Source organism: Gymnodraco acuticeps, unplaced genomic scaffold (assembly GCF_902827175.1).
Source record: "Gymnodraco acuticeps unplaced genomic scaffold, fGymAcu1.1, whole genome shotgun sequence".
NCBI classification, from domain to species: Eukaryota; Metazoa; Chordata; class Actinopteri; order Perciformes; family Bathydraconidae; genus Gymnodraco; species Gymnodraco acuticeps.
Window position 1 is genome coordinate 1,542,043 of NW_022990027.1, and position 144,179 is coordinate 1,686,221.

At 40.8% G+C, this 144,179-nt stretch overlaps 6 protein-coding genes and 2 long non-coding RNA genes across 9 annotated transcripts; 5 read left to right on the top strand and 3 right to left on the bottom strand.

Annotated features, from left to right (window-relative positions):
• Nucleotides 1-11,640: 11,640 nt before the first annotated feature.
• On the bottom strand, nt 11,641-27,616 carry lonrf1 (LON peptidase N-terminal domain and ring finger 1). The gene is made up of 12 exons (XM_034214980.1): nt 26,794-27,616; nt 25,311-25,429; nt 23,298-23,420; nt 21,823-22,005; nt 21,102-21,228; nt 20,818-20,893; nt 20,502-20,616; nt 19,025-19,146; nt 18,703-18,861; nt 17,413-17,575; nt 17,162-17,311; nt 11,641-12,701 (listed from the first exon to the last, which is right to left on the bottom strand). The coding sequence occupies exons 1-12, from the start codon at nt 27,089-27,091 to the stop codon at nt 12,552-12,554; spliced, it is 1,785 nt and encodes a 594-aa protein (XP_034070871.1). The 5' UTR covers nt 27,092-27,616; the 3' UTR covers nt 11,641-12,551.
• Nucleotides 27,617-36,603: 8,987 nt separating this feature from the next.
• med7 (mediator complex subunit 7) lies at nt 36,604-38,950 on the bottom strand. The gene is made up of 2 exons (XM_034214909.1): nt 38,796-38,950; nt 36,604-37,865 (listed from the first exon to the last, which is right to left on the bottom strand). Exon 2 carries the CDS (start codon nt 37,854-37,856, stop codon nt 37,092-37,094), a length of 765 nt encoding a protein of 254 aa, XP_034070800.1. The 5' UTR covers nt 37,857-37,865; nt 38,796-38,950; the 3' UTR covers nt 36,604-37,091.
• A 1,196-nt stretch (nt 38,951-40,146) lies between these two features.
• On the top strand, nt 40,147-46,891 carry itk (IL2 inducible T cell kinase). The gene is made up of 17 exons (XM_034214901.1): nt 40,147-40,398; nt 40,541-40,645; nt 40,758-40,839; nt 41,168-41,293; nt 41,450-41,487; nt 41,952-42,106; nt 42,227-42,292; nt 42,406-42,460; nt 42,905-42,984; nt 43,281-43,423; nt 43,578-43,652; nt 44,408-44,576; nt 45,066-45,282; nt 45,371-45,435; nt 45,555-45,673; nt 46,265-46,422; nt 46,530-46,891. The coding sequence occupies exons 1-17, from the start codon at nt 40,261-40,263 to the stop codon at nt 46,584-46,586; spliced, it is 1,848 nt and encodes a 615-aa protein (XP_034070792.1). The 5' UTR covers nt 40,147-40,260; the 3' UTR covers nt 46,587-46,891.
• A 1,118-nt stretch (nt 46,892-48,009) lies between these two features.
• cyfip2 (cytoplasmic FMR1 interacting protein 2) lies at nt 48,010-75,016 on the top strand. Of its 2 annotated transcripts, XM_034214924.1 has the most exons (30): nt 48,010-48,183; nt 54,626-54,778; nt 54,876-54,965; nt 55,807-55,884; nt 56,873-56,974; nt 57,154-57,335; nt 57,426-57,522; nt 58,216-58,344; nt 58,454-58,558; nt 58,651-58,739; nt 59,121-59,358; nt 59,489-59,641; nt 60,748-60,887; nt 60,988-61,135; nt 61,553-61,706; nt 62,279-62,435; nt 62,525-62,621; nt 62,704-62,780; nt 62,855-62,963; nt 63,050-63,169; nt 64,311-64,510; nt 64,585-64,672; nt 64,779-64,922; nt 65,047-65,137; nt 66,503-66,633; nt 71,451-71,523; nt 71,641-71,735; nt 71,848-72,086; nt 72,663-72,810; nt 73,171-75,016. In XM_034214924.1, the coding sequence occupies exons 2-30, from the start codon at nt 54,662-54,664 to the stop codon at nt 73,336-73,338; spliced, it is 3,759 nt and encodes a 1,252-aa protein (XP_034070815.1). In that variant the 5' UTR covers nt 48,010-48,183; nt 54,626-54,661; the 3' UTR covers nt 73,339-75,016. The 2 variants fall into 2 exon arrangements, with proteins under 2 accessions (XP_034070815.1, XP_034070816.1); XM_034214925.1 differs by lacking the exons at nt 71,451-71,523; nt 71,641-71,735; nt 71,848-72,086; nt 72,663-72,810; nt 73,171-75,016 and adding an exon at nt 66,971-68,737.
• Nucleotides 75,017-95,671: 20,655 nt separating this feature from the next.
• Nucleotides 95,672-96,653, top strand: LOC117545196. Its single transcript, XR_004568783.1, has 3 exons — nt 95,672-95,806; nt 95,915-96,027; nt 96,414-96,653. It is a non-coding gene; the product is annotated as an uncharacterized LOC117545196 (long non-coding RNA).
• Nucleotides 96,654-97,404: 751 nt separating this feature from the next.
• On the top strand, nt 97,405-98,718 carry LOC117545197. The gene is made up of 3 exons (XR_004568784.1): nt 97,405-97,640; nt 98,240-98,368; nt 98,578-98,718. It is a non-coding gene; the product is annotated as an uncharacterized LOC117545197 (long non-coding RNA).
• Nucleotides 98,719-109,597: 10,879 nt separating this feature from the next.
• Nucleotides 109,598-132,528, top strand: hmmr (hyaluronan-mediated motility receptor (RHAMM)). The gene is made up of 20 exons (XM_034214983.1): nt 109,598-109,822; nt 110,096-110,194; nt 110,305-110,384; nt 110,509-110,586; nt 110,765-110,953; nt 111,095-111,181; nt 111,296-111,407; nt 111,503-111,568; nt 114,518-114,591; nt 114,677-114,741; nt 114,820-115,187; nt 115,267-115,415; nt 115,497-115,732; nt 129,591-129,707; nt 129,801-129,989; nt 130,072-130,776; nt 130,877-130,949; nt 131,553-131,729; nt 131,828-131,978; nt 132,105-132,528. The coding sequence occupies exons 1-20, from the start codon at nt 109,777-109,779 to the stop codon at nt 132,119-132,121; spliced, it is 3,078 nt and encodes a 1,025-aa protein (XP_034070874.1). The 5' UTR covers nt 109,598-109,776; the 3' UTR covers nt 132,122-132,528.
• A 299-nt stretch (nt 132,529-132,827) lies between these two features.
• On the bottom strand, nt 132,828-134,854 carry LOC117545246 (insulin-like). The gene is made up of 2 exons (XM_034214977.1): nt 134,665-134,854; nt 132,828-132,964 (listed from the first exon to the last, which is right to left on the bottom strand). Exons 1-2 carry the CDS (start codon nt 134,852-134,854, stop codon nt 132,828-132,830), a joined length of 327 nt encoding a protein of 108 aa, XP_034070868.1.
• Nucleotides 134,855-144,179: the final 9,325 nt, after the last annotated feature.

Sequence of the window (144,179 nt, forward strand, 5' to 3'; positions counted from 1 at the left end):
GTCTTTGACTGATACTTACAAACACATGTTTGCAGTATCACAGATTCTAAGAAACTATAAGAAACTCTATAAACAGATCAGATTAAAATATTCTCTTACACAATCCGCCCTTGGGGATGGACGCATTTGCACACGAGCCATGGCCAAGAAAGCTGCTTTACGCCTTTCCACCGCTGCACCTTATCCCCCCCTCCTGGAGAGGGTGAGGCAGGAACATCTGTCAGTCATCCCAGTGGCCCCAAGTCGCCGTTTGGCGCCGTGGTACGCAGAGGTGACACAGATGATGGTGAGCCAGCCCTGGGCGATTCCTCAGGTCTGGGGGGCGCTGTCTCAGGAAGCAGGTGCAATAGGGGCGTTACCCACTGGGCCAACCTCTCCAGGCTTGGCTCCTGAGAGGGACAGGCTGAGACAGGTGGGGCTGTCTGACAACGTTATTCAGACTATCCAAGCAGCAAGAGCAGAATCCACCACAGCCTGTTACAGGCCGAAGTGGGCGGGATTCCAGCGATGGTCTGAAGAAAGGAGTCTAGAGCCTCTATCGTGTACGTTGGGCTCTATTCTTTCCTACTTACAGATACTGGTGGACAGGGGGCTTGCTCATTCCAAAATTAAAGTGTATGCAGCAGCCATTTCGTCCTGCCATGAGGGATTTGGAGGCAAGTCAGCCGCTTATGTTGCGGTTTTTACAGGGGGTCAGGAGGCAGCGCCCAGTAGTGCACGCCTCCTCCCCGCAATGGGATCTGCCATTGGTGCTTGAGGCTCTGGTCACAGAATCATTTTATCCTCTGGAGCTCTCCTCCCTGAAAGCACTGTCATGGAAGACAGCGTTGCTACTTGCCTTGACTTCGGCCAAGAGAGTGTCCGAGCTGACCGCTCTGTCGGTGCACCCAAGTTTTGTTTTGATCCGGGGGGACCGTGGCAGGGCGGCACTCAGACCGAACCCCTCCTTTGCTCCCAAGAGACTAAGGAGTTCGTTCAGGTCAAGGGCTATTCAGTTAGGTGGCTTTAATCTTCCACCCCATATTGGGGCCAGGGAGGCTAAATTGCATGTGAGGGGGGTGTGTGTGTGAGGGTTAGGGCTCTGACGTAGGTGCAGTAGGGTGGGAGGGACATTATGGATAAGGAAGAGAAAAAAAAAGGGGGAGAAGGGAAATAATAAACTAGCAAACCCCATATTAACACCAAAGGGTCAAAGTATTATTTATTACCTACCTATACAACTTCAAAAGACATACTTAAATGTCATATAACCTTATCTTACCACAAAAGAGTCAATAAGTAATATTAACCCACTATTAAAGAACATTACCTTATATAGGGCATTACACCCACAACAGGTGACCGAAACCAGTCATACTATCCTCATTCAATCAATCAATCAATCAATCAATGTTTATTTATATAGCCCAATATCACAAATGTTACATTTGTCTCAGTGGACTTTACAGTTTGTACAAAATATCAGTATGACAATACGACACCCTCTGTCCTTAGACCCTCACATCGTACAAGGAAAAACTTCCGAAGAAAACCCACAGTTTAAAGGGAAAAATGGGAGAAACCTCAGGGAGAGCAACAGAGGAGGGATCCCTCTCCCAGGACGGACAGACGTGCAATAGATGCCGTGTGTAAATTGAAAAGATAATACATTTGCAACATAGGTAGTCCAAATGTTTGGAAATGCATGTGTGTATAATAAGAAGATGAATCCACGAGGACATCCATCCAGGACCTATGATCCAGGACCACAGCCACGACTCAAGATCCAGGACAGAGGAGCGCAGGATCATCCATGACTCCGGATCCCGGCGTATACAGACACCAAAAAGAAAGACATTTGGGGAAGCTGGGTTAATCGGAACATGAGAGTACACAAGTATAGACAGAGAGAAGGAAGAAGTAAGATGTCCCCCGACAAACTAAGCCTATATCAGCAAAACTAGGGGCTGAATCTAATCAGCCCTAACTATAAGCTTTATCAAAAAGGAAGGTCTTAAGCGCACTCTTAAAAACGGATAGGGTGTCTGCCGCCCGAACACAAACTGGAAGCTGATTCCACAAATGTGGAGCTTGATAAGAAAAGGCTCTGGCTCCCATTGTACTTTTAGAGACTCTAGGAACAACCAACAACCCTGCATTCTTGGAACGCAATGCCCTAGTAGGACAGTAGGGTATAATGAGTTCTTTAAGGTAAGATGGCGCCTGCCCATTAAGGGCTTTGTAGGCGAGAAGAAGAATTTTAAATTATATCCTGTGTTCTATAGGGAGCCAGTGTAAGGCAGCCAGAACAGGAGTAATGTGGTCCCTTTTCCTAACTCTGGTTAGTACACGAGCTGCAGCATTTTGAATCAGCTGAAGCGAATTGACTGACTTCTTGGTACACCCTGATAATAAAGAGTTACAATAATCCAGCCTTGAAGTAACAAATGCATGGACTAGTTTCTCTGCATCGTTTTGAGGCAAGATATGCCTGATTTTTGCAATGTTACGTAGATGGAAGTAGGCGGTCCTTGAAATTGATTTTATGTGGGCGTTAAAGGATAAATCCTGATCAAATATAACACCAAGATTCCTTACAGTCTCACTGGAGACCAAATTAATGCCATCCATAGTTAATATATCCTTAGATAATTTGTTTCGTAGATTCTTCGGGCCAAGTACAATAACTTCAGTTTTGGTCGTGTTTAACATCAAAAAGTTTAAGGTCATCCACGTTTTTAAGTCCTTAAGGCAGTCTTGAATTTTATTTAGATGATTAATTTCATCAGGCTTGATTGATAAATATAGTTGAGTATCATCCGCATAACAATGAAAATTTACAGAATGATTCCTTATAATATTGCCTAACGGAAGCATATATAATGTGAACAAAATAGGTCCGAGCACTGAGCCCTGTGGCACTCCATGGCTAACTTTGGTTTGCGTGGAAGATTCATCATTGACACGTACAAACTGAGAGCGTTCAGATAGATAGGACCTAAACCAGTCTAAAGCAGTTCCCTGTATGCCAACTAAGTGCTCTAGTCTTTGCAATAGGATATCATGGTCGATAGTATCAAATGCAGCACTGAGATCGAGCAAAACAAGAATAGAGACACGTCCCTTGTCAGAGGCTATTAGAATGTCATTTGTGACTTTAACCAGAGCTGTCTCTGTGCTATGATGTGTTCTAAAGCCAGACTGAAAATCTTCAAATAAATCATTGTTTTTTAAGTAATCACACAACTGTTTTGCGACCGCTTTCTCAAGAATTTTTGAGAGGAACGGAAGATTGGAAATAGGTCTATAATTGGCTAAAACCTCTGGATCGAGGTTGTGCTTTTTAAGAAGCGGTTTTATCCCTGCTACTTTGAATGATTGTGGAACATAGCCTGATAATAAAGACATATTCATAATATTTAATAAATAAGTGCTAATTAATGGAAAAACTTCCTTCAACAGCTTAGTTGGAATTGGGTCTAACATACACGTTGATGGTTTAGAAGAGAGAATCATTGAATTTAATTGTTCAAGGTTTATGGCTGAAAGGGCATTCTAGTTTACTATCTAGTGTAATATTAGAACTTACGTTTCCGGGAGCTGTTGATAACACTATACTGGTCAAAGGCAAGAGGTCATTAATTTTGTTTCTAAGAGTAACAATTTTATCATTAAAAAAGCACATAAAATCATTACTACTGAGTGCTATGGGAATAGAAGGCTCAATTGAGCTGTGGCTTTCTGTCAGCCTGGCTACAGTGCTGAAAAGAAATCTTGCATTATTCTTATTCTCATCTATTAATGAAGAGTAGTAGGCTGCTCTCGCTTTACGCAGTGCTTTCTTATATTCATTGAGAGTAATATGCCAAATTAAACGAGATTCTTCAAGTTTAGTGGAACGCCATATCCTTTCAAGTTGTCTCGACTTTTGCTTTATTTTGCGGGTTTCGGTATTATGCCATGGAGCTAATCTATGTTGTTTTATTTTCTTCTTTTTCAAAGGAGCAACAGAGTCTAATTTTATTCGCAGCACATCTGTAGCACTATCAACAACATGATCAATTTGGGGTGGTGTACATTTTGTATAAGTTTCCTCCCTTACATGCAGACATGCTATCGAGTTAAGTATTGGTGGAATCTCTTCCTTAAATTTGGCTATAGCACTAACAGATAGGTTTCTGCTGCAGGAGCTTTTGACTAATGCTTTGTAGTCTAGTAACAGTACTTCAAAAGTTACTAAGAAATGGTCGGATAAAGCAGGATTATGCGGTTCGACTAATAGTTGCTCAATTTCAATACCATAAGTCAGAACAAGGTCGAGAGTGTGATTATAGCAGTGGGTTGGTTTATTTACACTCTGACAAAAACCAACAGAATCTAATATAGAGTTAAATGCAACAGTAAGGCTATTTTTATCATCGTCAACATGAATATTAAAGTCACCTACGATAATTACTTTATCTGTTTTAAGTACCAAAGTTGATAAAAACTCAGAGAATTCAGATAAGAATTCTGAATAAGGACCTGGTGCACGGTACACTGTAACAAATAAGATTGGCTGCAAAGTTTTCCAGGTCGGATGCGTAAGACTAAAAACGAGACTTTCAAAGGAGGTATAATTTAATTTTGGTTTAGTATTGATAAGTAAACTTGAGTCAAAGATTGCTGCAACTCCACCTCCTCGGCCGGTGCCTCGGGCAATATGAGTATTGATATGGCTGGGTGGAGTGGCCTCATTTATGCTGACATATTCTTCATGTCTCAACCAAGTTTCAGTGAGACAGCATATATCAATATTATAATCTGATATTAAATCATTTACCAATATTGCTTTAGATGCTAGAGATCTTATGTTTAAGAGACCACATTTAATATTCCTGTTTTGTTGCACTGTAGTAGTTGTTACATTTACTTTTATTAGGTTATTATGTATGACACCTCTATTAGGTTTTACCTTAACTTGTCCTTGGGCAGACACACACACCGCTAATATTGGGTATTGACTATAATAGCTTAGGCCCTACTAGGGGGACACTACAACAGGTGTCATATCAAAGGGGCAATATTCTTATCACCCCCTATTGAGCAACATTCTTATGAGGGGGCTATAAAACAATAACACAGCTAAACAAGTCATACTATCATCATTAACTATCTGGTTTTATCATTGACAATAATGACTTACTAAGACACTATAACAGGTTTCACATCAAAGGGGCAATAAAGTCTTATCAGCCCACTATTCAGTAACATCCTTTATGAGGGGGCAATAAAACAATAAACAAACAAGTCATAAAAGATAAGAGGGTCAAAGGTCAGGGATGTCAGAGTGACAGGTGCCACATCAAAGGGATTTGGAGGCGGGACTAAGGTTTATGAGGGACATAAATCACTTATGAGGGTCATAAATCATTCTCTTATCAGGTACTTAATCTCATTTTAACACATAGTGGGGTCTTATAACTACTACAGTCATATCTGAAGAACGAACCCAAACCTTGTTCTTTTTATTAACTGTATTACCAAATTGGTATCAAATAAATAGTAAGCATTGGTACCAATGCTGATAAAGTAAACTATTTCATTTGAGTATTTGTGTCTGGGAGAAGGTACTGTACCCAGTTCCTATGTTTGGCAGTTATAGACTGGGCTTTCTTGTACAAGAGAATACAAAAATACATCAATATGGACCATCACTGTATAATTATCCTTAAATGATGTTATACAATGCACCTAATAAACAAGTATGGCATTTTGAAACATGATGTGCAACCATTTTTACTGTCATTTGTGTGCATTTTGTTGTTAACTGATGATGTTATGATTCCGTAGACTGAGAGGAAACCGTACAGAGAGTTTGTTGGAGGAACACCTCAAGGTTCTCGAAAAACTTTTTCTTACTACTTGAAAAAGTTATTAACTGGCTTAATTAACACTGCTGTTCAGATGCTGCTACAATAAACTAGTCACTAACGTTTTGTCTCTGCCGTTCGGTGCTGAGCAGGTAGCGTAGACTACAGACTGTTTGACATTACAAAAGGTTGTCAGCTAAATCAGCAAACATGGTTAAGGTTCATTTGGTTAGACTGAACTAAAACAGTAACGTTTGTCAATTGTAAAACTAAAGCACTTAGGGAAAGTTCCTAAATGTGTTAGCTCGCTAGCTAAAGGGCAGGCAGGTCAAGTTGGCTGACAATTCTTTAGCTTCAATGTTATAGAATAATAATCTCATCATCTGACAGTCTCATTACATATATATTCTGTAACATCTTGTTTTAGATATATTTTGCATAATTGTATAGACATTTATGTTCCCAAAAGTCAGCCTGACAGAATATGTGTCACCTATTGAGAAAATGTAAGGTTGAACAATATTTTGCTGGAGAACATTTATTTGCAATGACTCATCCAAAAGTGGGTCAGTGAGGTTTCATTCTTAGGAAACAATGGAAATAGATACATCACAAATCAATAAAACAACAACACAAAGACAAATCAGGTGACATGTTGTTTTTGTGACCACAAATAGCAACCAATTTGTCTTTGTGCACAACAGTGAGTGCAAGCCAAATTGGGTGCTATACAACTTTTGTCTTTGCAAACACATTGAATTTAGCTTTTAACTTTCAAACATATATTGTTTGAACAATACACCATCCCGACGGTGAGTCAAGAATGCAGACAAGCTCACATGACTTGTTTAAAACTGGCTCTCTGAAGGACTGCTGACTATTATATTTATGTCAGTCTTTCTGTGTCCTTGCACACACAAGAAAGTAGCTCACAGCCAGGTGTGTGTCTCAGCAGGCAGTAACTCTATGTATCAGTGAGCAAGTTGTGTGACATCGTATCTCCTGCAGCGTCACCCCACTTCCTGTTTCTCCTGTCCTTCATCTCCCAGCAGGCGATCCCTATCTGCTTCATTTGTTTTGAGTATTTTTTTTTATGGAATCCCCAGAACATAAAATGATTGCCAGGTTTTGTATTCCTCCTCAAACCTCATCTGTGCCAGTGCTGCCTTCTTTGTAGAGTGGCAAAGAGATTTCTCTTCCATTTTTTTTGAGGTAGTAAACTGTCAATCATAAAATGTGGAAGGTCAAATTCTTTCATCCGCCTCACAAATCAAAAGTTTAAGGCTTGAATCAACAAGTTTCATCTTTGTAAGGAAAGACTTCCTGGGTTTTTGTTTATTTGGATGACTGTGTGTTTTATAGCAAAGCATTTATATTTAAGTGTCCCATGATGCTAACAGAAGTAGGTGGCCAATATGTTTACCTTGGCTCTCAGAGGCACTGTCACACAAGAGCGTACTCATGCGTTTATCATCTTGTTGACAGTCAAGGGGGTTATACAAAGACAGAAACATGCAAGGTTTATCAGCCTCATATCCACAGGAGAACACACACACATGAAAAACTGCAATCCTCCAAAGAAGAGGGCATGGAGCACTGCTGAAAACACACACACGAATACACACATACATTTGGCAACCTGAGCTCTTTCCCACTATCTCCCTTTCACTTCAATACTTCCTGCTTTAATTCACCTTTCCTCATATCTGCGGGAATTAGCTCCCCGCATGTTGTCTTACAGGATTTGTAAGGTAAACAAAATGCTTTTCACTTCAAAGACAAAGTTTCTCCATTTCATAATTGATACATCTGCTCTTGACATCAAGCTTTGACATGCTGGGTTTTGTTCCTATGACAACAGAGCTGCATTCATCCTCTGATGTTCTCCATGGCTCTCTCACTGTTATACAAGTCTATTTTAGTGGAGAGACCCCAGTGAGTTCTTCCATTATTATGAGGAATCATTACAAAAGATTCCCATACACTTGTGTGTATTCAGATGCTTTTCAGGACTGAATCCATTGTCTTCTCTTACATGACTCCTTGACCTTTACATAAACATACATTTCAACTTTAGTCCTAAACCTTAATTCGAAACCAGAAAAATATATCCATCCTGCAGAGGATTTTGTAACCATGTGGGGGAATTTGGTCCTCTTAACAGTAGAAGTACAAGTGCACGCACACACAGCCACAGCCGGTTCCCCCTTTGCGATAACTCCTACAAAACGCCTGTCATCCTTACTCAGTCATACACAAGCAGGGAGTCAGCGCAAGCCGATGGATCAATTTAGTACAGAAAAGCTGTGGCATTCTTCAAATGTAATGGGCTTTGATGTAGACGCTGAGCTGCATTACAGAGCCCTGCTGAAGCTACTGAAACCTCTTTTCATCTGCCTGCTTCCTATGCAGAGGACGCTGGCAGGAAACGTGCCTCACTTCTGCTATGCTGTGTTTTATTATTATTATTCTTCTTGTGCTTAGAGCCATGCGGTTCACAGCGTGAACACCTACACTCACACATCCTCATTTTACTTGCATTCATTTATGGTTTTTTTCAGATGCATGTGAAATAACTACTTCCCTCTATCTTGTTTCATACGATTGGTTCTGCCTGCCAGCCAAACGTGTGACCCTATTTGTGACACTCACGTGATCATATTGAGCCTTTATGATAATAAAACAAGGCCTTGCTCTTATGAGATGTCTCCTTGTTTATAAAGTATGATTCCATCTGTGTAGCACTCCTTCCACAGCTTCAGACTGCCCCCTGGTGGAAGCTAACTTTGTAGCATGTGTCTGCATTGTTTTGTATATGCGAGGGAGGTTTTTCAAATGTGTTATTTTGTTGGAGTGAGGATGACTCTCTGAATTGGCTCCCTTTAGAATATATACATTGGTATAAATCTCAACAATTACACATCTAAAAGACTATGTTTGAAATCTGTTGCAAATGAAGGAAAATACAAAACATTATGATCATATCCATAACAAACGTCTCGGTGGCAATACAGTCAACGTTACATTGACTCTTCCAATTGGACAAACGCTAAAAATACTGGGTCTATCTTTTATAGCTTTTAATTTCTGACTGCAAGTGTAAAGCCAAGGCTTCTTTGATCCGGCTGCAGCACTTCACAGTTCTCGGTAATGTTCCGTTTAAATTCAAGTGTCTTTCTATCAGTATGTGAGACACATTTCACTGCCATCACCCCTCCTTTATACCGAATTCTGTCATGCTGGAAATTGCAATATATCTAACCCCTTCCACGTGGCTTGTAATGCCACCTTAATGACCACAGAATTGTCCGCCTAACATTCAAATTACTCTGTCAGGCACATTAAATAAAGATAATGCAGAATTTGCTTTGAAAAGCTTTATTTATAATATCACTTAAAAAGTCATCCAGGGGGCAAGCAAATAAACAATAATACCATTAAGAATATTTACTGCTCTTGACTTGGAGGCAGAGGACTGAATACTGATGAATGAGACATAAATTGCTTTGTACTTATATGATTCTGTTTTCTTCAAGGTTGTGTCTTCCTGGTCGAATGTACTTATTGTAAGTCGCTTTGGATAAAAGCGTCAGCTAAATGCAATGTAATGTAATGTAATGTTTCAGTGGGTCATTTGTCATCGGACTAATGGGGAGGTATTTGAGCACAGAGCGCACATGTATCTCTAATTAATACTGCTCAGTGTCTATTGTGCAGTATTATGGCATATTAAACAATGTTTTTTTTAATATGTTTTCATGGCAAAATATACAATTACATTTTTTTATGTAATTGTATGCCATACTTTACTGTGACTTTGTTAACCTTTTTTTCACTTTGATTTGTTAAATACATCTGTATTATATATTTTTTAAGAAATAACATATTATGACTTGAATGAATGAATGAATTTTTTTTTTAATGCCCTCTTTGAGTGATTTACTATGACGTACTTTAAGAAATTCTATATTATACTATACATTCATTACTATTGACTCTTTCATAAAATGTTGTTTTTGTATTGTATTTCATTTTAGCTATTGACTTTCACAAGTCATTTGATCAATTTTCCACATTTTCTTTATAACTAATTTAGCTCCAAAACTATTTAGGCAGTACAGCCCACAATAAGAACACATCTCTGAAACTTGTCACAGCCTTTCCCAGATACGTTTGAAAGTTTTAATAAAGAAGGAGTCGATGTGGAGAAAGGGTCACTTGTTGTCCTAAGTTTAAAGCATTAGAAGTTATTTATTTTCAAATGTAATTGCCATTTTATCATGAAGTCAAATGCACACAGAGATAAAGTGCTCCTTTAAACAGAGTAAAACAAGACGGATTACTGTGATAACCATTTTATTAATTGAAAGTTGGCATCAAAGTAATAAAAGAGACACGCAAAATATGAACGATTTGAAAAAGAGAGAAAAAGTGACAAACTGCAGCTGAGCACCAGAAAATAAAATACAAACAAAACAATAAATGTTCTGATAAGTGATAGGGCAGAGGAATTCACCTCAATGTCTGTGGGCTTAGTCATGCAGTTACAACAAGGGTTTACAAGGCAATTAATTCAAATATTATATAAGAATCTCAATCCTTTGTTATCTGTGAGAGAACGTTGAATGTTCTGGTAGCAGCAAGAAACTGACCTTTTATGGTAGGCTACATGTATTTTTCAGTGAAATCAACAATTATAGCTTAAAAACGTGTTGTGATATCTGGCACCATAAAATCTTTCACTTCAATGTCATTCTTGGATGGCTTTAAAAACATCAGCTTATTAACAAAGGTCGATTCATCCATCTTCAGAGACAGTGTTCCTTGATCTTAAGTAGTGTAAGTGTCCAGGAGTGCAATAGTCAGTCTGTTTATTGGGTGGGTAATGATGCTCCACTATCCAACAGTCTATCCATTGGCTGGCCCAAGTGGAATATCTTTGAGCATATCTCACGATTACCCATTTTATTCTACCATATATCTTTACCACACTAGCAGGGCTGATTTACCATGTCACACAAACTGTATCTATGAGTGTGTTTTCAAATTCTGACTGTTTAACGTGATATGTTGGCCATGAAGAGCCATGAAGAGTATCCACCACACAGAAGGCATGAGGGTTGATGAAGACTAACCTCAGAGTTCATGGTGAAGAAAACATAAACACTTTTTAGTTAACTACTCCTCTAAAACACATAACATGGATATATCTATGGCACATTTATAAAGGAAAAAGCTCTTAGGCTTCACTCAGTTAAAGGAATACTTCACCCCCAAAATGACCATTTGTATGTCAATTACTTTCTCTGAATTCTTGAAGAAAACTTTGAAAGGAAGAATACAAAAACCGGAAAACATTCTTGATGAATTGTGGGAAAAACCGTCTACTAACATTGCCATTTAGTGGGGGGAAAAGCTCTTATTTGTTTGTAAACTATACGCCACATTGCTGCTTCAACATTCCATGGAATGTATAGCACTATGTTAAATAAGAATCAATCACCAAATAAAACACAAAAGCACTTTCTAAATCATAGAACGTGTAAGACTTGTAGCCTCCTGCTGAGTTAGCCCAGGCTCTCAAAGGCACCATGTCTGGTGGTAGAGCGGCCACACAGATGGGGAGATGCAGCTGGGGCCAGGCACCTGGTCAAACACTCACTACATTATTTTACAGCTATCTCTGCACAAGAGATGGTAAACACTCTGTCCTGGCTTCACGCCAGACCACTGACAGTAGCCATTTTCAATGCTGACACCGCACCATATGACATTTTAAAAAACGGATAATGAAAATCATGAAAATGGCTCCAAAGAAAATTACTTATTTACAGCTGACACACATACATACAGTGCTGCATCATCACACAGGTTTATACTGTAAAACAAAGCTGGTACAGCAAGCCTACCATTCACTGATCTCCTCAATGTCATCATTTCACAGACTTTTCCCAGCACTTGATGACAAATCCTGAAAGTCACCCAGCAGAAGTTCTCATTATTAAAAAAATCCTCCAGTCATTGCCTTTTCATGTGAAATTACAAATTATTATTGCAATGTCTAATACTAAATAGGGATCTCTTAAGGTTATTAAATCGTATAAAATGAGCCATAGTCAATGGCTGCCAAAGCCAATAGATGCAACTAAATTATCAGAATTACAAGCAGTGCCCTATGGCTAATATCTAAATCACTTTGATAATGATGTGCATAGTGCTGAAATATTTGTCTATAAATCTCTACAAAGTGTGTGTGCTATTAATGTTAATTCCCAAATCAGGCTATGTTAATGCAGGAGTCTGATTTGAATAGGCAACACATACTGTAACAGCTTGGCTTGGCTGACGCTGTATGTTCCTCATGTTTACAATTGAGAGAAAAAACAGTGACACCTAGTGCTTAGTCTTTCAAACTGATTTAGTTGATCAAGAAATAATAATTCACCACCTTCGATCAACCTAAGTAAGAAGCATCTTTGGTCAGCCATGTACAACGTGTGTTCAGGAAATACTCTGAACCCATGGAATAAAAGACGGTGTAAGACATATAACACATGTAAACTTCAAAACAGCCAAATGTACAACTGTAATGTGATAAAATCACTTTCTTTCTGCTATTAACCACATTATTTGGTGATGCAGGGCAGACCCAGCTCCAATCTCTGTGTGTATGGATTCATTGGTTTATCATTTTCACAATACCACTGAACTAAGGGGGGTCTAGCTCTGAGAAAAGTACTCCAGGACGAGGCGGAGGTGTCCCAAGCGGTCTTTGAGGGAGGCCAGGGACAGGACGGTGGTTTGATAGGCAGGGTCCAGCTGGAGGACGGATAGCAGCCACCAGCACCAGGCCGGCCCGTTGGAAGAGGCCTGGAGGAGAGTGACACAGGTTTAGCATAGATAAATGCATAAAGTATAATGCAAGCCAAGTCAAAAACTCACAAGAGAAATACCTTTTTGAAAAATACTCAGAATTAAGGTCACACATTTTAAAAATTGGGAAAAATGAACCAATTTTGCTGAGTAAAGCAATGTGGTTCCTTGACAAAAAGCTTGATACAAAAAGAAAGAAATTCACACAGAATTGTGTAGTTTTTTTTTTTTATTCTGAGAGAGCATTCTTTTTTTCTTTCCTTAAATGTGATGTTTTCTTCTCTAAATTGTATGACTAATCCTTGAAATTGTATTTCTAAAAATAATTTTCAATCATGGTTTCACAACTGAGAGGCCTTAAAAGTACTGTACACTTGGTATGCTTTATATGTGGAGCCTCTGAATATCACGGTGAATGGTCTGGACCCAGGGCTACACATTGTTTAGTGTCCTCCCTGGTGGGGGTTTTACACGTGATAATATGTGATGTGCGACATACTGTACTGTCAGAAGCTGAAGGATTGTTTAAAGTAGACCTATCATGCTATATTTTAAACATATATTGTAGGGCCAACCTATATAAAACATGTCTGTGAAGTTCAAAATACCAAACAGATCATGCATTTTAGCCATGCCTCATTTCGCTCTATTTGCTCTGTTTTTGCATGGGCTGATTCTACTTTTGTGGCAGACTACAGCGCCACTTACAGGCCTGGCATATGTACTACAGCGTCTCCAGCGCTATCGAGCGGTCTCTCATTCCCCTGGTAGGTGGAGAGTTGCCCATATAGGCGGAGCACCCCTTTTCTGACGTCAGAACAATTCAAATAATAATCAGCTCCGTTGCAGCCCCGTTTTTAGAGATGTGGGTATGGAGGAAAAGAGAGAGGGTTGTGTTTTCTGACACTTGGTGAGTTCCCTGACACACCGGGGACACATATTCATGTATCAAAGACGTACAAAAGTGCATTTTGCATGATAGGTCCCCTTTAAGTCTGGGTCCAGTTAAACATGCTATGCTAAAGGCTTCTCTGATCAGATGTGTATTGTAATAAACATACTGTATGTTTTCAGTTAAAGATAACTAGAGCTTATCAAGTTATTCTTCTTCCAGATCACAATCTTATCATGCATGCTGTAATGTTTTTTCATTCAACTGGAACTATATCCCTATCCTTATCGTGTCCACAAGGCAGTCAGTTACAGGGCTTGGTTAGATGTGGTTCAGCCACAACTGAACACATTGCTGTCCCTTCTCATTAAACTCTGCCAAGTCCGATGTTGTGCAGGGTTGCTAGCAGGGGGCATATCAGGAGATGTTGCATGGTTTGTGGTTCAATGCCACAGTCACACACAACGTCCCCATCATTTAGGTATCCCCATTTGGCGAGAGTGGCTTTTGCACATCCAACACCAGATCTTATTCTGTTTAGGCATTTCCACACTGCGTAGTTGGTGTCTTCTCCAGGGGGCAGTGCCTCGCTCGCCTTTAGCTCCATTGTTGTTGCTGATGGGAGGTTGTCAAGTCTTTCTTCCCACCGAGTGACTCTTTCACTGCTTATGCTCGGTGTTCCGAGAGGTGGGACGCTCTTCAGGAAACTTTTCCTGGATTTAAGGCGGCTTTTGGCTGGCACATGGCCAAAGAGAGGATGTCTTTGGTCAGTAGACTGTTGTTGGCGCTCTTTCTTGCTTGCTGCATTTCGTCATATCTCTGATGGGGCTATGCCTGCCAGGATGTACAGACGGTCTGTAGGTGTTGGTTTCAGGCAGCTTGTGATAATGCGGCAGCTAGCATTGAGGGCGGGATCCAGCTTCTTGGCATGGGCAGATCGTTCCCATACTGGGCAGGCATACTCGGCAGCTGAGTAGCAGAGGGCTAGTGCGGTTGACTTCAGAGTCTGTGGGTTTGCACCCCAGGTCGTGCCGGTGAGCTTGCGGATGATGTTATTCCTCGCACTCACTTTGCACTTAGTCTTCTCAGTGTGGGTCTTAAAAGAGAGGCATCTGTCCAGGGTTACCCCTAGGTAGACTGGGTGCTCACAATGTTCAAGGGAGGTTCCTGACCAGCTGACCTTCAGTTGGCGCTTGGCTTCACGGTTTCTCAGGTGGGAGGCACACACCTGTGTCTTAGATGGGTTTGCACGTAGGTGGTTCTCTTCATAGTAAGGTGTTAGCTCTGCCAGAGCGTTAGAGAGTCTGTCTTCCACAGTTTTTAAATCAGTGGCTTGTGCACCTATGCCAAGATCGTCTGCATAGATGAAGCAGCGGGTGTCTACACTTTTTGGTTGGTTGTTGGTGTAGATGTTAAAGAGAAGTGGTGCAAGCACACTTCCCTGTGGGAGGCCATTCCTGACGGCCCGTCCACACAGCGGCGTGCGTTGACGCTTGCCGGCGGGCGTGTCTGACACTCGACCAACAACCAATCACATGAATCTCCCGCCCCTGACACACAAGCAGCGGTTTGATTGGCTAGAGCTTGTACTGGCATATGACTCGATTGGCTGACGCTTCTGCCGAGGCGTCAAAAGTTGAACATTGCTCAACTTTTGCAGCGAGCCACACCAGCAACGCTCCGCGTCGCTTCCCACGATGCAGTTCGGCTAAAAGTGACGTCACCCCATTCAAAGTGAATGGGCAGAAGCGTTGGAAGCTTCAACGCACGCCGCTGTGTGGACGGGCCGTGAGTCTTCGCCACCTCCTTTTCTTTCCTCCTAGCTCAACGAAGAAGTGCCTATTTTCAAGCATGCTTTCAATCAGCTCTGTCAGGCGGGTGTCTTTTGTGGTCTCCAGGATCTTACTGAGGAGACGTCTATGGTTGACTGTGTCATAGGCAGCTGAGAGGTCGACAAACACCGCACCAGTTACCATCCCTTCCTCATATCCGTCTTCGATGTACTGTGTGAGGTTGAGTACTTGGCTAGTTGTCGACTTGCCAGGGCGGAAACCTGCTTGTTCAGGGATGAGGTGTTCGTCAACAAAGGCACCAATTCTGTTGAGGATCAGACGTTCAAAGAGTTTGTAGGTGTGGCTCAAAAGTGAGATTGGTCTGAAGTTCTTGGGAGCGGATGGTTCTTTCCCAGGTGTTAGGGAAATTATTGTCCTAGACTCCTAGATATGACGTACATGACCAACCCTGACGTCTGTTATCTCCTTTAAGGAGATAGGCTGCTTCAGCCATAATGTTATTGTTCCCATTCTGTGACCGGGCAACACTAGGTCACAGATGGTCTGTTGTTGTGGGTGCACTGGGACACTTCCTTCTTTGTTGTTTGTGGACTCCAAGGTATGAAATCTTCGAGGCCATAAGTGACGGACGCAAGTGTGCCCAACTGTCTAAGCTATCTTATCAAAATATGTTGATTACTCTCTGTGAAACCAGTTAAATGGGCTAACAAGAGAGAGGCGCTCCAGAATTGACGTGGCAACCCACCCGTGCAGTCTCACCGTGACTGCTGTGACTTGTGATGTGAATCCTCCGGCCGAAACTCCAAATAAACCATCAGTGTTTGACATCAAAGCTCCTGCTCTACCGTGTCTCTTTCCTGAGTCGGTGACTCCCACTGCATTGCTGCTACACAGAAGTTTCCCTTAAACCAGGTTTCAGCAGTGCTATAATGTGGGCTTTCTTCCAGATGTTAGGAAGATTGTGTGTTGTTAAGCACTCATCGTAGAGCTGTAGGAGCCACGTCTTTGCCTTGTGACCGAAGTGCTTGATCTGTTCCGTTGCGATAGTATCCAGTCCAATTGCCTTTCCTGGTTTGAGGATAGAGATTCCCCCTTCCAGCTCTTCCATAGTGAGCTGTCTTGTAAAAGCAGGGTCCTCGATGTATTTCTTGCGGTTCAGCTTGGTCTTTTTCCCTCTCTTTCTACTCTTTCCATTTTCGAGCAATTGGTTGGCAACTTAGTTGGCCGTGACTTTTGGGTGCTGAGGAGCTGCTTTAGGGTCCCTATATCCCTATGAACATAAAGTCTGTTTTATTGCGTTTTGTTACCCCTGTCAGTAAGGGAGCTCTGAATGCATGTACTGTATAAACATAAAACAATAACTAATAGCTTTGAGAATAAAAGCAGTTATTATTTTCCCAGTGATCAATTTACTTATTAGAAGCGTGTTTGAAATATAATTCCATCGCTAATGAATGAATGGACCATGGATAAAACATAATTTAAAAAAAAGGGAAGTAGACATGCTAGATAGCGACTGCATGTGTTTGATGAATTTGGAAAGTGATTTGATGCATTAACCTTAGCTAAGTTAATAATGACTTACAAAGACATAAATAGGTAGAAAAGTCCTCCAACCAAAATATTCTCCACATTGTAATGTTACTCTGGTCTGTAATGAAAGCTAATTCTTGCCGTGGGCAACATGACAAAACATAAGTAAATATTGCTCTGTGGTTCCTGGATGCTGCTAGAAAATAAGATGTTAATCTACAGTAAGAATGTGTGCTAACCTGAATGTTCTCGTCCTTCTCTGGCATGGTGCCGTACTGCCTGCTGATCTGATCGCGGATGCGGACGGCCAGGCGCTGGTACCAGTCCTGAGCCTGCTGGTACACACTGTCATGGAGACCCTCCAGAACCTCCAACTCACTGCCTTCAACCTGCGAGAAGGAGGACACAGACAGGAGGAAAAGTGAGAAGAGGTTCAAGTTGTAATATTTTGTGAATATTTACGTGTTGCTTTAAGTATCATCTCTGGGACCTTCAGGTCCTCCAGGTACTCGATATCAGCAGTGCTGTATCCATCTCGCTGACCTCTCCTCAGCACCTTGAACCTGCTGACTCCCAATGCGTCCACAAAGGAGCGTCCATCAGGCAGCACCTCCAGACTGAGGATCTCCAACATGCAGCCAAAGTCTGAAAACCTGAGGCACAGCAGGAAAAACCATCAAGTCTCAAATCAATTCACTGGTATTTAATAATTATTCCTTAATTTGAAGTATCAAAACAAAAATAGGTCAGTTATAGGTAACACTTTCTTTGAAGACCACGTCTGTAGTTCATTATGAAGACATTTATAGTGAATTATGATGCTGTCAAAATAATGCTTTCTGATTCATCATAAAAATGTCAAGTCAAAGCCATTGTTTACGATTGAAAAATTATTAAAACAATTAAAAGTGTTGTAAGTCCTATAAAAAGCTTTAGTAGTATGGCATTTAAACTGTCAAAGTCATACCCTATTTTATAATTACAGTGTAGTATGTTGAAGGTTAAGAAATGTAACATTAAAATCATAGGCTAGTACGTTGTAAAGAAGTCATTAAAAACTTAGAATCGTAAGCAATAAATTAAGTACTTAAAAAGTCATAGTACAGTATGTCATACAAATGTCATAAAAAATCAAGTATAGTGTGCCATCAGTAAGTGATTGATAATACATAGTATATTATGTCGTACAAATGTTCAGAATTACTGAAGAAGAATTTCTATTTTTTTTTTTTCATTGACGTTTAGATTAAAATCTGAAAAATGTCATAAATGTAACTGCATTTTCTTTTTTAAAGGGGGGTCCACTAAAATGTTATTAATGAGGCATACTTACACACAAAAGTTTAATAAAGTTGCATAATCAATATAATGAGTTAAAGAAGGAGTGTTTACAAACATTATTTTGCCCATTGTTTGCATATTTTAGTATTAGGTGCTGTTGGATATGTATTCATAACAGCTGGGAAAATGTAATGGCATGATCAAATACAGTGACAGAACAAGCAAATATCTGATTGGTGACCATGCTGCTTTTTCCACCCACTCAGGGTCACTTATGACTGATCTAAACTTTGCCCACTGTGCTTCTTGCTCCACCTCGCCTGCTGCGAGTTCCACAGTGAGGTACATTTCAAAAGTAGTCTCCCCATACCCATACTCGAAATGTAAATGCGTTTACCTCACTTGCGTCTAAACTGGCTATATTTCGATGCTGCTTAAGTTAACACACAATTATCTACCCAAGTCAACAAAAAAAAGAATACAAAAAAAACTTGCATACCCCTTGCCATGCTCATAGCTGCACATGCCAAACTTTTTGGTGCCAGTATCCATGCAGCGACGCATCATCAGCCGGTATCGAGGCTCGAAGATGTGCAGGGGGCAGGGCACGCCGGGGTACGCCACCGTGCACACAAATATAGGGATGTCCTTAGTTAGACTACAGAGGAGGAGACAGAAGAGAAAAGAGAAGAGAAGTTGGAGGCAGGGAGAAAAAAATAAAGAAGAATAAGGGAGAGGTTTGTGTGACCAAGGCGAGATGGTTGCTAGCGAGCTGCTAGAATTAATCACGGGTGTAAATTGTGTGTGTGGTGGACGCCTACTTGGACAGTTCAGCCATCTCCGTTTCATGGACCTGTTTCCTCTCAGCCAGCTGCGAAGGGAAAAGACTGGTCATGATGTCCTGAAGCAGAACCGTGGGGTTATACTTCCTGTTTTTGAAGTACTGGGAAGAGAAAAGTGAACATAATCAGCCATAATTGCAATTTAATGACGCTCATAACCAATTATACATAATAGTATAGTAACAAATTGTTATCTTTGTACTGCAACAAAGAACAAACCCAAGCATTTAAATATATAGTTTGGTGCAATGAAGTTGCAGTTTGAAGCAAAAGCCATTTAAAATATGGATATAAGATTTTGTTCACAGCTTTGTATGCAAGTGGATACATGCATGGTGATTAACACAGTGTTATTTATTGTGTCTAAAGATAGATTTATTGAAGGCAACAACACAGATACATGTATCGCAGGGCGTTTTTATGGAGTTTTTTTGTAGTCGGACAAGTACTGATTAATCCAGTTGAGCAGGAAATACAGGCATGCAGGTTCACAGTGTTAATGGACAGCAGAAGAGGCATTGGACAAAGGTTTTTGTTAGCTTGATCAGAATCACAATCTTTACTTAAAGGTGGGGTTGGTAAGTTTGAGAAACCGGCTCGAGATACACTTGTTGTTATATTCCATGGAATGCTCTTAACATCCGATAGCAATGAATATCTGAAGTGCTTTGACAAAAAATCCATAAAAAAATGTCATCTGTGGAAGCCGTAATACTGTAAAAAGCACGACCAATCCGTTTAGCCGGCCCGCCCTGTCTGTCAACCTTCCATCTCGTGCACGCACAAATGTATCTCGTGCCCTCATTGCAGCAGTACTTCAATGACTCGCCAGCAACAGGCGGCCACTTTCACCAGTCTGCTGCCGTCATGTGCGCGTTCATGTGTGTTGGAGGAGGTGCTCTGTAAGGAAGTCTGAAGGAAAGGGCGGATTCTTTTCGGCTGTGTACTTTCAAATTTTAGTGCACTCGAGCCGGTTTCTGAAACTTACCTACCCCACCTTTAAACCGGAGGCAAATTGTTTTTTTTAACAGTTGCTCAACAAAATTCAATTTAGTAAAATAAAATAAAAACAGTATACAAATAAGAAGGTAGATTCAAAATGTGCAGTAAAAGATCAAATAGAATGAAATGAAAATAGTTGCATAAACAATCATTTCTAATGAAGTTGAATTACAAATGTGCACATTTTACAATATACAACAACCATAAATGTTGTTCAAAAAATTAAAATATAAATTGTGGTGTATTAATGAAAGTATTAATGCTGATGTTCATTATTTTTTAGTATATCTATTTGTAGAGATTAGCAGTACTTGTCTCTCAACTACAACTCAATTCCTGTGTTTCAAGTTTCTAATCGGACTTAAAACAATGTGTGGACAAAGGAAGAGGAATTGCAAGGATGATGACCAAGAAGGGTCTGAGATAGTCGTAGTTGAGATTAATTAATAGTCACCTCTTGTAGGGGCTGTTTGCAGAGGGGACAGCGCATGTTGTGGTCCAGACTCCTCTCGATGCAGTTTTTGCAGAAGGTGTGGCCACAGGGAGTGGAGGCCGGCTCATAAAACAACCTTCAGAGGAGAAAAACTGAATTTGAAACAACCAGGATGAGGATGGATGCTTGTGCTGCTGGTAAAGTTTCTAGTGAGTGATTGTGAGCATACTGTATGTGTGATTAACATTAACCAGAGAGAGAGGAGAATAGGATTAACCTGATTCATGACACTAAAACAGCAATGCATTATTGATTAGAGGGAATAGAGAACACCGACCTGATGCAGAGAGGGCACTCAAAGTCTGACACGGTGAGAACACTCAGAGTGACCACCCTGCTGTGACCACTTTCACCTGAAACACAAAGAGAGCTTTATGATGCCCAGCTGAGGAAGAACTAATGGTTATTATGCAATTTCAAAGCATCTGGTGGGTGTTACCGCAAAGCTGCTTGTAGCGACAGTGACAAAGAGGATTCATGATGAGGACAATGATGAAGATGACAGACAATTTATCATAATGGGGTGTCTGTGTGTACACTGCTGTGTGTGTGTGCGCGTACCCCGGCCATGCCCATCTTCCCTCCTCATCATCATCTCCTCGTCCTCTTCAGCAGCAGGGAGGAAGGAGACAGCTTGGCAGAGGCTGAGGCAGCACTCTGTACCCGTATCATACTTCACCTTGGAACCCTAAACACACATAGTTAGTAGTTAAAATATCAGAATCAAAAAGTAAATTCCTCGGTAATTGGGTTTTGTTGCGCTTAAATAAAAGATAAAAAATACAGATGATAATCCTATGATATGGTGAGATATGATCAGAATACCTTTTTATTTTTGAAAGAAATTAGGTTTTATGTGACTAAAATAAAACGTGAAAATAAAAATAAAAAAAAGATATACATAAATATTTAAGTAAATTAATATATATAAAACCGAAGAAGTTCAAGTAAGAATGTGCATAAAAAAAGATAAAATATAATAGAATTAAGACTTTCATATAATCATTAGCAGTTAACGTAATAAAATGTTATCTAAACGTAAGAAGTTAGGTAAAAATGTGCACATCATACTAATATATATTACATGTATATTACAATATATACAGTGGTGTATTAGTATCAGGAAAAAATGAATGCTGAATTGCAGTTTAAAAGGGTTTGCTGATGACAAAGTAAGTCCTTGTGCCAATGTAATGACTCATTTGTACGTATTTGCATTCACACCTTCCATGCTTATAGTTAAAGTGCACATAAGAGCCGTTAATATTCTCTCTTCGCTTACCTCGTGTGCTTCTCTCCTCCCTTTTCCCTCTCCATCGTCCCCACATGCCTGTTTGTCAGGGTGAGTTGGCCCCTGGGAGCCACTGAGGCTGGTAATGGGGCAGGTCCCTTTCAGGTACTCGGACACCACTTGCAAGATGCAGGACCCCTCCTCCGGCACTGTCCGTCCCTCTGCCTCCAGAATCTGCCATATGAAAGATGTCATGATAAAAATGAGTCACATAATAGGTATGAATATAAAAGTGTTATTTGTTTTACCCAGTGTTAAACACCAAATCAAATAAAACAAAAATGTAAAAAAACATATTTGCAAACATTTGATGCACCCTGCATGTAAAATGAATGTCAATTAAATAATATTAAATATATACTGTTTGAATTCAAAAGTTGTGAGTAATGTAACTTCTTACATTACTAACAGGTATTTTTGAACTGGGCTATAAAACTGTTTTTTTAATGTGTTTTATGTCTTGAATTTGCATTGTTGAGGAACCTGTGACCCAAGTTTCTCATTCATTACAGGCTACACCGTAGTTGTGTATACGATATGACAATAAACCTTTGAATTGAAAAAATTGAATTGAATATTATGCTTTATGGGTTTCCCTTTCTTATAGTGTGTTATATAGACGTGTGTGCATGCAAACGGTCTGCAAAGGCTAAATTCCCTAAGCTCCCTCTAGAGGGAGTTTCTCTCCCACACACTCCCCCCCTGCCTGAAAGGCCTCAATTTGACTCCCTTGTTTACTTTCGTAACATAATTACACACTTGCGCTTCAATAGGTTAGCGCTGCAATACATTGTAAGTGATCGGTTAAGGGGCGGGACATCTCTAAGCACTTGACCAGCCGGCCAGCTAACCAATCAGAGCAGACTGGGCTCTGGTTTCAGACAGAGGGTGAAAAGAGGTGCTGCAGCACAGGCAGTATGAGAAAACATTTTGAACAGCAACACCACATGTCACAGTAGAGGCACAAAATACAACTTTGAACCCGAACATTTGCATAATAGGGCCCCTTTAAAACGGTGAATGATATATTTAGGATATACATATGTCTTCATCAGTAAGTGATGAAATGACATGTGTTTCATTTAAAATGTGCCACTAGTTACTCCCAAACACTGATTAATAGTAATGATAATAATAGCAGCATATTGAACCATGATGTGGCCAAATAAAAACATTGAAACACTAATCTCCTTTAGGTTTATCAATTCTTACAAAAACAATTTATGGGAGGTAACTGATCACCTAATAGACATGCATGAGGTGTGCATGTGTCAGTCTGAATCTGGCACTGCTGCTATTCTCACAGAAAGAAAAAATAAAACAACACATGCAACTTTATCACTATATATAGCCTACAAATGTTACCTAAGCTCTTTGGAATATTAGATCCAATATATTCCAATTAAAGTCTTGATGTTACTTTCCATTAAGGACCCTTTGATGAGCGGTTACTAAAATCAACACACCTTCTTGATCTGGCTCTTCGCAGGGGCAAAGTCAGCTTGGAGTTTTAGGCAACGGTGGAACTGGATGAGGGCGTCTGTCTGCTGACCCATTTCCAGCAGAACATTCCCTTTACGAAAAAAGCCCTGCACAAACAGAAAAGGGACATCAGCACCACATCAATAACCCAATGTCATTTATATTTATAATCCCCTATTTTTGCAAGAGATAAATGTTTTGACATTTGAAATGGGATGAGAAACGTGTTGCACACTTCTCAAAAAAACACTATAAATGAATATCCTACAGAGAGCATGTTGCATATGCAGCGAGCCACCCACTGGCTGAATGACTTAATGACATAAGAATCTGTTTGCATAACTTTGTTAATGACATAACATCAATACAAGCAGAGAAAAGCGCTTAGCACGCTTAGATTAGACTCTAAAAATACAAGGGCTATGGGCATAGATATGTCTCATAATTATTTGTGTGAACATAAAAATAATTCGTGTGTAAATATGTGATTTGTAAATGTAAAACAACATCCACAAATGCATTTAAAAGATTTGCAAACTCACAAATACATTTGCAAGTGTAAAACGGATCTGCAAATACGCTAAATATGTTCACAAATTAAAAAAAGATCTGTGAATATCTCTTTAACATTTACACCTTTCGATCAGGCATTTGTGAATCCATTTTGTATTTGTGGACCAAAAATGCGCTTGCGGATCTCAAATCTCTGTTCACGGATCTCAAATCTCTGTTCACGGATCTCAAATCTCTGTTTGCGGATCGTCTTTTTACACACACGGAATTTTGAGACATATTTTCCGCCGGTCTCGGCTAAAATCTACTCGTGTCACTCGGTTATTTTCGGAAACCACGTGATGGCCCGCTGTTGACGACATTTCTGCATGATTTCAAAGTAAGAGCATGATGGTTTGTTTAATGCTCTGTTTTTGTATTATAATGAACAGCGGAACGTTAGATGCATTCTTCATCACCATAACCCTGACCTAAATACGGTGCTTTTCTACAGATTACTTTATTACTGCACTGGTAAGGTAAAATTAGGCCGATTAATAAGATGTGAAGTGCTTTGTAACTTCGACCCGCTTGACTGAATACACAACAAACAATGAAGAAAGAGTTTTATCTGGGCTGTTTCGCTGCCAGCTGCTCCCCCCGGGACCCGAAAGTGGCGTATAGCCTGCACTTCAACATCAACGAAAGTGCTCGATATATGCTATATTGAACCAATAACACAAACTAACTGTATCACTATAACATGATGATGATGATGGTGATGGTGATGAAGAATGCATCTAACGTTCCGCTGTTCATTATAATACAAAAACAGAGCATTAAACAAACCATCATGCTCTTACTTTGAAATCATGCGGAAATGTCGTCATCAGCAGGCCATCACGTGGCTTCCGAAAATAACCGAGTGACACGAGTAGATTTTAGCCGAGACCGGCGGAAAATATGTCTCAAAATTCCGTGTGTGTAAGACGATCCGTGAACAGAGATTTGAGATCCGTGAACAGAGATTTGAGATCCGCAAGCGCATTTTTGGTCCACAAATACAAAATGGATTCACAAATGCCTGATCGAAAGGTGTAAATGTTAAAGAGATATTCACAGATCTTTTTTTATTTGTGAACATATTTAGCGTATTTGCAGATCCGTTTTACACTTGCAAATGTATTTGTGAGTTTGCAAATATTTTAAATGCATTTGTGGATGTTGTTTTACATTTACAAATCACATATTTACACACAAATTATTTTTATGTTCACACAAATAATTATGAGACATATCTATGCCCATAAAGGGCCCACACCTCTTTCTGAGTGTGTTGTTACATGTTACAAAACCAACAGTGCATTTCGGGTGAGAGCATTGAGTTGCACAGGGGGCTGAACTGAAGTAAAGCCCTTGAATTGGTGTTGTTAATGAGTAACTTCAAAAACAGATTATACAAGCGGGACTAGTGTATATGTTGAAACACTGTCAAAGTCACTCACCTCAGTCCAGTTAGGACGAAGGCAGCATAGGTAGTCGAGGTCTGTCAGAGCATCAGAGAAGTGCATCAGGCCCGAGTTAGCTTCAGCTCGGTACACTTTCAAACTCTGATCATGTGGGACTGAGGATGAAAAACAAACAAAAGAGAGAGTAAAATAAAGAGATGTATAGGCTCATTTGAACAGGGTTTTAAGAGCTGTGGCTTAACGACTATATTTACACGCCTTTCTACATTCAAAACATTCAACATTTGTATTCCTTTTACAGATACAGGTTTATTGCCAAGTAGGTTTGCACATATTATTTAGACTTTAAACAAATAAAGAGACACATTTACACAGAATATAAATATACAAGAAATGTAAGCTAAGTACAGTGAAAATATGACAACAAATACAGTACAATATATTTTACAGTGGCACATTTTGAATGCTTAAAAGGAGGAAGTGTTATACTGAAATGTGCAAAATTCAAAAGAATTAAAAGATTTGCTCACATGATTGTAATGCATATGTTTAGGACACTTTCAAATCTCAAATATGTTGTATATGCACGATCACTTTATGGCTATGTTTAATTGTGCTTGTGTCTTAAAGGTGGGGTAGGTCATTGTGGGGAAACCAGCTCGAGTGCGCTAGAATTTGATATGCAGCCGAAACAAATCTGCCTCTTCCTTACAGAGCCCCTCCTCCAACACACACGAACAACATGTCAAATGAGGGCACGATAATAAAAAAAAGAAAAAGAAAAAGATAAGTTTGTGCACAGATGGAAGGCTGCATCCACGTCCTCCTAATCGTTTCCTTATTTTCCAACCATGATATGACCACAGAAATGTGACAGCTGGCACACACAGGCGACAAGTTAGACCAGACTGATGCTGACTAACTTTCTCCAGTGCATCCTTCTTATGCAGCACATTACATTACATGTCATTTGTTAGAGGACTTACAGTACTGTGGGCAATTCCCACAGGAGCAATTTGGGGTGAAGTGTCTTGCCCACGGACACAACGACATGCTGACTGCAGTGGGACTCGAACTTGCTATCCCTTGATTAGAAGTCCATCATACTATCCACTGAGCCACAGCCTCCAGCACATACAATGAGTTTCTCTTCTGGAAAGGGGGTCATTTGGATACTTGTTTACAGTTATATTTGGGTCATCAATCGCTTTATATTGTGAATACAAGGCATCAGGATCTGTGTTTGACCCACCAAGTGTTCTGTTTTCTGTCATAACACCTCCTGTGTCTCACTGCTGTGCAAATTAGGACTGGACAGCATAATGGGATGCACCATCTGTCACCAGCACTGGGCACAAGCCAAACCTGTAAGCAGTGCGTAAAAGTAGAACTCTGAACTGTCTGCCTATACTTAATCCTGGGAAATTGTTAATACAAGCAGTGCCGCAGGCTTAGGTTGACACAAAAAAGCAACAAACGCACTGTATTGTTGCTATGGTGTTGTGCATGTGTCCCTTACCTAAGTCCAACCCCTCGTTGGCGATGCGTAAAGCTTCCGTGAAGTCGTTGGATTTTAGCTTCTCCTGTACTTGGCACTTGGTCTTTGTCTCGTCGGGGCAGCACTTCTCGATAACGCTGATGAGCATGATGTTGTTCTTCATGCTTTTCACGTCTCTTTGTTTTAACCTCTCTTTGCACACCGGGCATTTGGACGGCAGGTATCCCCCCACGCACCTCCGGCAGAACGTGTGGCCGCACGCCATGGTCACCGGCTCGCACATCAGGAAGAGGCAGAGCGGACACTCCAATATATCCATGGTGACTGGGTTATATCACCGAAAAAAAACGTCCCACGGAGAAATAGGTTGCTTTTTTGGCAAAGCGACGAGGGCTGCTAGTCTTGTCTGTGAAATAGTATTGCATGCACCACTTGAATAACAGACTGACAGCTAACGATCCAGTTAATGTGTCCCTTAATTCTCCGATCACATCTGCTCGAACCCGACCCGGTTTCTGTCTAGCTAAGCTTCTGTTAATAAAGAGCTATTATATACTCTTATGCTTACCCTACACATTCCATTTGCAGACAAACATGCATCTATTATATACTCTTATGCTACCCTATCCATTCCCAGCACTAACTTACTCTTTGGTTTGGGACACATTACGTCTTCCCCGTTCAACCAGGTTGAATAAAACAAAACGCTTTCCTCGCCACTCCGAACTCCACAAACGCAACGCGAACCACACCAGAATATTTTCATCTTTTTCGTAGTCCGTGTCAGCGTTCAACCCCTGTAGCGAGGTATCCACGGCCACAACACGGGGTTACTGTGTTACACCATTACTTACATAAATAAAGACCACGTGACGCAGCAGCGCGCCATCCGATTGGATGAAAGGAGGGCTCTCTGCCCTGTTGTGAAACCAAGGATGCCGAGTTTCATAACATAATGCCTGCGACAAAAGTTATTGGGTTTCTTTCGGTAGAATTAACACATCTGGGAGGTATGTTGTAAACTGACAATGTTGTGAATGTAATCACAGTCATTTTTATAATTCAAGTCAAGAGTGCAGTAGGCCTAGGGGAAAATACCCTGTCGCGGTGCAGAGGATAATCGCAGACATAAACACACAGTGGTGTTCACTACTGCTTATATACCCGAAAAATTAGGCCACGAGTAGAATGGCTAGAAAGAGCTGACAGAGCCTAGAGGTGCAAACAATATGCTCTGAGTTACTGTTTCTTGCAGTTTTACTCAGGGGCGGCGCCAGGGGGGAGCTAGGGGGTGCTGAAGCACCCCCCAGGATTGCCAAAGCACCCCCTAAGCACCCCCAATAAATATGTGTTTTGTTTTTTTTCCCGAAAATTATTAATATTATTTTTATTAAATTAAATCAGAAAAATTATTGATTACATCAATGCAAATGTGAAACAAACAAATGTTTGACCAAAAACATAAAGCCATATGATTAGGCCAATGGCCAGCACCCATTAGATTTTTGACCTACCCATAGGCTAAATTACTTTGTGACACTTGAGTGACTTCCTGTTAGCTGGAGCCCCACATTATTTGCTAACAGCAAAGTGACAAATGGATCGTTTTTTAGTCCTTAAACGTCCACATGTGGACACTCAATCAAAACCAACTGAAAGCGAGAGGGATTCTGCACATAATAGGCCTCGTGAGTACAAGTAGCTTACTTCTGGGTCTGTTTCATTCAAGCTCTGCTCTGTGTGTGTGTGTGGCACGAGCCATTTTGTGTGCGTGCGCAAGCGAGCGAGAGCTCGCGCACCGGTGGGTATCTACCGGAGATCGTTGTGGTTAGCATCTGGTGCTCGCTAGCCAAGCTAACGGATATAAGGAGCTTTTTCAACAACAAGGTGGAGGGAGAACTCTCTCCTGTCAGACGGAGAGTCTCAGATAACCTCAGCTCAGGTGAAGTAAAGGACTCTCAGTGTTTAGATAGTTAACTTTAGTCTAGTTATCTCAGTGGGTCTGAAACGGTTTGTTTTAAAAGGGGAGTGATTTATCTATAAAGAAATAGAAAATCTGTTTACAGTTCTGTTTCATATGTATGTTGAGAGATACAGTATATCCATAGATCTCTTCATTTTGTTCTCAAAGTGCACCAGATTGATGCTTTTAACTTCAATATTAAAAAAAAAATCTTCTGTAGCGCTGGTGCATTAATGGGAAACCCTTAATGTTTGAGCACCCTCTATGAAACGTCAAGCTACCCCACAGCACCCCCTAGAGAAAATCTCTGGCGCCGCCACTGGTTTTACTCATCACATAAGTGTTAGATAAACTTCTGCAAATCTGTTACAAGTCATTGCATGTCAGGTGGTGGGACCTGTCTCGTAAAGATTTGGGTCAGAGCAATCAGGCCATAAAGACATACATGTAACACCATGCTTTATGTAGTATGTATAGAGAATAGTGATGTGTCGGTCCGGCTCGCTTTTTTTTTTTGCGGAGGGATCTAGATCGGCATGAAGGCACATTATGCAATGTGCACATTATCCCGCTTATTACATGGCCACATTCTCAACAAATTAACGACATGACTCCCAATATTAATTGAAATGCTTTTATGGATTTAGAAAATGATTTTATTGATTTATTGAGTTGTATGTATTTAAATTGACATGCATCCGCTAAGAAAAATAGCCCGTTGTTACTGTTTGAACTAACGTAGCAACGGCAGGAACTGCTTCGAGAGTGTTTTTGAGGAGCTTTTTGATTACAGATTTGAAAACATCGTTGCTTGCTTTAAAAGTAGCACAATTCATTATGTCACACTTTGGAAAGTATCTAGATATCCCTGCCCTAATGCCAAAGTAACTGGCAACTGAATATGTGTCGCCGTTTGATGTCTATGTCTGGACCGCTGCGTAAAAAGGAGGGTTTCTGCCCCATTACTTCTCTTCTTACTTCAATAAGAATAAAACACAGAGGAGGGAGATCTATTTTTCTCCCCCTCTTCTGACAGCCCAGCAGCTGATCTCAGAGCACGCTGCCCTCTCCTGCAGGGGGGCGTGGTCAGCTGCATCTCACAGAATCATATATATACTTTATATAGATATGGCCCTACAATATATTGTTCAAATAGCATGATAGGTCCACTTTAAAGGGATAGTGGAAATGGAACATCAAATAGTTTCGTTTTAACTTATATACAAGCATAATTACGTAGCAAAACAATCACACCTGATTAAAAATATATAATAATTGCCTTACGCATGTTAGAAGCACTTTATTGCAGCTTCCCCGAAGTTTTTTAGAAACGAAATGTTCGACTCAGCCAAACCGGAAGTGACGAAAACTTAGGAAGACGATACGATAACAAACCATGGCGTCTATGCAGAAGGAACGTGGAAGGGCAAATATACCAGACAAAGAAGAAGGATTGTACGAGGTATCCAGTGATGATAGCGAGTCAGAAACATCCTCTCGGCTTTCCTACGAAAATGTCGTTTTAGGAACTGAATCTGAATCCGGTTCAGTAAGCGACGATGGTGACAATATTGAGCCAGACGATGGACCATTACGTCCTTATTTGTTCGAGCCCGAGCCCGAGGTGATGGTTCACGGCATGGGCAATGGCGAGGATGACCAGGACCAGGCGCCAGATGATGCACCCCTACGCACAAATAATCTTGACTGGTAGGTCCCTAAGCATAGCTCACGCATCTTAAAATCACCTGTAGCCTTTACAAATATTAATCATTGTTAACCAGTTAATCCCGAAGGTCCCCCCTGTGGACCCCTCCCACAGTTTTGTTTCTCTCACATGTCTCAGGGCTTCTTAACATTTATGAAACTATTAATGTTTCATACCCTTTTAAAGGTAAGAAACTCCGCTAACTGACAATAAGAACAATTGTTAGCTAGAAAAAACACAAGAGTAATACCAAGCCTTTGAATTAGCATTGAGCGAAACAATGCTAACTAATGCTAACGCTTTTTTACACACAACACGCGGTAGAAATGCCCTTATTACTATCTTAACTGCACAAACAAGATATACGATTTAAAGCTGAGACTCCACAGATTCCACACATGTAATGTCATCACTGTAAGACCTCGAATTCCTATAGCTATCAGCCAGAAAAGAGAAAGTAAACAACATCCGGTTCCAAAAATATTACAATAATTACGTTTTACCTTTTTTGATTTGTGATCAAAAGTTGTGTTCAACGGAATAAAAACGCATCTCAAGGTTAATCCAATGTCGTTGTGTCACGTAGAATGTTTTACTGATAATCAATCATCATATTTATGGCAATATACTCGGCTATTCACATGCAAATGCAACCTGATCTCACCAGAATGCGTGACTCCACCACGCAACCTTAACACCGCATTGCGTGGTGGAGTCACGCATTCTGCTACATTTACGTGTCGGCACCACGCAAAAAAAAACAATGTAAAGTGAATGAGGCTCTTTTGTCGTGGTGCACACACGCATTTCTACAACGTCCCGCAGTGAGCTTTTATTCTATAAAACGTTTTTTAAATCTACTTTATAGCTTGTAGTAACTCACAGGAGGCTTCTTTTATTTTATTTGTATTCATAATAATTTTTATTTGTCGTCAGAATGTATTATGGTGCATTAGTCACACATTTTTGTTCTCAAAAAACAGTGCATTGTGTGTAATACAACTGTGATTTTTATTAAATTAGTTAGTTTTTAAGGAAGGCCAGAGCTTCAGCTGTGTCAATAGATTGTTCCCTTTAGTTAACGTTATTTAAAAGATAATGATCATGTCCCCTTTATTGTATTACGAGCATCCATTCCCATTGGATAACGGAGAATTTTACACCCGGAAGTAAGTATTCTCCTTACAGTCGATTGATTTTACAGTGATATCTGAACTACTCATCAACTCGAAAACACCAGATTATCCTTGTTAATTACACAACATTGATTGGTTTAAATTGTGTACAATGCTTTTGTATTTTCCCCTTCGATTCGGAGAAACAAATATTTATTCGGAGTTTTTGGATGGCAGAAGACACTACACTACCCAGAATCCTCAGCTATCGTTTGGGACTACAACATGTGCTCTGTTTGACAAACCCCGTGATCAGTCCTCAAGCTCTGTGATTGGTTGACCTCCAACTATATTCCATATAAAAAAAAACGTTTCGTAAAAGATAAAATCATACTTTATTCAGCAGTGCTTGCTTTACTCTTTGAAAGTCATCACATTAATGCATTGTAATAAATGGTTTGGCTGCATTAAATATTACACATCTATCGTAGTTCTTTATTTATCTACAGAGATTGGGCATCAGAATAGACCGGAAACTATTCTTTTACCGTTCTGTTTTAATTTCACAATAAAGTTAGTAGTAATAATCTGTTTTGATATTATTGTTTTTTATTAACTACTAGACCGCTGGGTCATGTTAAGACCATCTTTTCTGTGTTACTGTGGGTTTTTTCCATCGCTTTTGTTACAAATATCAAAACAATAACAACATATATCCGTCGTAAACTAAACCAGAAACAGCAATATATTTTATTTTGTTAACACTTTAAACTTGACAGTTTTTTAACCCGCACCTCCTACTGGTTAAAGCGCGTTATTACACGTTTGGAGTAATTGCAATGCAGGAAGATTATGTTGCTTTTTAATGACTGTTTAAAATGCATTTTTCTTAATGTCTTTCATTTTTGTAAAGCACTTTTGAATGTGTTATATTTGATGAAAACATTTAAATATTAAGAGTACATACAAAATAGTGGGAAAGTAGAAGGTCAATGATATAAATATAGAATAGAAAATATCAAGAAGATACTGTAAATAATATCTACAACAAAACAGTTTAGTGCCTGATAGGAGGATGTGCAAAACAGACAAACTAATAAGGCTTTATTTAAACATTAAAGAATACTTTAGGCTAAGGTCTTCTTTTAAATAAGAAAAAAGCTTTGGGGGTATCTATCTACAGATACATATTAAGCCTGACAAAGTGCTTAACGTCTAATATATTGCATGGTTTGTTTTGGAACTTGACAATCAACTTTCCTGCAATGTTAACTATGTTGAAGCATTTATTTTAACTGATATTATACACATTAATTATACTCTTATGTAGATAGTATAAGAAATGTGCAGAATATGACAGTTTAATGGTGGAGGTACACACATATTGATAGATGTCTTGTAATGCACTGTTGAGGAACCTGCGACCCAAGTTTTTCATTCATTGCATAACTACACCGTAGTTGTGTATATGATATGTCAATAAACCTTTGAAAATCTTGAAATCTTGAAAGGGATGTGCAAAATATCAATTATATGCAGTCTTTAATGAACGATTAGAGAATAACGAGTAATGAATATGCTTTATACGGATCTGCAGATAAATGTTTAGTCTTCTTGAGCACCAACTATCAAATATCTCTCCTGATTGTTGGCACTTGACAATCACCTTCCCTGAATTTTACTCAGGTGTAACTAAAGTCTGATTTAAGGGTTGTTTATATTTCACATCATTAATCCAAATCTGTAAAGTAACTAAAATAAATGTAGTGGAGTAAAAACACCACGTTAACCTTAAAGAAAGCCCTCAGGATTATAAAAGACCCCCATCACCCCAGCCACAAACTGTTCTGTCTGCTGCCGTCTGGCAGGCGGTACCGCAGCATCCGGACTAAAACCACCAGGCTCAGGGACAGCTTCATCCCACAGGCCATAAGACTATGAAACACCTGAACTTAGAAACAACATCCATAACATTCATCTGGCTGCTACTTAGAAATTATTTATCTAATATATCATATTCACAATGTAGTGACTGCTTTTTTGTCTTTTGTTTTCTTAGTTATGTTCTCTTTTATATGTGTGTGTTATGTGTTATGTGTAACGTTGCTAACTTCTTGGCCAGGTCAGCATTGAAAATGAGATTGTATCTCAATGCTTTTATCTGGTTAAATAAAGGTTAAATAAAAATTTAAAAAGATTCCAATCAATCTTGTTTATAGACTCTTATTGCACTATTTCACTATTTTTTCTGTGTATCTGTTGTATTGTGTTGCACTGTTGGAGGAGCCTGCAACCTAAGGGGGGGTGGGGGGATAGGACACGTTCGATTCCTGTTTTGAATAGTGTGCTGTCGATGGGTTTCATTCCATTTCAAGGTGCTTTTTGACGCTCCGTGTAAACTTCGCGCACTGCCACTCCAACATCCAATCACAGAGCTTGGGACTGATCACGGGGTTTGTCAAGCTAAGCACATGGTGTAGTCCCAAACGATAGCTGAGGATTCTGGGTAGTGTAGTGTCTTCTGCCATCCAAAAACTCCGAACAAATATTCGTTTCTCCGAATCGAAGTGGAAAAATACAAAAGCATTGTACACAATTTAAACCAATCAATGTTGTGTAATTAACAAGGATAATCTGGTGTTTTTGAGTTGATGAGTAGTGCAGATATCACTGTAAAATCAATCGACAGTAAAGAGAATACTCACTTCCGGGTGTAAAATTCTCCGTTATCCAATGGGAATGGACGCTCGTAATACAATAAAGGGGACATGATCATTATCTTTTAAATAACGTTAACTAAAGGGAACAATCTATTGACACAGCTGAAGCTCTGGCCTTCCTTAAAAACTAACTAATTTAATCAAAATCACAGTTGTATTACACACAATGCACTGTTTTTTGAGAACAAAAATTCGTAACTAATGCACCATAATACATTCTGACGACAAATACAAATTATTATGAATACAAATAAAATAAAAGAAGCCTCCCGTGAGTTACTACAAGCTATAAAGTAGATTTTAAAAACGTTTTATAGAATAAAAGCTCACTGCAGGACGTTGTAGAAATGCGTGTGTGCACCACGACAAAAGAGCCTCATTCACTTTACATTGGGTTTTTTTGCGTGGTGCCAACACGCAAATGTAGCAGAATGCGTGACTCCACCACGCAATGTGGTGTTAAGGTTGCGTGGTGGAGTCACGCATTCTGATGAGATCAGGTTGTGCAAATGCTATTGAATGTCCGCCATTGTTTGTGCCCGTCTTCCTCTGCTCTCGTCATCACCCGAAGATTCCCGACGATTCCCGAAGTATTTCGTTTCATTGAGAGGGCGCAGTAAAATTGAAAATAAAATTAAACTAGGCGCATGAAATTAAAAAAAAATGTTTATTATGCTTATTTTTTAATAAAAATACATAAGTTAAACCCAAAATTCGCGGATTTCCACTATCCCTTTAAGTAATACAAGACAGAATGATGATGATGATCTCCGCGCTACAGCTGCTCCGTGCATGCATGCAGGTGACATGTAATATCCAAGGATTAGAGACGGTTGGATGCTGCTGTTTTGAGCATTGCAAGATATTTATTTTCACTATGTTATTTATTTATGATTATCCTTAGGCTCAGCAAAGATTTAATGTCAGCTGTTGCTGTCTTTTTTTCTATAGCTAATAGTTACTGAAATAGAGCCCTGCTGTTTTGTCAGGGCCTTTTCTTTAAATATAATTTTAAAATGTTGATACAGTAGCCCCTTTTTTAAAATAGTTTTTATAGGTGTTGCTATCTGTTTTGTGTAGCGTGGTTCGACAAGCAAGTCAGTGCATTCATTGGGTGGTATCAGAGAGTTACACGGGTCTGTAAATGCAATGAAAACATTTGGCCACAGCGAATCATTTATATTAAACATGTCATTTTTACTTTTGAATACTTCAGTACAAAGGATGTATTGAATAATTTAAGTGATATATGTGTGTACACATATAAATCATTAGTCAGGGCTACATTTGATTTAATTAAAAGGTATAATATGTGGTAAACTGAAGAGCCGTTTGGGAGCCGAAAGAGCCGGCTCTTCTTGGTGAGCCGAGCCAAATGATCCGTCTCACCAAGAAGAGCCGGAATTCCCATCACTAATAGAGAAACACATAACATTTACCTTATGTAGCCGACCATAGGGGTAAACCACTTTTCGACCACCGTAGTATTGGGCTACAAAGGTACCGCCCACTTCTGCATTCCATACACTTGGTAAACAATATTTAAACAGCTGATACCGGTGTAGATGAATTCATAATAAATTGTTGTTTTTACTGGTTAAAGTAGGCTATTGTTTGTAAATGTGTCTGACATTGATAAATAAATATCATACTCTTGAGAGAAAATCCTTGTCTTGAACCTTTTTGTTGACTGCCAACTGCATCGTGTTTCTTTAAATTGAATCTGTGGAGTTTTTGCTGTTTGATCAATTTGAGTTAAAGAGCAAATTTGATCAGTAGAACAGCTACACTTTAGGCCGTGTGCACGGCCGCGGAACACACATTTGGAGCATATCTACCAAGTCAATGAATCATTTCTGCATGTAAAAGGATATATTTTCTTTTTTTTTTTAAATCAGTTACTTGTCTTTGAAGTAGTAAAGGTCATGTGTTATTTACCTGTAAATAATGAAGCATCCATATCCCTCGGGTCATCTCAAAGGTCTAATGAATGTTTCCAGGATCAAAACCAAGTGAGGTGAAGCAACTTTAATCTTCCATGCTCCCCACCTGTGGAAAAAGCATACTGAATACCATAGGTCTTGTCATATAATTCAGGGTTTAAACACTTATTACAGCGACTTACTAATAAATGATTTACTTAACTTTTGTTTAAATGTGTTACTATTATTGCTTTTGCATTTAAAAAATTGTTTCTCCAACTACATATTTGCTTGCTCTTTTTATCATTCTTTATTAAATATTTCACTTCGCCACTTTAAGTTTGAATTAGCTTTAGTGTGCAAGCTTTTCTTCCCCATAAATCATTTTTTACAGGAGTCAAAGAAGGAGGTATTTTTGAATATTTTAATGTACCCGGGAAGGATTTGGCTTTGTGTTGAAATGAAAACAGTTCCATGAAGAAAGCAACATAACACTGTTCACATTATAAAAGTGCTTTAACAAAATGCAAAAAGGCGAGCCGCTTTAGGAGGACTGACTATATAACCATGTTCTCTTAAAACATTGAGTTTAAATGAAAACAGCATGTCACTCCCACTGCAATTGTCTTTATTGATTTTATTACAAAAACTGAAAGTTCTCACCCAAGTTGGTCTGCTTTATATTTACAATGCTCAATATCCACACACAAACGGTTAATAATATCTACATAATGGCTTTTAAATAAAACACCATTGACTTCCAGTTAGGATTGCAGTCCAAGTGAAAACACACCAAACGTTTTCATATACTTGCTCAAAGTACAGCATACAAAAAAAACAACAAACACAGTTTTGGTGTCGAAAAAAAAGCACGACTACTCGACGGAACACTTAAGCGATTTCATCAATAATACTGCACATGGCAGCATCCTTGTCCCACATTTTGTCCCTCTTTGCAGCAGGGACGTTCTTGTCCTGGTGACTTGCTGCCATACAGCTAGCCCCTGCTTCCTCTACATCCATCGGTTCCGTTTTCTGCCTGGGGGCCTGTCCAGAGGAACAAACCACACTAGGGGCTGCAGACACACTCCTTGTCCCATCACTCGCACCATCCAGGCCCTCTATCTGTGGTAAGTCGTCGGGTAGAGAGGCGAGGCACCCCTGGATCATCTCCACCACCCTCTCCAGATGTTTCTGGAACCTCTCAGCCGTCTCCAGTCTCTGTCTCTTCTGCACCTCCATCATCACCCTCAGCGTCTCCCTGGCTTGATGTGGCCTGTACTCATTTATCAGGTGGTGCATATGAACAAACAGAAGCTTCAAGTCCTCCAGCTTCTCCTCACGCTTTATACTGCCAGGGCTTTTAATGAGGATGTCCAGCAGGTCCAGAAAGTTCACAAGAATAGACATGTTGAGCTTTTTAAGCTCCCGTTTGTGGTCAAACTGCATAGGATGGAGCCTTTCAATTCCTTGGCTTTCAAGTGGCCGGATGATGAGGTCGTCACACTGGAACTGGTTGCCAAACATCATGTAGTTGTCTCTGATGGGTGGAGGTGGCTTAGGAGCCAGACCATTGCGAATGTTTTCATCCGTGTACTCTTTGATGTACTGCATAGGTGGAGGAGGCAGGGCACTAACCTGCTGTGGTTCACCCATTATGCTGGCCTGAAACGTCAACGAAAAGAATGTCAAAAAAGCTGTTTTCCAAGTTAAATGCAAATACATGTTCATAAGTGCATATATCCTGTGCAACAGTCAAGTGCTTATTGTCAACTCTACTACACCATTATGTGAGTACCAAGAACACAACATAATTACAGACAATTGCGATATTCAATTCTCAGAGTATTGATATCAGTATTTTATTTAAGTTATTGCTGTGGCCAGTCCAGTGGTGGTTTATACAACGTTCATTTTGGGTCTTTTAATGAACAGTGATGTGATGCGTTTCATGGGCTTCTCCTGTTTTGTATGTGAAATATAATAATTTCTAAATGAACCGGTAATTGCAGCTGTAAACAAACAAAGAATAACCTTAACTACCCTACATGGTGTGGAGTAAAATAATGATATTGATGAATTGTAACGTTAGCAGTAAACGCATCTTAACAATATAGCCTTTTCATAATTATGTTCAACCACTAGTTTCCAACCCTCGATAAAGCTTCTCTGTACACGTTTTTGTTATCAATCAGTGCAACATATGGCTTCTTCCACTCGCAGCAGCGTCGAGATCTTCTTTCCATATAATGTAATGTGATAATGCAAAAAGCAAGTTGTCAATGGTTGGTAACGTGTAACAAGCGAGCAGCGCAAGTAACGTTCGTAACTGTCTCATCAATTGGTGAGCATATATTATCATTCACTAGCTAAACATGTGTTAACATTGTAAGTGTGTTGCTCATCAGTTAGCAACCAGACGTAATCGTTAGCTGAACCATTTCTATTTAGAGAAAAAATAACGTACCTAGCTAACTAGCTATGCAGGCTAGCAGTGGACAGTACTTGTGCTAACCTCTGCTCACTAGCTTAATGACTGCGGTATCACACTCTAAAAATGAAGGAAATGAAAACATCGATAACACTTGTACTAACCCTTTAAATGGCTGCTCAGTTGCTGGAAGTAGACTTTACGTATTAAATGTCACCAAGTTATCAAATTGAACATGTAGCTTTTAGCTAGCCTTACGTTCACTGACATGGAGGTTCTGTCATTGGCTGAACGTCTTCTTATTCTTGTTCTTCATGGCGGGCGGCCACCTATCGTATGAGGCTCATTACCGCCACCTACTGAGCTGGAGTGTGGATAGCCAAACGCTTAATGTGTGATGTATCGATGTATCACTCACACTCTGATAGTAATAGTAGTAACAGTTATAATAATAGTGAAATTTTTATATATTTAACACAAGAAAACATCACCAGACATATTTAAAATAATATTTCTTCACAATAAGTGTAGAAAACAGTCAGGAGACCATTCATTTTTGAAGTGATTTTGGTCGCACCACACTGTGTAATAGTAAGGTAATTAAACATTTTACAAAACATTTACCAAAATATACAAATATTTGTACCCCTTCTAATGACATATATCTCCATTTCATCAACAACAAAAAATGTGATTTAGGCCAGTACTCTCCTAGCGCTGCCATAAGCGTCAACCTTGTTTTGGAAAATATCTCGTTTTACTTTTCTTGTCTTTTCCCAATTTTTGTCTCTACTTTTACCTTATATTGTACTTAGTTTTAATTGAAAGTGTTGGGACACTGATTTCCAACTTGTATATAATTGTTAGGATTTTTTTATAAGGCCATTTAATTAATTTCTTGTTTTAACAGTTACTTCCAATCCCACTCTGTTGCTGCTTTAAACTCCTGAATTCCCCCAAATGTATTCATAAACATCCATTTTATCTTTATCTTATCTTAAATGTGCTATTGCATCGATCAAATCTTCCATGATTTATGAGGATACACTGTGAAGGTTTTGACGGAGGTCAGGACCGTAAAAGTGTCACTAAATAAAGCGGGACTTTCAAAAAGTAAAACATATTTTTCTTCACAGTGTAAAAATCCATTGTTGTTTGAAGTGATAATCAACAACTTTCCTTACATAACCAAACAATCACCTACAATATTATTATGTACATGCTAAATATTTTTGTTGACTTAACACCCCTGTTAGATTTTTAAATTTTGTTTAAACATTGTCCCTGCATCAGAATTCAAATGTTGGTGGAAAAGGTTCAAAAGTGTAGAGAACAAAGATTCATCCTTGTGTTGCAAACACACTGACTTGTTGCAACATAAAGTGAAAGTTCATGTGAGCACTTGTATGGTTTGTGTGTGCGTGTAATGTGTGTGTGTGTTTATACAAAAGCACAACCCATTTCATGCCGTAAGGATGTGGTTCACCTGCAACAACTTTATTCCGGAAGCTCCGCCTCCACGGCAAGTGTTAATCCACACTTCTTTTTTGTTCACTGCTAGGCACTCAATCACTCTCCGTGCGGCAAAAGCCAGCACAGTTTCTCACAGTATTTTTCATAGCTGTTACCATGTTCCCCAGGGTGATTTTGAATGGAACTATGATTAAAAAGTCTCAACAAAAGAAAAGAACTTCACCGTGCAACTACAAGGAGAGGTTTTTTGTTTTGGACACCCAAGAGTTGAAGTATTCTGAATGCCGCCATGGTGTAAGTATGCATTTAACCCATGAGTAATCTGGATTTAAATGTGGAATTTACAATCTGGAGGCTGAGTCTGTAAATTGTGCTTCATGGAAATCAGCTATTATTTGCACACATAAAGTTAAGATGAAGTTTTTATTCTTTTCAGAAAAAGCCCTTGCAGAAAGGTTGCATTGAGCTGTCCAGAATTAAGTGTGTGGAGATTGTGTGTAGTGATTCCCCAATACCTTGCAATTACAAGTACCCTTTTCAGGTGAGGTTACACAGAATATTTCAAGTGTTATATGTAGCAAGTATGATGTAAGCATGTAGTACAAAACACAAGAACAAAAATATTATTTTCTCAAATGCAAATGTTTCCTCAGGTTTTTCACAACAACCACTACTTATACGTTTTTGCCCCAGACAATGATTGCCGTCAGAGATGGGTCAAAGCTCTCAAAGAGGGTAAACAATTTGACAAAATCCTGTTTCAGACAACAACACTGAAGAAACTGAAAACTCCAATTAAGTGTATTATGTCAATGCATTTCACATAACTGTATTAGGTTAGCTGAAAGCAATATTATTAGGTTTAAAAAGCTTCAACTTAATATCATTGCTGTGAACTATAACCTCATACAGTTATGTGACATTTGTTGACATAATACACTTAATTAAAGAAAACGTTTCAGTTTTTTCAGTTAATGACAGTGCAACCCATTATGGTGAACACTTGATTAAAATTCACAAGATGTCAACTTAAACCGTATTTCTTTTATTGTCTCTGATATAGAGACAAAGCATAACAGTTTGGTTGAAAAATACCACCCAAACTTCTGGATGGAGGGAAAATGGAAATGTTGCCAACAAACAGAAAAACTGGCGACAGGTTGTCATGTGTATGACCCATGGGGTTTTGGTTTGTATTATATCTTCACTTCTCTTGTTTTGCATAAGCTCAACATGGCCCTTATATGGACCATGATTAGAAGTGTTACATACTTAGCATTCTACAATTTATTTGTGTTTTAGGATGTACTAAATACATTCAAATGTCCTTTTTCTAATTCAACAGCTTCTAAAAAGCCTCTTCCTCAACTCCCAGATCCAGAGGTACCATTTTAAATCATGAAGACCATGTGCTGCCAATGATTTATTCTTGTTTTAGTTTATTCTCTTCAAATCACATGGGATAGGCAAAGTAATGTCTTTGATTTTCATTGGGTTTACTTTACCAATTGCATATTGGTTTGTTTTTCTGTATTTCTAAATCGCTTGACCTCCTGTATAATACATTTGTGTTGTAAAACACAACATGGTAATTATTACATTTAACAAACCATTGTGAGGATTTTTGTTTCGTTTCTGAGAGTCTGTTTCTTTTGGCTGGTGACATGCATTTTTTTCTTAAGAAAAAGATAAACAGCTAAAGCATTTTGTGTTTTTTTTAAATACTCATCCTCAAAATATATGTTGCTTGAACTAAATAATTGATTACTTTGGAATTCATTTAGCTCAGTCTTTCAATCAGTTTTTTTTGGATACTTGGATACATTTCTTTTTATTATTACTGCCAGACGGAGACGCATGGCGCATCAGATCAGAGAATGGTCTTTGCCCTGCAAGACTACACTCCGGTCAGAAACGATGAGTTGTTCCTTCAGAAGGACCAGGCGTACACCCTGATTAACAGCTCCACCTCTAAGTGGTGGGCCGTGCAGGATGGAAGGGGGTAAGCCACATACAAATGCCCCTCTTGAGCTTAATTACACATCTGAATAATTCCCCTTTTTATAGTTAGAATGATAATGAGTGTATGATTAATGAATCATTTGTCCTTACACCTTTTCAGCAACACTGGCTTTGTACCCAGTAATTACCTAGCTGAAAAAACTGGCAACAACTTTCAGAGATTTGAGTGAGTTTGATTTATTTCTCTGCTCGTTGCTTCAGTTTAAAATGTGGGCATCTGCAAAGCCATTATGCCGTTTATAAGATCAATTTATTTCTGGTTCATATGTTTTCTCGCAGATGGTACAATAAAAACATGACCAGAGGGGAAGCAGAGACTTTATTAGTGAAACAGGTAAAACAAATTGTCAGTGTTTAAGAATCCAAAAATGATAGGTATTTTCATTTGTTTATGCTTGCGGCCATGTTTTGACAGAAGAAACATCCTCCAAGTTCTAATGGTAATTAGCACCATGTTGCCTCCCGTGACGCAGTGCACTTTAGCTGTGACTGTGCCACCCACGGCATTATTGCATTTTGCAAAGAATAATGCACCTGCACATCAAGAATGTGAGAAGACATGGGAAGTAACAAGATGTCTCGCAACAACCACAGTCTTTCCTCCAATTTCCTGCCTTGTTGTGCTTTGCTAATTTTGCAAGCTGGAGTTAAAACAGCAATTCTTCATCTATTCATAAAAATGACTGCTGATATTAGCTGCAGATTAAACAAACAACTAATTCATATGTCTAACCATATACATTTGTTGTTTCATTTCTAATATTTTTCTACTTTTAAGGGAAAAGAAGGTGCATTTATGGTGCGTGACTCAAGTCATGTGGGAGTCTACACTGTTTCAGTCTTCACCAAAGCACCTGGGTAATCCTCCTTAATGCATATTTAACTATAAATAATGTCATTTGATCTATTGATAATAATGATGCTCAATATATGTATACTGATATATTTGGTGACATGAATCTTTGCATAAATAATTACTTGTTCTAGCATATCTAATAATATCTCGCCACGCCTGGTGTATATTTAGAAAGAACATAACATCAAATCTATGTTCTTTTTCCTCATCTTTTGCTGTTTGTCGTAAGTTGTTGTGAACATTTCCCACTTTGGGAACTTGGGTGACAAAAAAAAAAACATCTCTTTATTTCCTCAAGGTCTAATGGTGAGAAGACTCCGAGAGTTATCCATTACCATATTAGACAAACAGAAAGGGGAGAGGCTGCATTTTACCTGGCAGAGAAGTACCTGTTCACCACCATTCCTGAGCTCATCCACTACCACCAACACAATGCTGCTGGTAAGTTTGCTGGCTTTCCGCATTCAACAGTTATAAAAACAAGATACATTTCCAAAAGGAAGTTTCATACACATAATAACAACTGTCAAAATAATATGTTTCCCTTAGCTGTTTTGTATAAAGATGTATTAATATTTTATAATCTGTGTGGCAGGCCTGATAACACGTTTGAGACACCCTGTCTCTCAGGATGGAAGCTGCTCTCCGGACATTGTTGATCCCTCCAAAGGTAGGAGGATGTTCTGTTGTGAAAACTGCTGGGTAAACTACAGCTCAAAACAATTATGACTTAAATGCTGAGGTTCTTGTTTTTGCCGACCTCTTGTGGTAATCACAGAAGAATACTCAGGGTGTGTTCAGTTCTCCCTTTGACTCTTTGGTGTTCTGCAACAACTCAGAATTATTTGATCATAACACAAAAAGCTAATCATTGTGTACTTTGTTTTTATTTCCTACAAGTGTATATATATTGTTATTATTTTAAGAACAAAAAAAAAAAAAAACAGACACGGCACAGTCTGCTATAGTACCCATCATAATTATTTCATTAAATACAAAGCAGGTTTTCTTTATTTTTCTTAATCCTTATGACCAAAGATAATGAGCTTGTAGCTCCATTAATGGTTCAGGTTCCATACAATTCCAAGCTTTAGAGAAACAATTAAAACGTATTTGTAAAAACATGTCAAATTATTGCAATTAGCCATGAGAGGCAGTAGAATAATGATTTTACAACAGCTATTTTGACATGTGTTACAATATCAATCAAACATAAGCTGTTACATTGGCTCAATTTCCTTTTGACATTTAATATTTCACAATAACAGTGTTGCACGCTAAAAGCGAGCAGCTAATGGATTAGCTCAGGAATGGTCATCGTAATGCAGCGTAACTTTTGTACTTTTTTAAGAATAAAAGTCTAACCTGTTTGTTGATTTTAGGATTATAAGTGTTGTTGTTTTCCACCTGTTTGCTTCTCAACAGACCAATGGGAAATCCACCCTGCAGAGCTGACCCTGGGTCAGGAGATAGGCAGCGGACAGTTTGGGCTCGTGCTGGAAGGGAGATGGAGGGAGAAGAAGGTGGCAGTGAAGATGATAAGAGAAGAGTGCATGTCAGACGAGGAATTTAAAGAGGAGGCAAGGGTCATGATGTAAGTGCACTCCATAACGTTTATTAGCACAAAGTAAGTTATTTTACAACAAACACAGCATGTATTGTGCAGGAGAGGTAAGAAACCCCAAAGGGAGTAGAGTAACACTTTCCTGCTAGGATTTAAAATTGATCATAATACTATGGATACAGTATGTGTAAAATGAATATAATAAGATAAAAGGGAAATAAGGAGTAATAGTAATACAAATACAAAATGAAACACATGACATGTCAACACACGTACACAGCACATTAACTTTAACACAGTTATTATTTTCATATGAAACTCCAACCCACATTTATTTGGATCCACCCACATGTTATTATGTTTTTGTATTGACTATTACACCTAAAGATGTTTCAGTATGAAATGTAGATTTAGTTTGCATAGTTCCATTTGGATTACATCTTCTATTCCCCAAAAATTGCACACAAAAATAATAATTTACATTTTAGATTTCAGCTGCTGTTTCTGTGTTTTTCGCAGGAGATTGTCCCACAGTAAGCTGGTCCAGCTCTATGGTGTGCGCACACAGTGTTCCCCCATGTGCCTGGTGTTTGAGTTCATGGAGAACGGCTGTCTGTCAGACTACCTGCGAGCCAGGAAAGGACACCTGTCTAAGGAAACAATGCTGGGGATGTGTCTGGATGTCAGTGAGGGGATGGCATACCTGGAGAGCTCCAACTTTATCCACAGAGATCTGGTAACCTGACAGATAAAAACGTATTATGTTACAATTTTGTATTTACATAACATTAAAACAATCCTTCTGGCTTCTTTTTCATCTGCAGGCTGCCAGGAACTGTCTAGTTTCAAAGAACAATGAGGTGAAGGTATCTGACTTTGGCATGACCAGGTATGCTTTTCACTAAATGTGTCGTAAATGTCTAGATCACAGTATTAGTTTTACTATATTTTAATGTTGTCTTACATCCACTGCTGTATAAACGTGTTTGTCCCCGCTCCATTTTGTAGATTTGTGTTTGATGATCAGTACACAAGCTCACAGGGCTCCAAGTTCCCCATCAAGTGGTCGGCCCCCGAGGTGATAAAGTACTGCAAGTTCAGCAGCAAGTCCGACGTCTGGTCATTCGGTGTGTTCATAACTACATATCTTTGCACAGACTTTTAAGTATAGTAAAATAACATCCTTCCTTTGTCAATTTTTAAACATTTATATTTTTTGAGATTGCATGAATAGCTTTTACCCGAGGTCTTGGTGAGGAGTTTAGGTGGCTGATGCCCTACACCTTGATTTCGCTGATAGCATGGTGTTGCATAGTGCACTAAAGCTAGACAAAACAAGTCTATGATTTGAAACCACAGTCAGAAGGAAACTGATTTTCTAGGACATAGATGTGATTGTGATTTAATTAAAAAAACAGAAAACAAAGAGCTTACGGTGACACCTACCCCTAAATAGAATACATCTAGATATAATACATTGGTGAGCGTGTCTGATGACAAAACAAATTGAAAAGGTAAACTGTCAAATGTGGACGAGCAGTTATGATCAAATAAAGTTACATAAGTCCTTGGAAGCACGCAAAAATAATGTATGCAAAACAGCTTGCATGGAGCAACCATGCAAATAACTGACCAGGCACACATGAACTGATTTTAGTTTTTACCGCATCACTTTAAACTGTTTACATCTAACGGTTTCTCTGTTGACCCCTGCTCAGGTGTGTTCATGTGGGAGGTGTACAACGAGGGCCGACTCCCTTATGACAACCGCAGCAATGTTGAAGTGGTGGAGTCCCTGAACATGGGCCTGAGGCTCCTGAAGCCCCGCCTGGCCCCAGACGCCGTCCACCTGCTCATGGAGTGGTGCTGGAAGGAGGTGGGCACACATTTTAAAAATGTTCCTAGAAGAACTGCTGAGGTACACAACATTCATGCAACAAAAGTCTTTATAATAATGTTGTTTTTTCATGTTCTCATTCTCAGAAACCAGAAGACCGCCCATCCTTTGCTCTCCTCGTGCATGAACTGGCCTCAGTCTAAGACCAGTGAAGATAGGATCTGAGATTGAAACCTATGAAAATAGCTATATTTATTTTATTTATTCATTAATCACCAATCACTTGTCAAATATCTGTGATTTTGTTGTCATTCAGATGATTATATAACACAAGCCATTTTCAAATTGCTGGATATTGCACTTTATCTCTTTCTTATACAGTCTTTTCCTAAGAAGGCTCACACACTCCATACAAACTGCAGGTTTATATAAAGATTTCACTTTTTAACACTGTTTAACGCACTGTCAATTAAACAGTTTCTTTTTTATTAAACATGTTTTTCTCCTCCCTCATTAGTTTTCCGCATATTTAACGCACTAAAAAGCTAAATACACCACAATTCCCATCAGAAGTCACTACAAAAATGCAGTTTGGATATGATCACACATTATTGGGATTGCTAAAAATGCTACTAACTAATAATTATTACTGGGACAAGAGTAGTGTGTATGTGGTACTGGTACCACAATAACAGATTAATAATCAGCTTCAGTCAGTCCTTCAACTGAACCAGGCGTTCTGCTCATTTGGTGTAGAGGCCAAAGATGGAACTACAGGCCTTGCAATGCTGAAAAAAGCCTAGAAACATACACACTCACAAAATCCCTACCAATTCAAATGTAGATCTGAATATTTATTACACGAGAACAAATGTTAAATAATTAATCTAGCATCACACACAATTTACCTGCTATTTCCTCCAAACATTTTTTAACGTGGGGGCAAGGAAAGAGTCAACGAAAAAGACAACACCATGGATTATAGAAACATATAGTAGGATGCATTGCATGAGCACCTTCATATTGTACTATAGTGTAGTAGCTACAATAGGGCACCCATACAGCCAACAAGGGAGTTTCCTAATAAAACAGCCAGACAGCTACTGAACCAATAATTACATCATTTTCATTATTATAATACTCGAATATCTGTGTAGCCCAAAGTCTTACAGTGCAGTATCATCCTGTAATACTGGATAAAAGGACAAGTGGGTCAGTATTGTTGTTTATTTAAAACTGCATTGTACCTATATCTTTGAAGGTCAGCTAACAAACACTTTCACCATCAGGTCTATAGTTACACCTTAATCCAAATCGCAGTATATATAAATAATGTGTTTAGATTGAACTTCCCTTAAGAGGAAAATACCCTCAGGCCTATTTCACACCATATTTCAAAGTTCCCTTGATCCCAGCCTTCCCCATACACTCAGACATAGGCCCACAACTTTTAATATAAGTAAAACTGAAGGCATCTAAAAGTACAAACATTAAATCAATTAATCTAAATTGTAGGCTGCCAACACAAAGCTAAAAAATAATGTAATCAACATGTCGGGGGGCCTGGCCCCTCATCATCAGCCCTCACTCTGTGTGACTGTCCCTTTAAGAAAATGCACTTGCAGCCATTTTCTGCTCTTTGTGTGGGGTGGATTAGCAGCTCTGTACGGGGCGAAACTAGAGCATCAATCGGCACAGAAGACGAGCAAAAAAAATATCAGCAAACATTAGATCGCCGTCGCACACCGCGACACCGTCCGCCCGTCTCTGGATCTCGCCGGACGGACATGCAATTTACAGGTATGTGTGTAAAATGTAGCGATGGATGGAGCCGCTGCAGCGCTGAACGGGGGCTGGTGATGTGCGCTGGGTAGTGATGATGGCTGGAGACTGGAGGGCTGTTTTTTCTCCCTTCTTCTTCCTTATTGCACCGTGCATCAATCCAAGTTCATTATATATCCTAGGTACAAATAAGATAATATGTTTGATCGCGGAGAAATCGCCCTCCGTGAGCCGGAATGAGCGTCCCGGTTTTTCGCGGATTATTCTGAATGGGATCCCCGTTAGCTTGCATTGACATCGTAGCTCACACTGAGATGGGTGGGGTGAGGAGAGAGGGTTCATGTGTAGCAAGTGCAGTGATGAAAGATGGATCACGGTAAAGCTAGACGATTTTCTGACCTGATAACAGCGTTTTCGCAGAGGAAGGAGATGTCCGCTATGATAAGGAGGGGAGTGAATTTGATGCTTCAGACGGCTCGATTTCGCCCCGCCGCTTTTCACTCTATTTCATCATTTTCTGCATTTTGTTCCTCTCCTCGATCGCCCCCCTGACCCACCCGGCTAGTAGGGCACACCATTTACATGCATTACAGCCGTTTTCACAGCCATTATGGCAGGCAGGCCTGTGACTGATGCACAAATGACAGTCGGGTTTCACCTACTTCCGTTTCACACAAATGCCTAAGCACAGCTCTTTTGATCTAATGCCAAAACTCTCCACCATCGATCCTGTGATTATTATCTAACCATCCACCCAGTAACCTGGAGTAGGAACATGATGGTGATACTGTTGCAGACTCACCGAGTTGTAAATCGGTATGCCAGCCCTTCACCAGCAAGCAGTGATGTAATGACAGGCTGTTGATGCTCTGTGCTGCTGATCTGATCCATAGTAAATGAAAAATCATTATGCTATTGGGGTAAATGCAGGTCAATATACTTTAAAATCATAGTAATATTCCACAATCTGTATAACATATGATGTCCTCATTCCTTAGAACCATGGTTTGGATTTTTTTTTTTAAATATAAGGGAAATATAATTTCCCCAAAGAACAGGACAGTATGTAAGAAACTGTAGAAATCTAGATTACTGATTTGATATGACACTTAATCTTGAGGTTAATTTCCTCAGTCATATTGCTGTAATGTCTGGCTGTTAAAGATACATGGATTCATTGATTATCAGAAGGTAATCATGAATCATAAATCAAGCATATTTGCAAAAGATTCCAGGTTCCCAAATGCATTTCATTTTTATTTTGTATTTCTCTGATACCATTGTAAATAAAACGTCTTTGAATTTTTTGACTGTCAGTTCGACAAAACAAGCGTCATCAAAGCTCTGAGACATCATGATAGACATTTTGTGACAGTTTATAAAGATATTCAAAGACGTAATTGACAGTTAGCCATAACCCTACGAAGATAACCATTACCTATATCCCCATAGTATGGCTTATGGGATCAGTTTTGTTGTTATGTATAGTAATCTTAAATATGCTATCAAAATATGATACATACAGCTCTGAAAAAAAATTAGAGACCACTCAACATTTCTCTTAAATCCCAATCTCTACATGTATGGCAGGCGGCAGCCATTCCATTCCAGTGTATGTTGAATTCCAACACAGAGAAATGTTGTCAGTAGTTTATAGAATACAATTAAAACATGTTCATTTTACACAAACACATACCTATAAATAGTAGAACCAGAGAAACTGATAATCTTGCAGTGGTCTCTTAATTATTTTCAGAGCTGTATACTGTATGTATATTTATTTATATATTTATTATTAGTATTATTATAGCTATCACCTGAAAACATGATCATGAGCAGTCATGGTACTTTTTCTGTTTTAATTTGAGTATATTTAGACACAGAGATAAAGGTCTGTAGACACAAATGGCCAACCAACCAAGGAGCCAAAAAGAGAAGTAGAGGCACACCATGCAGCCAACTATGTTGAACAGAAACCATTTTAATGTCACAAATCATCAGTTTTGTTCTTACATACAGTAAAGTCTGCACACTATCGGAAGCAGGATACTACAAATCTATAAAGAAACGTTGACCCAAAATAATATTCTGTGTTCTCATAGGCTGGGGTTGTCAGTTTAGGTCTTTGTTTACCATCCTCTCTTCCTGTCAAGCTTGGTCATGTGTGCCAGACCTATGTATCCCCCCCCCCCCCCCCCCCCCCCCACCCCACACACATTGTATACTCATGTGATGGTTATTATTGTTGGTCTAAAAGCAGAGCATGACATCATGGGGATCATGAGTCGACAGCCGTTTTGCCGTCGCTGAAATGACAATCCGCCTGTGAAATACCTCGGCCATACCAGTGTCCGGCACATGATGGCTGCACAGATGCTGCTGGAGCACACATGTGACCAGTGTATGTGTGTGTTTGTCCTGGAATGTGTTGTAAATAATCATGTGTGTGCTTTTATCTCAATTGCTCAAGAGTGCTTCCACGCTGATCAGATCTCATCTTGTTGTGAGGGTGAAAATATATCTTACAAAGCTTGCCTTGGGGGGGAGATCCCATTGAATTGTGTGACCCTGTAGTTGACACACTTTCTCTCACTGTCTGTCTCTGAGGCTAAATGTATTACACACATGCCTTGCAGCACATACTGCATACATGCTTGACTTCTACAAATGCTGCTTTTTGCTATTTTGGTACTTTTCCTCATTTCCATTCTTCTTTTTTCGTCGTAGTATTTTGAGCACTTCCTCGAATCCCTTGGATTATTGTTGTCACGGGGAGATCTGATCCAAGCTTGTCATGTTTGTAGTTTTAGTAATTATGCCAGATTGACCGGAGGGAATTCTGCTACGCATATTAATGGCGCATTTCCACTACAGCGCGGTTTAAGCGTGCCATGCCATGCCCGGCCCATATTTAGTTGCGTTTCCACTAGGCGTAGTTCCGGCTAGCGGGTACTTTTTCACAGTTTTCTGGCTCTTCAAAATCGAGGTTCTTTCCGGGCCAACAACCGGGCTGAGTAAACTCAACTAGTGAGAGAATCGCTGGCAACTACAACAAAATGAACATATTTTACCGTGATTTAATTGTAATACACGTTTCAAAATGATGCCGAAGTAACACAAATATAGGCTCACAACAACGGCCTATACAGACATAAATAAACCAGCGACTGTATTCGCCATGACACAGGCAGTCTGTGGTTTGTACTTGTTTAACTTTTGTCTAGTTTCTGAACAGATATGAAGAGCTGTGAGCTCTGAGTGCTAAGAGCTAACGGCTGATGTTGGTTTTGTGGTTCGCATTGAAGATGACGTCACGTCTCCGCCTACACTGCGTTACTATAGTTACTACCCCAGTTCCTAAACTGTAATGGAAATGCAGCATAAAGTGAGCCTGGCCTACCAAGGCCTAACTATACCGTATTAAGCCGTGCGAGGCCCTGAAGTGGAAATGCGCCATAAGTGTCCAGAAGGGAATGAGGGGGCCCTTCCTTTGCTTTTGTAAAGATGCACACACACACACACACACACACACACACACACACACACACACACACACACACACACACACACACACACACACACACACACACACACACACACACACACACACACACACACACAAACTGACAGACACACCAACTGTTGAACAGAGTAGGGTACAGGGTGGGAAAGTTTACTCAGCCAACGGGCTTCAGTCCCCGTCTGTATTCCCAGGCACAGATGGGAGTTTAGTAGCACTGAGCATGTTTGTCTGCCTGACAGAACCCCTTGTAGCAAGCTGCATGTTTCACTTTCTATAAGCTGAGCAGTTAAAATAAACTGAGTATTCATAGAATAAAAAATAAAAAAACCCTGTGTGAGAACAGGTTGTGAAGACACATCAGTAACAAGCATACCAGAAATCTGCAATCTAAATCTGCAGGTATTCTTATTTATTTGTCATATACTTGTTGAAAAATTGGTCACACCCTTATTGCGATTTAGCAGAAATAAAATGTTTCTGCCAATGTCTACAACTCCCAACATGTCAGTGTCCTCGGATGAAAATGCAGTATTTATATATATGTATTCAAATAAATGATAGAATTTGACAATATAACTATACAACAACATTGATACTCAGAGATACTTACTCTGGATTGACTTAGTTGATTACCATCCCTATGTGACTGGCTTATTGTTTTCCAAAACAGTGAAGTGTTTCTCACTGAGTTATTGATGACTCGGCCATCTCTCTGAATTGTGGTGGTTTACTTCATGTAAGCATCACCTTGTATGTTTGTATAAATGTATGTGATAGTTGAGTCATTCCACAGGAAACTCCACCCAACTCCTCTATATGCTTTTTGTCATCATACAGTGAGTGTACCGATACATGTGGGACAAAATCGAGAACAATGTGTCTCGCTTTATGATAGGCGTTTGTCTACATGTTTTGTAAGTAACAAATATCCATGATAGCTACAAGAAGACTTAATTGTCATTGTGGTCAGTATGTGTAAGATATAAATTGGTTATTTGTTCCTCTGTCTGTTGTTGAAATCCAGGACAAAAAAAGCAGTTTGACTAAGTACAAGATCCCCAAACTGTATCCGTGTTGAATATGAAATGACGGTCTACGTTAGCAATTTTATATCTTAATGCTGCACTTTGCCTACCTATGGCACGGAGAAGGAGACAGTCACGTTCAGTTTTATCTGCCTCTTTTCTCTGTGCTGTTTGGCCCTCTCAGCTCTAGCTGTGCTCTCTCTCTGGCTGTGAATATTAAGCTGATTATCGGCCCTGTCAGCCTTGTCTGCCAGGTCAGACGTAAAACACACATCTGAGAGGCACATGATATAACGGAGGGCGCACACACACTGATTTTACACACTGCTTTGGCTGGGTTGGTGATTTGTAAGGAACAAGAGGGCACTACAATGACTGTAATGTTTTAATGATGGATCAGATGGAGAACAATCATTATAGTAGCTGTTACATTTCAAGCCACATGTATTGTGTGCACGTACTTTCTGTTTCCATATATATTCCCCCACATTCATTTGAGTTAATATCATTTGAAAATACAAGCTCTTCTAAATATTATATGAAAACTATATAATAATCTTCACAGGAAAGCTCCTTTTGTGTTTGTCAAATGTCCTTCAGTGCAATAACATTCTACACCTCTCTATAATCAATGAGATTTCCAGGTCTTGGCATTTCAAGAATTGTACGCTTCAAGTATGCCTCTAGTCTAGTCAAATGAAAAGGTGAAACGGAAACAGTGACGGGCCTCTGCCCTTTTGCTTCCGCAGAGTAGAACGTTTGATATTGACATACAGTATAGTGAAATGGGAGAGGATACAGGTGCGTTGTGAACACACAGATAGACTGCACCGCATAGCCAAGACATGGTTTCACATGAGGAAGTGGAATACATAAAGATACATTTTTGCTGAACTTGTTTATGAGTGATAAGCACTAGCATCTGAGTACAAGCAAACATTGACATTTTGATATTTCACATTACTGACGCATTTCATTGATTTTGCAACTTCTCCTCTGAAGATGGATGTTTCAACCAGTTATCAAATAACATTTAAAAACAAAATAGAAATCTGTTTTATCTGTTTATTCTATACTGTCTATCTATTTCATTTTTTTTTTAAATTAATATTGGTTAATACAAAAAGTGTTCTATAACCTATAGCTAACTAATTAGACACCTATTTGTTCCACTTATCCTTAATGTTTAGCTAATTATTTAGTTGACTATTTAAACTATCACCCTTTTTTCCATCAGGCCTACTTTTTGCTAAAGATTTATCTAAAGATTTTAATAGATGATCCATTTATTTCAGCTAACAATTAAGCTAACAATTTCAACAATTTATCCATTTATTTTAGCTAAAGATTTGGCTTAATATTTAAACAGGTTATCTGTACTTTCATCTAATGCAGCTAACTATTTCAACAATTTATCCATTACTTTTAGCAATAGATTTAGATTCATATTTAAACGGGTTATCGGTACTTTTAGCTAACAAAGTAGCTTACGATTTCAACCATGTACCCAGTACGTTAAGCTTACTATTTCAACAATGTATCCATTACTTTTAGGTCACCATTTAGCTAACTATTTTAACAGATTATCTATTACTTTAAGTAATCTATTTCAACTGTTCATCCATTACTTTAGCTCAATCATTCTTTTTATGCATCCTTGGCATACATAGTTTTCTGCTGTTCTGACTCAATATATGGATATATTCATTCATCCAAATCATATTCTCTTTTATTAAATCTATAACAAAGTCTTTCCATGTACCACCCAGCAACGTCAGAATGAGCCCCTATTGTACAAGTATCCCTTGTTTTATATTCGGTCTTATTTTGCACGTTTTTACTTCATGTAATGGAGCTTTTTATGCAACTTTATCTCTTATTCTCGCTCTTTCTTTTTCTTTCTTTCTCTCAGACTGGGGTGTTGTGTGAGTGACGCCTTGTTGTTACCATGACGACCCACGTGACCCTGGAGGATGCCCTGTCCAATGTGGACCTGCTGGAGGAGCTGCCTCTCCCGGACCAGCAGCCATGCATTGAACCCCCCCCCTCCTCTATTATGTACCAGGTACACACTCCCACACGCTGTCACCTCCACCCACTATCACACAAAGTTGTTCAGCCATTTTCAATATACCCTCACGCTTTTCTCTCTCCTTCTGCAGGCAAATTTTGACACCAACTTTGAAGACAGGAATGCATTTGTGACTGGCATCGCCCGTTATATAGAGCAAGCTACGGTCCACTCCAGCATGGTGAGAAAATTGCACCAGTTTAAGTAATTAAACATGCCATGTATTGCCATTGTGTTGTTCTTTTATATCAGATTGGTTGAATCAATTTTTGTTGTCTATCTTGAATAGTTGGTGTTCCCCTTTCAGTAAACACAAAGACAACTGGGAAGCAGCCTCACTCCCTTAAAGAGAGCCTTGTTTGTTTGTGAATTGATTATCATTTGGCTCTTTTGTAAGGATTTGGCTAGGCCTGTGGCCGGGCACACACACACACACACACACACACACACACACACACACACACACACACACACACACACACACACACACACAATGAGGCAGGCAATGAACCACTAAACCTCTTTCCCCTGATGGTGAATGAGCAGAGAGTGTGATTTGACTGGCAAAGAGGGGAAGTAGCGCTTTACTTAACCTTATTTAATCAGGAATTCCCACTGAGGTTGAAGCCTATCTATTTGAGGACACTCCTCTCTTTAGCCATAGCCTGATTGAGAAATCTGTCTCACACTACTTCTGAATGGAAGCAAATGTTCCCTTGCTTAAATATCTATCCTGCCCCATTCATCCTGGAATATGTGCCTGGTCTGAGATGTAGGAAAAATGTTGGCTGTCAAGTGCCTATGCAACATTTCCATGTATACCAGACAAAGGAGTTGACTCGGCACTTACATAGATATTAATCTTTACCCGTATTGTCTGTTCCATTAAACATTGGTAATTACTGAACACATACATACTTTTTTTTATAAAGGAATGAAGGTGCATATGTCGTTGGGTTCAAATGAGGCCATCCCTCTTAAAAATGTATGGTAACTTTATTGTATTTTATCCATTTGTGCAGAATGAAATGCTGGAGGAAGGACATGAGTACGCTGTGATGCTTTACACTTGGAGAAGCTGCTCCAGAGCCATTCCCCAGGTAACACACACACACACACATATATACACACACACACATACACACACATATTCACCACACACGCTTTTAACAAGATACCTTATCCTTTGCTTGTATTGCATCCATGTCAAATGTTCCCTTTCCTTCGCGCTCAGAGCTTGCTCAGCTGACTGAGACTGACTGACTGTTTCTATGACATGAATTATAGTGTTCAACACTTTGATTTTCAACTTGGTTTTGTCCACCTGTAAGTTCCTGATAACGTGTCACCTTGAACATAGACAAAGTCTTTTTGAAATGTGTACCTTCAGTATGGTAGAGGTTGCTTAACACGAAATGTGTTACCAAACCTGATGGAGGCGTGTGGTGCAGTGGGTTGAGCGTTGGTGTTCGGATCAAGGGGGCACAGGTTCAAACCCCACTGCAGTCAGCATGTCGTTGTGTCCCTGAGACACTTCACCCCAAATTGCTCCTGTGGGGATTGCCCACAGTATTGAGTATGTAAGTCTCTTTGGATAAAAGCGTCTAACAAGTGACATGTAATGTAATGATGTCATTCAGCCACTGAGTACTTCATCCTCAAAATGACCATTTGTATATGTGACCCTATTTCACCTTGTTTTTTCCCTTTCTTTTTCAAATTTCGTGTAAACATAATTGTTCTTGCTTGAGGAAGGTCTTGTTGTTGATATACAGTTGATATCAAATTGGTATACAAAGGCTCATTTTGTAGATTAAGTATTTCTCTGAATTATGTTCAAGATCCTTCTTCTTTACTGGGATGACCTAATCAGAAACAGTGGAGAAAAAAAACACATTTTATTATTATTGCACATAATAGGATTTCCCAAATGTAACCATGGCACATAATAAAAACATATACTTATGGAACAATTAAACCTTGGATCAGGGGAAAAAATAAAATAAGAGCATGAATTGTGCATGAACTAAACACACTGTCCTGCTGCAAGATCATGTTGTGAAATGACGCCCCCTTGTGTTTTGCTAGGTGAAATGCAACGAGCAGCCCAACAGAGTGGAGATCTATGAGAAAACCGTGGAGGTGCTAGAACCTGAAGTGACCAAGCTCATGAAGTTCATGTACTTCCAGGTGAGACTAGGCTACATCCTGTTGTTCTTTATACCTTATGATTTAAATGAACCAGATAAGGTTAAGAGTCATAGTCGGCTAATTGCATGTTGAATTTGCATGTCAGGTGTGTTTTTGTAGACAGTGTTCTTGTGGTTTATTCTAATGATTCCCTATATCCTGATTCCTTTGTCTTACAGCGGAAAGCCATAGAACGTTTCTGTAGCGAAGTGAAGCGTCTGTGTCACGCCGAGAGAAGGAAGGACTTTGTGTCTGAGGCCTACCTGCTCACTCTGGGAAAATTCATCAACATGTTTGCAGTGCTGGACGAACTGAAGAACATGAAGTGTAGCGTTAAGAACGATCACTCTGCCTACAAAAGGTAATGAACCAAAAATACAAAAGACTGCTAATTTAGAATACTTCATTACAGCCATTTTTTGTTCAACATCACCTCCTCTCCCGCCTCCAGGGCAGCTCAATTCTTGAGGAAGATGGCCGACCCTCAGTCCATCCAGGAGTCCCAAAACCTCTCCATGTTTTTAGCCAACCACAACAGGATCACTCAGGTTGGTGTGCAGACTCTGTAGGGTATGGTATAAATATGGATTATGGCTGATTACTTTTTGAAATAACTAGAGTTTTTGTTCACTTAACTGTAGTTTCAAGGCTGCTTCCTTTTTTCTTTTCTTTTTTAGCTCAAAACACTTTGTGCCTTCAGTAATACAGAGTTACAGCAACATAATACTCCAGGAAAGACTTGCTACACAAGCACATGAGATGAGATGAATGACTCACCACATTTTTACTCTCCGAAGGATAATGTGAAGAATATTATGAAGCCATTTAGCTCTTTATATCAACAGGTGACCTGCTGAACAAGTGGTATTAAACTTTCACATTTGCTCAGATAATGATGGGAAATGCAAAAGAAGAACATTTGTTTTAGATGATTGTTTTGTGACTGTAACCTGGTAGTTCATATAAAATGTAAACATAATTATAATCATTTCAAACATATTTTTGGTTTAATAAAAAGAATGCATGGTCCATTTAATAAAACAATCTGATTTTTTCAGTGACTAAAAGTTCATTTCATAATCAAACAAACATTTTTCTGTAATTGTATCAAAGGTGCTTTTCTTTAGTTTCATTATAATGCAGTGTTACTTATCTTCGTACAGAATGATCCCTTTCTGTTATATATGTGTAAATGAATTGATGTGAAGGTGACCCATGTTTCATCTCTGTTCTGTGTGTAGTGCCTGCATCAACAGTTGGAGGTGATTCCTGGCTACGAGGAGCTTCTGGCAGACATAGTCAACATCTGTGTAGACTATTATGAGAACAAGATGTATTTGACACCCAGTGAGAAACACATGCTGCTAAAGGTACGTGCATATTTTCTTTCTGCCAACATAGAACAGTCAAAGTGTGATCTTGTGCCGGCTACATGTCCTTCAGCTGACGTAAAACAAACCACCTCTGTGTGTGTGTCAGGTGATGGGCTTTGGTCTGTACCTGATGGATGGGAACGTGAGTAATATCTATAAGCTCGACGCCAAAAAGAGGATCAACCTGAGCAAGATTGACAAGTTCTTCAAAGTAAGGCTTTTTGCTTTTCCTGCATCTCTTTCATCCAGAGTTGAATGTGTGTGCATGAGATGAATGTGACATTTGTTTCCTCTGTTTTTCAGCTTCAAGTGGTGCCTCTTTTTGGAGACATGCAGATAGAGCTCTCCCGCTACATCGAGACGAGTGCCCATTATGAAGAGAACAAATCCAAGTAAGAGGATGTGTCTAGTGTGCAGAAATGCTTGGATATAACATTCCCTTTAATTGTCAAAAAGAAACCTGTGTCAGCTGTGCATCTGTCTTTAATTGTACTCCTTACTTCCTTACTTAACCATTTAGACATGCACTACTACTATTACACACTAAAGAAAAAAGCGAAAACCCCAAAAATAATTAGTTGGAAACGGCGTTAACCCTAATTTATTTCCACTATTTGATTAATGGCAAGCCCCTTGTACCGGCATCACGTGGGTCCATGTGTGGTTTGGTCAGAATGTAGACATTTATGGTAGACAAAACCAGCCATTCTTGACCACCACGTCATCTGCTCCCGCCCACCACTAACCCTCCACCCTCTCCATTTTGTGCCCAGGTGGACTTGCACCCAGAGCAGCATCTCCCCGCAGTACAACCTGTGCGAGCAGATGGTGCAGATCAGGGAGGACCACATCCGCTTCATCTCGGAGCTGGCGCGCTACAGCAACAGCGAGGTGGTGACGGGCTCGGGCCTGGACAGCCAGAAGTCCGACGAGGAGTACAGAGAGCTGTTCGACCTCGCTCTGAGGGGTCTGCAGCTGCTGTCCAAGTGGAGCACGCACGTCATGGAAGTTGTGAGTGAAACACTGAGTTTGTGTGGGACAGGCGTTAGCATTATGCAAGGGATTCGGTATGGAAAGTGTTTGGTTTTGCCATTGATCGTAGTATCTCTGATCTATTTATAACTCTCCTCGTCTCCTCCAGTACTCGTGGAAGCTGGTCCATCCCACAGATAAATTCTGTAACAAGGACTGTCCTGGCACGGCGGAGGAGTACGAACGAGCCACGCGATACAATTACACCAGTGAGGAGAAATTTGCCCTGGTGGAGGTCATTGCCATGATCAAAGGGCTACAGGTAAAACACTGGCAACCCTTAGTGGCTCCTTCTTTATGCTCCAAACAGCAAGTGGTCATCTTTTAAATGTTAAGCAGGTATTTGAATGGAAATGCAGAAACTGTTCAACTGGCTCGGTTTGATCTTGGAGGGAAATGGAGTAAATGTAATATAGACAGTACAGTACATGTAAGAGTCCTTACCCCAAGTAAAGGAGTTCAAGTATCTCGGGGTCTTGTTCTCGAGTGAGGGAACAATGGAGCGTGAGATGGGCCGGAGAATCGGAGCAGCGGGAGCGGTACTGCAGTCGCTTTACCGCACCGTTGTGACGAAAAGGGAGCTGAGCCAGAAGGCAAAGCTCTCTGTCTACCGGGCCATTTTCGTTCCTACCCTCACCTATGGTCATGAAGGATGGGTCATGACCGAAAGAACGAGATCGCGGATACAAGCGGCCGAGATGGGTTTTCTCCGCAGGGTGGCTGGTGTCTCCCTTAGGGATAAGGTGAGAAGTCCGGTCATCAGGGAGGGACTCGGAGTTGAGCCGCTCCTCCTTCGCGTCGAAAGGAGCCAGTTGAGGTGGTTCGGGCACCTAGTTAGGATGCCACCTGGGCGCCTCCCTAGGGAGGTGTTCCAGGCACGTCCAGCTGGGAAGAGACTAAGGGGTAGACCTAGGACCAGGTGGAGGGATTATATCTCTTCGCTGGCCTGGGAGCGCCTTGGGATCCCCCAGTCAGAGCTGGTTGATGTCACCAGGGAAAGGACAGTTTGGGGCTCTCTGCTGGAACTGCTACCCCCGCGACCCGACCACGGATAAGCGGGAGAAGATGGATGGATGGATGGATATATTTTACTTAGCAACACTAAAAGTGTTTAAACAATTCTAACTGTGACTTGAGATTGATTAACTGATTTAAAAAATGGCCACTTGGGGTTAAAGTATTGCTTTAAAACATGTCTGGAAGTCATCTTTAGTGAACTAATCCTTTGACCGCTCAATTCATTTTCTGAATACATGTATTTCCCTTTATGTTAGGATGTCAATATATATTGTTCCTTGTGTACCAACTTGATGGTCAGTAGCCCAAATGAAAGGGAGGATGATAATGGTGTTGTTATGATCTGCCTAGGTTTTGATGGGCCGAATGGAGTCAGTGTTTAACCAGGCCATCAGGAACACCATCTACGCAGCGCTGCAGGACTTTGCCCAGATGACCCTCAGAGAGCCTCTGCGCCAGGCTGTACGCAAGAAGAAGAACGTCCTCATCAGGTACGGTGACTATCTGATCGCTTTAAATGTACCCTCATGGCTTTTGTGGGACTCCTAAAGACCCAAAGCACTTCTATAACACTGTTTTCTTTGTCTATAGTGTTCTTCAGGCCATTCGAAAGACTGTCTGTGACTGGGATGGGGCGAGGGAACCTCCAAATGACCCCTGCCTGAGGGGGGAGAAGGACCCCAAAGGTGGATTTGACATCAAAGTGCCCCGCAGGGCTGTAGGACCCTCTAGCACACAGGTATGACATCATGACAAGAGATCAGGGTGCTCGGGGGAAATGTAGCCAAAACAGCATGATGTTGATTCTGAATGTAAACAAAATATTTCACTGAAGATATTCACTTATGTGCAATGGCTCAAATAGGGGTGATGAAACACATTTGTTCTAATGTTCACATATCTTCTAACTTACTGAGTCACTTAATGTGTTACTGCACATATTAATATGCTTTTGCAAAAAATATGTTTTTTAGTATTTAGTTTCTCTTTTGAGTAAGGCTTTCAATACAATTCTGAAGGTCAAAAATAGATGTTTCCCTTTCATATCCTACTAAAAAAGTGCACATTTTTATTTTGAATGAACCCCATGCTACATCAAAGTATGACCAGAAAATAACTAACGTTTTCCTATGTTTGTCTTTTCTCCCCTCTCCAGCTGTACATGGTGCGCACCATGCTGGAGTCATTGATAGCAGATAAGAGTGGCTCCAAGAAGACTCTCCGCAGCAGCCTGGATGGACCCATAGTGACGGCCATAGAAGACTTCCACAAACACTCCTTCTTCTTCACACACCTGCTCAACTTCAGCGGTGAGTGGAGACAAACAATGACAAAGACTTTGTAAAACATATAGCAAGAAATTCCACACTTCCCATGTGGATGAGTTCCCATAACAAATGAGTTATGTTTGAAAAATCTCACTCGCCACCGGCTTGAGTTTCAATAATCAGGAACATGTGTTTATTATCCTTGCAAGAATGGAAGTAGTCATCACATACAGAGCATGTGGGACAACTAGTTCCCAGAACAGTGTCCTTCACATGCTTATATTCAAGAGAGGATGTTACACAGTACAAATTTGAAATACCGGTTCAAAGCAGTATACAATGTTTTGTTCAAATTAGCTAAGGCCCACGTAAGAAATGATCATGCTTGTCATATGCCATATTACTCATCATGTTAATCGTTGTCCCATAGCTATCATATGCCTAAAACAGTGTGTCCTGATGGTCTTCTAGGTAATCATACATCCTGCCATATACACTGTTACACTTGGGCCTTTGTCATCATTTGCACCTCTGTCCTTGAAAGAGTACATTCAGTATTTTCCCAACAAGCTGTAATACCTCTAGATCTTAATAATTGTCTCTCCCTGGTGCAGAGGCCCTGCAGCAGTGCTGCGACCTGTCCCAGCTGTGGTTCAGAGAGTTCTTCCTGGAGCTGACCATGGGTCGCAGGATCCAGTTCCCCATTGAGATGTCCATGCCCTGGATCCTCACTGACCACATCCTGGAGACCAAGGAGCCCTCCATGATGGAGTAAGACTAGCACTTCCAGCCCAAAACTCACTTTATGTTTTTAACTCACGGAAATTGACATTATTATAACCACCTTCTTTCTCCTCCAGATATGTGCTGTATCCTCTAGACTTGTATAACGACAGCGGCTACTACGCTCTCACTAAGTTCAAGAAGCAGTTCCTTTATGATGAAATCGAGGCTGAGGTAAGCCACAAGATGAATACATTTCGAATAAAATGCATTGATCTTTTCCTCTGTGATCTCATAGGGTTTTCTTTGCTCTTAGGTAAACCTCTGCTTCGACCAGTTTGTCTACAAGTTAGCTGATCAGATATTTGCCTACTACAAAGCAATGGCTGGAAGGTAGGAGAAGTGACTTCCTCTGTATATGCTTTTTTTTTCTCTCTGTATTTTCTAAATCACATTTGTTTCCACAGCGTCCTCTTAGATAAGCGCTTCAGAGCAGAGTGTAAAAACTATGGCGTGATCATCCCGTACCCTCCCTCAAACCGCTACGAGACGCTGCTCAAACAGAGACACGTACAGGTATGGGAGACATGAAAACTGTCCTCTACACCTTCTTGTTTGTGTGTTTTACTGTTATTCTTAACCATCCATCCTGTGTCTTGCAGCTGTTAGGCCGCTCCATTGACCTGAACCGCCTGATCACCCAGAGGATCTCGGCAGCGATGTACAAGTCCCTGGACCACGCCATCAGTCGCTTTGAGAGCGAGGACCTCACTTCCATCGTGGTAAGATCACAACAGGGATATCACTGGGGGGGATTATTAGCAGGACTATAGTGTTGAAATACATTTTAAACAAGATATGCACATGAGCACACCGTTTTTGGGCTACTCTGACCAAACATTTAAATTCCAAGCATGTTATTACTTTCTTTTCTTTATTCAACTTTTTCAATATTAAACACGTTATACATCCGACAAACAAACCAAATTAGTAGAAGCTGGAGGGCAGAAAGCATAGCTTTTACAGAGGTAGCCCTCCCGGTATCCACTTTATCCAGTTGCAGGATAAAGAAAAAATATAAATCAGTCATTTAATTTGCACACAATTAAACAAAATTCTATATATACATACACATACATATGTACACCCATTTCCAGGGTGAAAAGAAATAATAAAGTAAAAAAAAATGATTCCTACAAGTCCATGTTCAGACAAGACAGTTTAATTTCTCATCCTATTTTTATATAAACTATGATAATTAAGATAATTATGATAACTATTATTATTATTATTATTGTTGTTGTTGTTGTTGTTATTATTATTATTATTATTATTATTATATCCATATCATCTTTTTTTTTTCTTCAGTTAAACATTTTCTTTTTGCATAATGAATGCAACAGTACGTCATTTGTAAGGGTAGCTGCAGTACAGACTGAACGTTAAAAGTAAGTGGTTTGGAATGCAGCTCTTTTTGCTATGACAGGTAAATACAAGAATAGAGGAAGAATAGTTCCTCTTCTCCAACTTCTGCTTTTTAGCATGCTACTCACTTATTCTACCTGGAGTTGAATACCGTGCGGTTTATTCCCAAATATCAATAGTTCTCTAAATAACTCTGCATTCTAAAAAAAGACGTTGACCAGGATATAAGCATTGTCTGCATCTACAAAGAGATTGTTTTGTTACAGAATACACAAGTGTGTATAAAGTTAAAATAAGTTATCTTATTGATATATCTTTTGTCTTTTCTTTATTTGTTATTAAGGTCATTTGAAAGTGTCGGAAAGTAATAAAGGGACTCTACTTTTAATATTGCGATTAGGTTACTGACCACATTGTTAACAGGTTATACATTTATAATTTACATACCCTCCCATCTCAACTTTCCATTCTCTTACTCCCCGTATCTCTCCCCTACAGGAGCTGGAGTGGCTCCTGGAGATCAACAGACTAACCCACCGGCTCCTCTGCAAGCACCTGACTCTGGACAGCTTCGACGCCATGTTCCGCGAGGCCAACCACAACGTCTCCGCCCCCTACGGACGAATCACGCTCCACGTTTTCTGGGAGCTCAACTTCGACTTCCTCCCCAACTACTGCTACAACGGATCCACAAACCGGTAAGTTCAGTTGCAGAGATTCTTGGTAGATTTCTTTCAATCTTTTGGTTATTAACGTTGCTTCCTCTCATCAGCTTTGTACGTACAGCCATTCCCTTCACCCAGGAGCCTCAAAGAGACAAGCCAGCCAACGTGCAGCCTTACTACCTGTATGGGTCCAAGGTATGGGGCCACTGATGTTTTGAAATTGGACAGACTTTCCTTAAGACCCGTCTTCCTTCTGTTCCTAACACATCTTCTCGTCTCTCGTTTCTTCCTCTCTTCTCAGCCTCTGAACATTGCCTACTCCCACATATACAGCTCTTACAGAAACTTTGTCGGCCCGCCCCACTTCAAGACCATCTGCCGTCTCCTTGGTTACCAAGGCATCGCTGTAGTGATGGAGGAGCTGCTCAAGATTGTCAAGAGCCTGGTATTTATCTCCATTTTCCACCGCACATGGTTCCTTCCTCAGTGTGCTTGATTCTAGCTGTGTTTTTGTCTTCCTTGTAGCCTATCTGTACCTTAGCTATCTATATTGTTATGTCACTTTGCAGTTACAGGGCACCATCCTGCAGTACGTAAAAACACTGATCGAAGTCATGCCCAAGATCTGCCGCCTGCCGCGCCATGAGTACGGCTCTCCAGGTGAGTCCATTGGCCCTACTGTTCAGGCAAATACATATATGTAGGGACATATATGTATTTGCAACATCAACTCCCATGTATTTGGTGGACATATTGAAAAAGACGCACACTCAATGAGACTCAAATCAGATTTATATTAATGTGCTATTGGGTTCAGTTAATTTAATTTGTGGCAACGTTCCGTACACTTCAACGCTATCCCATTCCCAATTGAATACTAGCTCTTTCCTCCTCCTTGCCAAGCACTCTAGTGTTTAGTGCTACTTCTTTGAGAGCAGTCAGGGCTTGGAAACATTACTGGAAAAAGCTATCACTTGAAGCAGCAGTTAGGTATTTACAGCTCACAGCCAGCAGAAGAAAATGCTGACGACATGTAAACCGCTGCATCAACAATAATCTAACAGCCAGCAGTTAGGAGGAGTGTTAACAAGCCAATGTGGGAAAATAGCAATTCTGCTGCAATGTAATCAAGTTTGGGATAGGTGGTGTCATATATTATGAAAAAAACAAACACATAAAAGAGTTGTAAGTGATTTGTTTTTCAAAGTGCAATACAGAACCACAATAAATTCCAGAAATGCTTTCAAATATCGTAAATAGTGTCCTAGTTAGCCATCGTGCTTCCCTTAAAAAAACAGTCTGTTGTCTTTAGAGGTCAGAAATGTTTGTTTAAAAAAGATATTTAACAATATATGTTGAAACTTATAACCAATTAAAACCTGAAACTTATAAATATTCATTATTAATTTCTGGACATCTCAAGAGAAACACTGGAAACAGGAGCTTATGATTTTGGGAGTTGAAAAGAAACTGACTAAAAATGCTGTATGTTAAATGATATGGGGATTTCTTTGAAGCCTAGATTGAAAGTGTGATATAATATAATGCATGATTTTATGCTGTAATGGCAACTAATCAAACATTTGTTTTTAATGTGTTTCAAAGGACATGCTTTCTTATTCATAGGTCTGAGTGTTGGGATTTGCCCACACAGTTCATTGTATACCTATTATAGGAGCTCAGGATGAACATCCGATCAAATAAAATGTGTTTGGAACTACTTACCTGTTGCTGTGTGTACAGATTAGAGGCCACTCAGATGGCATATACCTATTATGAGGAGGGCATAGTAATCTCCAGATTACTGATGTACTGTACCTGGATTACTGCGTGTCATCTATGTCAGCAGTTAATGATCCTCCATCTGCTGTGATGCTTCAAATGTGGGTCAATGACCAATGAGGTATTAGCAGCTGCCTACTGCTTGACTGCAAGAAATAAAAGGGTGATAGATTTAGCTTTAGCAAAAATGTGGGGTTTTTTGTGTGGTATCATGGCTTTCATTTTTCATTTCTGCCATTTCAGGTATCTTGGAGTTCTTCCACCATCAGCTCAAGGATATCATTGAGTATGCTGAGCTGAAGACAGATGTCTTCCAGAGCCTAAGGGAGGTGGGAAACGCCATCCTCTTCTGCCTTCTCATCGAGCAAGCTCTGGTACGACATTTCCTTTTGTTTTTCCCTTTAAACTATTACATTACTGTATGACGCTATTGATTCTAGCTTCCTCTTTTTTCTTTGTTGTTTTGAAATGATGATTATAACTTGTGTTGCAGTATTTGTTGTCTGCTTATTTCACTGCTTTCCTAACACTGTTAAAATCCCTTAGTGTAGCTTTCTGCACTGCCATGTTTTTGTGTGGGCGAATAACCTGGGTGCCCAAAACTGTCAGTCGCCCAGTCCAGGTGCCCCCAAAGTTTGTTTGATCTTTGATGTGTTTTTTAATCTCTGAATTGCAACTTTATTTTTCATTACACGCTGGCTACTCCCTCAGGTGGTAAGGATTTAGGCTTTCTCTTTGGTTCCAAAATAACCCAGACACTGAATGACCTTCTCCCTCTTTTTATCTCTTGTTGGTGTTGGCTGCTGTGTTTCTATATATATTCTTTTTTTCCACTGTTAGTTTTGCACACATGGTTTCACCCCCAGTCAGCCATGGAAGCAAAGGGATTAAGACAGTTTTACTAACATTTCCCTTTTCACACAAAAACCTGAAAAAGGTATCTGAATTTGAAGCACGAAATTTGCTCAAAAGAGTAATAAATAATTTAAATAATTTAAAAAACATATTTTGCTGCTATATCATATAATTCTAATGTCCTTTTCTTCCATGGATGAGGTGCTGGTATGTTTCTGGTTGGTTGTTGGTACAGATTTGTGCTTAACTCTTCTTCTTTTACACTCTATTGGCTCTCTTGCTGGTGCATGTCTACATACATCTACGCAACTGTCACTCTACTAATCATTTCTGTCAGGCAGCACTGATCTGTGTGTGTACAGTGTTTGTCTGTATGTTAGTTTGGACTACTTGTAAGTGTGTGTGTGTTGCTTTTTCTACCATTTGCATGGCTCCTTTCTCATTCAGCGCCATCTAGGCTACCTGTCTGCATATAGTTTGACTCACAGCATGTTGTCTTGACTAACAATCACCACGAAAAACACCTAGATGATTAAGAATGATCTAACATAGCACAAATAGCTTGAATGTTACTAACACACTGACATTTTACCCAGAAGGGTTAGTGTTTATTAAAGCTGGGGTAGGCAGTAATGGGCAATAATTTAGCATTGTGTACCTTTTTATAGTATAAATAATCAAGTGGCCTAAGGGGAAAACTAAACTTCTGCACCGCTTCCTGATTCTGTTTTCAGGCTTTAAACAATCTAGCCTGTGCCAGGAGACTGACAGATCATTTTAGAGATAACTAGACATGCATGTCCTAGATGTTGAAAACCTCATTCAAGACAGAATATCCTGCAGGAAAGCATTGGCAACATCTTCTTACACTGGAAAGCAACCAGACTTCAGATCAGAAACATATAGACAATATAGGCAAAGCGTTTCAGAGAAAAAGGTTTATAGTAAATTCTCCTGCTATCCAAAGGAAAAGGCCCAAGGCTCCAGTCTGCAATGGTAAGATAAGAAGGTATCTTACCAAAAGTATCTTACCAAAGGTATCTTACTAAAGGTATCTTACTAAAGGTATCTTACTAAAAGTATCTTACCAAAGGTATCTTACCAAAGGTATCTTACCAAAGGTATCTTACCAAAAGTATCTTACCAAAGGTATCTTACCAAAGGTATCTTACCAAAAGTATCTTACCAAAGGTATCTTACCAAAGGTATCTTACCAAAAGTATCTTACCAAAGGTATCTTACCAAAGGTATCTTACCAAAAGTATCTTACCAAAAGTATCTTACCAAAGGTATCTTACCAAAGGTATCTTACCAAAAGTATCTTACCAAAAGTATCTTACCAAAGGTATCTTACCAAAGGTATCTTACCAAAGGTATCTTACCAAAGGTATCTTACCAAAAGTATCTTACCAAAAGTATCTTACCAAAGGTATCTTACCAAAGGTATCTTACCAAATGTATCTTACCAAAGGTATCTTACCAAAGGTATCTTACCAAAAGTATCTTACCAAAGGTATCTTACCAAAAGTATCTTACCAAAGGTATCTTACCAAAGGTATCTTACCAAAGGTATCTTACCAAAGGTATCTTACCAAAGGTATCTTACCAAAGGTATCTTACCAAAGGTATTACCAAGGTATCTTACCAAAGGTATTTACCAAAGGTATCTTACCAAAGGTATCTTACCAAAAGTATCTTACCAAAGGTATCTTACCAAAGTATCTTACCAAAGGTATCTTACCAAAGGTATCTTACCAAAGGTATCTTACCAAAAGTATCTTACCAAAGGTATCTTACTAAAGGTATCTTACTAAAGGTATCTTACTAAAAGTATCTTACCAAAGGTATCTTACCAAAGGTATCTTACCAAAAGTATCTTACCAAAGGTATCTTACCAAAGGTATCTTACCAAAAGTATCTTACCAAAGGTATCTTACCAAAGGTATCTTACTAAAAGTATCTTACCAAAGGTATCTTACCAAAAGTATCTTACCAAAGGTATCTTACCAAAGGTATCTTACCAAAGGTATCTTACTAAAGGTATCTTACCAAAGGTATCTTACCAAAAGTATCTTACCAAAGGTATCTTACCAAAAGTATCTTACCAAAGGTATCTTACCAAAAGTATCTTACCAAAGGTATCTTACCAAAGGTATCTTACCAAAAGTATCTTACCAAAAGTATCTTACCAAAGGTATCTTACCAAAGGTATCTTACCAAAGGTATCTTACCAAAAGTATCTTACCAAAAGTATCTTACCAAAGGTATCTTACCAAAAGTATCTTACCAAAGGTATCTTACCAAAGGTATCTTACTAAAGGTATCTTACTAAAGGTATCTTACCAAAGGTATCTTACCAAAGGTATCTTACCAAAGGTATCTTACCAAAGGTATCTTACTAAAGGTATCTTACCAAAGGTATCTTACCAAAGGTATCTTACCAAAGGTATCTTACCAAAAGTATCTTACCAAAGGTATCTTACCAAAAGTATCTTACCAAAGGCATCTTACCAAAGGTATCTTACCAAAGGTATCTTACCAAAGGTATCTTACCAAAGGTATCTTACTAAAGGTATCTTACTAAAGGTATCTTACCAAAGGTATCTTACCAAAGGTATCTTACCAAAGGTATCTTACCAAAGGTATCTTACCAAAGGTATCTTACTAAAGGTATCTTACTAAAGGTATCTTACCAAAGGTATCTTACCAAAGGTATCTTACCAAAGGTATCTTACCAAAGGTATCTTACTAAAGGTATCTTACCAAAGGTATCTTACCAAAGGTATCTTACCAAAGGTATCTTACCAAAGGTATCTTACCAAAGGTATCTTACTAAAGGTATCTTACTAAAGGTATCTTACTAAAAGTATCTTACCAAAGGTATCTTACCAAAGGTATCTTACCAAAAGTATCTTACCAAAGGTATCTTACCAAAGGTATCTTACCAAAAGTATCTTACCAAAGGTATCTTACTAAAAGTATCTTACCAAAGGTATCTTACCAAAAGTATCTTACCAAAGGTATCTTACCAAAGGTATCTTACCAAAGGTATCTTACCAAAAGTATCTTACCAAAGGTATCTTACCAAAAGTATCTTACCAAAGGTATATTACCAAAAGTATCTTACCAAAGGTATCTTACCAAAGGTATCTTACCAAAAGTATCTTACCAAAAGTATCTTACCAAAGGTATCTTACCAAAGGTATCTTACCAAAGGTATCTTACCAAAGGTATCTTACCAAAAGTATCTTACTAAAGGTATCTTACCAAAGGTATCTTACTAAAGGTATCTTACCAAAGGTATCTTACCAAAGGTATCTTACCAAAGGTATCTTACCAAAGGTATCTTACCAAAGGTATCTTACCAAAAGTATCTTACCAAAGGTATCTTACCAAAAGTATCTTACCAAAGGCATCTTACCAAAGGTATCTTACCAAAGGTATCTTACCAAATGTATCTTACCAAAGGTATCTTACCAAAGGTATCTTACTAAAGGTATCTTACCAAAGGTATCTTACCAAAGGTATCTTACTAAAGGTATCTTACTAAAGGTATCTTACCAAAGGTATCTTACTAAAGGTATCTTACCAAAGGTATCTTACCAAAGGTATCTTACCAAAGGTATCTTACTAAAGGTATCTTACCAAAGGTATCTTACCAAAGGTATCTTACCAAAGGTATCTTACCAAAGGTATCTTACCAAAGGTATCTTACTAAAGGTATCTTACTAAAGGTATCTTGACAAAGGTTTGAAAAATAGCAACATCTTCTAAACATTTCTGAAACGCTTTGCCAAATTTGTAGCTAGCGACGCCTTAAATCAAAGTATGCTATCTAAAAGGGTTTTACAGTACTTCAAATGTGCAAACAAATGATAGAATATTGCCCAATGTCCCCAAACATAAACTGCCAACCTCAACTTTAAGATGTATGGTAAATTGACGTTATGCTGCTTAACCAGATTAGATTTTGTATTTAGAGTGTGACACATTTATAATTCTATCAGTAATTTGCCTGTCATTATAGCTTCATGATAAACACCCATTCATTCAGCCATTTTATCTTCTTCTCTGCATAAGCTAAAAATAGTGTCATACATCAGAATTCTCCTCCAGCATGGAGCTCATGGCAGATTTCTTTACGCATCTAAAATATGCTTTATAAGCTATCCTGCCAACATTTTAGGTCTAAATGAATGCATTAAGCTAGGAGTGTTGGGGGATGGGTTCTTTACAAATCTATTTCATCCTTGTGGCTACCTGCATGGTAAAGCAAAGTGGGTGATGTTCTTTGATTTGAAATGACCCTTTTTGGTGTGTTTTTCTTAAACCTTAGTCCCAGGAGGAAGTGTGTGACTTGCTCCATGCCGCCCCCTTCCAGAACATTCTGCCCAGAGTCTACATCAAAGGTATACTAAAGGGTTAAATGCAAGGCAGATGGTGGAAAAAATTCCAGTTCGAACCCATTGATTTGTTTGTTTTTTTGTACAATATGTATATCTTCATACATTTTTTGTGTTGTACAGAGGGAGAGCGTCTGGAGGTGAGGATGAAAAGGCTGGAAGCGAAGTACGCCCCTCTCCACCTTGTGCCTCTAATTGAGAGGTTGGGAACCCCACAGGTTAATATCGAGTCATTTTTTATAAGCAAACTCAAAGATGTATATATTTCTCTTTCTTTTCATATCCAACACTTGATGATACAACTTTCCTTTGACATTTTTTATTTACTAGCAAATTGCCATTGCCCGTGAGGGGGACCTGCTGACCAAAGAGCGTCTGTGCTGCGGCCTCTCCATGTTCGAGGTCATCCTGACGCGCATCCGCAGCTTCCTGCAGGACGGGGTGTGGCGCGGGCCCCCCCCCACTAACGGTGTGATGCATGTCGACGAGTGTATGGAGTTCCACCGCCTGTGGAGCGCCATGCAGTTCGTCTACTGCATCCCAGTGGGCACACACGAGTTCACCGCGGAGTAAGTGGCCCCTGATCAGTGTTCAGTGTAGCAGTGCCTCTCAAAGGTGTTACGTAAAACTCTCTTTTGGTTTGTCGATACTGTATTCAAATGGTTTATATTTGACTTTGACTTCATTCCTTTGTCTTTTTTTATTTTGATTTAATGTGGAATTAGTTTACTGAGGGAAAAGATATAAACAAAATATTGCAGAATTCTTTACTTAAAGCTTAGAAAAGAGTTGGCATTTTTAGACAAATGTATTAAAGTTAAAGACAAAGTGATTTTTTTGGGGATAATTTAACGCTCTTCCTGCTCATACTCATTATAATACAAAGAAATAGGCCATCTTTGCTTCTTGCACACTCTTCGTTCACCATCAGCAGCTGATAGAAACACTATAGCCTACTCTTGAATCAGAAGAGGGGAGATAATGACACACAGTTATGCAGACCTAAAACATCTTCTGCAATTTTTTGACACAAAATCTGTACTAAACTGCAATTCGTGTTGCTAATACTTCTTCAGCTTGTCCAAAACGAGTTCCTCACTTTAATGCAGACATAATTAGTGAGTTATATTTTCCTTGGCTTTCAGGCAATGCTTCGGGGACGGGCTGAACTGGGCCGGCTGTGCCATCATCGTGCTGTTGGGACAGCAGCGTCGCTTTGACCTCTTTGACTTCTGCTACCACCTGCTCAAAGTCCAAAGACAGGACGGCAAGGATGAGATCATCAAAAATGTGGTGGGTATACCTCAGCGTTACTTCTGATGTTATTCACTTTGTGCATCAGGAGAAAACAAATGTTATGTTCTTAATTTGTTTGGAGGAAACAGAAAAAGAGAGTTGTTAGAGCGACACATAGCAGGGGAGGATTTCGCCTTTTTAAAAATCAATAACAAACCCTTTAACGATCTTTTTCTAAGCCATGTTTCTCTCTGTATTACTCATCACCCTCTGCCCCCTCTCTCTATAGCTAAACACATATCATTTAATGTATGTAACACCTCTTGCTTTCCAACCTTTCCTTCATTTTCTCCCTTAGCGTTTCATAAACACATCTCTTGATATGTTGGATTTATTCCTTTTTATTTTTCGTCACAGCCCCTGAAGAAGATGGCGGACCGCATTAGGAAGTACCAGATCCTTAACAATGAGATCTTCGCCATCCTCAACAAGTACATGAAGGCGGTGGAGACGGACAGTTCCACTGTGGAGCACGTTCGCTGTTTCCAGCCTCCTATACACCAATCCCTGGCTACCACCTGTTGAAATACACCCTTCACACATAGTGAACACACACATACTTAAAACAAACATAGCTGTGATACTAATTTCTGCCTCCTCCTGGTCTCCTAGGGGTATAGAATACAATCAAACAGTTCCTCTATCCAAAATGTGGCTGTCTATGAATCCTTGAAGCACTCAGAAGTGGACCAGGCCAGAGGCAGAAGTGTATACTCACACCTTTATCTTTTTTCTTATTTTACTATCTGTGTGGCTCTCACTCAGACTCATGCATGCCTTGTCTCACTCCTTCCGCTGCACACATGTGGATTGGACACAAATGCCAAAAGAGAATCTCTATCTTAAAATCTGAAGCCACTTGTTTGAAGTCCGAGCTGTTGGGACTCCTAAACGCCTTTCAGAATTGGCAATCAGGAGCAAATAAAATCGAACAAGGTTTAAGAAAAAAAAAGACTAAATAATGCAACAGAAGAGCTAATTTTTCTAAGTTATATAAAGATATTTTAACATGGTGCACTTAAGTGCTACTAAAGTTACTAACCGTTCTAGCACCACTTAATAACCATAGTGTGTCCTCTATTATGGCCCAAACTTGTTTATTGTGATCAAACTCATTTGTATAATAATCTGATCTACCCTGTTTCATGGTGCACAGTGTCTATCATGATGCATTTACCTCACCTGCTTGCTTTCAAAGGTACATCGCATTCTTGATTTGCTTTTATTTATCACTCCCACCTTCCCACCATCTGTTTTTTCTTGCTTCCTCCTGACACATTTTTATTCGGTACCAATTCCACTGTAAATTTCACTGTTGAACTAAGTGAAGTGTTGAGTGTTGTAATTGTTCTTGTTTTTAATTATTAATATTTTTAATTTACTCATCCTCGGTATACTTGCCTCTCTGCAAGGAAATCTCATCAACGTTTATTTTTTGTCTGTTGAAAAGATTTTTTATATTCTGTACATCAATACAGTGATATTATTTACAATTTTTGAAAAGACACATCTTCATCTGGGCAAATGCGTTTGCTTTTTCAAGAGTACAAAAAAAAAATCAAGGAAGAAGATTAGAAAATACCTCCAGGTTGTATAAAGACAGTGCTAGATTAACCTGTTCTGAGTGTGAATGGATGATGTTTATCTAGCAGACCTATGACATATTCTGCACATAAAGGAAACATCTTAACAAAAATGTCAGCTATCATTAAAGGGCAGTTTCCTATAGTCAGTATTTACTATTGTTGGCTTTAGATTTAGCAGTGTTATCAGAATATGCAAAATGTGTCCTTATTTTTTTTCATATGAAGGAAAACAAATGAATTATTAAGAAGAAACTATCCCTAAGCTGCCCTGTGATCTTTTTCTGCTCCATTTTGAATGAACAAACTTTCTTTTGTAACTCCGGTGTCTTTTTATCATATTTATTCAACTCGACGTATTGTTCATTTAAAGGTTAATCTAGTAAAAATGAAGGTGACCAATGTATCATCTCAAAACCTTAGCATGGCAAGTGTAATTTATTGTCATCAATGGCTTCATTTGTGACATGAGGCTTTGTTTATGATATTGTTGTACAAGTGACCATGTTTTGAAGTACAAAAAAGTGGAGAAAAGAATAATAAAATGTACAACAAGGTTCCTGCGACGGATTGAAGTTATGTTGTATTTCCATGAAATAAAAAATGTTTAACTGAAAAAATGAATGGTTCTACCTTTTTAAGTGACTTTTAAACTCAGCATTCAAGTCAGCTGACATGTTGACAATTGAATACAAATGGTGTTTTTCTTTTAACACAGATCTTAAGAAATGGAACTGAATTAGTATTTTCCCCCGAGTTTCACACTCAACGAGGCAGTTATTATTACACATTATTACACATTTTACATTGATGGGGGGAGATGCAATTTAGAAAACAATTGTGAATGTAATTGTTTTCTTGGGAACACAGTCAGTAGGCTAGATGTCCAACTAGGGAAAAACATGCAACTTATATAAGCGAACAACCCTTTATAAAGTCTTAAAGCAGGCCTATTCAACTAGCGGCCCACGGGCCAAATCCGGCTTTTTTCTGGCCCACAAGAGGTTGTCTGCAAATCGAAATGGCATAGGCCTATGTATAATAGCATAAATAAAACTAATGTTTGATCACACTAAATCTGACGATGCGGCGAAAACGCAGGTTTTTCCATTCATTGCAACTGGCGTTGCAAAGGCGCCAGGCAGGAAGTGGACCGGTCAGAGCATCCGGCCCATCCCCAAAATAAACTAATTTTGCAGACCCTATCCCTCCGTATAGTCTTTCAAGTAGGAGGAGAAATGCCAGCGTTCTCCTCCGGTTTACAGGCACTGTGCAAATTATATATATAGAATAATGATGATGAATGCATTTTTTACCACTAAAATACAGCAACACAGGCCGTGGGGGCCGGGACACCCGAGACCGGGGCTGAAGTCCAATAGTCCATTTAGCTTAGGAACCTTCCTAACGGAGTGAAATGACCCGGAAGTACGTCACTGGCAGCCATGATAAGTGCCGTTCCAATTCTCCAAATGAAAGGAAAGGAGGTTTCAAACTTCCTTTATAACCTCCTTTAGCTTAGGAACCACTGGACCTCCCTAACCGAAAGGAGAGGAGAAAATGCTGCCCCACAATGCATTGCAGCCGCAGCATTTGACGTCACACAACAGTCGGCCGTTCACGGACACAAACGATAATGGGAGAAATTATATCATGAAAGTTACGGTGCTTATTAAGCTTTTTAAAACGTATGTGGTAAGTTGCCAAAGTGCTTTGTTTTTACTGAAATGATCAAATAAAGTCAACATTTCACTGAGCTGTGTGGAGTTTGTTCAACTTTTAAAAGATGTTTGAATGGTGATATACACAGTGATAATAAATACATTTGTATTTATTTTAAGATCTTTTAATAGTTCATACAATCATACGTATTGGGATCATTTGTATTAATGTGGACCGGAGGGAGAGGGTGACGAGCATAAGTTTCACTTTCCTTTTTTATTTCAATTCTAACTTTGGTCATGAAGAATATGTTTCTCTGTTGTCCACGTTCATAAAGCATAAAGCAACAGCATCAGAGCACGGTGCAGAGTCTCTAGCAGCGACGTGCAGTCAGGGGAGGCAGAGCCTCACTTGTCATACTCCAATGTACGAAAAAACAACTAAAGAAAAACTAAATAGTAATAATAATAAAAGGTCTCCACTGATCTGTGTTGTAAGTGTGATTTATGTATGATTCCAATCGCTTTTTATAGTCAAAATCAGCAAATTTGACGAGCTCCGCTACAACTACGGGTAGCGATGAAAAGTGAGGCAGGGACGAGCTCTGCCTCTCGTAAGCCCACAGTAACTGGCTGGAGCGCGGGCACTAATTTAACGCGGGCACTTATTTTGTGAGCGCGCTCAAGCCAGTACTGTGTGGTGAGGTGAGGCACAGATGAGCTCTGCCTCACCTCAGAATGCGTCACCCCACAGAAACTGTCTGGAAAGCGGGCACTAAGCGCATGCCTGTTACCATCTCACTGTATGTCACCAATGTAATGTTTGTAGATCCCTTTATTACATGTATCCTCGCCATCCATAGTCTCTAAATAACTTATTTCACGTATATATGATATTTAGGCTCGCTGGTCTCATCATACAACGGCAATGAAAAAAGCACCAGGGGAGGCAGCCATAACCTCTGCCGCACTGAAGGGGGCGCACGTGAGCCCACAGATCCTTGTTGCTACTGTTATTCTACGCAGAGACGGTAGACAGACGCAAACAACAAACTAGACTTTTGAAACTAGAGGAAGATAAGGAGGACTTTTACAAAAAAGTAATAGAGATTGTTGTCCAGAAGGATAGCATGGACTTCATCTTCAAGACCCCAATTGTAATGAAAATGGAATCTTACTAAGAAAGAACAATCCAATATTTAGATGTTGGGTATCCTTTTGTTGAACAGTCTGTTTAAAATGAATCGAAGCATCAGACTAAAAAAGCTTTTGAAAATAACCGAACATTTCGATTAAGGTCAAAATATAATATTTGTAAATCTGACTGAAAGAGTCAGTGCCTCACCAGCCATGAACCTCACGCACGTCCCTGGTCTCTAGATGAGTTTACAGTAGTCCCTCGTTCTTATTATACATCCATGTTGTAGTCCGCTGTATAGAAAACTGTGGTTCTCATTCATAACACTCCGTTCGATGTCTCACTATGGGATGCGCCTCATCGCGGAGCAAACAGAAGCATCAATCTCATTACGCCAATCCTGATTGGCTGGTGATCTTGACGTCAGCGTCAGGGAATTCACCCCCTATAAGTAGCTTGCGCCACGACGCATGCGTCATTCAAACACCTCTTCTCGCTTCAGAGCACATCTCTATAGTAGCCGGACAAGCTTAACGGTCCACAGACTGAACCCAAATACAACCATTTCGGTCGACGGGCGCTCGCCGGCTACTCCTTCTGCTTCGCAAGAAGACGGTAATACTAACGCCAGTTAGTATTAAAATCGACCTCGCCGTTTCTTTCCCCGGAAAGTAAGGTAAGGTTTTGATTTTTTCTCAAGCTAGCTACGCACCTGTTGCTAGCTAGCTTCCCCTTACTACCGACACCACGGTAGCGAGGACGCTTTTATTTTTCTCTCTCACGGAGGAGAAAAAGATTAGAAGTATATTGACACACCAGTCAATATTCTTTGAGAACAAAGGACCCACACCGTCCCTTTTTCTCCGGATTAAGGACGGGTTGGTAACACTTTTTCTCTCAACGACGTACCTGTTACGAGCGGGTCCTCTCCACGCCACGAGGCGAACAAGATGGAGTCAGGGACACCAGAGGAGTCAGGGACTCGGAGGCTCGGTCATGCGGCTGCGGGTTGAAGATAGCAGGCACAGACTCACACCAGGTCTGCTCGTCCTGCCTCGGGCTGGAACACGCCCAGGAGGCTATCGACAACCCCGGCTCGTGCGGGCATTGTGCCCGCTTCACCCGAAAGAGCCTCCACCGACGGCTAGCACACCAAGCTAGCTTGTTGGAACAGGACTCCCTCATGTCCACTGATTCGCCGTTTGACAATCAAGACACGGGGGCGTCCGCCGCAGAGACTGCCCCTCACTGTGTCGGTCTGGGGCTCACTAACAGCGGCAGCTGCGGAACCGGGATCCCACGCCGTGTAAGGCCGGGACCCGGTGGCGGCAAGAGACGCGGGAACGGAGCCCCACGCCTCACCAGGCGGGAGCTCCCGGCGAGACCTCACCATGGTCTCGCCCGCAGAGGCTCGGCCTGCTCCGCATACCGCCGATTGAACTGCTGGTGGCAGCCCACCTCCTACCAAGGATGGGCCCGTCACCAAGCAGGAACCCAACGCTGCCAGCGAAGGTGGACCGTTTCCAGTCGACCATGACTGAACGGTCCTACAGAGCCGCAGCGTTGTCCGCCAGGGCTCTGAACGTTTCCTCACTGCTAACCGCATACCAAGCGGAGCTCTGTGAGGATATGTTGAGTAATCCTGGACCGGCCGTTCTGGATGAGTTGGCCGCGGTCACAGACATTTGTCTCCGTGTCCAACGCTGCGCCATCCAGGCCACGGGCAAAACAATGGGGATCATGGTGGTGCAGGAAAGAGCTAGATGGCTCAACCTCACCAACCTCCCAGACCGGGAAAAGGAGGATGTGCTTGACATGCCCATCGTTCCCGAGGGGATTTTCGGCTCCGCTCTTGCCTCCATGCAGAGGAGATGCGAGTCGAAAAAGAAGGAGGACGAGGCCCTCCACCACTGCCTCCCTCGAAGGGCCCAGCCGCTGCCTTCGCAGCGGCAGCCCTTCGTCCAAGCTGCTCCGAACCCTGCTCGGTTCAAAATACCGAAAACGCAGAGGTCGCAGTCCGCCCCGAGTCCCCAGCCCAGGCAGGGGACGAGGGCGAGCTGGCCTAGAAAATCTCCGGTTCCGGCTGCAGCCCATGCGCAGCCAACCCAGAATTTCGGCCAGCAGTCGAGGAAGAAGAAGCGAGCGGCGTGACAGCCCCTCCTTCTCCCCTCTGTGACAGAGCTGGAAGTCTACGGTTCCCCAGCTCTAAATGTGTTCCCGCCGCCTCGAGAGATGCCTCAACACCATCCTCAAGTCCGCGTAAACACATGTCACACACTTATTGATTTTTCTGTCATAAAATATTTTCCGCTCACGCATCCAGGCTTCGAGCCAAGGGCGCAGCTCGAAAAAATGAAAAGAAAAACAATAAAAACAATAAACAGTCCGTCAACTGTTCCCCTTCTGAGAGCAGCTACGGCCTCTCTCAAAGGGCGGACAATTGACGGGTCTGTGAAGGCACCACCATCACGCGCATGCGCAGTGCTGGCTGGGGTCGTGAAGGCACCACCATCACGCACATGCGCAGTGCCGGCTGGAGCTGTAAAGGCACCACCGTCACGTGCATGCGCAGTGCCGGCTGGAGCTGTGAAGGCACCACCGTCACGCGTATGCGCAGTGACGGCTGGTGTTGTGAAGGCACCACCGTCACGCGCATGCGCAGTGCCGGCTGGAGCCGTAAGGGCACCACCGCCACGCGCATGCGCTGTGTCGGTGGGGATTGTCGAAATGGAGCACCACAGTGCTCAGACACTGGAGGGCCCCATAACACAACAAATAGAGACTCAGAGGGGAAGAGACGTGACATCTCAGCTGGCTCTAAGGAGCATACAGCGGGAGATGCTCACGACATCTGCTTGGGTTTCTCAAGACAGTTACACGGAGCTACAGACTCCAAGTCACCGTCACCCCCCCTCGCTTCTCGGGCATTCTGCATTCGCAGGCCCGAGGAGAGTCAGCCCATATTCTGGAGAGAGAGATTCTCTCACTCCTAGAAAAGAGGGCTATATCTATTGTACCCGCCGAGCAGAGTCAGGGCGGCTTCTATTCCAAGTACTTCCTCGTTCCCAAACGGGGAGGGAACGGAATTCGGCCAATACTTGATTTGAGGGCTCTGAACAAATATCTAAAAAGATATAAGTTCAGAATGCTCACTCACACATCTCTGCTGCGGCTCGTGCGACAAGACGACTGGTTTACATCAGTCGACCTGAAAGATGCGTATTTTCACATCCCAGTATATTACCCACACAGGAAATATCTGAGATTCGCATTTCAGGGGATCTGTTATGAATACAGAGTACTCCCCTTCGGTCTGTCTCTCAGTCCAAGGGTGTTTGTACGATGTACGGAAGCCGCGATAGCCCCGTTAAGACAACAGGGTATTCGCCTGGCGACCTACCTGGACGACTGGCTGCTTCTCGCACAGTCGGAGCAGGAGGCTGTTACGCAGACAAATGTCCTCGTAAAGCACCTGCTCAACCTGGGTTTCATAATAAACACAGAGAAGAGCATGTTGTGCCCCGCGCAGACTATACTCTTCCTGGGTTTACGCCTGAACTCTGTGCCCTTTTCAGCTCGCTTGTCAGCGGAAAGAGTGAAAGCTTTCAGAGCTTGTCTCGCTCTTTTCCAGCTGCGCAAACATGTTCTCTTCAGATCATGCCTGCGATTGCTGGGGCTCATGGCGTCAGCCATCCTGGTCGTACGACTGGGACGCTTACACATGAGGGAGTTTCAGCGCTGGGTGGCCGCCCTAAAACTAAAGTTATGGTTATTGTGAAATGCGTAATGGCACTGCGCCACTGGCTGCACCCGACTTTTCTAGTACGAGGTGTGCCTATGGGTGCTGTCCTTTCACGGAAAGTGGTCACCACGGACGCATGTCTGACAGGTTGGGGAGGTATTTATGAAGGTCGCCCGGTGAGGGGTCTCTGGAGCAGAGACCTCCAGCGGGCGCACATAAATTACCTGGAGCTTTTAGCGGTGTTTCTCACCCTAAAATGCTTTCTGCCTTTCCTCAGGGGACATCACGTCCTCGTGAGGACAGACAATACGACCACAATATCGTATATTAACCGCCAAGGGGGTTTGCGTTCTCTCCAGTTACACACACTGGCGCGCAAACTGATCCTATGGAGCGGTAGGCGTCTCCTCTCTCTGAGAGCGACGCACGTACCGGGAGTGATGAACCTCGGGGCAGATCTACTGTCCAGAGGTATACCACTTTATGCAGACTGGACTCTACATCCAAGGATTGTGAGCCAGCTGTGGGTGCGTTACGGCAGAGCCGCGGTGAATCTGTTCGCATCGAAAGACAACGCTCAGTGTCAGCTGTTATTTTCGATGCGCGATCTAAATGCACCGTTAGGCGTGGATGCACTCGCGCACGATTGGCCCCGGGGCCTTCTGTACGCGTTCCCACCCCTGGCTCTGATACCCCCAACTCTGGCCAGAGTGAGAGAGCAACGCCACACACTTATCCTGATAGCTCCGCACTGGCCAGCTATGTACTGGCTAGCGGAGATATATCAGCTGCTGTGCGGGCAGCCAAGGCAGCTCCCACTACGCAGGGACATACTGTCCCAAGCGGGGGGGGGCGATCTTTCACCCACACCCAGAGCGCTTGGCTCTATGGGCCTGGCCCGTGAGTGGTACAATCTGAATACAGTGTGACATGAAGCTGACCCTGGCAGCTGCCAAGCGAGCCAGTGGCACTCATGCACTATCTGTACAGTCTTCATGCACTCAGTTCGCCCCAGGGCAAACATAGTGTGGTTGAAGCCCAACCCTACCTTTATCTTAAGGCGGTTGGTTCAGGTACCACATTTGACATTGAGGCATCCTCCCCGCCACTGTATTCCTCCGGGGAACAGCGGCCGGATTTGCCGTGTCCAGCCCGTGCTTTACGCACGTACAGGGACAGATCAAGGGTGCTTCGTCATAATGACCAACCTCTTGTGTCCTGGGCTAACCCTTATAAGGGCAAGCCTGTTACTAAGCAACGGCTCTCCCACTGGTTTGTGGAAGCAATTGCTTTGGGGCTCATACGAGTCAGAGTTCGCAGGCACCCTCGGGTCCGCGAGCTCTTTCGACTCAGGGTCTGGCTGCATCCTGGGCTCTGTCCAGTCAGAGCTCTACCTGTTAAGTTCTGGTTGGTTTGGTGATTTTCGAGATAAGCTCGTCTGACAATACGGGAGCTACAATTTCCCATAGTGAGACATCGAACGGAGTGTTATGAATGAGAACTATAGGTTACTTACGTAACCCCAGTTCTCAGAGTAACATGAAGTGAGATGTCTCACCAGACGGCCCTCCTTGCTATGGTGAAGCGAGAAGAGGTGCTTATTTTCAATGACGCATGCGTCGTGGCGCAAGCTACTTATAGGGGGTGAATTCCCTGACGCTGACGTCAAGATCACCAGCCAATCAGGATTGGCGTAATGAGATTGATGCTTCTGTTTGCTCCGCGATGAGGCGCATCCCATAGTGAGACATCTCACTTCATGTTACTCTGAGAACTGGGGTTACGTAAGTAACCTATAGTTTCCATAGTTTCCCCACAGCAGCAGACGCACATTCATGACGTCCGCTGGCGCATCATAAACACGTCGGATAGTGAAAGTGCATTCGGATTCTCTAAGCACCGCAGTGTCTTCTCCTAAATCCTTTTGAATTCTCCTATCCACTATCCCTTAACCCCGTGACGTTTCACTCAGAGGTCAAGGAATAGGAGATAGGGTTAGAATTTAGGAGCTGATTTTTGGATTATTGGAACGCAACCCAGGCTTGTTTGAGACGAGCTGCGGCTCGCCTAGAAAGTAGACGAGAATAGCCGATCGCAGCCGGGGGAGGTCTCAAAAAGCTCGCCTGAAGTCAGACAGCTCGGAGTCAGCTTCTTCATCTTCTTCTTCTTCTCTCATTTTTTTGGGGGATTGCAAACAACTTGAAGGTGCATAGCTGCCGCCTCCGGAGTCGGCTTGACTCGGTTTGCATTTAAAGAATGCACAAATGTGTTTAATCGTTAATGTCAGATATGTACTAAGTAAATACATTTGTTCCTGCCCAAGATTAGATTCAACTTTATTGTTATTGCACATATTACAGGTAGGCCTACTGAGAGAACGAAATGCAGTTTAGCTTCTAACCAGGTGCAACAAGCAGTAAAGTGAAAAGTAATGTACACAATAGATCAGGGGTGCCCAACCTTTTTTGAACCGAGAGCTACTTTTAAAGTTGCCAGTCTGCCGAGATCTACCAGTCCAAGTGTCCAGGCGTAGCCATTACTGACAGCCTACTACCAGGTAAATACACACTTCTACTTGTGTACAACTGAGTAGTGTTGCTACAAAAGTATAAATTAGGCTTACTAATAAGACAATTCAGATCTGAAGCTACACAGGAATCTGCTGCCAAAGTGCAATAAAAAAGACAAAATTAATAGAATCAAACCCTTTTTTTGTTGCATTTAGTAGAGTATAAAAATAAATGCCTTTAAAATAGGATGCAAGCAACACTAGTTTCTTAACTTAACCTGAATTGATAATAGACTATAATCTTTATCTTTATCTTATACCATTTTGTAAAATAATTATAATGAATAAGTTCAAACAAACAAAAACTTACAGCTTATTAATAACGGTATCTAACTTGAGTTTTTATTATATCAAAAACCTGTTGAAATGCTACTGTTATTTTTACTGTCCCCAAAAGGCGCGTCGGCAGCCTCCAGGAATGCTTCTTTCACAACTTCGCCGTCTTTGAAAGACTCGGGCCCGGCGCCACGAAGGGGCAAAAGGGGGCATTGCCTCCTAAGTTGTTTTATTTGCCCCCTCACTTTGAGCATCATTCAGCCATCGAAAAGTTAAATAAATGTCACAATTATTAAATAACTTTAAATAATTATTTTCCCCAACACACATTACTATGTTTAGATAAGATATGTGGGCAGGCAGTCAAGCAACGTGTAAACAAGCCTCAACCCCAAGTGAGCTTGTAGTCTTAATTAATGTTAGCATGTGTGCTTAGCTGTAAACACAGTCGGATGGGGGACCAAAACGTCCCTGTTTTCCGGGCAAAGTCCCCGTTTTCGGAATGTGGGTTAAAAAACATAGAGCAAGGTGAAATAAAATGTTAAAAACAGAGTAACAGTGTTGTGCCTGTTTGTAGTATTAGTGTATTTCTTTTTCTAATACTTCTTCTTCTTCTACCTCTACTTCTTCTACCTCTACTTCTTCTTCTTCTACCTCTACTTCTTCTTCTTCTACCTCTACTTCTTCTTCTTCTACCTCTACTTCTTCTACCTCTACTTCTTCTTCTTCTACCCATGGATGTATAATAAGCATCTTCTAATTCAATGTACCTTCCCGCAAAATATTGGACAAAAGAAAGTCGGCTAGTAGTGTCAACTAAATCCATAGTATTAGAACAAAAGTGATTTAAACGAGGTAAATTACGAATGTATGTTCTCAATCTCCAAGTGTGGGATTGAATATTAAATTAGTTTAGATTAGATTTATTGTCCCCAGGGGGAAATTCATTTCCACAGCTCTGTGAAAACAAGATGAAATCGACAAAAAATAAGACAACTACAGATAGCACCACACATGATGCTTACCTGTTATTATTTAGGGCTGCCTGTATGGATCAGGTTTTTGCCAAAGCGAGCCCTTTTACTATAATAATAATATGCTATTATATAAACCGTATTGGTACAATGAGCGACATCTAGTGACGGATTTGTAATCTGTGTCTGTCCATTTGGTGTAGAATTTGATCCAATATTACATTTGGTTTATATATTAGTCACTTTCTTATGGAATGCCAGGTTTTAGGTCTTGGTTTGAACATTCAATCCTGAAAATAAAAAATCAACCAGATTAATTTGTATTTAATCCTGACATGACTAGAGTAGATAGTAAGTAAATAAATCTGTATAGGAAGACGAGTTAAGGGATAGAGGAGAAAAGGTTATGGTATAATTACAGAGCCTGTCCATTTATAAATTGAGGAAATCAATGTTAGTCTTTTAACGTGACTAACAAAGTGCAGGCATCTAATAATGTACTATCTATTATTAAAGATCAGAGGAAAAGAACAAAATGAGAGGGGTCAATCCGGAATACAAATAAAGAAGCAAAGAGATTGTAGAGCAGTGAGAATGAAAAAAAACTTGGTGTGTCAATTCATTAAATTGCCAGTATTTTTCGTTGTTGTGAGAAAAAATCGCCCCCTAGGATTTTTGAACAGCCCCCTCAGTCATTTCTTCCTGGAGCCGGGCCTGGAAAGACTTCATGTGTTTCGCAAGAACGTGACTGACACGATAAGATGCTATGGTAGCAGCCTTGCTCTTGTTGTTGGGCCTGGTGAAAATGGACTGCTGTGCGTTTAGCTGTCCTTTCAGGCCCCTCCCCTTTTGGGAGCGTAGGGCGAAATTAGGAGGGAATTCCGTCTCGTAGCGTTTGTGCACTGTTTTGAAATGCCGCTCCTAAATTACCCTTCTTCGATAAAGCCACGCTCGCATTGCAGATGAGACAGATGGACTTTGAATTGGAATAGATACAAAAATAATCATCCTCCCACTCGGAGTGAAAATTATATATGTTGTTTTTTTTTGCTTCTGCCATAATTGTGGTCTTGTGTGTGTTCTATGGGCATAGATATGTCTCATAATTATTTGTGTGAACAAAAAAATAATTTGTGTGTAAATATGTGATTTGTAAATGTAAAACAACATCCACAAATGCATTTAAAAGATTTGCAAACTCACAAATACATTTGCAAGTGTAAAACGGATCTGCAAATACGCTAAATATGTTCACAAATAAAAAAAAGATCTGTGAATATCTCTTTAACATTTACACCTTTCGATCAGGCATTTGTGAATCCATTTTGTATTTGTGGACCAAAAATGCGCTTGCGGATCTCAAATCTCTGTTCACGGATCTCAAATCTCTGTTCGCGGATCGTCTTTTACACACACGGAATTTTGAGACATATTTTCCGCCGGTCTCGGCTAAAATCTACTCGTGTCACTCGGTTATTTTCGGAAACCACGTGATGGCCTGCTGATGACGACATTTCCGCATGATTTCAAAGTAAGAGCATGATGGTTTGTTTCATGCTCTGTTTTTGTATTATAATGAACAGCGGAACGTTAGATGCATTCTTTATCACCATAACCCTGACCTAAATACGGTGCTTTTCTACAGATTACTTTATTACTGCACTGGTAAGGTACAATTAGGCCGATTAATAAGATGTGAAGTGCTTTGTAACTTCGACCCGCTTGACTGAATACACAACAAACAATGAAGAAAGAGTTTTATCTGGGCTGTTTCACTGCCAGCTGCTCCCCCGGGACCCGAAAGTGGCGTATAGCCTGCACTTCAACATCAACGAAAGTGCTCGATATATGCTATATTGAACCAATAACACAAACTAACTGTATCACTATAACATGATGATGATGATGATGGTGATGGTGATGAAGAATGCATCTAACGTTCCGCTGTTCATTATAATACAAAAACAGAGCATTAAACAAACCATCATGCTCTTACTTTGAAATCATGCGGAAATGTCGTCATCAGCAGGCCATCACGTGGTTTCCGAAAATAACCGAGTGACACGAGTAGATTTTAGCCGAGACCGGCGGAAAATATGTCTCAAAATTCCGTGTGTGTAAAAAGACGATCCGTGAACAGAGATTTGAGATCCGCAAGCGCATTTTTGGTCCACAAATACAAAATGGATTCACAAATGCCTGATCGAAAGGTGTAAATGTTAAAGAGATATTCACAGATCTTTTTTTAATTTGTGAACATATTTAGCGTATTTGCAGATCCGTTTTACACTTGCAAATGTATTTGTGAGTTTGCAAATCTTTTAAATGCATTTGTGGATGTTGTTTTACATTTACAAATCACATATTTACACACAAATAATTGTTATGTTCACACAAATAATTATGAGACATATCTATGCCCATAGTGTGCGGACTGGCACTCCTGTTGACACGGACAACGTCAGCGAAATAGTGCCCACTGCCCACCAGCCACGCCCCGACACATGGGGTCACGCCGGCCAATCACAAAGCTTTGATGCGTTCCTGTGCATTATTCTGGCACAGGAAAATTATGTTATAGGACATTAACGATAAAACAGAATATTGTTGTTCTATTTTTAGACACATATCGCGATCGACTGGTTGGGCACCCCTGCAATAGACAGAATAAAATATAGAATTAATTGAATGATTGATGAATAAACAGTGAGGAGGGGTATTAATAGATATACACAGCAGCCTGTGAGCAATATGAACAGTGTATGAATATGCTAATATATATAAAGTATGAAAACGGTAAGCAGTGCAAGTATAGTATAAAATATATAGGCTAGATATTAATTTCATGATGATAAACATTGTGGAACAATGATGAAAAATGTGAATGGAAGTGGCGACGTAAAACTGACACAAAATAACAACAAACTTTTGCCGAGCCAATTGGAGAGTTTCATCAGCAGCACGGGGTAAAAACCACCAATGAGCGCTCAGCTCGAGATACCAGCGAGTCATTTCCCATCAAGCATTTCGCTTCCGCAGCCCGTGGAGAGGAACTGCGCCGCCTCGCCTCTCAAGGCTGCGGGCGTCTTTGTCCCGCGAGATTTCAACGTCTCATGTAGGCGAGCCTCCAGAGCAAGTCGGACAAAATGACTAACCATCATGCAACGCACTAGCAAGACGTTGATCGCAATTGTGCAGGTCTGCGTCGGTCTCGTTTGTCTCAAACAAGCCTAGCGCTTTCCAAGCTATGCCACCGCCACGTGAGCGCTCTACTTTGAGCGCACCTGATACGTCGCCGTGACGTCGCCTGTATTCTACGTCAACCCATTCAAAATTGATGAAGGCTTTGGCACACGTTAACACGTTAGTTCTCCGCTCATTCAGCTTAGTTGTCTGTTCTTTGGCACAAATCACACCTCATAAAAGGCAGCAGGTTGGGCAGAGAACCTCTGCCCCATGCCTCTGCCCCGCTGCCGCGTGACAGGGTGGCTGCAAATAAACACGGGTGTGTTGGGCATCTCGCTCATTGCTCTTCCGCAAGATGAAATGAATAGCTTGGTCTACGGTGGGTGCCGCTGCTTGCCGTGTGATGTCCCTGGGGGATCACGCCGCATGGCACTTTCCAGAAGAACGTGATGATCGACACCCAATTAATTCTGTCCTTTCCCCGCTCAGAGACCCAGGTCGTCGCACGCATCTCTGCTTGTCTAGCTGACATCTCTCAGTGGATGTCTGCTCATCACCTCAAGCTCAACCTTGACAAGACTGAGCTGCTCTTCCTTCCGGGAAAAGATTGTCCCACTCTTGACCTAACAATCAACATCGGCACCTCAGTTGTTTCCCCGACTCAGACTGCAAGGAATCTGGGTGTGACCCTAGATAACAACCTGTCCTTCACTGCAAACATCGCTGCTACAACCCGTTGCTGCAGATACACGCTTTACAACATCAGGAAGATACGTCTCCAGCTGACACAGAAAGCGACGCAGGTTCTGGTCCAGGCTCTCGTCATCTCACGCCTAGACTACTGTAACTCCCTCCTGGCTGGTCTACCTGCATGTGCCATCCGACCTCTGCAGCTCACCCAGAATGCAGCGGCTCGTCTGGTCTTCAACCTTCCTAAATTTTCCCACACCACTCCGCTCCTCCGCTCCCTTCACTGGCTTCCGGTAACTGCTAGAATCCACTTCAAGACACTGGTACTTGCTTACCATGCTGTGAATGGATCTGGCCCTTCGTACATCCAGGACATGGTTAAACCGTACACCCCAGCGCGTGCACTACGCTCTGCATCAGCCAAACGACTCGCTGCGAGGGGGACCCAAGTTCCCATCAGCAAAAACACGTGGGTTTGCTATCCTGGCTCCAAGATGGTGGAATGAGCTCCCCATTGACATCAGGACAGCAGATAGCTTGCACATCTTCCGGCGCAAACTGAAAACTCATCTCTTTCGACTCCACTTCGAGCGATAGATTTATTAACAAAGCACTTATATACTAATAAAGGACTGGCTTATCTAAAGCCAGTTGAGTAGCACTTGAAATGTTTGGCTCTATGAAACCTGATGTACTTATATGATTCTGTTTTCTTCAAGGTTGTGTCTTCCTGGTCGAATGTACTTATTGTAAGTCGCTTTGGATAAAAGCGTCAGCTAAATGCAATGTAATGTAATGTAATCTCCTGGGAGCCCCCGTGTTTACGGAAGGGTTCTTTGGATCAATTTCCTTGGTCACGTGGATGAGGAGTAGTCGCAGCTTGGCGTATGCTGCTTCTTGTTCGTCCTCAGAGGACAGAACACTGTCCCACACTCGCTGCCCCGCTGGCAACTCCAATAAAGGAACCAGCAGGTGGGCGCGCGCACGTGGAATAAACCGCAGAAAGTGCTGTCAAAGCACTGTGCGGATTCAAGAGACGCTATTGTCGGCGTGCTGTTGTCAGAAAACACACCTTGCCTGCCTGGTATAATAGCTCCGATTAATGCGTTTCACAATTAAATGTGAAACACAGCGTTAATACGAAGGCGCGCGGCCCCCGTGAGAGTGGCCGCGGTGTGTTCAAGGACCTCTGCAGTCTGTCCCACTCGCTGAAGAGGGTGTAGGATGACAGTCAGGAGGCGTGGCCGCCTTATATACGGTGAGCTTGCACGCGCGTTCAGGTAGGCCCGCCCCGAGGGGCCGGCTACATTTATAGATATCTCAGTAGATGAATGCTCGCATAGTATGGTTGAGGTAGTACCCATATAATCCAGTAGAGGGCTCCGTCTGTGCTTATATAACTAGAGTTATAATACGAAACCCCCTGTTTGGATCTATATACCTATATTTGTGAGCTTTTCTCATATGAATGCCATCAAAACAAGGGCACGTTGCTCCATGACCAATGAGAAGTTGCACAAGTGTCTCAGTATTGCTCTTACCACTTATAAGCCAAACTATGCTGAAATAGCTAAATCAAGGCAGTGTAATTTCGCTCACTGACTCAAACAGGCTAAACATGAAAGAAGTCTGATGTATGGTATGTATGCAGATCTGTTTTTATGGTCATTCATTGTATGGTCATTCAAACAAGCCTACTTACTGTTTTTCATTCCAGAATTGGAGGACATTTCATGTCCCCCATATAAAAAAATCTAATAATCCATGCCCAAAATGCTAAAACATGCACTTGTTGTGTTAAACATACTTGTCTTGAGACAAACTGTATATAAAGTTGTAGAAAAAGTGGTTTCAAAATATTATTTAAATTATCAAATAGCTCTCGAACATCCCCTAAAATGGCATTTTTCTCTTGTCCCCGCTTCTTGGTGACCAACTTGCATGTCAAATATAACATTTAAAATAGGGATTTTATTTACTTTTTTTGGTATTATTCTATTGATATATGTATCTTGTAATGGTAAAATTAATTTGTTAAATCATAAACATATTTTAGATAACAGTAATTTTGCACAGAAGGTGTGTCCCTCAACATGTGTTCAACCCTGTTACCCAAACCTTTTCAGATTGGCACAGGAAGTGAAAAAACTGTAAATCAGATGACACAGTGGAAGTGACATCAGCAAGCCATGTCCTAAGAGGCTTCTCAATTCTTAAATTTCCCCTCCTCGACTCCCCTCCTCGAGACTTAGTCCCGCCCACAGGAGATGCGAACAGAGGACCGAGGAGGGGAACCGAGGAGAGAGGAGGGGAAGCAGCAGACGTTTAAAGAAATGAGAACTCCTCTCCTCTGAGCGGTCATATTAAAGCGACGTCCGTTCATTATTATGTAGCAACAGCTGCATCAGCTGTCGAGTGTTTTGTCATAGCGCTGTATTTTATAATCTCTGTTAGATCAGCTGAACATTGTTCCCCCACATATTTACTTTGAATTCATTGAGAGTGCGGTATAATGAGACAATAACAGGCTACAGATGCGGACACACACACACAAATATATTCAATAAAGTCAGACTGAAGCACTCCTTTGTGCATCAGTCAGTCCTCACAGTACATTTACAGAGCTAAATCCCAGACCAAATGCACGCTGAAGGCTCTTTGAGCATGTTTTTCTCTCACTGATTGTGCTGTTATGTTAAATGTTTGTGTTTCATGTATTTGTGTATGCATATTTGTCTGTTGATGTTGGACATGGAGCTGCTGTGACGCAAGTCAAATTTCAGACTTGATCTGACAATAAAGTAATATCGTATCGTATTTATATAAATATATACAATTTAAAGTATGAGAGCTCAGCACTCTCATAATAACGTAACACAATCAGAGACTGGATATATCCCCCCCCCCCCCCCCCTCTCTCTGGTCGCTGAAATGGGGAATTGAAATTAAGGGGCCAAAAGTTGTATTTACAAGTAGCCTATTAAAAGTAAGCAGAGGACACCAAACCAACTGAGACCGTCTGTCCGCCGCATCTACGCACAGTACAACACACACTGTACCACACACACACCTACACACTGTACCACACACACCTACAGCTCCTAAAGCATATCAGGCTACAGCCGTTGTGTATTTTATTATGTGAAGCACTAAATGGTCTTAGAAAAATATCGACTCTTTGTTTGTAGTTATCTACTAAACTAAAGCAAATAAAGAGAGTAGGCCTGTTATACTCAGTGATATATATTATACACACTGCTCTGCTTTCTGCACGGACCTCACAGCTGTTCTCTCTGGAAACATCGCAACGCGATGAGAGCAGTTTCTAAAATAATAGGCTTGTTTGAGACAAGCGAGACCTGCGCAGACCTGCGCAGTTGCGATCAACGTCTTGCTAGTGCGTTGCATGATGGTTAGTCATTTTGTCCGACTTGCTCTGGAGGCCCGCCTACATGAGACGTTGAAATCTCGCGGGACAAAGACGCCCGCAGCCTTGAGAGCGAGGCGGCGCAGTTCCTCTCCACGGGCTGCGGAAGCGAAATGCTTGATGGGAAACGACTCGCTGGTATCTCGAGCTGAGCGCTCATTGGTGGTTTTTACCAAGTGCTGGTGATGAAACTCTCCAATTGGCTCGGCAAAAGTTTGTTGTTGTTTTGTGTCAGTTTTACGTCACCACATCCATTCCCATTTTTCATCATTGTTCCACAATGTTTATCATAATGAAATTAATATCCATATATTTTATACTACTTGCACTGCTTACCGTTTTCATACTTTATATATCTTAGCATATTCATACACACGTTCATACTGCTCACAGGCTGATATCTAGTGTATTCATACCACTCACTGTTTATTCATCATTCAATTCATTCTATATTTTATTCTGTCTATTGTGTACATTACTTTTCACTTTACTGCTTGTTGCACTCCTGGTTAGAAGCTAAACTGCATTTCGTTGTCTCAGTACCTGCAATATGTGCAATAACAATAAAGTTGAATCTAATCTTGAGCAGGAACAAATGTATTTACTTAGTACATATCTGACATTAATGATTAAACACATGTGTGCATTCTTTATAAATGCAAACCGAGTCAAGCCGACTCCGGAGGTGGCGGTATGCACCTTAAAGTTGTTTGCAATCCGCCAAAAAACCGAGAGAAGAAGAAGAAGAAGGCGAAGAAGAAGATGAAGAAGACGAAGCCGACTCCGAGCTTTTTGAGACCTCCCCCGGCTGCGATCGGCTACTCTCGTCTACTTTCGAGGCGAGCCTCAACGCGTCTCAAACAAGCCTAGTATCCAGGGGATGCATGCAGAGCTGTCATTGGCTGAGATAAGTCCGGCCGTGCGTCACGCCTCCACCGTTCCCGGAAATGCATCCGCGGAGGAGCCGTGGAGGAACCATCAGTGTATCCTCGGTTATAGCTCCTCCAGAGAGCCTCCTCAATGCTCGATCCTCGGCGTGCATTTAGAGAAATGAGATGTCTTTCAAAATGGCGCGCTGAAATTCATTTCCGGGTCACTACCGGAGGACCGAGGAGTCGAGGAGGGGAAATTTGAGTATTGAGAAGCCTCTATAGTCCCATGGGTAGACAAAACTATGTCCTCTCTTTTATTTTTCATATTTTTACAATCTTTTCAGTCTTAAAAGAGTGTGGCACTCTGACCCACTCAACCCTGTTACTGATATTATCAGAATAAAGCACATTCATTTCAAAGTTATCTTTCTTGCATTAGATATCCAAGTTTGTCCTTGCCTTGAAAGTAGCATTACATGCTACATCTAGCAATAATTCCTGAGGTTAAAGCTCAAATTAGCATTGATTTTCAACCCTGTTACTATAATTAAAGTAACAGGGGTAATTCTTCATTGGAAAATATTAATTTGATGCCAAGCTGGGCAAATCACTTTTTTTGATGGTTTATTATCTGTTTTTCCTAAATACATTAAAAAAAATTATAAAATAAAAGGTTCATTTTTCAAAAATGTTGGTGTCTAAATTGTCCTCCAATTCTGGAATGACCCATTTAATATGACATTTTATGGATTTGTGTTGTCTTCAAAGCACCTTATGTAGGCTTGGAAGTGTTGAGGATATTATAAACAGGGCCACTTAGGTAAGTTTCAGAAACCGGCTCGAGTGCACTAAAATTTGAAAGTACACAGCCGAAAAGAATCCGCCCCTTCCTTCAGACTTCCTTACAGAGCACCTCCTCTATGGGCATAAATATGTCTCATAATTATTTGTGTGAACATAAAAATAATTTGTGTGTAAATATGTGATTTGTAAATGTAAAACACCATTCACAAATGCGTTTAAAAGATTTGCAAACTCACAAATAAATGTGCAAGTGTAAAACGGATCTGCAAATACACTAAATATTTTCACAAATAAAAAAAAGATCTGTGAATATCTCTTTAACATTTACACCTTTCGATCAGGCATTTGTGAATCCAATTAGTATTTGTCGCACAAAAATGCGCTTGCGGATCTCAAATCTCTGCTCGCGGATCTCACATTTCTGCTTGTGGATCGTCTTTTTACAAACACGGAATTTTGAGACATATTTTCCGCCGGTCTCCGCTCAAATCTACTCGTGTCACTCGGTTATTATCGGAAACCATGGGATGGCCCGCTGATGACGACATTTCCGCATGATTTCAAAGTAAGAGCATGATGGTTTGTTTAATGCTCTGTTTTTTTATTATAATGAACAGCGGAACGTTATGCATTCTTTATCACCATCACCATCACCATCATCATTGTTAGGGATTCATTTTGTCTTTACTCCTAAGTGTCAAAGAATAATTCTCCTTACTCCTAAGATATTTGACCTTTCGGTCTGTTGACGTTTTACGACGAAGTCGAAGTCTGTTATCTGTCTTAAGGAATGGGAACTGTCAGCTATTGCTGACATTATGAGTTTTATGACCGGTCAACTCTCGGTCACAAGAGCCATAGAGTCAGATAAAGTGATTCAGTGCCCCCCAGGTGTTCACAGATGCTTTCCCCAATATGGGGGTTGACTCTGAGTGAAGCTAATTAAAGGTCTGCCAAGAGGAGAAGGGAGTCAGAATTAACATGGCAACCCACCGATGCAGTCAGAACTTTCTGCTGCTGTGATTTGTGATATGAATTCTCCGGCCGATGCTTGTAATAAACGCCAGTGTTTGACATCAGAACTCCTGCTCGTCCCGTGTCTCTCTGAGTCCTGACTCTCCATTGCTACAGAAGTTTCCCTTACAATCATCATCATCATCATCATCATCATCATCATCATCATCATCATCATCATCATCATCATCATCATCATCATCATCATCATCATCATCATCATCATCATCATCATCATCATCATCATCATCATCATCATCATCATCATCATCATCATCATCATCATCATGTTTTAGTGATACAGTTAGTTTGTGTTAGTTTATTGGTTCAATACAGCATATATCGAGCACTTTCGTTGATGTTGAAGTACAGGCTATACGCCACTTTCGGATCCCAGGGGGAGCAGCTGGCAGCGGGGTGCTAGTGGAGTACTTCATGACCACAGAGCGTGAACGTTGTGATCAGCTGTTTTAGCGTAGTTCTCCAGTGAAGGGGGGGGGGGGGAGTGTCTCCCTCCGCAGCCGGTTGGCGTAGTTTTGGCACAATTCCGTTGTACAGACCGACGTTAACAGCAGCCCTGTCTGTGCACACGGAGACCGACTCTGTCTTCCGGTGATCTAACCGCCTTCTGGAAAAGCTTCACAAGTACGTCGGTACGCAAATGCGCTTTGTGACACAAGTGACGGTACGCATTTCAGATTGTTGCCGGGCATTCGTACCTGCGTACCAGTTATGTGCACCCCTGCATATATAGTAGAAAGGTATGGAGGACGGAACATGACTTAAGTATAAATAAATAAATAAATGTGTAAATAAATGTATGAAGAAATACAGGAATAAATCAATAAATACGTAAATAAATAAATAAATACAGGAATAAATAAATGACGAAATAAATACAGAAATAAATAAATGTTGAAATTAATACACAAATAAATAAATAAAATAATAAATAAATGAGGGTTACTATGTCAGATATTTGAAGGACCCCCAGACCCAGATTGGCCATTCTACGGTTTGCATTAGACCAATGCAAAGAACCCTGAATTTGGACCCTGTAAGTTCCTCACTTCTATAGTGGTGTCACAATATTAAAGTGGAATCTGTGACTTACAGTAACATAATTGTTCGCTTGTGATGTAGTTTAAAGCTATTTTGTTTACAGGCATGTCGATCAGAAGGCGACAACGTGTTAATTGGACCAAATCAGAAATGTGTCATCTGTGGAGAGGAGTTCCCCTTTTCCAGAATCAAGGATCACAGCAATAACTGCATGAGGTATTACTCTCTACAGAACTAAACATCACATTCGCCAGGCACACTGCAACTGCATGTGTAGATACACAATAACCAATAAGCATAAGGCTATGGGATGCTGCAAATGGATGTAAAATATTTTGACATATCAGCACATCTGAGGTTTTATAATTATGGGGCCAGATATTAGTACTTTTTGTTCCAACAATCCCTCTGTAACGCCATATTTTGCTGTCCTCTATAATACATTTAAATATGAAAGATATACATTCTGGATGTTGGTTTTGAGGAAACGTAACATTTGGTTTACTTGTCATTCTATTTATATGCCCATCTTTTTCTAGAGTGCGATATGTAATGTAAAGTATACTAGACCGAGTAACAGAAATGACCTCTTTTTACACTAGACCATCACAGAGCAGCGGTGAGGTACGGATTGAGTTGACAACTGAAAGGGCCTCCGGAAGTCAAGTTAGATTTGAAAGCACGTTCACAGGAGCACAGGGAAATGAGACAACAAGGGCCAGGAACACAAGACACTCGGTGCCACCTCAGGAAATGTTGCCTTCTCCTGAGGTAGTTGACATCGATCCCACTGAGGAAAGTGGCTTCTCTGGTGTGTAACATCCTTTATTAAGTACATCATGTATTGCAATACGTTGTTGCTCTCTACATTTCACTTGATCCAATATTAATTTGGAAACCTTTTAAACTATTTTTAGATTGGAAAATAGCGCCAGATCCCACAGAGGCAGCAAAGATGTTTAAAGAAGACATTTTAAGCCAGCATGCAACTGGAAAATCTTTGTGTCTTACTATGGATCTTGGAGTGCAGAGGAAAGGGAAAGAGCAGTCCTTACTTTTTATAAGAAGGCAAATGTTGAGTGGGCTTGCCCCTTGACATGCACACTTAAGGGTAATTCGGTTACAAACAAAACCTAAGATAACAAAATGAACAAACCATATTTTCGTTAAACTGATGTCTGTAGTGTGTGTTTACATTTTTCAGGAGATCCAGCAATTGGTGATGGTGTGACTCGACATTTCTTTGCAACCATCATGTCAAAACTTCAGGCTGGTTTTGAGATTAAGTTTGGCAAGTAAATATTTACTATGGCTGATCGCTGGGTCTCAGCCACTAAGTTATGTGTGTTTTTGTACCAGTTCCAGGCTGAACACAGATCTGTCCCTTAACCCCAGAAAACAAAATGTATTCCTAAAACCTGATGTGATTGTAGCTGCTGTGAACATGTAGGTTTCTACAGGATCAACCAGTATCCAGTGGCGGTTTGATAATTCCTTTACTAATGCTTTGTGATAGTTGAATATCTATGTCCTTTACTTTACTATCAATTTACTTTGACTGTTTTCCTATATTTGAAGTGCCTGGAGGAACTCTTCTTTTTGAAGGAGAAGAAGATCATCTGATTCCCTCCACTTCTCATCTCCTTTTGGAGAGTGACTTCTTTGTTGTTGCTGGCCGAATGATTGGACATTCATTCCTCCATGATGGGCCATGCCTAGGTGGACTGAGCCCAGCTGTCCTGCATGTGCTCTTTGGTGGATCCCCGGAAGAAGCCACAATAGATATTAAGGACTGTGTTGACCTTGATATCCGTGAGACAATCAAGTTGGTATGTTCAATTTTTTTCTAACCTATTTTATTATTCAACCTTTGGATATTATTTATTTAGCTGATCTACTTTCAGATACTGTTAACATCAAGTGGCTACATTTTGCACCAGCAGGGGTTACTGAAGCATTATAAAACACCATGCACTGCTATATTAAATATCATTAGAACACTTACAGATGTCCTGAAACTGAAAACTCATCTCTTTCGACTCCACTTCGAGCGTTAGAACTATTAACGAAGCACTTTTATACTAATAAAGGACTGGCTTACCTAAAGCCAGTTGAGTAGCACTTGAAATGTTTGGCTCTATGAAACCTGATGTACTTATATGATTCTGTTTTCTTCAAGGTTGTGTCTTCCTGGTCGAATGTACTTATTGTAAGTCGCTTTGGATAAAAGCGTCAGCTAAATGCAATGTAATGTAATGTAATGTCCTCCTATAAGATGTTTTTTGACAAAACATAGCTTTTACAGGTTACCAACTACTAACATGCTGATTATAAGTTAAACTTCTTATGTTGTATCAAAGTTGAATGTTTATACAAGTATTGAGAAATTAACGATTCTTATCAAATTCATTCTACTTGCCATTATTAGCTGGAGGGAACAGCATAATTATCATTAGAAGAAAAAAACCTCATCAATGAGTTGGCACTGTCCTGGGATTTGCCTCTAGTCACATGTGACAACAGGAGATGGCTATTTGATAAACTGATCCTCCATGCTGTGAGTATTCTGTACTTAACAGGTCATATGAATCAGACTGACTAATCAGAGTTGAAGTTTTGAAGTAGGACCTCATTTTGGCATATCACATTTTAGCTTTTTTGTTAAATACATATTTGGATGTTAATACGTGTATTAAAACATGCTTATTGGGCTATTAGATAAATCAGGCTGCTTTGCTTTTCTACTGTGATACAAATATTGTGCAGGTCCTTGGAAGAACCTCCAGACAAGTCAAGCAGTTACGAAGGGGTTTAAAAGAGACACTGATCTGGCCTCTGCTAACGGAGAGGAAAGACACGATTCCCCTTCTCTTTCCAAGAGCATCTGATTTGCAGTGCACATCACGGGTAAGTGATCTCATGCTGCTCAGTCAAATCCTTCCTCCTAACTCACAGGAGTTAGAAATTGGGTTTATTTACTACTCTCAGACCTCCATTGCTTTAAGTTTATTATAACAAACATTCACATACGCAAACATATTTTTAAATGAAATTATGCTACTTGCTGCTTAAAAGGAGCTAAACCAATAGAACAACTGTATCTTTAGACTACTCTGCTGCTACACAGCAAAACCTGCAGTTTCTTGTATGTTCTGTTTATTATTGTGCTTTCACTGCTCCTTTCAAAACTAAATCTGTCAGATGGTCTTGGAGAAGATAAACTGGCCCACACAGGATGAGGATGAAGACAGTGAAGTCTCTTTGGAGGATTCCTGTAGGATCACAGGATTCCTGCGCACATTTATTGAGATGGGTAAAACAACGTCTTCAAGCTTTGTTTACTGAAAGTTTGTAATTATTATAACGAAAGCTGCGCTTCCTCTGTTTCTATGTTTAACCGTGGATTTTCAGCAGTAACAATCCAAGGCGTAATTTAAGTAACATTATTGTTATTTAACTATTAACTGAAAGCAATTATAATTAAAACTGCGGTCGCACTTGTGCGCGCAGTGATGAGCGGGCCCTCGCGTCCGTGCGCCTGTCGGGGAGGGTATGGGGGTTATTCCCTATCTTTATTCAAGAGCGTGGTATTTAAATTTGAGAGCATACTTTATGTATGTATTTCCCTCAAACCCTGTCCTCACACTCAAATAGTGCCTGCTTGCACTTAGATTTGCTCTGCTTCTTCTCAAACTGTACGCTTGCACTCAGATATATTGCTGCTTACAGATTTGTTCTGCTCTGCTCTCAGATTTATTCTGTGCGCGCTCGAAACTTTTGTGCAACAATCCTGTCAAAATCCCTCAACCAATAGGAGGCCAGGTGTCCTTGCGGGTGCGTTCGCTTTACTTATTACAGCGTCCCGTAAGGGCGGTTACTCTTTGGTTTATAAATTCCCAGCCTCCACGGCTTTATAACATAACATGTACTTCACTTCGCTGTACAACTTTTTTTTGTGGGGGGGGGGGGGGTAAGCACACTTAGTATATGTTTATAAAACGGACAAGTCAAATCAAGCAACCTGATGTTTCTTAGCCGTGATATAATGAGCGTATATCCCGGGTATAATTGTAGTTACTTTTCACAAATCAGTATCCCTCCGCGTCGTCCGTTATGAAACTAACTAACTAGGCTGACTAACAAAGCTTAAGATGGAAACATTTAAGGTTAACTTCGACCTCCGGGTGGCCTTACTATGGAGGAGTGGATTGAGAAGTGCCTATCTCCACAAAAAAAAGCACCTAAACGACGTCTAATATGTTCTCTAGCTGTTATTGTTGTTGCATAGCAACCACCTCGCACTATGTTCTGTGCAGAAGACAACGGAGGGACTATTTTATTTTGAACATCATTATTTAATAATAAAAACTATTTAAATTGGAGTGTGTATTTTTTCTTTCACATTGTCAGCCACACGTGGTAACCGTTTTATAAATGCAATAGCTCACTTCAGGCCGTGATATACGAATATCTATACAATATGGAGTTGTCGACACTCCGCTTCGCGTCGGGCCGAACCAAGCCGTAGCACAACAGTGCTGTATCAGAACAACAGTCTGGAGGAAGAAGTGGGCCGGTCGGAAAATTCACTAGCAATCCCCCCTCCCACCGTTGATAATTTACTAGCAATAACGAGGGCCGGTCGAGATTCCCGGGCTGATTTTTAGTCCCAGTACGCCACTGAACGTAGCTATTATGTAAGGTGCTGGTATATATATACTAACTGTGCTCCCCCCCCCAAACAAGTTGTAAATCAAACAAGTGAAGTACATGCTATGTTATAAAGCCGTGGAGGGCGGGAGTTTATAAACCAAAGAGTAACCGCCCTTACGGGACGCTGTAATAAGTAAAGCGAACGCACCCGCAAGGACACCTGGCCTCCTAGTGGTTGAGGGATTTTGACAGGATTGTTGCACAAAAATTTCGAGCGCGCACAGAATAAATCTGAGAGCAGAACAAATCTGTAAACAGCAATATATCTGAGTGCAAGCGTACAGTTTGAGCACAAGCAGAGCACATCTAAGTGCAAGCAGGCACTATTTGAGTGCGAGGACAGGGTTTGAGGGAAATACATACATAAAGTAGCTCTCAAATTTAAATACCACGCTCTTGAATAAAGATAGGGAATAACCCCCATAGGAGGGCGGCCGGTCGTCCCGTCGTCAAGCAGACCTGCGCGAGTCCTGGGAAATGAGCCGTTTCTCATTTCTATAATTTTCGCGTCCCAGACTCCCAGGTCCTCCGGCAGCGACCCAGAAACGGATGTCGAAGGAAAACAAATTTCTCTAAAGGCTTGTCGATGATTGATTATCGAGGAGGCTGTCTGTAGGAGCCGTAACCGAAGATGCACTGATTTAGAGGAGAGAGGAGTGTCTCTGGAGGAGCTATAACCGAGGGTACACTGAAGTATTCCCCTGAGACGATTTCAGCCAACAGTGATGTTTAAAAGAGGCGTGGCGCATGGCTATTTACGTATTTATGTATTTATTCCTGTATTTCTTCATGCATTTATTTACACATTTATTTATTTATACTTAAGTCATGTTCCGTCCTCCATAGAAAGGACACGATGAATATTATAACATTTAATGTAGCCTTACTCTGAAGGCTAACCTAAATACGGTGCTTTTCTACAGATTACTTTATTACTGTGCTGGTAAGGTAAAATTAGGCCGATTAATAAGATGTGAAGTGCTTTGTAACTTTGACCCGCTTGACTGAATACACAACAAACAATGAAGAAAGAGTTTTATCTGGGCTGCCAGCTGCTCCCCCGGGACCCGAAAGTGGCGAAGGCTATAGCCTGTACTTCAACATCAACGAAAGCGCTCGATATATGCTATATTGAACCAATAAACTAACACAAACTAACTGTATCACTATAACATGATGATGATGATGATGGTGAAGTAAGAATGCATCTAACGTTCCGCTGTTCATTATAATAATAAAACAGCGCATTAAACAAACCATCATGCTCTTACTTTGAAATCATGCGGAAATGTCCTCATCAGCAGGCCATCACGTGGTTTCCGAAAATAATCGAGTGACATGAGTAGATTTTAGCCGAGACCGGCAGAAAATATGTCTCAAAATTCCGTGTGTGTAAAAAGACGATCCACAAGCAGAAATATGAGATCCGCGAGCAGAGATTTGAGATCCGCAAGCGCATTTTTGGTCGACAAATACAAAATGGATTCACAAATGCCTGATCGAAAGGTGTAAATGTTAAAGAGATATTCACAGATCTTTTTTTTATTTGTGAAAATATTTAGCGTATTTGCAGATCCATTTTACACTTGCAAATTTATTTGTGAGTTTGCAAATCTTTTAAATGCATTTGTGGATGGTGTTTTGCATTTACAAATCACATATTTACACACAAATTATTTTTATGTTCACACAAATAGCGCACAGAATAAATCTGAGAGCAGAAAAAATCTGTAAGCAGCAATATATCTGAGTGCAAGCGTACAGTTTGAGCAGAAGCAGAGCAAATCTAAGTGCAAGCAGGCACTATTTGAGTGCGAGGACAGGGTTTGAGGGAAATACATAAAGTATGCTCTCACATTTAAATACCACGCTCTTGAATAAAGATAGGGAATAACCCCCATAGGTGTGTTCCATCAGTAGTCGCCATCATTGAAAAGCAACTCCGATATTGACTCTGGTTTGAATTCTCCTAGTTTCCACTTTGTTTTTGTTCCTAATTTGCTCCGTTACATTATTTATTTTGCCACCAGTAGACGATGTTGAACCTAACTCTGCCATGGTGAAAGTGGCCGCCTGTTGCTAGCGAGTCATTTAGACCCCGGCCACACGAGGACGAAAACGGCTAAACGCATAGGATTAACGCAAACGCAATCGCAAACAAGCTTCCGTCCACACGCAATAGTTATCCGGATAGTGTCTGCCCAAACGAGACCGCTCCGTTTCAATATGGTCTAGCTGCGGCTGCGGCCAGTACACGGCGGTACACGATGGTACACGACACGCCCACCTGACACTACGGTGGCTGAGAGGCATGGCAGATGAAAAGCGAATTGATGACAACTACGCCGCCTACGGTGGAGACCGTACATGGCATGTTATTGTAGCATTTTAAGCAACTAGATTAATAACCTATCCGTTTTAAGCAACTATTAGGCGTTTTAAAGCAACTATTAGGCAAATAAATCAATAACCTATCCGTTTGAGAACCCCTTGGAACCCCTTATCCCATTTTGATGGTTGACATCTCATTTGAACAGTGAAAGCCAGAATATTGTAAAAATGCTTACCAATGATGTATTAATAATAGGATATATATAGCGCCTTTCATGAGACCCAAGGTCCCTTTAAAAAGAAGAACAGGAGTAGAAACAAACATAACAAAAGGCAGTCAGACAAAACAACAAATAGATTTGGGGCCAAAGGCCTTGGCAGACAGATGGGACTTGAGGGCCCTTTTGAAGGCATCAAGCGTGGGGATGTTGCAGATCTCCGCAGGGAGAGCGTTCCAGAGAGTGGGGGCTGCCATACTGAAGGCTCTGTCCCCGAAGGATCGCAGGTTGGTGCGGGGGGCCAGAGTCTGAAGACCGCAGGTTCCGGGGTAGAGCATGTGGGAATTGTATTGATTGAGCCAGTGTTTCATCGTGTACTTTCAACTGCAGTATATGGTCAGGCAAGTTCAGCATTCACTGTAATGTATATAAAATATGACACTGATACCGTTTTCCTCAATGAACATTTATTGAACAGAACATCAAATGGAAAATCAGAGCTGGTCAACTTAAAAAAAATATTGAATAAATAATAAACTCCTCGGAATCTTTCACAAGTCCTTCAGCCTTTGGTGCGCTTCCTCACTCATGTTCTTGGCGAGGTCATGAGAACAAAGTTCCATCTTACTGATAAGACAAGATGGTATAAAGAAGTCATATGTAATATTATAAAATCACATGCATCAGGGGTTGTACACTTTAATGTGTCCATTCACTAACCGACTCTTTAGGAAGGAAGCTGTAAGGCCTCTTGTTATAGGAGTGGTCCTCATCAGTGTCCAGGGGCATCTGTAGACAGTCAACCATTATTTTGACAGTGCTTTACATGCACGGTTTAACTCCTCCAAAAATGATCCAGGCTCGATTCAGAATGACACAGTACCACACAAAACAAATGTTGCATGTACCATAAGTTCTATGTAGTATGTGTTTTAGGAGTAGTAACCCATTCTGAAACAGGCACACAGGGTCATAGATACGTTGAGCGATACACTGATCATGGTGCTGCTTGCATGCGTCCTTTTACGACTGATCCTGAATGTACGTGGGACATTGTCGCTAAGGGTCGCCCTGCCTTCCTCACTATAGTGAGCAAACCTCTTTCCATACCTGCAATTAAGACACATTTTCTTCACCAGAAGGTTGAATTTTAGAGCCAGGTGTTCCCCCCCAAATCTTCTTGATAATACAATTACAAATTCAAATGTTTTTGTAGCACTGCAGCATACCCTTCCAGTCCAAAGTTTTCCACCAGGATAACACACCACCACCTTCTCAGGAGAGACATGTCATGCTAAAGAAAGAGCATCAATTTTCATTAAGTTTGTTATAGCATTTTAATGTGACTTCTTTCCTTAATACTTACAATGCTGAAGTCAAAGCTGGCCTCCATGGCAAAATACCAGGCATACTGTAATGAGAATTTTATTAGCACATGCAAGACATAATGTACACGTGACGGCTGGGTGTGACCCGGTCCTTTCACAAAATGGACACTGGAAGGTGTCCGAGTCCAATTTGTTGAGCTCTGGGCGTGCTCCATCACGGAGTGTTGTGTTGTTTGTCTATAGGTGAATAAAATAGAATACAATTTAAGTGACTTTAATATTGGAAATAGTTAACTCCTTAAACAAGCAGCAATGGACTGGCCTGTATAATCCTATGGGACAAAGCTGGTCATACTTCCTCACTTTCAGAAGGTAACCCTTTAATGCACAAAACAACCTCTAGATTTCACTGTGGTTCGAACAGAAAGCCCTTCAGCTAGTTTAAATGTCAGGCCTACAGCATAAACCCCATCTAAAAACAGAGGCTCTGTCCTAATTACCTGATTTCATCCACCTGGGTTACTTGGCTCTACCCAATAACTACCATTTAACTTTAAACCACACTTAAAATAATAATTATACATATTTACATGTCTACAGTATAGGAGCTAATACATGTTTTAAATAAAAAACATTCAAATGTGAAATACACCTTCAATTAATATTTAAAACTTACATAAAATCAGATTCTTGTAAAAATTAGAGTACATGCATGTTCAGTTAGCATATATGCTAAGTTAACTGAACGTCGAGCATGTCAAGCTAAGATATATATATATATATATATATATATATATATATAGCAAAATAAACACAATTACACTGCGCTAAACAGCCACATCGACAAACAAACAAGAACCTAAATAGTATGTAATTATATCTAAAACCACAATACGTTAAGTACCTGTACTCGGTGCGCCATGTTGTTTGTTGTCTGTAAACCTCACGTGTTGGACGTGCTCTCTTCTGACCATATTTGGAAGTACAACTTTTCGCGGCCGCAGCTAGACCCTTCTCAGCCACCGTAGTGTCGTGTCAGGTGGGCGTGTCGTGTACCATCGTGTACTGGCCGCGGCCGCAGCTAGACCCTTCTCCTCCGTTTAGCTCCAACCGCTGGAGAAGCTGCAGTACATATGCAGGAGCCTGTACGTGGCGCTGTAACTTCCTCCACAAAAGCAGCGAAGAAGCATGGTTGTCATGGTTGCCCTTCTGTTTATTCTCCGCGGTGGGGGCCGAGGGAACCGGGCAGAGTTTTTCGCCAGTCAACGTGTATTAAAGTTTAAACCTTCCGACAAAATTATAAAAGTGCCGGTCAAAGGTCTTCTTTGTTATTTATTGAGCTTTAAAACAAATGAATAACGACTCTATATAATATAATAATAAAAATACACGGAGCCTCTCTTTTTCCTCCCTCTCTTTGGACAGCGTCAGTGTCTGTCTCATGCAGCAGCTGATCCAGTAATGAGTGACCCGGCCGACAGTAAAAATAAACATATTTATAACTAGTTTAGGTAGTTTGAGAGGTGTCTCCGTCCTGCCAGATTAGACTTCACTCGCGTTTATGTCCATATCGAGAGAAAGATAAATAATCTGAATTCAGTGTGCAGTTTACTTTGACGCGGGGGTGAGCAGCAGAGGTGGGGAGAGGCGGGGCTATTGCGCAATCCAGGGTTCTTACACCTTTTCCAAAGTCAAATTCAAGCACTTTTCAAGCATTTTCAAGGTGCATTTTCCAGCTTTTCAAGCATCTTACAGCTCTGTTGTAAATTACATATTTATATACACATACTTCTACTCAAATGATTATTTCCCTACCTCACATTAAATCAGATGTTCTTTATGCTATAAACAACCAAATGTGTGTTTCGTGATAGCCTTCTACACGAGGATGAAAAATTAAAGAAAAGAAAACTAAGTTTAATATTTCAAAATGAGTGACCCATCTGTATGTCCCATATAACCTGTCTGAGCCAATATAAAACAATCAGCCAAATAACTTTTCAATACATTATTGATTACTATTTTTGAGGTACTTTTAGGTTGGCAGTAAACACAAGTCAGAGGTACATGGTGTACTTCTACTCCACTACAGTTCAGAGGTACATGGTGTACTTCTACTCCACAACAGTTCAGAGGTACATGGTGTACTTCTACTCCACAACAGTTCAGAGGTACATGGTGTACTTCTACTCCACTACAGTTCAGAGGTACTTCTACTCCACTACAGTTCAGAGGTACATGGTGTACTTCTACTCCTCTACAGTTCAGAGGTACATGGTGTACTTCTACTCCACTACATGTATTTATTACCTTTAGTTACTTTACAGATCAGGATGAATGATGTGAAATATAATCAAGTGTTAAATCAGACTTTAGTTCCACCTGGAGTAAATCCACAAGCTACCCTGCAGTATACAAAGTCATTCAAACTAGCTGCACCTTTACCAGCTTTGAGAACACTTTCATGATCAATCATTATAAAACATATCATATATATTATTCTGAAATGGACCAATCTGCACAACGACTACTTTTACTGTCGCTACTTTAACTATATTTGGATGAGAATACTTTTCTACTTTCACTTGAGGAATATTTTGAATGCAGGACTTTTACTGTGACAGAGTATTCCTACACTCTGGTACTTCTACTTTTGCTAAGTACAAGATCTGAGTACTTATAATTTCACTACAAGATCTGAGTACTTATACTTTTACTCAAGTACAATACCTGAGTACTTATTCCACCTCTGGTAGCGTATTAGTCTGAATTGTAGCCACAAAATCACGCAGAGCTGCATAAAAATAGACTCACAATGGTAACAAGTGGAAAATAATATTTACAAATGTGTACAATGATTTGTAGGTAATGCTACTCAAGACACCTGACTTATACATCTTCAAAGGAAGACTGTGTTCATTCTACAATTACATGGGATTAAAGCAACATGTAGTTTTACTTGTATAATACTTCAATTTTATATAAAGACAGTTTGTTTTCATCTGTTTTCAAATAAACAAAGTCTTGGCTTTCAGAATATTAAACTTGTTTCGGCAAATTCAGATGATAAATACAACTTTGAAGCTTCGGCATAATTACAAGCGGAGAACTGAGTAACTTAACGTCACAGCAGGTATAACAACAGCCGGTGTTTCTTGTGAGTGTTTCCCTGGGAAACAAACGCAAAAATACACAAACACACTCGCGAGCTTCCCCCAGACCAGTAATACAAACGAAGATGTGTCTTCGGGTCAATGTGACTGATTTCGATAGAGCAAGTCACATTTGGTTTAGGCACGAAACATACTACCAGTAGAAATACATTGCTTTCAAAATCGCTCTGTGTCGAATCAATAGATTATATTTCGTGACTGTAACACGAAATGCCGTGAGTGCTTCATCCTCTGAACACCACAGGATGGCGACTGTAACGCACATATTAACATAGGTACGCTCCTCTGAAATGATTGTCCCCTGCAATTATTATTATCCCTCAATCGAGTTCGCTATTCAGCTCGCTAACGTTAGCTTAAACAAACATAACATGCAACGTTAGCCTAATCTAAAATGCTCTACTACGGCGTACCTTTCATGTGGCTCGTCAGCGCAGACTCTCGCATCGTTATTTTTGCAAACTTTGCAGGAGGCTACTCGTGGGCTTGACCCTCGTCTTAGCCATGGCTTGTATTTGTCTTCTGCTAGCCAACGCTCGTTGAAACTGCAACCTCCTGGCACACAGTCATCTATCACACCTAACACAAACACTTGCAGGTCGCGCGCATAGCGCGGGAAGGCCGCAGCGGAGCTGTTTTATGTAAAAGCAAAGCAATTATTTTCTTTTAATCTAAAAAGCGAACTATTCAGTCAGACAGCAATTTAATGTAAAAGTAAAGCATTTACATTTTCAAGCACTTTATCTCAATTTCAAGCACCATTCCCAAAATGCAAGCACTTTCCCAACCTTGAAAACACCACGTCAAATTTCAAGCATTTTCAAGGATTTCAAGCACCCGTACGAACCCTGGCAATCATTATCAGAAAATGATCGCTGAAGCTGCAGTACATATCCACAAAAGCAGCGAGTAAGATCCCCCCCCGGATGTGTAAGTCTGCTGTAGATGTTGCACAAAGAACTGTAGCATGGTCAGTAGCGTCCGGAGCACGATAGCAACTCTGCGATCCGCCATTGTTGTTGTTGTTGGTGGCGAAACACATCAGCAATGGCGCGGGGTACGCGGAGGTGAGCAGCAGAGGTGGGGAGAGGCGGGGCTATTGCGCAATCATTATCAGAAAATGATCGTATAGGGCGCACACACGGAGCTGTTTGACCCCCCAGAGCGTTGCGTATGCCGTTCTATCCACCTTGGGACCCGTTATCGTTTCCTCAGTCGTTTAGTGCCGTATGCGGTCGTCCTCGTGTGGCCGAATGGTCTATATGACACTAAACAGTAACGCAAACGGCCGTTTTTGTCCTCGTGTGGCTGCAGCCTTAAGTACTGCTGCAATGCACGTCCAATGCACGTCCAATGACGGCACGAGATACATTTGTGCGTGCACGAGATGGAAGGCTGACAGACAGGGCGGCAATCGTATCGGATTGGTCGTACATTTTACAGTATTACGGCTTCCACAGATGACATTTTTTAATGGATTTTTTGTCAAAGCACTTAAGATATTCATTGCTATCGGGATGTTAAGAGCATTCCATGGAATATAACAACAAGTGTATCTCGAGCCGGTTTCTCAAACTTACCTACCCCACCTTTAATGTGATGAATAGGCCTACTGTTTTTTTCATCTTGTTTTGTACATTAGTGGACATGGAACTGTTGGGGGAAAACACCTCATGTCTCCTTAGTTTTAAAGATGTAACATTTTGCACTTTTGTTCTTATTATACTTATACATCCATGGTTTGGACACAACGAATATTTTCATTAGAGCCCGGCGCACTTCCTGGCGGCTTGGTTAAGTCTTCCAACATAAAACGTACTTCACTCGGTTCCAAAAGTATGTTACGAAGGTTCTAGCGAATCCCGCTTTGAATAAGCGGTCATGTTGCAATTATCTTTGATCGATGAATAGCGTAAAAAATATAGAGAATTTATAATAATGCCACAAAATACTCTAAAATCTGTTATTTATTAAGAAATTCGAATATGGGTTTGGGCGAAAAATGGGTGCGAGACAACGATGGGCGGGACTGTATAGTCCAGGCGAGGCTCCCTATTGGCCCCACGGACGTAACGTACGCATGACGTTATTTTGAAATTTCAGCGGCGAACTTTCTGTTATTGTGTGTTACTCGGAGCTGCACTGCAGCCTTGTTTTTTTACCTTTGGAAATAGAAAAATCTTTACTGAAAGTGGATTTAAAATGTCTTTTCCAAGAGCTCCTTTGAAAAGGTTCAACGAGAACATAGGTAAGTGAGGTTTACAAGCTAGTAGTCAGAAGCATGTTGGCAAAATATCCACCAAGTTATTCAACGGTAAGTAGCTTATGTTAGCTGACATGCTTAAGCAATTTGTTTGTTGTTGTTTATTGCTTAGCAAACGTTAACCGGTTACACTTTGTCAGTGCGGTTTTCTGTCGTGTTTACTGACAAGTCATAATGCATGAAGTGCATGTTTAAACTAAGTAACGCTTAGTGAAGCTAACTAAGAAGAGGCGGCTAACGTTGTGATTCTGTCCGAAGGATGTGCCCCTGCACCCGGGTCATATGAGATCAAACCCGGGGCCCTTAAGGGAGTTGCTTCCTTCGACAGATCTGATCGGTTCAGTCATGTTAAGGCAGGTGGGTACATTTGATGAGAACAACATTAAAACAAAACATTACCAACAATAACATTATGATCTAAAACCTAACGTTTTGTGTCCCCTATTTTCACCGTCCTGTGTCTCCAGCGGCTCTTCCTCCACCAACACCAACGACCAGGAGGGACTTTATGTCTCCTGTCCGTAGGACCATGTCAGTTGATGGTCTTGTAAGTTCTATTTTATTTAAGCTTGTTAATATGCCACTTAGATAGCTCCTGATTTACATATTTTCTAGTCCAACAACTGCTACTGTCATAAAACTAACCCGCTCCCATTCTTGTGAACACCTAGATGGAAGGTTCAGGTGTGAAGAAAGAGAATAATGGCATGACCGTGGAAAGGAAGCAGCAGAAACTCCTGGAAAAAGAGGTACACTTCATCAAATCAACATTTGTGCTATAGATTTACTACTTTAGATTGTATAACTCCTGTTCCATGTCATTAAAGCATTACTGAGCAACTGGTGATACATACATGTTTTCTTTACCATTGTTCCTACTACTACTACAAATGTTGAAATCATAACCCTAGCTTGGTTTTCATCCAGATTCGGTCCCTGGTTCAGCAGCGAGGGGAGCAGGACCGTCGCATGCTGGCTCTGGAAGAAAACCTGAAGAAGGTGGAGGCCAAGCTGCTGGCTGCAGTCAGGGAAAAGACGGGCCTTTCAGCCAATGTTACCACCCTTGACAGACAGCTGCTTGAGCTCAAGAAAATCAATGAGTTCCTTAAAAACAAGGTGTGATTAGTTCTAATGTTTATAATAAGTGTAATATTTAGAAATCCTGTCTTTATTAAGCCTTGATGGGAGCGTCTTCAGTGCTAAAAGCATGTTTGAGTTCCTTGCTGTCTTGCATGACAAGTGTGACTGCTTTTTTAGGTTTCTGCTGACACTACAAAGAAGAGAATTATATTGCTGACAACAGAGTTGACGGAGGCCAGAAACAGTTTGGATGCTAAAAACAAGGTGTCTCTTACACATTCTTTCAATATTGAGTATTACAAAAATCCTCAATTGGTTTAATCACAACTGACAGCTATTCACATATACAATGCTAACGTAAAGTGTCTGTGGTTCCAGGAGTTAAAGGTCCTGCAGATTAACACTGAAGGCCAAGTAAAGGCGCTTGAAACTGACCTGAAAGCTGCCAGGGCGACTGTCAAATCTCTGAAGGACAGGAATAAGGACTTGGGTAAGATGTAAAAGCAATAGAAAGTGTTAGTAATGAAACAAACATGGTTACATATGTAGAGGAACAAAAGTAAACAGGGGTTTTCTTCCTCACAGAGGACCTGCATCACATGACCAAACGTCAGAACGAAGAGCTCGAGAATGAGAACGCTAGATTACACGGTGAGTTCTGTATGGCTGTTTTACTTGAAACACATGTAGTTTCTTACCCATAACTACCAGAATGTTTTTCAGCTTTCATGGAGCACATTCAAATTAGGTTTGCAAAATTCCGGAAATGTTCAAAGATGGAAACTTTCCATGGGAATAAACTGGGAATTTTCTAAATTGAAGGTTGGCTCTTCATAGGGAACATAATAGTTGGGGAAAGTATATTTTAGCATAATCTTGACTAGTGATCGACCGATATGGCTTTTTCAAGACCGATACCGATTATTAGTAATCAAGGAGACCGATAACCGATATTTGGAACCGATATACATTTGCAGTAAAATCAGAAAATCTTGGTCTCAAAATGTAGAATAACACAAACTCCAACACAACTCAACACAACTTCTTTGAAATGCATTTAAGCATATATTATGTTTAATTAACTTTTAAACATCTTACAACTGGTTTCCTCTCTGTGCCCTTTTCTTTAGTGCAGTCATCTGCAATGAGTTAGAGAGAGACAAGAAGTGGGGCTGCAGGCTGACATGCTTAACTAACAATAATGCTTAATTTATTATATCAAAACAATGCCTGTCTATCTTGCATAACATCCCAATAAGCTGCTAGCAACTGCAGACACTAGTGATAGCTAATGTTTTGCAAACTATTAAAAGTGAGGCTATTACAGTAGACCAGTGGTTCTCAAAGTGGGGGGCACGCCCCCCGTGGGGGGCGCAGAGGCATGCCAGAGACCAGGAGGAAAAATGGTTATAAAAAAAAAAAAATCTTACATCATAATTTGAAAAATTATTGATTCGAAAATAATATGATGCAGTACAGTACTATTACGTCTGGGTCTCTGTGTTTCATTAAAGCTTGGCTCTGTGTGTGTGGAACGAGCCATTTTGTGTGCGCGCGAGAGAGAGAGCGTACCGGAGATCGTTGTTGTTAGCTTCTGGTGCTAGCGAGCTACGCTAAAGGATATAAGGAGTTTTTTCAACAACAAAGTGGAGGAGAGTCCTCTCCTGTCAGACTGAGAGACTCAGTGAGCTAAAGGACTCTGTCAGTGTTATCTCAGTGGGTCTCAAATGTTTTGGTCACCATTAATGTCAACAATTATTTCCGAGGCACACGTTTATATGATCATTATAGTAAGAGAATACTGAAAAACAGTAAATGAAAAACAGCTATGAAATACTATATGACAGTAAAACAAGAATAAAGTTTAAAAGGGTGATTTGTAAAATATCCATAAAGAAAATGTAAATCTGTTTACAGTTCTGTTTCATATGGGTGTTGAGAGATGTATCCATAGATTTCTTCATTTTGCTCTCAAAGTGCACCAGATTGATGCTTTTAACTTCAACATTTAAATATAAACCTTCATTGTTGTGTGTGTGTGTGTGTGTGTGTGTGTGTGTGTGTGTGTGTGTGTGTGTGTGTGTGTGTGGTGTGTGTGTGTGTGTGTGTGTGTGTGTGTGTGTGTGTGTGTGTGTGTGTGTGTGTGTGTGTGTGTGTGTGTGTGTGTGTGTGTGTGTGTGTGTGTGTGTGTGTGTGTGTGTGTGTGTGTGTGTGTGTGTGTGTGTGTGTGTGTGTGTGTGTGTGTGTGTGTGTGTGTGTGTGTGTGTTGCAGTAGAAAATTCCACTGTAGCGACCGCTACATTAATGGGAAACCCTAAATGTTTGACTTTTTCTCCAATGGGGGGGCCTGACAGAAAAAGTCTAGTAGCCTCACTTCTAATATTTTGCTAAACATTTGCTAGATACATGTTGGCTAGCTAATGAGCTTCACATATCAACCTGAAAACTGCGAGGCTCCACTCGCAGCCCCCCTCCCTCTCCTCCGCACCACAGTTACTCCGCTGCGAGACGCTGCACGCACCCCCAACTCTGACTGACTTCCGGCGTCCCTGTGTAACTGGGAAACTGATAGAATTGGATCATAAAATCGTGGTGTTTTTGTGACTGCAGCCAGAGAAACGGCCGCATCAGAGCCAAAGTTTTATCGGCAATTTGATTAAAAAAAAAGGCCGATACCGATAATCGGCCTGGCCGCATTTGACCCCTAATCTTGACTAGGGTGCTAGTGGAGCCTCGCAGATGGGGGTGCTGCAGCCCCCTCAGCACTTCCCCCTTCCCGCGTCAATTCTCGCTGTCTCGCAGACCCCACGCAGCAAGCAGGAAATGAACCCAGCTCACACTGTCCGCTCTTCGCAGCAGCTAGCCGCGCAACATCCCGCCAACACGGCACCCAGACCCCACACAGCATTCTCATCGGTTTGTCATTACTGGTGCCATTTTCTGGTTGCTAACGCCATTCGTAACACATAATCGGTGGTGGACTAATCAGAACAGAGTACACTGGGCTCACAGGGAGGGGGGGGGGGCAGGAGCTCCAACAAGCCGTTTAGGACAGAGTGAATACACATACTATACAGAGATGCTGTATGAGAAACCAATGTGAGTTTGTAAAATTGCACGGAATAAATCTATTTGAGTATACCTCAACAATAGAATTATGATCAGTAGAAATGGCCATGACATGGGCCCTTTAACATTTTTATTAAAAGTACATGCACCTACTTTGCACACTTTGATAATGTATTTACTATCCTGTGTTTTGAGTACTACTGATAAGTATATTGGTGTATTATAGTATGAATAGTATTCAAACTCATTCTATATATTTTAAACTGTGTTTTCTTTAGATACTCTATTGATTTACTTCGACTGTGTATATGTATATTTACTGTTTATTTATTTGTATTTTTTTTTTAAATTGTAACTCTTGTATAGCCTGTTCACATACTACTGTGACAAAAAAATCCCAATTTAGGGTGAATAAAGTATATCTAATGTAACGATGCCCTTGTTGTACAACACAGGGTACAGGCAATTTCCTATTTCTGCATGTGTTTGTGGGTTTGCTTCCTAATCCTATTCTTCCCTGTTATTTTCCAGGTGTGATTCGGGAGCTAAGGGAGGAGATCAGAGTTTTGGAGGGATACCTGGATACGGCCAATGACCAGATCCAGGTATCAATTGTCTTTCAAGAACAAATCTTACAAAAGTAGGCATCTTTTAGGCCTCTTTGTGATAGTCATGTTTGTGTGTTTGCAGGATCTTCACTTGAAGCTCAGAGAGAATACAGTGGAGAACTCTCAGTCTCAGATGGAGAAAGTAAAGTAAGCAGATGCTTCAATTGTTTATACAGTCGGATATTAACTGCATGTCATGACACTCACTCGCCACTTCTCCCGCAGGCATCTGGAGACCGACCTAGAGCAGCGCACCATTGAGCTAGAAACCACCCAAATTGTGCTCGGACAAAAAGAGGAGGAGGCAAATAAATTCAAGCAAGAGCTGCAGGCATCAAAGGAAGCCTTGTTGGAAGTGGAGACGAGGTTAAAGAACCAAGAGCTGGAGCTGAAGTCTTCCCAAAGCTCAGTGAGTGACATGGAGGAGCAGATGCATTCTGCCGACCAAGAAGTCCAGGAGTCTCACGCAACCGTTTGCCAGCAGGAGGCGGAGCTCGCCAGACTGAGAGGCGTGCTCAGGAGGACCGAGAAGGAGCTGGACGAGAGAGTGGCTCATCTGGAGCAGAGGTGTCTGTTCTCTGAGGAAGACAGAAGTATGTTCAGCACGATCCTATTATGTTGGTAATTCAAATAAATTGAGAGGTGACATGATAAGATGTTTTAATTTTTTAGGCAAGACTCAGGAGGAGGGAATGAGGAGAGTCGAGGAATTTAAAGCAGAGCTCATCGTGCTAAAGGAAGCTAGAAAAGAGGATCAAAACAGACAGACTGCGCTCCAACAAGAACATGCTGCACTTACTGAGGAACTGACGAAAGAAAAGGTAACACAGCGTTCTTGGAAGATTCGTATTTTGATTCACATGATCGCCTAAGTGCAACTGACTCTTAACTCTTTTCTACAGGACCTTGTGGACTCCCTGACTGTGCTGGTGGAGCAGGAGAGGGAGGAGTCTGAGGAGCGGCTGAGGCAGCTGAAGGACGAGATGGAGGAGGTGCTGGGGGAGCTCACTCTCTTGGAGGAACAGGAGCTGAGGAGGCAGGAGACGACGGAGAGCAGGCAGGAGGAGATTCAGAGGCTGCAGGAAGGAAACGATGAGCTGGAGAAACAGCTGAGTGACACCAGGGCACTGTTTGAGAGGTGAGCAACTATTGGCTAATATACCGATTTAGATGTGTAGGCATAACACTGTGGTGGAAATTCCACAATAAATCACCTTCTGGTAAGAAATGAACAAATCTACAAGCTTCAAACCAAAGTTGTATTATTTGATAACAAGTTTAAAGGTTTCCTATCATGCTATTTTTAGGCATATATTATGGATCTCAGATATATAAAAAACATGTCTGACGTGTTTTGCTCAAAATACCCAACAGATCAACCATTCGAGCCATGCTTCATATCCCTCTATTTCAGCCCTGTTAGAGAAGTGCTGATTTTGGGACCTTAGCTTAAAAAAAAAGAGGAAGGGGAGCTAATACCTGCTCAGAATTCTACCGAGAGATTCTCAGCTAAATGCTGCCGTGATGAAACGCCATATTATGTTCAAAACCACATCAAGGATTATTTCTGAAACAGTATGGAGCTCAAATGCTTTTTCCCTTCTGGGTTTACTTCAAGATGAGTTCCTTTCTTTGGTTCCTGCTCTTTTACACATGTGCTCTCAGTACAGGTTTGCTCTGAGTGTTAGCGATGCTTGCTAATGTAAACAAAGACCATATTACGTCCAAAACACGTGACGCATTATTTCTGATACAGCGACATTTCTGATGAGGCCTTAGGTGTAAAGCCAGCCTACATTTCCGATATTACGTCATGTCGGCAGCAAATCTGGATCAGCTCCGTTGTACCCCTGTTTTTACAGATTTGGGTACGGAGGAAAAGAGAGAGGGTTTTGTTTTCTGACACTATGTGAGTTCCCTGACACACTGGGGAAACATATTTATGTATTAAAGACATCAAAAAGTGCATTTTGCATAATAGGACACCTTTTTTAAGCATATAACAGAATCAATCTTATTTCCAGCTGTAAGATGCTTGAAAAGCTTGAAAATGCACCTTGAAAATGCTTGAAAAGTGCTTGAATTTGACTTTGGAAAAGGTGTAAGAACCCTGGCAGGTGTTTGCAGCAGATTTTGCTACAAGATCTGACTAAGTTACCACAGAAAAACCAGCACTTTATACAGTAAAAAGGGGATGGTCTCAGCTAGGTAATTTACATTACAGGCTGTTGAAATGGTTGCCAGACGGGGTTACGTTTTGACATGTTAAGTATAACCGGTGACATCTGTATGATAATTTGCCTGACAATGGTCACACACCCTTAAATGCCAGAGAACAGAAGGTAACCAGTATTTTCTATTAAAGGTGTGATAAACAGGGTTCGTACGGTCATTGAAAACCTGGGAAAAGTCATGGAAATTCAAAATGCAAAGGCATTGGGATATATATTTTTTTTAACCCTCTGGAGCAGCGAGAGGAGCTGTGGATTATTGTTATTGATTAGTGCATCAGTGTTTCTTAGGGTCAAAAACACTAAACTCACAACTTAAAATGTAATAAAAGAGCACATGTTCAATTTGAAAAGTGACAGTAGATATCGATTAGTTGCAATTTGGTTCCAAGACAATGGTAGGGGAAACACTGGGCTATACAGAGGTTGTAGAAATATAGATATTGACTAGAGAAAAAGTAGAAGTACTTAGATCTTGTACTTGATTAAAAGTAGAAGTACACAGATCTTGTACTTTAGTAAAAGTAAAATTACTCAGATATTGTACTTGAGTAAAAGTAGAAGTACTCAGATCTTGTACTTGAGTAAGTACCAGAGTCAGTGTTTCCGCCAGACATGGGCTGAGAGGGCGTCCACCCGAGAGAGAGTCACGTGACTTGAATTTTGAATTGAGCCGTCCCTTATAGTAGATAATATCTCTTTACGTTAGTGATAGGAATTACGGCTCTTTTTAGTGAGCCGGATCATTTGGCTCGGCTCACTAACAAGAAGAGCCAGCTCTTTTTACCACAGTTTACCACGGAGCCTCAGTTTCGCCGCTGCGAGGCTCCGGCGCTCGCAGTTCACGCGCATGCTCCACCGCTCATCGCGTCCAAATCGCGCACGTTCCGTGTTGTCCTGTGGCAGGCACCGTTGGTTCAATACTCCGAAAATAATCCCAATAGGCTCCTTTGCCCCTCCAACAGAGGGATGTCCTTGTCCTTTTTCCTTTTCGTCATTTCAAACAATCTTCTTTTTTTTTTTGGACGCCCTCGGCTCGAGTTCAGGCCGTTCCGAGCTGAATAAGGCCGTCAAATGACGGCAAGACGCCCCCCTGGTGGGAACACTGACCAGAGTGTAGGAATTCTCTGTTACAGTAAAATTCCTGCTTTCAAAATGTTCAAGTAAAAGTAGAAAAGTATTATCATCAAAATCTAGTTAAAGTAGCGACAGTAAAAGTAGTCGTTATGCAGATTGGTCCATTTCAGAATAATATATATGATATGTTTTATAATGATTAGGGATGCACGATATTGGTTTTTTGAAACTGATACCGATACCGATAACTTCCTGCTTCTCAAGACCGATACCGATAACCGATAATAATATAATATATATATATATTAAATGTACCTGTAGTTTTTGCACACCTGGTGGTAAAAAAAAGACTAGTAGTGAGCAAATGACATGAGCATTACTACTATGAACAAAACAAAGCCAAGAACAGTTTTGACTCTCGTCAAGCGCCATCATTTCTATGATGAAGTTAGAGATCGTTTTAGCCCTGGGGTCGTCTCTGGCAAACTTCTTGCCTTTTTTTAAAAGCCTCGTCGATAGGTAAAAGCCCCGGTGCCTTTGCAGCTGGCTTTGGATTCGCCGCTAGTTTAGCAGCGCAGGCGTCTTCGTATGCTTTTAACACACCATCGTAGCGATGGCGATGTTTCAGGTGACTAATCAGGTTGGAAGTATTATAGCTCGTTGCCTTTTTCCCTCCTCGTGGAACTTCTGCATTGCATTTGTTAATACAAATATCAAGCAAACTATCTAACTCTGAAACTTTGAAATAGTCCCATACTACCGGCGACATGTTTGTTTACTGTCCTGGCTTCACGGCCGCACACCATTTACGTCACAGCCAGGCATGAGTTAGGGAGCGCTGGATTTGTGAAAAACTCCCCTCTTCCTAAACCACTAATACCACAGTACTGGCAAAACGGGAGGAGCCGAGTGAAAAACAAGCGCCCCTCATCCCAATCCACCCACACCGCGGTATTTTTTCTTTTTTTTTACCCAAAAAATATATTGTATATTATCGGGGCTATTAATACTGTTATCGGATTTATCGGGATGACGTCATAATTCCTAATATCGGACCGATAATTATCGGGCCGATAATTATCGTGCACCACTAATAATGATTGATCATAAGTGTTCTCAAAGCTGGTAAAGGTGCAGCTAGTTTGAATGACTTTGTATACGGCAGGGTAGCTTGTGGATTTACTCCAGGTGGAACTAAAGTCTGATTTAACACTTGATTATTTCACATCATTCATCCACATCTGTAAAGTAACTCAAGGTATTAAATACCATTGTGATGCCCCTGTGGGTTCATCTAGAGAGGGTGTGGCTGTGCGGTCTGTGCGGTCTGTGCTGTCTTGATTGCACTAACTCAGGGCACCTGGCTCTGGTGCCCTGCATCTATTTAAAGCCTCTGCTCCTCTCTGTTCTCCCTCTGCTTTCCCCTACAGGCACCTGGTTTCAGTTGAGTATGCTATGAGTGCTCTCAGTTGCTTTACTTTGTGCACTTCAACATAGGGCTGCTCAATTAATCGTATTTTAATCGCAACTATTTTCTTGTGTCTCACAGCCTGCTGGCTGAGGTAGGCCCGGCTCTGTGTTTGTCATGGTTTGACATCAGCAGCAGCTCTACCAGTTTTTTTCAGTTGAATTATACTTAAAGTTCAGGGTAATCAACTATTAAAAACATACTGTTCACATTTTTTTTTCTCCAATAAATGGATGTTTTCAAAGTCAATGAATAATCACATTTAATAATCGCAATTACAATTATTGACCCAAATAATCGAGATTATGATTGTTGCCATAATCGAGCAGCCCTACTTCAACACTCTCACACTCATACATGTCCATGCAAACCTCACCCTGCATTTACACTACTGATACCACTGACATCCACACCTCATGCTTTATTTGTTTTGCACTTAATTAATTTGGTTGATTTTAATGTTTTGCTTTAATAAACATCTTTTGTTAAACCGTTGATATGGTGTGTCTCCTCTTTGTTGTGGCCTTTTGAGCCAGGTCATAACAAATGGGGGCTCGTTCTACGGGTTATTTGTAGAAAGTTTGGTTAAAAGTTTGTGTAGTGCTCAGAGCACATGGTGTCATTGAGCAGCTGATTAGTTGATGTGGTCCAGCTGTGTGCTGGCTTGGCGCTGCTATTGGGGGACACATCATGTGTTTCAAGAAGTTTTAGTGTTTGACAGGGCGTCAGGTTTTGTGTGCCAATCAGAAGGTAAGATGTTGCTGTTTGAAACGCTTTTGTAAAGGGATTTCCCCGCTAGGCTTAAGTGGCGTTTCCCCTTGGGTTGCGTGTGTTCGTTTTTTTCATAGTGTTGTGGCGACATGGTTAATGTCAGCTGTTTTCGGACAGCTGTCTCGGGGGCACGTCCGTGGGATTTTTTGGTGTTACCTGTGTGCAGGTCGCTCCACAACTCCGCTGGGTTCTAGTGCGTAATTACCCACCGCAAGCCACATGAAGACTAGGTGAGATTAAGATTTTGGTTAGGCAGTTGGGGGGAAATTCTCTGTTGGGTTTGTCTTTTGTCCATGCATGTTGGCAGTTTAACACTTTGCTTTCTGATTGGCTATAGGTAATATATTATGGCTTCTTTGTCGGCGTTTGTGGATGCGCCCTCAGTGTCTTTCTTAGATGATTGCAAGAAGGCGCAGTTGGTCGAAATAGCAGAAACCTTCCACCACGCTTATAGCTGCCGAATTAGCGGATGATTTTGTGTTTATGCATAAGGGCAGTTTTACAGAGAAGTGTTCTAGGGGTGATTGGAGACGTGGAGAAGTTGGTGGCTATGCCCGCGGTGGTGCAAAGGTTTCACCAGGCTCCTCCCGTAGATTTGCAGGTATGGGGCGACCCGAGGGGGCCAAAGTGGGCCTATGTCATTATTGCCGAGGAGAGGGTCATTGGAAGGATCAGTGTCCGTTTCTGGAAACTAAGGGGAAGCCTCGTTTTTCATCACATGCTCCAGCCATGTGGTGTTCTGCCGTTTTGGATAAGAAGCCGTTGGGTGTAGGGTCGGGCATGGTGCCGGATAAGAAGCCGGTTTGTGCCAACCCGGATGTTCTGGTTTTGAGCCGTTCATCACGGAAGTGGTTGTATCAGTGACAAGTATGTTCCGATTAAGGTGTTGCGTGACACAGCGGCGAGATACTCATTTATTGTTGAGTCAGTGTTGCCTTTTTCGTCAGAGACAGAGACGGGGGATTTTGTGCTGATGAGGGGCATGGAGATGGGCTTGATCCCTGTGCCACGGCATACAAAACTGCTGGATTGTGAGCTGGTGCGGGGAGAAGTGTCTATCGGCGTGCGTCCCGCGTTGCCACTTGATGGGGTTCAATCAATCAATCAATGTTTATTTATATAGCCCAATAACACAAATGTTACATTTGTCTCAGTGGACTTCACAGTTTGTACAGAATATCAGTATGACAATACGACACCCTCTGTCCTTAGACCCTCACATCGTACAAGGAAAAACTTCCGGAGAAAACCCACAGTTTAAAGGGGAAAATGGGAGGTACATATAATTTTGGGCAACGATCTCGCTGGTAGTGCACTGTGGGCTGGTGTGCCACCGCCTGTGATGGTTTCCAGGCCATTGACATCTGGGGGGCCAGATGAGAGCGGTTTGCAGTTTCCAAGTGTGTTTCTAGTTTGTGCTGTGACACGTGCGCAGAGCCGTAAAATGTCTGCTGACCCACCTGTTTCGGACCGTAGCAAAAGTAATGTTGTACATGTGGTACAACATTACTTTGTATATGCGGCCTGTATCCTTGCCTGGGGCCTCATGTATAACGCCGTGCATAGGATTCACGTGGGAAGGTTGCTTACGTAGTAGAAATCCGAAAAATAGGTCCATACATTTTCCGCCACTTCCCGATTCACCAAACATTGCGTACCGGCGAGGAAAGTGCGTACAGCACTTCCTACGCCGGTTTCCCTTTATAAATCACAACCGACTCGAAATGCGGTGCAGCTTTTGCGGGCTTCACGTAACGCCCATATTTGCCTATAAATAGTCAAAGAAACGCCCATTCATTCATTCATTCTGACTGACTTTATGAAGAAGATGGCAGGAAATGACGACAGAACAGCTAAAAAAGACATCTCACACCGTGTCAGATTGTGGTTATTTTAGGGAGGTGGAGATAAATCATATTGTTTGGTGGATGCAGTTTGAACCAGAGTAGCAGCATGGAGGTCGGATCGTCACCAAAGTAAATAAATAAATGGCCCGAAAAAGGTTAATGACAAAAACAATACACATAGCCTTCCTCAGGCAGTGTGTTTGTACCGGGGACAGGAGACACCCCCTTGATGAGAGACTGTAAGAAGTGAACGGGGAATCCCCCCGGTGTGGAGTCATGACGACTGGATCTGAATTATGTGTTTGTATTTGGTGGTTTGTGTCCCAGCTGTCGATCAGCTGTGCGCAGCCTCTCCACTGCAGCCTGTGCGTCTCAACCCCCCCGCAGCAACCCTATATCCACCAGTTAAAGGAAATACAACTAATGTGTTGTGTTATATCAGCTGTACAATTTACCACATATGGTAGCTTCCATACCTCCTGTGTTTTATGAGCGATTTATCAAGTCTTAGCAAACGGCATAACACATGATTAAATGTGATAGTATATAAAACCATGCTCGTATCTACAACCTATAGAAATGCAACACGGCGTCAGTTTAAAGTAATGCTGTCCTCCTGCTTACCGCATCATTTATGAGAAAACATTTCATAACATTAACACAACATATTCCAGGTGGTTTTAAATAACATATCCGTATTTATTTCTCCAAGTTATGTTTTTGTGTGCACTGAGGAGTCTCAAAAAGGCGTTTGTTTAATCATTTTAAGATTGGCTTTAATCAATGTTTGAAAATGAATTCTTCATATATGATAAATGAGAGGTAACATTTTATTTATGGTATTATTTCCACATATTTCTCTCCATTCTTCCTTCTGCCAACGGTGTCGCAGTTTCTCGTCTCTCCCGTTGTTGTGCTTAGTGCGTACGCATGGGTTAGAGTTTGCGTGGAGGACCGCGCATTTTCCCGTCAAGTTAGTATTTTATAAATCGCAAACATTGCGTAGAAACTGGCGTACGCCATTTTTTGAGCGTATATCGCTTTATAAATGAGGCCCCTGATCTCCCTTCGTCGGTGTCAAAGGAGGACTGGGTGAGGAGTCAGAAGGACGATTAATCTCTTTCTGCTCTGTGGACTGAGTTGTTGCCGGTAGAGAAGGTCAGAGACATAGCCCAGGGTTACTTTGTTCAGGGGGACTTGCTGGTGCCTAAGTGGGTGCCCTGTGTTGGTGACGCTGTGGGGGAGGACATTTTTCAGGTGGTGGTGCCGAGTAGCTTTCGTGATGTGGTATTGCAAACTGCGCATGACAGTGGTGGACATTTGGGGATAAAAAAAACCTATGACCGTGTCCTACGCTATTTTGTCTGGCCTCGGTTAAAGTGCAATGTTGCAAGTTATATTAAAGCATGCCACATATGCCAGCTCACTGGTAAACCAAGTCAGGTGGTGAACTGAACTGTAGAGGAGTAGAAGAACAAAGTAGCAAAACATTGAAATACTTAAGTAAAGTACAAGTATGTCAAAATTGTACCCAAGTATAGTACTATACTACTACAGTGGGGCAAAAAAGTATTTAGTCAGCCACCAATTGTGCAAGTTCTCCCACTTAAAAAGATGAGAGGCCTGTAATTTTCTTCCTAGGTACACTTCAACTATGAGAGACAGAATGCGGGGAAAGAATCCAGGAAATCACATTGTAGGATTTTTAATTAATTAATTGGTAAATTCCTCGGTAAAATAAGTATTTGGTCACCTACAAACAAACAAGATTTCTGGCTCTCACAGACCTGTAACTTCTTCTTTAAGAGCCTCCTCTGTCCTCCACTTGTTAACTGTATTAATGGCACCTGTTTGAACTCGTTATCAGTATAAAAGACACCTGTCCACAACCTCAAACAGTCTCACTCCAAACTCCACTATGGCCAAGACCAAAGAGCTGTCAAAGGACACCAGAAACAAAATTGTAGACCTGCACCAGGCTGGGAAGACTGAATCTGCAATAGGTAAGCAGCTTGGTGTGAAGAAATCAACTGTGGGAGCAATTATTAGAAAATGGAAGACATACAAGACCACTGATAATCTCCCTCGATCTGGGGCTCCACGCAAGATCTCACCCCGTGGGGTCAAAATGATCACAAGAACGGTGAGCAAAAATCCCAGAACCACACGGGGGGACCTAGTCAATGACCTGCAGAGAGCTGGGACCAAAGTAACAAAGGCTACCATCAGTAACACACTACGCCGCCAGGGACTCAAATCCTGCAGTGCCAGACGTGTCCCCCTGCTTAAGCCAGTACATGTCCAGGCCCGTTTGAAGTTTGCTAGATAGACCCTCCAGAAAAACGCGGGCAAAAATCCTTGATTATGCGATTAAACATGTGTGGTTTTTATGTGATTTTATGCGGGGAAGTTGCGAAATATGCGGAAATATGCTAAATATATATTTTTTTAAATATTGGGCTGTCTTATTTATTCTCTCTCTCACACAACCTGCCACTAACGTTAAACCCCTTTACTATTCAATTAAACACATTCAATGTTTATTTATTGTAAAAGCAATTGGGCTATTTTTATCACACTCTTTGGAGGTCGATGCCTCGGTGAACGTGAGTTGTTTGGCTTTCTTGTCCGCAGCAGCAGAAAGCATTTTCCAATGTTTGAATGAATCAAAGTGGGTCGTCACCGTCGAATTTCTCTTATGCTCCAACACAGTTGCACGGGGGGGCAGAATAGTTTCCCCCCACTTTCGTGCAAGACATAGGGGTACTGCTTTGCCCGGTCTTTAGCAGAAATGTTTGTCGGTAAATTAGATGGATTAGATTTTTTCATCTTGGTGTTTTCTCTCTCGTGTGAGTTCCACACGTTCACTCTACGGTGTTGTTTACCTTCTGTGATGCGTGAGCTGATGACGTCGCGTCGTCATCATCATCACTACTTCACGTCAAGACGAGTTAACTTTTTTTCCCCTCAACTTTGTGTGGAAAAATGCGGGGATTATGCGGCCTTTTGATAAGTATGCGGCCTTTTAAAAATCTGCGCGATTATGCGGTAAATTCTGCAATCGCAGAATCACGTTTTTCTGGAGGGTCTAGCTAGAGAGCATTTAGATGATCCAGAAGAGGATTGGGAGAATGTCATATGGTCAGATGAAACCAAAATAGAACTTTTTGATAAAAACTCAACTAGACGTGTTTGGAGGAGAAAGAATGCTGTGTTGCATCCAAAGAACACCATACCTACTGTGAAACATGGGGGTGGAAACATCATGCTTTGGGGCTGTTTGTCTGCAAAGGGACCAGGACGACTGATCCGTGTAAAGGAAAGAATGAATGGGGCCATGTATCGTGAGATTTTGAGTGACAACCTCCTTCCATCAGCAAGGGCATTGAAGATGAAACGTGGCTGGGTCTTTCAGCATGACAATGATCGCAAACACACCGCCCGGGCAACGAAGGAGTGGCTTCGTAAGAAGCATTTCAAGGTCCTGGAGTGGCCTAGCCCAGGGGTTCCCAAACTTTGCCATGCCAAGGACCCCCATATAGCATTATCCTCTGGCGGAAACCCCCCTGTTGTAATTTTTTTTTTTTTAATGAGGAGTACATTATGATGCAGAATATCACAAATTAATCATACAGCTTAATACATTTTCTTAATATATATTTGTATTAATAATCAGTTATTCTTCTAAAAAATGTTTGTATTTATCTTTTGTTTGTCATTGATTGTGTCTTCTGTTATAAACATTCTTAACACAATATTAAACAGTAATATCAACAGTAAACATATTTTTAAAGTGATTTCTGTCTTTATAATATTATATAATTTTGAACAGTAATATGAACAATTAACATATATTTTTAGCATTTTTGAAAGCTACTTATGCCTTAATAATATTATATATAATATTCAACAGTAATATTATCAATAAACATATTTATATTCATATATTAAACAACAATATTTGCTACATCCGTGCTCTCATCCAGCTGCAGAGCGAAATATTCACTAGCTCTCACTTGCTCCAAAAGCTGAGCAGCAGCAGTTTCACTCTCAGTAGCGGCAGCTCGATTCTGATTGGCTTGAAGGGCGGTCGTAAGATTTAAAAACAATGAAATAAAAATATTAATAAATAAAAAATATTAAAAGATTAGCATCAAAGGACACATAGATTGATAGATATGCAGTTATTAATAACATAAACAAAAAAAAATGTAACTTTTAAAAAAAAAAGAATCCCCTTTCCCTCAAACTTTGCTTGACCCGGGGGGTCGGGGCCCCCACTTTGAAAAACACTGGCCTAGCCAGTCTCCAGATCTCAACCCCATAGAAAATCTTTGGAGGCAGTTGAAAGTCCGTGTTGCCCAGCGACAGCCCCAAAACATCACTGCTCTAGAGGAGATCTGCATGGAGGAATGGGCTAAAATACCAGCAACAGTGTGTGAAAACCTTGTGAAGACTTACAGAAAACGTTTGACCTCTGTCATTGCCAACAAAGGGTATATAACAAAGTATTGAGATTAACTTTTGTTATTGACCAAATACTTATTTTCCACCATCATTTGCAAATGTGATTTTCTGGATTTTTCTTTTCTCATTTTGTCTCTCATAGTTGAGGTATATCTAGGATGAAAATTACAGGCCTCTCATCTTTTTAAGTGGGAGAACTTGCACAATTGCTGGCTGACTAAATACTTTTTTGCCCCACTGTATATAGAGTTTATGAACTTGGTTACTTTACACCAGTGGCTATAAAGATAGAAAGATTAAGCCTTGCACAGAGGCATGAAAATACTTTTTCAAAATGCTTAACAGTGCTGCCAAAATTATAAACTGACTGCTACACAATTAAAATAAATGCTTTTATATATTTCTATTAGATGTTTCTGTTATTATTAACACTGCTGCTTTAGTTGTTCTGACTGCTAAAATCCTGTTATTCCTCATTTTAAAGCCGATATTCCGTGGGGTTGGGGGGGGTCGGGGGCTCGGATCCTTGTCACCTTTTTCATACCTGAGTTTGCATCCCTGACTACAGTTGCTTTCGCTTGTAGAAGCTAGTAAGCCTACTATTTGATTTGTTTTAGATAGGCACTACATGTTTCGTATGCAGACCTTATTTTCCTGTTCCATGTTAAAATAAACCATTTTCAGTGGTACCGCTGAGAAAGAGTAATTTTTTTCGGTCATGGAAAATTAGGTAAGTATCATGGAGAAGTCATTGAAAATCATTGGTGAAAAAGTGTATGAACCCTGGATAAAAGACTAGGAGTGACGGCCGTAGAGAAAATCAACCCAAGGCAGAAAGATATATATATATATATATATATATATATATATATTAGGGCCGGGACTTTAACGCGTTAATTAAGATTAATTAATTACATAAAAATTAACGCGTTAAAAAAATTAACGCATTTTAATCGCACTTATTTTTGCACCGCGGAACGTTTCTCACTGGATGAGTTTCAGGCGTACCGATTATACTGGAGCACCAACTAACGTTCATGACTTCAGACAACAACAAACCACAGTGAACAAGTGGGAAATGTTGTTTTAAAAAACGGACGGATGGAAGTGTCGTTAAGAGCACGGTTGTGTGCAAATTATGCAAAAGAAAATTCGCATATCACCGCAGCACATCAAGCCTCAAGTATCATCTCAATGCAAAACATATAGCAGCTAGCGTGGAAGCTAGCGTGGACGTTAGCCTCTTTTATCGCGTTCACACCAAAAAGAGCCGGTACTAAAATTAGTTCATGAGAACCTTTTTACCCCCACGAAAGTCCCTGCTAGAGAGCAGGGACTTTCGTACGGCTCTCTTGTGAGAAAAGAGCTATATTTCTGATTGGCTGGGCGGATTGCAAACCACGCCCCGTAAAACTCCCAAAAAGTTTTGTGAAGCCGCCATTTTATTATCCTCGCATTAGCATTATTAGCATTATCCCAGCGCAGAAACGCAGAGAGACTAACTTATGGCAACACACAATAAAACATGGGAGCGGTGGAGATGAGGAGGTGTCGGCGTTCTGGCGATTTACTCGGAAGGCTGCTGGGACTCCCAGCAGCTTCTACTGAAGCCAGTCCCCAACTCCGGGGACTTCCGGCCGGGGACTCCGGGCGGCAGTATACGCCGTGAAGTGGTTTGCGGCCTGCCAGTAAACCCAAAGCAGAAGAAGAAGAAGTGACGTCAGTGGCTTCATTTGCCTAATCCTCCCCCAGGTTCAAAGAGTTCTCATGAACTAAGTTCTCATGAACCTTTGTGGGAAAAGTACTGCGGTGTGAATGCGCCTAATGGTATACTAAAATCCATGTGAAAAAAATTGCTTCTCACTGTTCTCAGGTCAAATATGTATATGTGATTAAAAATGCGATTAATTTCGATTAATTAATTACAAAGCCTCTAATTAATTAGATTAATTTTTTTAATCGAGTCCCGACCCTAATATATATATATATATATATATATATATATATATATTAGGGCCGGGACTCGATTAAAAAATTAATATATAATATATATATATATATATATATATAATCTCATTAAATGAGGAAGTTTGAAATCATACTTGTACGGAGTTGGCCTTTTTTTGTTTTGCCACTGCCTGGGTATTACAATTTCGAGCCGCAAGCAGTTGGAAGTGTGTCCCAGTGCACTGAGTACAAAGTCAATTGAAAAAAATAATTGACAGGTTGCCAGTCCATCACAGATCTGACACAGCGGGTCACTTCTTATTTCTGCTGTGCCCAATTTCAAGTTGGCAAGTCACCTCTGGAATCTGAGGGAAACCAGGGCATTGGAGGGAAAAAAGGTTTTTTGATTGTATTCGAAAGCTTAGAGCGGAGTCACTCAAAAAACATCTTTGACAAAAATGACAGGTTGTTTTTTGCATGTTCTGACAAGACATGAGAACAAATTGTGAAAAGAGAAAGGGGTATGACGTGCAAAAAGTGTCCGAATGCCAGAAACTAACCTGGGCCGTTGCATTTATACCGCATGCGCTGTAAGCACTTGGCTTTCAAGGCAATTAAAGGACGACAGTCTTTTGAGACACCCTTGCAATTATGTCTGCACCTTAAAACATATTTTCATTATCATTAATTTGTCTTTTAATTGCTGGGTTATTTAATAATTAGTAGAAATGCTAGAGCCCAGATGACTCCTCCTTGTTGTATCCAACCAGCAGTCCCAAATTCAAAGATATTGACTGTACTCTCTCATAACATGACAAACAAACAGCAAATTGCCCCATTTCAGAAGCTAGGAAGCAGATAATGTCTGTCATTTCTTTATTGTAAAATGATATTGATTCTCCAAATTGTTGCATATTATTTTTCTCTCCACCGACTGTTTGATGAATGAGCCAACTGCTCCGCTTTCAAAAGCACTGTTGGGCCAGTTCTCTTAAGTGTCATTATTTATCAACTTCTAGATTACATTGTTTTCACAAAATGTTTATCACCTTTAAACCAAGCATGAAAAGTCTGTCCATTTTTTAGAAAGGATCAAAATAAAAGATGTAAAATGCTAGGTTTACTATACTTGTATCAGTAAATGTACCTAATTTTAACACACAAAAACCGTTTTCTTGTCATTTTCAGTAAGAGCAATGAGGGCGCGGCTTTCAAAGAGGAACATTTAGCAGCCATCACAGACCTCCAAGAGGCGCACACAAACGCTCTGAGCAAGATGGCAGACATCGTCACAGAGCTTGAAAGGTGAGCACTCCAGTTGTCAGTATTCCTGGAATTATGAGGTCAAATTCAGTCAATGTGTACGCTTCACAGGATGCTTCTCTACTGCTTTTTCAGCGCCAGGGATGCTCTGCGGGGGGCAGAGGGAAGACGGGAAGAACTGGAAGCGGAGGTGGAGAGGGTGACGCAGCAGGTGGAGGAGATGGAGAAAGGGCTTCAACAGAAAGAGGAGGAGGTCAGCCGACTTAAGGAGGGACTAGAGGAGCGACAGTTAGCCGAAGCAAAAGCCAGGGATGATAATTCAAGGTATGCTTCCAATTCCCTTTGCGTAGAAATAACTCATTCTTTCAGTTTTTTTCTATATTATCTTTTTTCCTTGACTCATTAGGAAGTTGCTGGAGGTCCAGACTTGCCTTGCACAAAAAGATGAGGAGATAAAAGCCATGGAGACGAGCCACGCCGCCCTGATCACTCAGCTACAGCAGGACATACAGCTACAGACAAAAGCGAGAGAAGAGGCTCTGGGGCAACTAGAGGCACAGAGAGGTCAGGGTCTAACTCAGCTCCAAAAGGAAAAAGCCCAGACACTGGTAGAGGAGGTCCGCCAAGAGAAAGAGGAAATAATGGAACAGCTCACACAAGAAAGAGAAGAGAAGTTTGAAATTCAGATAGCTCTACAGGTGGAAAAGGAAGCATTGGAGGTTGAAAGGGAGGAGCACCAGCAGGTCAGGTCAGAGGTGCTCAGACTAAACGCAGAGATTGAGAGAATAGACGAGGAAATGAAGAGTCTTCTGTCTCAAGTGGAAGTCAAAGAGCAGTCCAGGCTCGCTCTGGAAAATGAACTAAACGTGGCAGAGCAGGAGAGAAATCGCCTGGAGGAGGTCGTGCAAGGCGGCGTGAACTTCCAGGAGCAATTAGACATGGAGGAGAAGACCCTGACTCTGCAGCGCGAGTTGGAGGAACAGAGACAAGACAGGCGGGCTCTGCAGGATCAGGTGGAAGTTCTGACTCAGGAGAAGGTGACGCTGCAGTGGGAGATGGAGGAGCAGCGGCAGGAACTCAAGAGACAGATAACTGAAGCCCAGGAGAAAAGGTGAGGAAGTTTAGATTATTTTTGTGTGCGCAGTTTTTAATTGTGTGTTTTTTTTCTTCTTCAAATTGCACCTTTTAACACTTCGTTCTCTTCTTCTCAGCTCCCACAGTTCAGAGAATGAAAAGTGGAGGAAACAATATGAGGAGCTTTTTGTGAAAGTCAGGCCCTTCCAGGTCAGTTATCAAAAAGAACATCGATTATCATCTTTTATTAAATCTGGATTAATCCATGTTTTTATACTAAATGGAATCGTCTATCTCTGCAGTTCCAGCGACAGTTTAGTAAGGATGCAACCAAGAATTACACAATTGCATTTTTACTTGCTGGTTATTTTCCTAGAATAATGATTGATCATTTAGTGTTTAAAGTTGAGAAACTGGGAAGAACATGTTTTCTCATCCATAGTGATTAGATTTCTGTTTTAACAGTCAAAAACCCAAAGATGTTCCATCTAACACAATTTAAAACAGGATTGAGCAGGAAAAAGACACCATTTTCCTTCACTTTCCCGTGAAAAATTACTGAACAATTCTCCAAATAGTTGCCGATTTTTTTTTCTGTGTACCAACTCATTTTGGCAGCTCTACATTTTAGTGTCTTTCAGCTCATTATTTTGGTTTTACAGATTCCACTGTTTTGATTTAGTCTCACTGCGCTAATTAGCAGTGGTGTGTGCACAGCTTGTTTCATTTCCCCAAATTGGGGAGAACAACAGTTTTATTCCATGTTTTAGTTGAATTAATTTAGTGCATTAAAACCCTCTCATGTACCCACAGGAACAGCTGAACGCGTTTGCAGCCGAGCGAAACGCACTACTCAATGAAAATGGAGCGAACCAAGAGGAGTTGAACAAGTTGTCTGATGCTTACGTCCGTCTGCTGGGCCACCAGAACCAGAAGCAGAAGATCAAACATGTGATGAAGCTGAAAGACGAGAACATCGCCCTGAAGCAGGTGAGCTCTACCAGAGGAGCACTGACTGCACTCCATTCCTCATACACTTTGTCGCAATCAAAGTGCCTGTACTCTCTAAAATGTGTTTGTGCGTGTAGGAGGTCGCGACGCTGCGGTCCCAGGTGAACCGGCAGAAGTGTGATCTGGAGCAGCTCAAGTCAAACCCCCCCGCTACTCCTCGCCGCAAGTTTGATCCCAGCAAAACCTTCAAGCACGACAAGGAGAACATGACAACTGAAACTCTTAAAGGTGAGTGCTAAACGGCTACACCCTGAACATATATGCGATCTTAGGAGATATGACAATATGTAATATAGTTGAATGTCACCTTAAAATATTTGTGTGAATGCCTAATTCTTTTTTTCTATTTGTCAGGAAACCATTATGCATAATGGAGCTCTTCTGCCAGACGGGAACTGACTACTATATTACATCTAAAGTTATGGTTTTAATACTGATTTGTATGAATAAATTGTGTCCCATTTTGTTCCAACTGGTTTTCTTCTCAGCTGTTTTAATGCCAGACTTTTACATAGAGCCAGCTAGTTTTAAAAATAATTGTAATGAGCAGATTGTACGTGTGCAGGAAAAGAATGAGCAAACAGATGGCTGCAAATAGACACATAATCCAGAGGACAATGACACAGTCAGCGTTTAAATATGAGATGTGAATTTATTTTGTATTCTTTTAACTACCTATTCTTAGGGCAGGGGTAGCAGAACAGGGAACATTTCATGCTGTATAGCTCTTGTTTTAATCTTTTCCTCTTTGTAAATAAAGACAGAATCTAACACTCTTCTTAAACTGAGATTTATTAACTCCCCAAGTGAAAACACTGTCATGTCTGTGTTGAGCCAATAGATGGCACTGTAGGACTACAGCCACAGATGGAGCCAAGCACCAGTCTATTGCGCACATCCACACTTTATATCTGCTACAAAGAACACAAACTCACTTCTCTACAGAGAGGAGCCTCGGGTTATGGGTCATGAAGCTTTATTTCCTTTAGTTAATACGACATAGCCAGCGAGTACCGGGTCCACAAATTGACTTTTTACAAGCTATGAGTGGTGCTAGGCTAGCTGTGGAGAGATGGGTCAGTTGCAGTAGCCCTCCAGGTGGTAAACGCTGCACGGCTTATAGCAGCACTGCTCCACGATGCCTCTCTTCACCTTCGTCTCCTTGTGGCCAGAATTAGCCCTCCGCGGCCGCTGCTCCCTTTTAGACAGGAACCCTTTTGAGAAAGATTCCATAGCCGTGTGTTAAATCCTGCTGTTCAAACCTCCAGTGCACTCAAAACTACCATTTAAACTGTTCACACTTTAATGGAGACTAGGTAATCTAATCTCCCAAATCCATTCAGTCTTGTTAGCCTCCACTTCAAGACGAGAATATGACGACGATCCCAACAGAGACATATCATAGCTCGCACCTCTGAAGTTCACTTCAAAAACATTGATGGAATGTTTGATGCGGAACATCCAAATAATGAGTTTTGGGAATGATGTAATGAGGAAGCTGGGGGATTTTTGCAAGTTGCATGATTATTGGATTTGTCACATCATAGATATAAATCCAAAAGCCCTAGCCACAACAATGAGAATTCAAAAGAGACCGGAGACGGGTTTTGCACACTAATGATCGGACAAATACATAGATTTAGTTTCAAGCAAGTTATTTTCTCCACTAGCTAGGATCCAAATTGGCATTCTCATTATGCTGAGACTGAACTTTGAAAGTGGGCAGCGTGCTGGGACACAACTAGCCTTGTATGTCGGGGGCAATGTCGCACTGTTCCTCTCTGAACTCCTGCCATCAAGGGGGCCATTCGAACTTATTTTCCACAAGTTAAACATAGCTATTCCTGGAGTTTACTTTGCCTTACCGAGCATCTCTTCCAGATCTCGCTTATGAGGTCGGTTTGGACTTTTAAAAAAGTGGGGCTGAACCTTCACCATGGACAATAATCTCTTATTTTGTAATGCCATTTATAAATTGAACTCTCACACAGAATTTTGAGGTACTTGTTGTTTACTTGAGTATTTCTCTTGTTATGCTACTTGTACTTCTACTCCACTACATTCATTTTGTACCTTTAGTTACTTTACAGATCTGGATGAATGATGTGAAATATAATAAGTGTTAAATCAGACTTTAGTTCCACCTGGAGTAAATCCACAAGCTACCCTGCAGTATACAAAGTCATTCAAATTAGCTGCACCTTTACCAGCTTTGAGAACACTTTAATGCATCAATACATATAATCAAAACAAATCTAATATTTTTTAATCTGAAATGGACCAATCTGCATGAGTACTTTTACTTTTGGTATTTTAAGTATATTTTGATGCCAATACTTTTTCTACTTTTACTTGAGTAACATTTTGATTGCAGGACTTTCACTTGTAACAGAGTAGTCCTACACCAGGGGTGTCCAAATGCGGCCCGCGGACCATTTTGAATTGGCCCTCAGCAAATTCAAAAAGTATAATTAATATATGGCCCACAAATTAAACATCTACTATTGTACTTCTTAAAGATATAAAACAGTATTCATGTGTTTAATAAGCCCAATGTTCGAATAAATTCAGTCAATTCAAGTTGAAAACATTTTTTAACAAATCTTAGTTGATAAGAAAAAAGCCCAATAACATATTTACATAACAACCTTGAAATATACTCTTCATATTTCCTCTTATGATAAGCAATTTGAGCCTCCTGTTTTAAGGGATGAGCTGCTAACTCAATAAACGAAACCCTATGGAGAGCTGTGAGAGTTGTTTTTTCATCAATATCAACCATAATTTACCTCAATTTGATTGATTTTTCTATCTTATAACTTATGAGGCAATATACCTCATCTCTAGTTAGCGGCCCAGCCCTTCGTATATTTGTCTGTATGTGGCCCTCGGTGAAAAAAGTTCTTGGCCTTACCGAGCATGTCTTCCAGATCTCGCTTATGAGGTCGGTTTGGACTGTAGAAAAAGCCCAGCTCCCCACATACCAAGTAGAGGGCGTCCGCCAGGTGGGAGCCGCACAGGTGGAGGGCTGGAGCAGAGGACACCCCCCGAGAGTAGAGTGCCAGCAGTAGCAGCATGGACACTGCATATGGTACACTAGCCATAAGAGGCACTCCTATAGAAAAAAGTACATTTGATAAAAATTGTATATGCTTGGTTCCTCCAACGGATTCAACCAATCCATCAATACTTAATACCTCGAGGATAGATGGTTGAAAGCTAAAAGAAGAGATGTTTAATCAGACGTCTCTTAATGACACACGGGTATTATGAGCCCACTTTCTTTTAATACATTTGGATATAGATATTTTTTTGCGATATTCCTGTGAAATTCTTCCAGATAGCTCCAGGCTTTGAGAGTGTTATAATAACTCAGAGGCGGCTCTGTAGGCACGCAGCAAACCAAAACTCATAAGGGCTTTGAAGTGAGCAGAAAACTGAACAATTCATTATTTTATTGGAAATCAAAGGGCAGGGATGAAAGGCGGCCGAAAAGTCATTGGCTGATATTTGACTCAAATCTCTAAGTCTGACAAACTAGCTTGAGCCATAAGCGGGCAAAGTCAAATATTCAGAAAAGGGATGGGGGCGAAAATTCCATCTGGTTGACCGAGGTTGGCTTCAAGCTGTTATTCACTGGTGATGTCGTAATCGTGGATCTGAATCCCTACAAAAATTGGATATTTTTAAAGTTAAAATTACCCCAGGGCTGTTTGTTATCTTTTTGATCTTGCACATTTTAAAGTGTTTATGTACAAACAGTATTTTAGAGATGAGCCACCCAAGGTTTAATGTTATTTCTACACTGCTCCTTTAGAAGAAAATTGAAAACTGATTTATATTTGATACCTTTTGCTTTCCTTTTATCAAAACCAAATCTGTTACAAAATAGAAAGAATGCTTTGCCCTAAAAATGCATCACCGTGGTGAATACTGTCCTCAAGGTCACTCCATACCTGGCTCGCCGGTATAGCGACCAAGTGCTAAAGAGTGGGAATGATCCATCTAAGATTTCAAAATTGTCATTAGTGTTATTAGTCAAATCGCATTTGTGGTGGATACGCTCCAGAGTTTGACGTGCAGCTCCTGTTTCAAGGTGAAAAACATATTTAGCAGTCATTTGGAAGCTATATAGACCTTTTGTGGACATGTTATAGTACAGCAGATTATTGGATTGAAAATGAATCAATTTAACTGTGTCTTTAACAATGCACCTGTGCCAGGCATTAAAGCATTGGCACAGCACTCTATCTGGCCTGCCACTCCTTCTATCCCTCTTGGCTGTGTGCCAGGCTCCTTGGTTGAATTATAGATCCTGCCTGTGCTACTCTTTACTTTCTTCCCTGGTTATTATTCACATCAATATTCAAAGTTGAAATCTTGAGGGAATACGGAGAGCTGGCTTACCTGTGTGAGAGGCCTCAGTGCAGCAGAGCAGCTGGTAGGTACAAATGAAAAGGGCCCAGGACTATGAAGGTGCAGAGAACTCCACTCCGCTCTCTTTCACTTTTTAATTCTCCACGTCCATCTGGCCTTTATCAGCGTCAGTGGACAACGCTACGGCCCTATCATTAACTCATTGACGTGTAAGCATGTTAATCTGATTCCATGTGGCACTACAGTAAAGTCTTTTTGCGAACAGACAGAAGAGTTAGGACGTAGTTCATAGTGCAGATTATAAGGACTTTTAGGTGCGTTAGTCATCACCCATCACCCATCACCCATCGGTGATGGGTTTCAAGCTGATGCTGATTGAATGTTTCATAAGAATAAAAGTTATGTTTGTCTATCTCTAGGTGTAAAAAATCAACTTTACAAAAATCAGGCAAACATTTAAATAAACCTCACAAATGTTATGTTAGAACAGGGGATTCACTACACAACAGTATTGAGGGTAACTGTGATATTTAAAAAAAATGAAATTGCTATAATATTGGATAACTCAATTGTTTTGTATCATGAGAATAAGGTTACTTTTGTCTATCTCTCATCAAAAAAAAATGCAATCAACCCTGACTATCAGTAAGAAAATGTCATAACAGTAAATTACTAATTTAAAATTATGTAAACCACAAAAATACTACATTAGAATATGGTTTTCACTAAACACCACTAATGATGGTATCAGTGACATTTGAAATATTAAGTTGATATGTCAGTTAGAAACACATGTCAATATCGTGTAAATAATCCAGCGCCTCTTAAATAATTCCCTTTTCTTCCATTATCAATCTTTCTACCTCCCCTTTCACACATGTGCAATTATTTGCAAAAAAATATAATACCAGTTTTGGGATTTCTTTTGTTGGCATTTAACCTTTATTTCATAAAACTCTACAAGCAGAATACTCAGCTATATATATAACACATTGAAAGATTTGATTGCATCAATATTATCATTTAAAAACATATTTTTTTAGATATGAGGATGTTATTATCAATAATTATTTTAGACACTTCAACCGTTTAGTAAAAATCTGACATCGTGGGAGTCAAGGTTCAGAATTCTATGGCAATTTATTTGTATTTTTCCTGGTTGTATTAAATGTGTTTTACATGATGGGGCATTAGTGTATGTCATGATGTTACACAAATGAGGCAATATATACAGATATTCTGTGTTGTCAACACGGATTTGGTCTCCTTTTAAACAAAAATAAATGTATTTCTGGGCAGGTTGTTTTAGTTCTCTTCCCGTAAAGCTTTGTTTTACTGCACAGGTTTTGACTTGTCTCCTGTCATGTGCAGCAGCTGTTCATTTTAATTGTAATGTGCTGATGGTATCTGAGGGTGGGCCAATTTTAGATGAGAGGTGACACGCTGTATAATTTTATGTCAAATGATAACTCAATTGTCTGGCCCCGAGGAAGCAGCACAGCTCTGTACTGCCGCCGCTTTGATACGAGGTACCACTCCATGGACACAGTGTTGTTCTGATGCAGCGCCCTGTAAAAGAACTCAAGCTTTAACAAGTGACTAGAAAAGAGGACTTTACTTGAGTATTTCCCTTTTTATGCTGCTTGTACTTCTACTCCACTACAATTCAGAGGTACATCATTAAATCAGACTTTAGTTCCACCTGGAGTAAATCCACAAGCTACCCTGCAGTACAAGTTATTAAAACTAGCTGCACCTTTACCAGCTTTAATAACACTTTAATGCATCAATAAATATAATCAAAACATATCTAATATATTTGAAATGGACCAATCTGCAGAATAAGTTTACTTTTGGTACTTTAAGTATATTTTGATGCCAATACTTTTTCTACATTTACTTGAGTAACATTTTGATTGCAGGACTTTCACTTGTAACAGAGTATTCCTACACAGTGTTACTTTTACGTTTACTCAAGTACAAGGTCTGAGTACTTCTCCCACCTCTGCATTTTATAACATGTACAAACTCTAAGTAGTTACTTTTAACTAGGCAACATCATAAAATGTTTTATAAAGACCAAACTCATTACCTATTCATTGCGTGTGTAGCAGGTATTCTGTCTCTCAGTGACCTTCAGGGGTCAGCTATGCATTTTCTGGTTGCAGTAAATAGAGGAGCATGGTCATGAGATCAGCTGAACTGTCCTAGGAGCAGAAATCATTTCCTCCTTAAAATGGGTTGCGTTCCCCTTTAAGCTGTCATCGCGGCATTGGATTTACAGGCATCCAGGAGCTGCATGCTCACCTTGAAAATGATCCAGTGGCCAATAAATTCCAGTCCATTTTAATAAGTGAGACAGATTTCTGTAATTATATGTAACCCGAAGAACTCTTGATTGATAGAGCTATCACTTGTAATAGACTTCAACTCCTGCAGCTCCTGGACCCCGTTACATGATATACGTTTAATTAAGATATGTTATGAAAGGCAGATCTAGATTAGCATGCTTCCATGCCAGCAAGGATGTGCATATATTATGTATGTATGTGAGAGATCTTAACAAAATCTAATTTCTGTTATGTTTAGTACAGGGGTCAAGCTTTTATGATGGCTTTTTGTATCTGAAATTCTAGAACAAGACCTCTGCCACCTCGCCTCTTGAACCCAATTTCTTATTTTTGCCGGAACATTGCATTAGATGTTGTTCAAATTAATGGGGTGTTTCAAATAACAACAGCATATGTTGCTATGTGCGTATACAATGTTAGATTTAAGAAAAAGCTGGGAACTCCTCTCATCTGCATCTTTCACACTCAGCCGTCATACCTGCATTCCTCTCAATGCCTTTTTATTCCTAACCTACTTTTTTAATCTAATGGTATTGGCATTTCAATTGTGTTCCCTCCTAAGCCATGTTTGTACCCTTTTTATATTCTTTTACGAACCATACAGCCTATGCTCTCAGCCTATATAGTACTTTAAAGGCAGATTCAAGACAGAAAACCAGAGGCAAAAGTTCTCAAGTGGACATTTTCCCCAGCAACCGTTGGAGACTAATTACCCCAAGTTCAACTTGAGGAAATCAAAGCTGTATCTAATGAGTGTACTGTAAAAAAATCTTGTGACCTTTTAGCATTTTTGATGTATAATAAAGCAGAAAAGGATCAAATACTCCTATTATACATAAGAAAAAGCTCATCACATTAGGATTTAGGTGTGTTATAGCGACCTGTATGGTCACAGAGAAAAGATCATCATGTAAATGTTCCTCCTATGACATGTCATAGCTGAGGGTCAGGTCTTTCAAAACCTGAAAGTAAAAAGTAGTCCTTTGGAGGAATGATAAAAGAAAGAAGTAGGAAAAAGCCATCCAGCCCCTTGGCAGTGTGATATTAAGACGGTGTTTAAATGTAGAACCAGGAAAGGTCCAACTTTGCCATGCTTTGAAAGTCGTTCCTCCAGGGAACTGAGCACAGCGGACAGGGTTGCAAACAAAAGGCACATCCTACTCGCCCGGTCACATGGCTGCATCAAACACCCACATCAAAATAGCAGAGGCCCTGGCAGAACGCCCTCGTATGCAGAGATAGACAGAAGTTGGGTGGAAAGTCGGCTGGGTCCCCTAAGGTGGGAGTTGCGTAACTCGTCTTCTCTTCGACTGCGTTGAGGAGATAAAAGGGAGTGAGGAGTTCAGCCCAGTGAGATGCTGTTAATCTGCTCTGATAGTGAGAGTCTTTTTACTTCCCATAATTATCCCAGACTTTGTGAGGATGGAACTTGACTTCAGTGAAACATCAGAGAAAAAAATCATTTACTTACACAGCAGACAATAGAAACAACTTGGATCATTATGTTTTATGTGAGTTGGGAGCCGTAAGAAGTAATGAGAATGATTCCATAAGTCAACGTTGAGAACTGGATCCCGATACAAAGGCTTCGTGAAGATTCGTCTGTGCTAAGTCGGAGCAAACCTTTGAATGCCTAATGAGTGCCATTAAAAATGACTGAAGGTCGAAAAGAGAAATCATCAAAAAGCGTCAAAAAGTAATTTTTTGGTCGTTTAAGAAATCTTTTGCAAAGGCAAAACAGGCCTGTCATATGCGAACGTTACCTCATGCATGTCTGCACGTACAGACCTGGTGGGAAGACAGACTGGACATGGCGACTTGTTCCAGACACTGCCCTCCATGTGTGTCAAGGCCTGCTGGCACAGAACCATGACAGAACGCCACAGAAATTCAGAAATACTTGGTCTGTGTGTGTGTGGGACTGTGAGTGAGAGGGCTTGCCCCGGTGTCTGCCACCCTCCTGTCCGTCCAGTGACAGTCGCTAATTCAGTACTAACCTCTGTCATGACCTACTTAGCTATGCCTGGATCCTTACAGAATACACACACTAATAATGAATACAAATAAGGAAATCACCTTGTAATTCAAGACATTATTAAAAAAAACCTCTACTCAATTCATAGCACACAAAGAGAGACCATTGGGGCAGATTAGAATTAGAAGTTGGCAGGTTGGGTAAGGAACAGAGCTTGGTAAGAGCCATAGTTTGACAGCTTAGAAAATGACTACATGTTATAAATCTGACAAGTTCCCAAGAAGAGAGATGAGGCAGGATAGAATGATGGCCAGTTTGATTTTCAGGCCAGAAAATAGATTTCTATTAAAAACCTCATGTGACCAGACCGGCCTTTTCAAGTTGGGCTCAGCGCGAGACAAGAGAATATCATTTGGAACTCGCATTTTTCTAGTTTGTGCGAAGCGATCTTTAGTTTGATGGATTGATATGAGAGCGCCTCGCCTCCTCTCCGAAGGGAATACTTTTTTTTTCACATCACATCTGGGAGGAGAAGGATGTTGTGTCTCTTTGTATTGCAAAACCCTCCCAAATGGGTATTATAACCTTCAATGCAACAATGAGAAGTCCCATTAGCTTGAAATGTGCTTGATCGCCTACATTCCTCATCGGAAGTGGGTGTTGATTCACTTCAGCTCGGGACTGACGGTGTACAGTGTTTGTCGTGGTTGATGTTGACTGTATCCATCAGTTTTATGGGTGCAGTCATTTAAAGGCTGTAAGACACTGCAGTGATGGCTGTGACTCGCTGACTCTGGAGCTGCTTAGGCTCAGCTGCATAGAGCTAATGCTCATGTCAGCATGCTCACAGTGACAATGCTAACATACTGATGATATTAAAGTTTCTCTCCCACACCCCCCCCCCCTGCATGAGATGCCTCAATCTTTTCTGAAACATTGTGACATCACTTTGTAACACTCACGATTTTATCGGCTAGTACTCGAGTGACCAATCACAACAGAGCCATTCCAGCTAGCCAATCAGAGCAGATTGGGCTCTGGTTTCAGACAGAGGGTGAAAAGAGGTGCTGCAGCACAGGCAGTATGAGAACAATATAGACCTTTTTGAACATTAAAGCACGGAAACATTTCACAAAGGCACAAAATACAAATATGAAAATGAGAATTATAGGGCCCCTTAAACACTTTCCTTGGACTTGCAAGTGTTATGACTTCATAATAATGTATACTTTCCCCCAAACCAAAATACAAAAAAACATGTTATTTATGGTAAAACAAAAAGTATACCATAATCCATACAATGTACACTTTTATTTAGATGCATCTTCCAAATTGCAGTAAGCAAAACATGCAGGGTAACAGATGGAAATGCATTATGACTTTTTTAGCACTTGTGTTTGCAAAACAAATGACATTATCCCACCCTCTGTTTGCAGGTATTTAAATTACATTACATTATTTAAGTAGTGAAACCATAGAGAAAACAAATTCAGAACAACAAGAATAGTACATTATTCAAAGTATATTTGCTTCAAATAAGACAAAATGCTGGTGCATTAGTTATAAAATGGGCTTAACTCATTAAGTGCTCAATTTATTTTCTTCTTCATTCGATGGCAAAGCTAAAGGGGAAACAGGTGGTTTTTAAATGCCATGTTATAATATGTTTCTTAATGCTCTTAATGTCTTTCATTTTTGTAAGGCACTTTGAATTGCCTTATGTTGAAAGGTGCTGTAAATAAACTTGCCTTGCCTTGCCTTTTGAGTTTTAAAGATGTGAAGACTGCCTGCGTAAGCAACAACTAAAATTGAAAAGGCCACTCCTCCAATTTAGTCATAAATCAAGCATTGGAGCAAAGGTACTTTTTGATTTGATGGCGCCTGCGGAAAAGTTAAGAACAACAATTAAAATAAATAATTACGGGGAAAATGAAGGCATTAAATAGTAGTTGAGATATTTCAATCTGGACAATATGGTGGACGGAGTGACCTGCTGACATTGCCATAGCAGTATCTTTCCATCTGAGAGTATTATATGGTAGAATGTTCAGTTCTGGGTCAGTATGTGTATATATTGATAGTAAGAAAACGTTTTTTTTTTATCACAAATCACCTTGTGGTTACGGTGCAGGTTAGATAGAAGTAAATCATGGGGATTATAGCAAAGCTGTGTACAGCCACACACAGGGAATGCTTATGTGTGTGTGCTTGTGCATGTTTGCACAAATCGATACGGCTGGTATCACCCCCCTGAGTCTGTCTCCCCCTTGCTCTTAGAGATAAAGTAGAGAAAGCAGACATATGAGTGGGATTAACAACAGGCGCTTATTTGGGAGAAAGAAAAGAGGCCAGGCCCAAAGATAGAGGGATTTGAACACTTCTCATTATTTTGTGGAGAATGTGTACAGCAGGTACTGTCAGGTAAAAGGTCAGAATCAATCAATCCAATGTTCTCTGCCAACCTTCCTCAAATTGCATATTGACTGGGTGTAACGGTCTCCAAACCGTTGGATTAGATGTATGCTGACAACTTTAATGCTACAGTGGAGCTTTTCTGGAGAGGTATCTATGCGCTGTGAGCGGGTATCTCAGGGAGTTTGAGTTGATGTTACTAAGCCTGAGTTGTTCGTCTCACTCCCTCCCGCACTATCTCTTCCTCTGAAACTTTCTCTGGTAACGGTTGCTGATGCGATTGAGAGAGTCGCTGAGAGGTTATGGAGCAGAATACCAAACAAGTTCATATTTGCGTGTATGCACTTGTATACTTGACACCTGGGACTTATCTCGATCTGTAACTGTCTGCTATCTGCAGGAGCTGTCAGCGCGATATGCAGAGAGGGGTTGTACGTTGCCTTGTTGGCTTCCACTGGGTTTGCATATAGCATGTTGAACAGTAGGCACTGCAGCTTTGATATGTTGATGAGAACCTTTTATGTTGTGTACCCATCAGTGTGTGTTTCTGCGCATGTGTTCTGCTCAAGAGGAGGAAGGCGATGCTTCAGATGTGTTGTCCTTTCATTCCAGAGTCCTCCTTTGAGGTAAGAGGATACCATGGAAACTTAACATTTCATTGTGGCTCGCCGCAGATAAAGATTGAATTATCTGTGTTCTCCTTAAATCCCCATTCAATTGTTTTTTAACAGGGATGAAAGATTTTGTCGGCGGCGCCTGAGGAGCTGTGTACCCCGCTGTTTGGTAATATCTGAAATTAATTCCTTCAACCGTCCCAGTTGTGCCTAAACAATTCAAGGGCAGTGTTAGATCCACAAATTGAGAATTTGCTGAAAGGCCTTTGTACCAGAGCCAGTGATAGCCTTTTTTGTTAGGCATAATTCCATTTACCATTACTGTGTCCTAGCACAAACTGGCTTGTGTTGCCCAAACAACAAACTATATGTGACGCACAATCACAGGGGTTGTTAACCATTAATGGAAGTAGATTTTTTTCTCCCAGCGTTGGCATAAAAGAAAGGTGAAAATAATTAATGGAAGTGAAAGCAGAGGACTCTCCTTTGAGTTGCAGCAAAGACAGATTTGCAAGGAACAGAAAGCAGTGTGGGGGATGAAGAAAGGCGAAAACAGAGGACTTCTTGATACCGTGCATGAATACTTCATTCTTCCCAGATAGGGCCTGCTCCATAATTCAACAGTATCTGGTCCTGAACACCTCGTCCACACAATATTTCCATGATACACACACACGTGCACAATCACCTATACACTGGG

Bases quoted from the DNA above. Each gene is read 5' to 3' on its own strand.
- lonrf1 (XM_034214980.1), bottom strand. From the start codon at position 27,091: ATGGATATATTGGAGTGTCCGCTCTGCCTCTTCCTGATGTGCGAGCCG. The intron at 18,862-19,024 runs GTAGGCGTCCAC...CCTCCTCTGTAG, and splicing joins GAGATGGCTGAACTGTCCAA to TCTAACTAAGGACATCCCTA. The intron at 12,702-17,161 runs GTTAGCACACAT...ACTCTCCTCCAG, and splicing joins AGAAGGACGAGAACATTCAG to GCCTCTTCCAACGGGCCGGC.
- LOC117545246 (XM_034214977.1), bottom strand. From the start codon at position 134,854: ATGGCTAGTGTACCATATGCAGTGTCCATGCTGCTACTGCTGGCACTC. The intron at 132,965-134,664 runs GTAAGGCCAAGA...CTTTCTCAAAAG, and splicing joins AGATCTGGAAGACATGCTCG to GGTTCCTGTCTAAAAGGGAG.
- itk (XM_034214901.1), top strand. From the start codon at position 40,261: ATGTTCCCCAGGGTGATTTTGAATGGAACTATGATTAAAAAGTCTCAA. The intron at 40,399-40,540 runs GTAAGTATGCAT...TATTCTTTTCAG, and splicing joins ATTCTGAATGCCGCCATGGT to AAAAAGCCCTTGCAGAAAGG. The intron at 45,436-45,554 runs GTATGCTTTTCA...TCCATTTTGTAG, and splicing joins TCTGACTTTGGCATGACCAG to ATTTGTGTTTGATGATCAGT.
- hmmr (XM_034214983.1), top strand. From the start codon at position 109,777: ATGTCTTTTCCAAGAGCTCCTTTGAAAAGGTTCAACGAGAACATAG. The intron at 115,733-129,590 runs GTGAGCAACTAT...TGTCATTTTCAG, and splicing joins ACCAGGGCACTGTTTGAGAG to TAAGAGCAATGAGGGCGCGG. The intron at 130,950-131,552 runs GTCAGTTATCAA...ATGTACCCACAG, and splicing joins TGAAAGTCAGGCCCTTCCAG to GAACAGCTGAACGCGTTTGC.
- cyfip2 (XM_034214924.1), top strand. From the start codon at position 54,662: ATGACGACCCACGTGACCCTGGAGGATGCCCTGTCCAATGTGGACCTG. The intron at 58,345-58,453 runs GTACGTGCATAT...TGTGTGTGTCAG, and splicing joins AGAAACACATGCTGCTAAAG to GTGATGGGCTTTGGTCTGTA. The intron at 61,707-62,278 runs GTGAGTGGAGAC...TCCCTGGTGCAG, and splicing joins ACACCTGCTCAACTTCAGCG to AGGCCCTGCAGCAGTGCTGC.
- med7 (XM_034214909.1), bottom strand. From the start codon at position 37,856: ATGGGTGAACCACAGCAGGTTAGTGCCCTGCCTCCTCCACCTATGCAG.